The following is a 144179-nucleotide window of genomic DNA, read 5'->3' as shown; positions in this document are numbered from 1 at the left end:
TGATTTGATTTATTTCCTTTTTGAGCAGGTGATCAATGAAACCTCTCAGCATCACGATGACCTTGAATAAAAATTGCACACACTCCGTGCAACAACGCAGTACCAGCAAGAAGAAAAAAAGAAATTTGTATCTTAAGGAAACAGCTTTCAAGTGCCTTTACTGCAGTTTTTCAGGAGCGCAAGATAGATTTGGGATAGAAATAAGCTCTAGTTTCTAACAACTGACACCCTAAAAGATTTAGAAAAGGTTTACAACACAATCTAGTTTACGAAGAAATCTTGTGCTAGAATACTTTTTAAAGTATTTTTGAATACCATTAAAACTGCTTTTTTTCCAGTAAATACCTGACCAACTTGTTACTGCTTCAATAAATCTTCAGAAATACTCCTTTGATGTGTTATTTTATAATATCTAAACAAATATCTTTAGTTCTATTGGCTAATTTACTGAGATCATACTTGGGATTTAAGTTATAGGTTCAATTTTTTTATGCTTGCAATACAGTTTTTAAGTTAGCCTTTTACAAGAGAGATCACTTCTTTTCAATTGTTTATTCTTTGAATTTGGGGTGAGTGTATGACTTATCAGTAGAGATGTGCTTACATGAACAGGTCCTGGGTTTAATCTGTAGTGACTGCATTCGTGTTTGTGTGTGTTCGAGCACTCAAGCATATGAGCGTTCCTGAGCGCGCGCGCGCGCACGCGAGCACACACACACACACACACACACACACACACACACACACACACACACTTAAAATTGATTCATAAATACTATATAGTGCTTGGGAACTAGCTCATTTGGTAAAATTCTTATTGCAGAGTCATGAGGACCTGAGTTTAGACTCCCAGAACCCGTGTAAAAAGCAGAACATGGTGGTCTACACCTGTGATTTCAGCACAGGGAGGGGTGAAATGGGGGAGGGGAAGGATCCCTGAGGCCACACACCGCCAGTTAAGTCAATTTGTGAACTCCTGGTTCAGTGAGAGACCCTTTCAAAAAGTAGGGTATGGGACCTTTGGTCTCCAACTATACATGTGCACTCATATACATATACACATATCTGAACACATATGCCATATATGCAAGTAAAATTAAGCAGGTGCTATGTAGAAGGTTCTCAGTTTATGATGGCTCAACTTACAACTGCTGACTCCACAATACATCAGAATGATGGACATTCAGTAGAATCTCTACTTTGTGGTATGGCCTCTTCCCAGCCCAGTGCCGTGGTAACGAAGGAGATGTAGCTATGGCTCCTACACAGCCACAAAACCACAAGGGGAGACAATCAGAACTCTACACTGCTATGTTAGGAAGGTAAGTATGTTTGGTTTCTTAAAGACACTTTCTGCTTATTACGTTTGAACTCTATGAAGGACATATCAAAACATAACCCCACTGCACATAGAAGAACACCTGTATAAGAAGTTAATGTGAGCCAAAATGTTGACAGCTCTCCTTCAAAATCAGTTAAGTTGGATTTGGGTTCAAGTAGGATTTCAATACTGGCAAATACACATCCTAAGATTAAAAAATAAAGATGTATTTTAGCATCGCTGCAGTGGAAACTCCAATATGTGAGTTGAAACTTTATGCAGTGCTGAAATGTAGATTCACACCTTCCTCCAGTGAGACACAGATTAGCTGCCAGATGTGGGTGTGCACCTGCAATTCCAGCACTTGGAAGGTGGAAGCAGGAGGATCAGGAGTTCAAGGGCAGCCTCTGCAACATCCTGAGTTCAAGTCCAGCATCATGAGACACTATTTTATAAAACAATGGAAAAGCTGTGAAGGACTGGAGTTCATCAAGTTTAATTTATAAAACTGGACAATATTATGCTTTTATGTGTGAGTATATATCTCATAAGAACTTCCTACCTGTGTGTCTACTGAGGTACTATAGAGATATATAAAACAAAAATTCTTACAGCCTATCACCCATGACTTCCCCTTTGCAGTCACCTTAGCTGTCATTCAAAATGAAGCCTCTGGTAAATAGAGATGGGGCTATCAAGTTAGGAAAAAAATCTAATAAAATCAAACCTCCATCTTTTCTTCTGAGGAGAGATTATTGCGTGGGAATCACACGTTAGGCTATGCTAAATCAAATTGTGCATGGTTTCAAAACCTGGAACAATAGAAAAGTAGTCTAGACACAAAAAACTGCCTCTGGGCTATGCTATAAGAACAGGCCTTCAGAGGCTGGATAGTACTGAGGTAAAAAGAAAACAAGGTATTGTCTGCAGGCAGTAGAATTATTGACTGTGTTCTGGAGTAGAAGCTCTCCTGGACTTCTCTAAATTCAAAATCCCTATAATACTATGAATATTCACCCCCTTAAGGACTAATAAGAAGGTACTAGCTATGATTTTTCTTTGTTCATATCTCCCTCCATTTGGGGTCAAGGGAATTCACTCAAGACCTTGACCACACAGGTTGAGACAGTAGCTCTAATTTATATCATATCACAGACACTTCAAGGATAGAGGAAGCATGGGCCATTGTAATCACAATTTGTGGTACTGTATGTGGTTTTTTGTGAATATATGTGTCTCTGTGTGTTTCTGTATGTATATCTCTGAGTGTGTATGTGTCAGTGTGTGTCTATGTGTGTTTGTGTGTATCTGCATGTATCTCTGTCTCTATGTGTACTCCTGTGTGTTTGTGTCTGTGTGTGTTATGTTTGCTTGTGTGTGTCTATATCTGTGTATCTGTATGCCTATGCCTTCTCAGAACTGGAATTACAAATGAGCCAGCACATCCAGTTTTTTCTTTTGTTTTGCTTTTTCTTTTTTCCCCCCAGACAGGATCTCAGTATGCAGTTCAAAACTCACTATGTAGAACAGGCTTATTTTGAGCTCACAGTGGTCTGCCTGTGTCTGTTTTCTGAGTGCTTGGATTAAGGCCATGAGCCACCACAGCAACACACCTGGCTTTTTTTTTTTCAGATGTGTCAATGAAACTCATGTCTTCATGCTCACAAGGCAAGCATTTCACCAACTGAACTGCACACCCAGGCCTTAGAGCAACTATTAATAGTGCTTCTGTTCTAACCTGCAAACCTTCTAATTGGATAATAGATGATATCTGGTCACTGTATCTCTAGAATAACCTAATAGGAAAGGGACCATTGATGTGCCTGACTCTCTAACACCCAATGTTACAACTGCTGGATCAAATAGTGATTGCAGTGACTGGTGAAAAGACTCAGGCATTTTGGCACCTAAAGAGCTTTTATGTCCAGCATGATGGTCCATGCCTATAATCTCAATACTTGGGAGGCAGAGAGAGGAAGACTGCCGAAAGTTTGAAGCCAGCTTCAGCAAAAAGTAAAAATGAACTCTGAGTATCCCAGATCCACATAGACCCACTTCTGAAATGTAAGTAATAAATATGATGGTAACTTATATATGATAACAGTAATTTTTCTGTCAATGGACTCAATTATATCAACAGGATTGGAAAATAAATAAACATAATTTTCAGCCACATTTTCTGTCCTCTATTTATTTTTGCAGTGTTCTCAGTGTCCTAATCCTATTTTCCTCATCATTTCTCTCCTTTCTAACTCACCTTTGCTTGTGAGACTGGAACTCCCCCAACCACATATTCATTTTCTTCAGATATGTGGTCCTTTAGTATTTAGTACAATTTAAAGTCACATTTTTCCAGAGGGTGAGAAGGACAAAGACAATAAGGAGTGCTGCCAATACCCATTGAGTCTAATAGCTCCTAGCCTGCAAAGTCCCTGACAGCTCTGTGGAAAATCACATCCCAGGAACTGAGGTGTTGGGGGTTGGGTTCATTTCCCTTATCTGTGACTGTCAGAAATTAGACTTTAATGGAAAGCATTCTAGGAATCCATCTCATGGGAATTCAAGTCTCATTAAGTCTTCTTTTATTTTTATCTTTAATTATATTGTTAGCATTTTCCTTATCTTCTACTTTGAAAAACTAATCAAAGGGGACTATGTTCTCACAACCTAAGTGAAAGCAGAGATTAATGTTTGGTTCTTTTATGTATAATATTAATCCAAGATTAAAGGAGATTATTTTTTAAGTAGGCGATGGGGAGAAAGAATAATGACATAAAGTGTAAGTCTAAACAATCTACCAAGAACGTTGAGGAAGCCAGGAGAACAATATGAAATGATACCTCTTCTCTCACAGCAGTGGCAGATGGAAGAGGCTACTGGCCAAGCAAGTGCATTTAGCCTTCAAGGCACCACAGGTTACACACAACAGTCACGTGCCTTCCCTGGATCAGCCTTTAACACAGACACCAAGAATCCAAAGTTTCTTTTCTATGACAACAGAGTGACATGTGTAATGATTTGAGAAGTGGAGAGGAGCATCAGCTTCTACTCAAGCTGTTGTCTGAATGTTTGTTTTCCCCTAAACACAGTGAAACCTACTTCCCAAGCCTTTGGGAGGTTGGCTTGGCCAGGAGGACAGAGTCTTCATTGATAGAATTTGAGAACTTACTAAACAGGTCTTGGGGAGTTTATTGCCAGTCTGTCTGGAAGGACACAGCAAGAAGTCACCATGTACAAACCAGAAATCAGGTTTTCCCCAGACAAAGAATCTGCTGCTGCCTTGATCATAGATTTCCATCCTATGGATCAGTGAGCAATGAGTTTCTAAGTTACTCAATGTAACTATATGTTACATCAACCCAAACAGATTGTGACAACTCTGTCCCTAAGGAGCCTTTGTAGGCTTCCTGAAACAAGCAAGGAATGTCCCCAAAGCAGCCTCTCTCTCTAACCTGTTAGACTGCAGATAAATAAAAAGTCTATATTTCTCTGTTCATCTGTTATAACACAGCACCACAGACAGGGTGGTTTAAAAAACATACTTTATTGCAAATAAATTCTGGCGATAAGGGAGTCAAGGTCAAGGTGATATCAGGAAGACACAGTAAACCTGAAAAATTTTGTTATAAATGAATCAGTAATTAAATCTTCACTTGAAAAACAAGAGCAAGAAAAGATGGTCTAGCAATTGGGTTCTATAAAACCATTTAATTTTGAATGTGAAATCATCATAAATGACTTCCTAATTATAAACAATCATTATATAGATAATGCCATCCATTTATATTGCTAAAAGAAAATACCTGAGACTGAGTAACTTAAAAAGAAATCCAGAAGTTTCCAGAGGTTAAGAATCCAAGATCAAGGCTATAGAAAGCCTTGTGTCCGCTGAGAGTCTAGTCTTTCCAAATGGTGACTTGTCATTGCATCTTCTGGAGGGAACAGTCCTCAAACAGTTCAAGGGATAGATGGAATAAGAAGGAATAAACTCTCCCTGAAGCCCTTTTATCCAAGTGAAGACCTCCTGACAAATTCACCTTCTAAAAGTCACACTTCCTAACACTTATGTGTGGGGAGGTTTTGGCAACGTGAACTATGAAGTGATCACAAACAATAGATCACAATTTCAAACCCCCAATTAGGATACAATGGCAGATGTATACTATAATCCAATTTTATATATTGATACAGAAGCACGTATTATAATGAAAAACCAATCTTCCAAATTGTGTTGACCAAGGTTCTGCAAAAGGCAAGAGGTAGGTTAGACAAGACAGGTGCTTTACTGTGAAGGATGAATGGGAAGAAGCAAGAGTAGACAGGTGAGGTGAGTCTTAAGCATAGTCTGAGAAGAGAGAAAGAAAGGAGGGTGGGAAAGACAGAACAAGAGTTGTTGACAGAAGAGAGAAGGTTCCAGCCAAGCCAATGAGGAATCCTCAGGCTGGTTGCACAGTAGAGTGGCCTTGAAGCCCTGGGCCAGGACCACTTTCTTCACCATATGCATGTACTCATTGGGAACAGCTAAGGGGAAGGGGGTCCTGATCCACATGTGGTGGCAGGTGCAAATGTCAGTTAATTATGCTCCCGAAGCAGATGTTAGTGACATGTTTTCCTGCCACCACACAAATATGATAATAGAATGTTTTAAAGATTTATATATACTTTAACTATGCAAAAATTATTTTTGTGCTGGGTATGTCTCAGACATACAAGATTAAGAAGCTAATATTTAAAGACTAAAGGGAAAACGAAAACTATAAAATGAAAAAAGAAGCTGTCTAATTGATCATTTAGTCATTGTATATATTCTTAGACTAGGAATAGTAGGGCTTTTCTTAACTTTATGTCAAGAAACTGTAAACAATCAAGAGCAATGCCAGGTATGGTGGTCCATACCTAGAATCCAGAACTTGGAAGTCTAAGACAGATTGTGAGTTGGAGGCTAGCTTGGGCTAATTGGTCCTATAAAGACTAAACCTATCTTCACTCCAAACCATACTGCACTATAGGAAAACATAGTTAAGTCAAAATAATGAAGAAATTTAAAAATCATGAATTGTAAATGACATTATTGCTTATTTGGTAAATCTGAAACAATGTACAAACTCTGTATTGGACAAAGCAAAAAGTGTGGAGGAGATGTGTCTTCCAAGATGTGATAAGGTGAGGTAACATGAGTTGGAAATACCAAGGTATTTCCTGTGGGGTAATGCCTCCTTAAACGGGAAGGGCAAAGAGTAGAATACCCCCAAATACACATATATAAAAACTCAATTTCTGATGGCTTTCTATAACAGAGCTCCAATTTTTTTTCTGGCTACTTTCACCCTGAGCTGAAGTAACATGCAGCACTTACCTCCATTATGAAACCGCATCACAGCAGGGTGGTTTTAATGTCCATTGCCAACTTTCCAAAAATGTAATAACACATAACTTTCATATCTAAGTGTTGATTTTCTTTTTTTTTCATTTAATGATATTTACAAAACATCTGTTTTGTATATAAAAGGGATGTACCTTTTATATGCATGAAAAATATTCTGAAAGGTGGTTTATAAGTTCAGTTTATTTAGCATTTCAACAAAGAGACTTAAATTGGTTGGACTAAGTGTTCATTTTCAACAAGTTTAACTTTATATCAATAGTCTAGAGTTAATTTGGGAATGTTGCCTTAAAAGTCTTTCTTTTCCCATCCATTGGCTTTTGCCTTGCCACAACTCGGTCCATGTTTCAATTACAATTAAATAAGGGCACAGTTATATAATCCAGTGTGTAAGATCACGAAGTGTCGTTAGATAATTGAACATTCTTTCCACCACCTCCAGATAAATTCTTTTCCCTCTGTGATTCATCGATCATAACTTGGTTTACTGGGAGAATAAGAGGAATGGATAGGTTGGAGCTGTCGGCGGGTGGTAGATAGGCTGAACTGCCTGTAAAACAATGTAATCTGCTCCTGGCAGAATTCGTTTCAAAATGTCTCTCCCTCTGGGGTTTGGAGAAACAGGCAGCTTTTGTTTCAATTGCCATGAGCTTCAGCAAGTCATTCTGCATGTTCTCAGTTGTCACCTTTCAAGCCTGGGAGTTACATTTGTGTTCTTTTGCTTTCAAACTGACAGAGCACAGAAGCAGGATGTCATCCACAGAATTCTAGTGTGTGCTAGTCAAAAATTGGATACAGTCAAATAAGCAGAAATCATGACAGCATATATATGCATATACATCCATGAAGATATATACACACTATATAAAGATGATGTCATGAAAGCTATTACTCTGTATGCTCAATTAAGTCAAATAGTAAAGAAAAAGAGAAAGAATTCAGTAAGGTCAACTCTATGCCTGGCCTTCAGGAAGTAGGGTGGTGTCATTTCTCGGTTTCATTTTAAGTGCTCTTGACAATACCATATTGATGAGATTTTATTTTCTCTGCTAAAATCAGCAACAAAAGTGAAATATTTGTTGTGAACAAATGAGTATGCTTTATGAGGAAAACTACAAGATGAGTTACTCCAAAGTAATTCCACACCCACAGACATGGATTAGCAGAACTTCATTTTAGTTTAAGTCTTGGCTCATGAAGCAAGCTGGAAATAACCAGAACACTAGAAATTCAAATACTAGGGTTTTAGGAGAAGTACTCAAAAATATGTTGTAACTGTGCTCCTGCCAAGGATGCACTGTGTGGGCCAAAAGCTACATAAAGTGGTCAGCATTCAACTAGCTGCTTAGAGGACACAGGGCACTCAGTATCCCTAGTCACACACAAGTGCTGAAGTCACCCAGGATATCACAAGGCCAATGGGTGAGAGAGCTTCTTCAATAAATACTCTCTAGGAAATGAATGTTTATGTCGTTGGTTCCATGGCACAATACTGCCACCATGGCCACTCCATTTATATGACCATTTTTCTCATTCCAAGATGGTCTACATGGAGGCTAGCTAGTGCCAAATGGCCGAGTCATCTATTATAGCTGATATTTCAACATCTCTGTGATGAGATGCTTCCTGGTAGGCATTGACATACAGCAAATCTTTGTGCATCTCCTAAATGGACATATGCACGCCCTACCGAATCTTGTTTATATTTAATAATCTGGCTCATTACTTTTAGGTTCTTTACCAGTCAGCCATGACATCACCATGTCTCAGCCTAGTTATCTCTGTGTAGTCTGACCTTGGGCAATTTCTCCATCTATGGCAGTTACCGCAGGTGCAAACTGATCAGTGGGACTGTCTCCGTTCTGTTTTAAGACCACCCATGAATGTGAGAGCAATGGAGTTACCATAATATTTTTAACTCACACACATAAACTGAATCAACACATACGTACACCAAGCTTATTTTTCTCCTTCAGCTGCTTGTGTGGCATCACTTACCATATGTCCAGATTTCAGTTGGAGAAGGGATAACAATGGAACCATGCATGCTGACAAGGGGATGTTACTTGCACATGTAGCTCACGAGTATTTTTTTTTAAGTCCAGTCATGAGTTTTTCTTCAATGACATGATTCTTTTAATATGGCATTTATTATTTTACATACCAACCACAGTTCCCACTCCCTCCCACCTCACCCCTTCTAACCCATTCCCCATGGTGAGATACCTTGCTTGGCATAGACTTCTTGCAGAGATAGGAATTTTATATAGCATTTCTCCTATCTAGGCCTTCCCTTAATGACATCCTGTCTCTTTTCAAAACAAAGAGCACCTCTCAAATCATCAAGTCAATTAGACTTGGTGGCTAATGCATCAAGGCAGCTTGTTCTGATCTGCTACAGATCTCTTTTCTACTCTGGACAGTACACCTGTGTGGAATATGCTACTTCACAACTTAAAGAGGTCTAACAGGTTGTGCTAGTTAGGGTAGAAAGGATGCTGGGAAGAAAAACAATTGTCTTTTGCTTTAAAACCAGCATCCAGGCATTCCAGGACACTGAGTTCCTAGCATGTTACCAAATGGAAAGTCCCAGAGTTATCACACTATCTATCAGCTTTCCAACACTGTAACTGTCAGGGCCCATAGAAATGGCTCCGTTCCATATTGACTTAAGGTCAGAGAGTTCAAACCTATTCTTGATTTTTCAAGGTTAAAGTCTTAAGACCTAAAGGTCTAAAGTGTGGATACTGAAGGATGTTTGGCCTAAAGTGTGCTCACTGGATGTCTTACCTAAACAACAAAAATACTTGATATAAGGCATGTTTACTAGGTGTCTTGATCCAGATATCAGGAGGTTTGATCCAAGGTGTCGTTATTAGATGCTTTCAGAATTAAGGAAGTAATTACATCTGTTTGTTCCTTGTATCATTCGTAAGGAAGTTCTTTTGTCTTTTCCTCACCTTTGCTTGGGGTATATAAGAACTTTGAGTAATAAACTTGGTGCGGATCCCAGTATTCACTGGATGCCCTCCCAACTCTATCTTCTGTCCCTAGCCTGTTTCTTTCCTCAACTCATGCTACCCTTCTCAGCTATGAACTGAACTAGTTTACTGGACTGAACAGTAACAAAATACCCAGGAAAAACAGTTTAAAGGAAGAAAGATTTGTTTTAGCACAAGGTTCCAGAAACCTCTGCATGTGGCCTCTTAGCAGGTCCCACAAACAATTGTTTCCCCTAAGTTGCAATGGTGGGCATTGTGTTAGTCAGGGTTCTCTAGAGTAGCAGAACTTATAGAATGAAAATCTCTCTCTCTCATATATATATGAGGGAGAAAGAGCAATCGAGAGAGGAGGTTGTCTTAGGGGATTTATTAGAATGAGTTACAGGGTGTGGCTACATCCCATCACTCTCCGTGCTTACCAATCTCTTTTGTAGAATCATGATGTTTTGTTTTTGTTTTGTTTTTTCTTTTTCACGTTTGTCCCATTTAATTTAAGCAGGGCTATCTGCATGACCACTGGGTTGGACCCATCCACTGGAGCCTGGAGGAGGCATCACTGGACACAAATGAAATTGAAGACAATGCTTCCCCCTCTTCCTGAATATATCAGTAGCAAATAATTTATCAGTAGGGTCCCCTGAGCCCCACTTCTACCCATGTCTGGGTGACTGTTTTTCTTTTTCTTTTTGGCTTTTCAAGACAGGGTTTCTCTGTGTAATTACTCTGGCTGCCCTGTAACTCACTTTGAAGACCAGACTGGCCTTGAACTCATAAATATCCACATGTCTCTGCTACTGAGCACTTGGATTAAAGGCATGCACCACCACTGCCCATGTGATCTTTTGTACAACAAATCCTTTTATACAATAAATAGAATTTTTAATCTTAGAAGACCTAAAAGCCACCATTGGAGCCAGAATGGTGGGAGACAAGTGATAAGATGATGTTGCAGACTAAAGCTAATGATAGGTGAGGTGGACATATAGTTGAGTTTGTTTACATCCTGAGATTGGGGCTACCTGGTAGTATTAAAATCCAGGGAACCACAACGATCAATTGTAATGACTGCAGAGGTAGAAGGACATGAAAAGGGGATTGATTGAGTCACAGGAAGCTGTGGAGATCAGTCATACACCCTGACTTCTTTACTGACAAAACATAGAGTCAGCCACCAACAGTGCTTCTTAATTCCTGTAATAATAGGCAGGAATGGAGGAGACAAAGGCTGGTAGCAATCATGGAAGGAAAGCATGCCTCTCTTTTCCTCAGTTCTCACACTTGAGTTGATTTTCAGGTTTAGGACCCAGCAGGGAGCATAAGGGGGAAAGCTTCCACTGTTTCAATGCTAGACTCTGAGCTCCAAGTCCTTCCTCCAAAGTGACTTAGTGCTGGGAACCATTTCCTTAATTAAGCAACTGTGTGCTTAAAGTGGTGTCTAAACCTTCTAAAGACTTTTGGATACCAGGTCTTTCATTTTCTCTCTTTTTTTTTTTCAGACTGTGCCTCTGAAAAAAAGTCCCAATTCTTTAATCCTTCTGATGGCCTCTCTTTTAACTTCTCAAAGCCCCAAAGTGTCAAAATTATCATTTTCTTTAAAAAAATTAACTTACATCATTTCTCCTAACTCTCCTCTGTCTGGCCTTCCCATGTTGGCTTCTGTATTTCTCAAGTTCACAGTCTCTCTCTCTCTCTCTCTCTCTCTCTCTCTGATGTATTTAAATTATCTTTTTCTTTTAATGCTACTTCATCTAAGTGACTTCTCTTGACGTTTTTACTTTCTGTTCCCTTTAATCAGTCCTGTTTTTCTGTAAAAAATGCTTTTCTGTAGCACACTCATTCCAACCTGTTGTTGCACAATTATGGATTTGGTCACTTAAAAGCTTTATGTGGCTTCATTAGAGTATAATTGCATGGATTTGGGGGCCCACTTTATCTGATTCACTGGCATAGCTTCAAAATTCCATAAATACTGCCTGATAGTACATGTTTAATAGAAAATTATTAAATAAAAAAATTTTTTAAAAAATTATTAAATAAAAAACTCTACTCTAAGGCAGGAAATATATTCATTCATATAGTTCTTGAAGTGAAAAATGGGGATAGAGAAAAGCTGCCCTGTGAATCCCACACAATCACAATCAGTCATGCATTATAATCCCCACTTGAGAAAACTGAGGCTTATAGAAGTTAAAGAATATTGACAGGGCCATCCAGGTAGTAAATCAGAAAATTTGGACTTAAATCCACTTCCAAAGTGTGTTATCTCAACCACCTTAAAGACTCAATTAAAAAAAAAATAACAAAAACCCTCTACCTTGTAACAGGTTGAGGTTCTGAGGAACATTGAACTATTCAATTTTCAGACATTTTGAGAATAACGACTCTTGACATCAATTTGCATGGTTGCTAAATTACAAAGCAGGCCTTGGGAGTAATCCTGAATCACTTCTGTCTGTCTGTTTCCCAGCCTTCCAAGGGTCTCAACTCTTTTGCCACAGGAAGGGAGACTGTTTGCTAATCAGACCTCAGAAGGGTTTAAGCATTCTTCACAAAATATTAGAAATCTGGGGAACCATTAAGTCATTACCAATGCCAAATGGAGTGCTACAGGGTGTTTTTCTGCTATTTTAACCTGTCTAGCATCTAATGACTCAGAAAATGTTTCTCTTATTTAATCCCTCTCAGGACTCTTTCCCTTACTGAGATGCCTCTAATAACCTCCCTTGTCAGGGAAGTGAGTCTCTATAGATACCTGTCAAGTGATTTTTATGTGGTTAAGCTAAAGTAAAGATTAAGGTGGGGATGCGGTTCAGGGAGAACAGAGTCAGTCTGGAAAGCAAACAAGAAAAAACCCTCAGCTGGGAAGAATTTAATTGTTATTAGCACAGCTAATGCTGGCAGGACCATGAAAAAGCCACACAAATCAAAGGCCAGTGTCTAAAATCAAATGCATGTCAACTTAAATCCTAGTCTTTGGCTAACCCAATCAATTATTCAGTCTTCCTATACACTTAATAATTCTCTGAAGCATGACCTAGAACATGTAAAATACCATTTGTGAAATAAATACAGCCTTTGAGAAAAACAAAGGTTTTACCCCAGGTAACTCCAAAGATGCTCAAAGCCACCAGTGTGTGTCCTGTGGATTTTCGACTCGCTTCAAAGGGCCCTTCCTTTTAGGTTGGCATTTTACAGAGTGGGGTCATTAAGTTTCTAGATAATGGAGTCTGTTCGGTTTACCTTTTAGGTTGGCATTTTACAGAGTGGGGTCATTAAGTTTCTAGATAATGGAGTCTGTTCGGTTTACCAATCAGTCTGACAAGTGTATTTTGCCAACAGCTTCATAGAAATATTCCCATAAGAGAAAATCATCTTTCTAGAAAAACAGAAACAAAGGGGGTGGTTCCCTCAGTGGAAACTGTGAAAGATGAAGCAAGGAGAAGGGGAAAAAAGAAAAGAGAGAAAAGAAAATGGGGGTGAGAGAGGGGGTAGGGAGGGAGAGACTGGACAAAAACTTGTTCTTTGGGGTTGGGGATGTAGGTCAATGGTAGAATGTTCTGGATTCTAACCTTATCCCTTTGCCACACACACCCCTCCATAAAAAGGATTTCTTTGGGATCTGTAGCACAACTGAAGAAGGCGTTTGCCTGAGAAGACTGTAGGGGAAGTTGTAGCCAGGCCCTAAGAAGGCGTGGCTACGGCTTCCCCTACTGTTCCAAATAAGTAAAAATGTTGAAGAAACCACTACCCATTCTTCAGATATAATTGATCTTATGACAAAGAATGGCATGGCCTTTGTAGTGTCCAAAGAAATACTGACATCTACTGGTAGGTCCAGAAATCACAAGACCTTTCCAAGGGCCATTGTTAGTTCCAGGGCACTGGGATTAAAACACAATGTGTATAACTCAGCCTTCCTGAGGACTTGAGGTGAGAAATAACCATTAAGATTTTCTCTGTGGTTCTCTATTATTTATTAAAGATGGGCAGTTGTTGATCCAGATTCTAAAATATTTAGCAAGAGAAGCAAACATTCTGGGAAGAGTAGCAAAGCAAGATTCCATTTCCTTCATGAACTCAGAACAGACCTGTCGAAATCAACACTTCAAAACACATCAACAAGAAGCAACATTTTTTGGCCAGAAGATAGACTTGTGTCCTATGAATTGAAGGTACCAGGATAAAAGGCCACATCTGTGTTCAAGATTCTACAAAGGTTGATTGACAAATTAGAACTTTGTGATTGAGGTGAATTGGAATGTTAACCATCTAAAACTAAAATCATCCTGGGCAGTCTTTAGTCCTCCTAATCACCATTCATTGTCCACCTCTTTGTCTGATCTAACTTCTGTGTGAGCATCACATGAAAACCTCTAGAATGTATTAACTTAGCAGACCACTAGTTTCCACTAGACCCACATGCTGTAAAATAATCCTCTTGTACACTGTAAAGATTTGGTCACTCAAATTGGTTTAATCAAAAGCCAGTAGCCAGGCAGGTATTATAGTTGAGGCAACCAAACTAAGGATGATGGAAAGGAGAAGAGGAGAGTTAGGAGACTCAGACCAGACACAGAGAGAGCAAGATGGGCATGCCGTACTGAGAAAAGGTATCGCCACGTGGCAAAGAGTAAAATATGGGTTAACTTAAAATGTAAGAGCTAGTTAATAATAAGTCTGAGTTGTTGGTCAAGTATTTATAAGTAATATTAAGCATCTGTGTAGCAATTTGGGAATCAGCTGTCAGGTATTTGGGACCAAACAGCTCCAAGACAGGAAACTTTTGTTAGGAAGGTCATCCATCATAGAGCATCTAAAAATTTTAACAGAACCCTCTCCACTTTGCTGCAACTCACCCTACCTGAGGTCATCACCAACTTATTTACTAAATGTCTTTATTTCTGACTTTTGATTTTTTCTATTAAAAGTGTAATGACTTCCATTTGGAATGTGTCATTTGGGGCAGCTGAGGCCATGGTCACACATATTTGGCTCAGAATAAATTCCTCTCATCCCTTTGAAAAGAGAACTGTGATCTTCAGGAACCTCTACCTATTGGCTTTGTCATTTCTGCCAAATTACTTCATCTCTCTAAAGTTCACTCTTTTTATCTGAAATTGGGGATTAAAGTTATCCTGGATAACTTTAGTGATAGATAATTGCTCACATCAAATGCTCAATAGTGGGAGCTGTTATTACACTTAAAGGATAGAAATATTCTGGAATCATTTCATCTTCACTGACTAAACTATGCTTTAAGAGGGCATTTCTTGAACTCTAACCCATGCACAAATCACCAGAGAATCTTGTTCCTGGGAAGGTTCTGGTTCAGCCAGGCAAGGGACAGAGCCACAGCTCCAGATACAGCAAATCCTGTCAGCTCCCTAGAGCTGCTGATGCTGCTGTCCTGGTACTAGTCTACACTCAAGGAATCCATGGGTCTAGCCACCCTCTCGTGGTCAAGTGAATCAAGATGTCTTCTAATGACTGCCTCCTCTTGTAAACTCACAAAATGAGAGCCAGTGGGTTTGAAAACACCATACATTACAATGCATGGAGGAAGAATGTATAAAAAATATACAAAGAGCCAGCAGGGTGGTGGTGGCGCACGCCTTTAATCCCAGCACTCGGGAGGCACAGGCAGGCGGATCTCTGTGAGTTTGGGACCAGCCTGGTCTACAAGAGCTAGTTCCAGGACAGTCTTCAAAGCCACAGAGAAACCATGTCTCACAAAACCAAAAAAAAAAAAAAAGAGAGAGAGAGAGAAAGAAAGAAAGAAAAAGAAAAGAAAAGAAAAGAAATATACAAGGAGCCAAGCACAGCCACACATATCTGTGAGCCCAGCTATTAGGATTCCAACTGAGACAGCTCAAGACCAGCCAGAGCAACATAGTGAGACAACTTCTGAGAGAGGTTGGGACTGCTGTGGAGATGGTTCCATCTGTAAAGTATATGTTGTGCAAGCATGAGGTCCTGAGGGTTCAGATCCCCAATAACCAAGTAAAAGTCATGAAGGCTTATACCTCTAACCCCAGCACTGGGAGTAGTAGAGACCAGAGGATCAATCCCTGGGGCTAACTGCCCAGACAGCATGGCCTAAACAGTAGATTCAGGTTCTGTGAGAGGACTTTTCTCATAAAAAAGGTAGCAAAGCAACTGAGAAAGGTATACAAATGTCAACTTCTTGTCTCCTCACATACATGTGTACTACATAGGTAAACACATGCGTGCATGTGTTCGAGAACACACACACACACACACACACACACACACACACACACACACAGAGAGAGAGAGAGAGAGAGAGAGAGAGAGAGAGAGAGAGAGAGAGAGAGAGAAACCAAAAAAGGGAAAGGGAAGGAAGGCAAGCTGTAATTTTGTAATTTTCCAAATTAGAAAAATTCATTTTCATTCCTAATCAATTCATGGATTACACTTACCATGAGAGGTTGGGTCCTAGTCAGAAAAGTCCTGTAAGAGGCATTTTGTAAGTTAAAAAAAAAACTTGGCAGTAAATTTGTTGTGCTTCTACTTTAAGCTTGGTGCAGAATCCAACACTTATTAACAATTAAGATTACAGGATTTTGGGTTATTTCCTTTCAAGCTTTTGGTCAGTGTAGTGCCATGGATGCCCTGACATTGCTCTCCAGAACCATATTACTGAAAAAAAAATGAGAAGATCTAGAGACATCAAGTTTGCATCAGCCTGGAAGCTTCATTCCCTACAGGCTATCTTTAACAGTACTGGAAGTTTCTATGCATCCTGTCATGGGAGAAAGGTCATCAGTGATCTTACCAAACTCTGAACCCTGAGAACTACAATAATGACTGGCCTAGAAAGATATGTCCACTCATGCAATAGTGGAACAAATGTATGGGAGAAACCAAGCACTTTCTGTTTGGATTTAAAGCCCATTCCACAAGGAGGAATTCTTGTATGCTACTGTTAAGTGAACCAACAGCCTGTGGCCGAGTAGGTCATAGGCTCTAAGGAGAACCTAGTACTGCTATTCTGCTAAACAGACACAGTAATAAATTTCTTCCTAAGCTCTTATTTCCTTGTCCCCATAGATTAGTGCATCTATCAATCCTTACCAGAGAAAGCTTCTCTCTCTCTCTCTCTCTCTCTCTCTCTCTCTCTCTCTCTCTCTCTCTGTCTCTGTCTCTGCAGTAGATGGTAATTAATACAGGAACTCACAACTACTCTATGTGGAGAAAGTAAGAGACTATGGAATGCTCAGCTCCAAATGGAGTATCTATATCACATGCCTCTCCACTCGGGCCTCAGGGATCATCATGGGAGAGGGAACAGAAAAATTGTACGTGCCAGAGAGAGCAGACAATTATGGCAAAAACAGAATTTGAAGAACATGACAGGGCTACTGCCCACATGAACTCCATGCACAAGATCTAAGATGACAAAAATATCAGCATGGCTAGGGCAGGGATCATGGAATCCCATCCCTCTCTGAAGAGCTATTGGCAAATTTTGGCTGCTGGGAGAGGATGAGTGGTCCTGACAGGCTTCCCATGCTCCAATGAACACAAACCATGACTACAGAGGCAGCACTAGGGACTCAGTGGGTTTTTGTTTGTTTCGGAGAACACACAAAGTTGGAGAGAGAAAAATTGGTGGTGCTATTTCATTTGCTGTGTAGCTTTTTAATTTCATGCAATCTCACTTCTTACTTTCTATCATTTTCTGAGTGATTGGATCTTTTGTAAAAAAAAAAAAATCCTTGACTATGGTTTCAGATTGAAAGTATTTCCCTGTTTACTTCTAGGAGTTTCCAAGTTTTTGTTCCTGTATTAAGGTCTTTTAGTCCACTTAAAATTTATTTTTGTAAATGGCAAGAGAGATAGCTAATTCTATTACCCTATAAACAGATACTCAGTTTTCCTGTTTGTTGTTTTGTGGTGCTGTTTGTTGGGCAAATTATGTTAAAGTTCTTTTGCAGTCATAAAGAATTAAATTATGCCATTTTTCAAGAAAAATTAATGGAGCTGATGATTACAATGTTAAGTGAAAAAAATCCAGCCTTATAATGACAAATATTACACATTTGCTCAGTCACAGCCATGTGTTATGGCTTATATTACTAGATGTGAGTTATTTCCTATGAGGCTGACCTTAAATCTAATCAGAAAGCAGTTGTTTGCATCTTTAATAATCATGCCATTATTGCATCAGTTGGCACATCCTCCCTAATATGTTGATAATGTAGTTCACAGGTCCATAATCAAGCAGGATTGCTGCTGACTATTCTCCTCAGCAATCTGTACAGTGCCTTTCAAGCTCTATGAAATTCAGTCCCCAGATAGGAAGATTTTATTTCAGTTCTGCTTGGTTTCTCCAGGACCTTGAGCCAAAGATTGCAGTGTCTTTAGGTATAGAGACCTGACACCTAATTCAGTATATAGATAATAGCAGTAGCAATAGCTTTCATGGATCTGGAGGCTTCATGATCACTTTGCCTAACAACTCAGAGAGGTAACAGTCATGTGGCTTCTGGGGACATCCTTTCCATTTACATAGGGTGCCTTTTAAAAACTTATCTTTTGTTTTATCATTCCTCCTTATGTGTTTGAAAGTCACACTCAATTATCAATATTATAGAAATACATCTTTATTATGTATCTGTCTATGTATTTATTAATTTATAGAGGATGGGCAGTACTTCTGAAGGCCAATCAGCATGCATTCTAAAAATGTGCTAGCTGTTGTGAGCATAAAGATAAAGAAACTTAAAAATAAATGTTGGAAAACTTTATTTCAAGCATGAAATGATGTTATCATTTCTATCAATTATTTTACCTCAAGACCAACAATGTTAAGGCCAGTAAGATGTCTCAGGAGGGAAAAGTATTTGCCATCAAAGGTACTTTCCAAAGACTTGAGTTGGGTCCCCTGCATTCAAGTGGTAGGAGACAACTGACTTCTTCAAGTTGTCTTCTGATATCCACAAACATGCTGTTGTAATGCGTGAACACACACTCTCATGAATGCAAACACACCACACACACACGCATGCACGCACACACACACACACACACACAGACTATTTCAAAAGAGAAGTGCTGAATGTATCTGTATGATTCCAAACTCTCTCCTTCAATTTCCATAACATTGTAGTTAGTAACTTACCTGTATGTTCAGGAACAGCCAGCATGGGATGCTGTGGTTGGCTAAGAAGCTCTTGACCAAGCAAACTAGGGATTATCAGCTCCATTGCACCTCCTTCCTCATGGCAGCTACTGCCAATTCTCATTGCTTATTGCTTGAGATGCACAGGTAATGAGAGAGTGAGGGTAAGGAATTAAAGGGCAATTATCTTCCCTTAAAAAATTTACATTTGAATATCATTTCATTCTCTGTTGGGTCAGGTGAATATCTATTTCCCTTCCTCAAAAGGTGCCAGCACATATAAAAGCCTGCTCAGAAAATTTATGTCTATGACTAGCACCTCTCAGCACTCTGCTTCACTAAAAACTGCTGTGTGCTTTATAAACTTCAAACTGCATTTCCTAAATGCCAAGTGTTTATTATCTGGAAAAAAGAAAAACAACTATACATTAAAAAGGGTTTCTGCAGCTTCCTTGATGAGACATTTTAAGGATCATTAGTTGTCTAAATAGAAATTGTATTTCTTAGAGAGAAGAAAATAAATGATCATTTCTAGTTTAAGGGGCACTCCTTTACCTTGTACTCGAGTCAACCTATAGCCTCAAGCAGCCGTTTGGCACTCTGGTGAGTCTGAGGCTCCCACAAAATTTCCTTCTCTGCTCTAAAAACAAATACATTTAAAAACATCTAGCACAGGGATGGTACAATTGTGGACTTAATAGATCTTGACTTGATTTCCATTTTTTCAAGTGGGCAGAGTAATTTCTATTAATGTAATCTAAGGGTTAACATTAATCCATCTCATTTTTACAAACATACTGCATTTTATACCGTGCTTCTCCAAATGCACTTTGGTCACATGATAATGGTCACTGTGAAAAGATTCTGCTCAAGGTTTCCAGAAAGGAAAACAACAGTAGTAGTCATGATTATCATTATGTATAAATGCTTTCTATCTGGCAAACTACCAGATGGCTTCTCATTTGCTTCTTTTCCACCCTGTCTGCTTTTCTATAGGCATCTAAATAATACACAAGTCTAATTGTCTCGAGGTCAGTTTCAGAGATGACAGACTTCACAGACATTCTGTTCAGTTTTTGCATGAAAGTGTAGGAACTGTCATTCCCCATATGTATTCTTCATTTTGATTTTTGTTTCACTCTGTGAAGTCTAGAATATAGTCAGACTTGGAGTTGATATTTTGTGGATACTAATGTTGAGATACTGATTCTATGAGATGTGCTCCTATAAAGAGAACCATACCTAATGGGAGCATGCACTGGCTATGCATGGATAAGCAAACACAGCATGGCTTTAGGAAAGAATGTTGCACCCTCTCCTTCTGCAGATCAGAGAAGAGCCCCTGGCTGGGCCATGGGTACAGTGATTGATATATGTCAGACCCCTGGAACTGTTACAGAGTTCTAGCCATATATCAGAGTTTCATTATTATTGATGTTTAATATGTTGGAAAGAATGGTGTCTGATTTATAATCCACAGAAGAGAAAAATATAGAAGGGAACTAATGAATAATACTGCTTTTAAAAATTAAGGATGGTGAGATCCATCATGCCCCTTTGAAGTCTGTGAGGTTGTGTTACATAAAAGGTCTCAGAAGAGAGAAAATCCACTGGACTGAGGTAATGTGTACACACAGCCAATTTGATCAGCAATGCTTCCGAACAAAGTGCATGGTGTTCTATTAGCTGGATCACTGAAGGGAGTTCTTTGTGAAATCACTACCAATAAGGAGTTGGCATTGTATCTGAGTTTTAGAGCACTTGCCCAGAATGCACATTGCAAAACAAAAACAAAACAGATGCATGGATCATATTAACAACATAAAAAGTGTGTTTTTAATATGTCCAGTGGTGTAGAGTTTGTGACAAGGTAAAGAAGGGTCAGTATGAAGACTTTTCTTTCTTTGGAAATAAGAGTTCCATCTTAGTCTGAGAAATAAAACTATGCTCTATGACATAACCATCATTAGCACATGAAGAATTCTAAAAAATTATTCAATATTTTGAGAAAGCCTGAAAGCAACTGCATAATGGGCCAGGTTACCAAGAGATTAAATCCAATTTATAGCACTATTCAGAACCAAAACTGGCTCTGTCAAAATAACTATTTCCTGTCCCTCTCTTGAATGCCCTATTTGCTTCCTTAACCTTGAGCGCCATTCAATTATAGTGAGTTTTATTAGAAGTTTATTTCAAATAACTTCAAAGTTTGAGTTAGATGAACTTCATGTTTTTTTAAAAACTCAACAAATTTCAGAGTTTAAATTTTTAGAGAGAGAAGAAAAACAACCTCTCAACAGTGCTCAGTTCCTTCTTTATTTTGATTCTCCACAGAGAACTGAGCAGAACACAGTCGAAGGACACTCAAAGTGAAATAACAGCATAAGCTGTGATTTAGAAATATTAGCATTTCATAGTGTTTTAATTGAAGGAGATGAGAACCTAGGTTAAATTCTTTATTTAAAAAATTCTATGATCTCTGTTTTAATCCTACAAAACATTGGTCTTTGTTTTGGTTATTTTCCAGCCTAAACTTTTACCCACTCATTGATCTTAGACTGAGATGGCATTCTTCAATATTTATCTCCACTCCATGGTAGATTCTTTGCTTGTTTGTTGTTGTTATTTTTCGAGACAGGATTTCTTTGTATAGCCCTGGCTGTCCTGAAACTTGTTATGTAGATCAGGTTACCTTTGAACTCACAGAGATCCACCTGCTTCTGCCTCCCGAGTGCTGGGATTAAAGATGAGCATCACCACCACCTGGCTTTCTTAGTGGATTCTTGCTCCTTCCAGATCCCTAAGCAACAATTAGGAAATGTCAGTGTGATGGTTATCTGAGATTTGGAGATACATTAATCCTTTATAAGAAAAGAAGTTTGCTTTTACCTGCTTGGTCATTGTAGTTGTTACATCATAACTTATCAGAGGAACAATTTACTGTGACACCTGTTTTCAGTCCTTCATGGTAGGTAAGGTATGGCAGATAGTTCACCAGGGTGGAGCTGTGGGAAGGAGGGCTGCTCATGCCTTCACAGACTAGGAGCTAAGGACCAGAAGCCATTAAAAGGATGCTCCTAATGACCTGCTTCTGCCAGCTAAGTACCACCGCTAAAGGTTCCAATAGCTTGGGAACAAGGATTGAAAACATGGGCTAGTCTGGGACATTTCAGAATCAAATCATGGGCTATGATGTATATCATTGCCCTTGTGGAGCCTAAAATACCTATTGTTTGCTGTAGATCAAGATTGGAGCTCATTTTTAATCTTGTACTTACTTTAAACCTTTTGAAATGACTTTAAAGATGTGAAAAAGATGTACTATTTCTTTTACCAAACAGATGGGATCACAACAGCCCTGAAACACCACCTTAACTATAACTGTCCACTTACATATACTTATTTCTTTGTAAAAGACAGGCAAATGGGGAATACGTTAAATGTTTTGGAAACATAAGAAAAAAATTTCGATTCACTCAAACTTGTACAAATTTCCCTTCTTTCCACAAGATCCTTGCTGTATGAGTCATCATTTCATTTTTGTTTTTCCTAAGCGAGTGTCAGCTACCCAAGCCATGTGAACACAACCCTGGAAATTATATTTTCAACTGATAAACCAAAATGCATAAAGATAAGGCAAGATGTAATGAAGTAAGAGAAGTAAATAAAAGCTTGGGAAATCAATGTGTTTACCTATAGTTTACTGCTCTAGTTTAATCTACATCTAAGATTAAATTCAGGCTTTAACATCTGGTGAAGAGAGTCCTCCTTGGTGATAGATGTTAGAAAAGTAAAAAATTTGGCTCAAATAGTTAAGTCTATAGCAACAAGATCATAAGAACAGTTCACAGGAGTAGAATGTCACACTTAAGCAGACTCCACTGTATGCCAGGTTATTTTTAAGATGTTAACGATAAAAATGAACAATATAAAGACCTTGTTACAGGAAACATATTTACTTCAGTGGTAGAATACCTGTCTAGCATGCACAAGGCTCTGAAATCAAAACAAGTATTTCTCTCAAAAAATCCCATCATTCAGAAGTTTAGACAGTAAGCATCAAATCACTAAAAGCAACACACACACACACACACACACACACACACACACACACACACACACACACACACACCACTTTCCTTTCTGAGTCTATGATCACAATATGACATTTAGAAACAAGATAATAATGATACTATACACCAAAAGATATTTCAGTTCTCACAGGTGAAGTACTAATTTCTCTTTCTTCTGGAAATGAGATTCCTGTTATACATAAACACTGACAACACTGGCCAAATGGCCATTTGTGACATATCAGATCAACCTCCATGAACGGTCTCTCTGAGGACATATGAAAGATGGTCTTATGAATCTTAAGACTTGAGGCATTTGGAATTTATACCTATGATTTAAAACAAGCCAACATTCATATTCAAGATAACTCAGGTCTCTATATCATAGGTGAGGGTCTGCTTTGAAAATAAATGTTCTATTTTGACTTAAAGTGTCAGCTTTTCCTGCTCCAGTTGAAAGCAAATAGGGCATCAATTCACACCTTTAAATTCCTTTAAATTACCTCTATGGGTCTGGCATGTTTTCAACACCTTCTCAATTGTCTTGGAAGAACATCCCAATGCCCTTTTTGTTTGCTTGAGGTGGGGTCTCACTGTACAGCCTTGCTTGACCTCGAACCCATTGTCTCCACTTGCCTTTCCAAGTGCCAGGGTTGTGGTATGTGTGCTTTTGCACCACTCTGATATTCTTCTGGCAACCTGGATGCTGTTACTCTTTTCACTTCGCTGTCTCTGCTCTGCCCCATGCCTTCTGAAACTGTGGGTTATGACTCCATATTGGGCTGTGTAATGGTGGGGTGGGATGGTGTAAAAATTGGCAACAGAAAAAGATTTCCAAATACACCACAGCCAAAAATTAATTCCAAATCAAACATGCAACAAACCCACGGTGTTTGTGGGAGTGCTCACCATGCTGCATTCTTTGATTTCACTGTAGCCTGGGTTCTGACCACAAGATGTGCTAGCTCCACATGATCACATGTCCAAAAGCTAGAAAGTGCCACTAGGAACATCTTGGCTCAAATGTTACAAACTACACTGTTAAAGCATAATTTCAAACTTATGTTTGTGTGCATCGGAATGTATGTATGTGTGTGTGTGAGGGTGTGTGATGTATGTGTGTGTATGTGTGTATATATGTGTGTGTGTGTGTGTGTGTGTGTGTGAGTATATATGTATGTGTGTGTATGTATATATGTGTGTGTATATATGTGTGTGAGTGTGTGTGTGAGTGCTGTGTGTGCTGCAGAATGTCGGAAGGTCAGAGACAACTTGCAGAAATTGGTTTCTAGGAATCACACTAAAATGCCCCCAGGCAATTTTTTTATGGTACATGCAAAGTTTTCTGTTCTGATAGAAGCAAAGGTTTAATTGTAGGAATCAAAACTACAAATAGTTCCCTACTGACATTTCTCAACATTCAAGTATCGTATTAGTGTGTGTTGTGTTTAAATATTTGGATTTAAATTTTGCTGTTTGAATGGCTAGTTTTATTTTCATTTAAAAGTCCAGCAAATTTGACTTAGGATTCATGTGACATTTCAAAATTTTCTGAAATTTATTTCATATATATATATGCAAAATAGATTTGTATGTCATATATATATACATATACATCTATGTATATATCTATGAAATGACATTCTCAGCATTGATGATTCTAAAACCAAAATATTATTAAACTCTGAAAAATGTTAAAGATATTCTATGTTCATCAAATATTCAGCCAAAATCTCTTTATACCATCTCATTATTCAAACTCAGCTTTGTCTTTAATAAGTGGTAAAACATATATGTATCAAGGAAGTATTTTTAAATGAATTTCCCTGAGTTACTATCATCAATTATTTGATTTGTATCTTGTTTTAGATATGTATATACCTGGGGTCACATACAAATTTCTTGGGCAATGAAAGGTCTCCTGTGGAAAATCTTAAGAGGGTCTGGTCTAACAAACCCTTGCACCTTCTCAAACTCAGAGCTGCCTCATATCCACTGACTTAGCCTATATCTGGTGGTTTCTCTCACGGACCATGTACTACCTTTCTCCCTTACACAATAGTATATTCTTACCTGAACATTTGATGATATTTTATTTCATTCCTTAAATGCTATTCTGTTTCAGTCTGATAACCTAAAACATAACCAACACGAAGCTGTCTACTTATTTCTGCCTGTGGTAATACAAAGTTTTTATTAAAAATTGTGTTTGAGAGCACATCTTCATTAAAAACAGTTTTGCTGTATATGGGCATTTTCAGGTCAGCAGTAATTATTGCTAAATAAAGCAAGACTTCTAATTAACAATCAGATTCTAAGTTCTCAACGGTGTAGGTGTACCAGACTACTTAGTTCGATATGTTGCTTTTTAATTCCATGTGGGACATCTAAGCATGGCTCTACCCCATTCAGTCCGTTCTTCTCTGTACCCTAATCTTGCTTACACTCCATCCAGGTCATGTCAGTTATTCCCACTAATTTGTGTTGGCCTCAGGCAGAGGCCATCTTAGCCTACACAGGTCAGGAAATGTCAAAATCAGGCAGAAGCCATCTTAACCTAAACAGGTCAGGAAATGTCAAAATCTCTCTGACAAAGACTTCCAGTTTTATCTCCCAGAAAACAAAATCAATAACTAAACTGGTTTTGTCTTTTTTTAAATTACATTTTACTTACTTATTTTGTGTGTGGGGGGGGACGGGTGGTGGTACATGCTACAGTGTAGGAATGGAGGTCAGAGGACAACCCAATGGGGTTAATCCTCTCTTTCCACTCCATGGCTCCCGAGGATTAATCTCAGGGTCTCAGCTTGGTGACAAGGGTCTTTGCCTGCTGAGTCATCTCACCAGCCCTGTTTGCCTTTCAGAACCTTTTCCCTCTTTTAAACCTGTTACCTCTAATTTATAGCAAAATCGAACACTTGAGTTCAAACAAATACTATGAAAGAATAGGTCCTTGGCTACTTACACTAGTTAGATGGTCTCCAAGCTAAGGAAGAAAGTATTTTGCTAGGAATTAGTAGGAGAAGAGGCTGAAAATGGAAAGAGCATCCAGACCTGGTGGCACCTGCCAGTTATTCTAGCAGTGTGAGGTAAGGCAGGAGAATAACACACTAATTGAGGCCTTCCCGAACTGCACAGTCAGTTCCAGGTCACCATGAGCTGTGCAATTAGACCCTTTCTTTAAAAATTGCCAAGAGGCCACCTGAGTATTTTCATGCTGGCCTCCTCTCTTTTAAACTGTTATTGTCTTGAATATGTATGCACACGTGTGTGTATGTGTGTGTATGTATGTGTATGTGTGTGCATATGCATGTGAGTGTGTGTATGGGGTGTTATGTGTTTATGGTTTCTATGTGTATGTTTATGGTTTGTGTATGTGAATGTTGTGTGTGTGTGTGTGTGTGTGTGTGTGTGTGTGTGTGTGTAGATTAGAGGTCAACTTCAGATGCTATTCTTCAGGAACTGTCCACCTTTATTTTTTAGATCACAGTTTCTCACTGGGCCCCAGAGCTCACTAATTAGGCTGACTGACCAATGAGCCTCAAGGATCCATTTGTCCCACCTTCCCAGCTCTGGAATTAGAAGCATTCACCACCATGATCAGATTTGTATGTGAATCTGGGGACAGAACTCTGGTCCTCATGCCTTCACAGTAAGCATGTTAGAGACAGAGCTATATCCTCAACCATTGTCTCTTTCTTTTGACCTCAGCTTCCACCTCTTTTCCCATGGCATGTAATCTACAGTCACTGCAGATGTGGGGGATATGTGCAAAGCCTCAGACCAAGTCACAGACGAGGCAAGCAATATTCTGTTTTTTCTTTTGTCAACTACATTAATTTCCTACTACTATTATTGCAAATGCTCATCAACTAAGTGGCATAAAGCACTTTCTGTCTGTCATTATATGCTGCTGGAGTTCAAATATCTAAACTGGGTCTCAGTGACTAAAAATTAGAGTCATACTGGCTGAGTCCCTTCTGGAAGAAAACCCAGTTTCTTGATTATTTCAGATTGCAGAGGCTGCCTTCATTCCTTTGGGTTTGGGTCCCGCTCTCCATCTTTGAAGCCGGCTTAGTAACATCTTTAAATATTTACAGGAGGACTGGAGATGGCCCAGTGGTTAAGACAGTGTGCTGCTCTTACAGAGAACCCAGTTCAAGTTCCTAGTACCCATATAGGGTAGTTCATTGCCTTAATTATAGCTCTAAGGGATCCAGTGCCCTCTTCTGGCCTGTGCAGGTACTCACATGCATGTGTATGTGTACACACACAGAGATACAAACATAAATATAAAGTAATATATATATATATATATATATATATATATATATATATATATCAGTCTACCTCTCAATTTCCTGCCTTCTTAATTCACTTGGAAAAATCCTTGTGGCTATTGGATCCACCCAGATAGCCAAGGGTAATCTCCTACCTCAGAGTCATGTGACTATAGCTTTAATTTCACTCACCATTTTATTTCCTCCTGCAATATTACTTAGCATATTTACATTTCTCAAAACGAGAACATTTATGGGGGATCCTTGTTTTATTTACTACACCAACTGAGTCTGATTCAACAACTGAGATTCTGAACACACATCCTTGTGTATAACTAATGAAAATTCGTGTGCTAGAGGTCAGAAGACAACTTTTGGAAGTTTGTTATTCATATAAGACTTAGAGAGCAAGAGCTTTTATCCACTAAGCCACCTCACTATCCCACATTTATTTTAAACTGTTCTAGGCAGAATATTTAATTTACACACAAATCACCCTGGCTTTAAGTAGTAGAATGCACACAAGCACACACACACACACACACACACACACACACACACACACACACACACACACACACTTTAAACAAAATATCTTAAATGAGTTTTGGAAACTAGAGAATGGCAACGAGAAAACAGGTTAGTGGCTGTTATGATTTAAACTGAATGTCCCACGTAAGGTGTGCTGATAGTTTATGTCAACTTGACACAAGCTAAGGTCACCTGAGAGGAGGTAACCTGCATCTACAAATGAATGGTACTAGAAGAAGCCATCCTGAGTGAGGTAATCCAGTCACAAAAAGACAAACATGGTATGTACTCACTTATATATGAATATTAGACATGGAGCAAAGGATTACCAGCCTACAATCCACACTGCCAGAGAAGCTAGGAAACAAGGAGGATCCTAAGAGAGACATACATGGTCCCCTGGAGAAGGGGAAAGGGACAAGATCTCCTGAGCAAATTGGGAGCACAGGGGCGGGGGAGGGGAGAGGGAGTTAGGAGAAAGGGAAGGGGAGAAGAGGGAGAGGGGAGGAAGACATGAGGGACCATGAAGATTGAATCGGGGGAAGAATAGAGAAGAGCAAGAAAAGAGATACCATTTGGAGATCAGCCCTCCCAAAAGAGGGAGCCATTATAGGCTTAAAGAGAAATCTGGTACTAGGGAAATGTCCAGAGTTATACAAGGATGACTTCAACTAAGAATCTAAGCAATAGTGGAGATACCCTTTACATATACTGAGATTGATGACTACCTTATATGCCATCCTAGAGCCTTCATCCAGTAGCCAATGGAAGCAGAAGCAGAGACCCACAGCTAAGCACTGAGCCAAAATCCAGTTGTAGAGAGGGAGGAGTGATGAGCAAATGGGTCAAGAACAGTCTGGGAAACCCACAGAAACAACTGACCTGAACAACGGGGAGCTTGTGGTTCCCAGACTGATAGGTGGGAAACTAGGCCCCTGAATACGGGTGTCAGTTAGGAGAGCTGGGCAGTCTATGGGGCCTCTGGTAGTGGATCAGTATTTATCCCTAGTGTGTGAATGGACAATGGAAGCCCATTCCCCATACAGAAATACTCTTTCAGCCGAGACACATGGGGGAGGACCTAGGCCCTGCCCCAAATGATGTGACAGGACTTTGATGATCCCTCATAGAAGGGCTCACCCTTTCTATGGAGCAGAAGAGGAATGGGATGGGGACCAGTGGGGGCCATGGGAGGAGGGGAGGGAGCGGGAACTGGGATTGATATATAAAATAAGATTGTTTCTAATTTAAATAAAAAAGTAAAAAAAGAAAGAAACTGCCTCTATAATATTTGGCTGTACAGAAATCTGTAGGGCAGTGGTTCTCAACCTGTGGGTGGCAGTCCCTTTAGAGATGTGATGAACTTTCACAGGGGTTACATAAGACTATCAGAAAGCATAAACATGTGCATCATTGTTCATAACAATAGCAAAATTACAGTTATGAAGCAACAAAAATAATTTGGTGGTTTGGGGTCACTACAACATGAGGAACTATATTAAAGGGTCAAAGCATTAGGAAGGTTGGGAACCACTGCTGTGGGACATATTCTTGATTAGTGATTTACGGGGGAGGGCCCAGTCCATAGTGGGTGGTGCAATCCCTAGGCTAATGGTCCTGGGTTCTATAAGAAAGCAGGCTGAGTGTTCCCCTTTCTCCACATCCTCTCCAGCAACTGTCATTGGTGTTTTTGATTTTAGCCATTCTGACGAGTAAGATGATATCTCAGAGTTGTTTTGATTTGAATTTCCCTGATGGCTAAGGATGTTGAGCACTTTCTTATGTGTCTTTCAGCCATTTTAGATTCCTCTGTTAAGAATTCTCTATTTTAGTTATGTACCCCACTTTTTAATTGGATTATTAGGTGTTTTGGAAACTAGCTTCTTGAGTTCTTTGTAAATTTTGGAGATCAGCCCTCTGTCGGATATGGGGTTGGTGAATATCTTTTCCCAATCTTGGGCTGCCGTTTTCTTGTTGACTGTATCCTTTGTCTTACAGAAGCTTCTCAGTTTCAGGAGGTCCCATTTATTGATTGTTGATCTCAGTGTCTGTGCTACAGGTGTAATGTTCAGGAAGCAGTCTCCTGTACCAATTCATTCAAGGGCACTTCCCACTTTCTCACTCCTCCACTGCTGGTGGGAGTGCAAACTCGTATAGCCACTTTGGAAATCACTATGGCGATTCCTCAGGAAAATGGGAATCAGTCTACCACAAGATCCAGAAATTCCACTCTTAGGCATATACCCAAAAGAAGCACATTCATACAACAAGGACATCTTTAACTACGTTCATAGCAGCATTATTTGTAATACCCAGAACCTGGAAACAACCAATATGCCCCTCAACTGAAGAATGTATACAAAAAAAAAATGTAGTACATTTACACAATGGAGTACTACTCAGTGAGGAACAAAAAAACAACGGAATATTAAAATGCGCAGGCAAATGGATGGAACAAGAAGAAACCATTCTGAGCGAGGTAATCCAGTCACAAAAAGACAAACATGATATGCACTCACTCATATATGGGTTTTACACATACAGCAAAGGATTACCAGCCTATAATCCACACCACCAGAGAAGCTAGGCAAGGAGGACTTTAAAAGAGACATACATGTTCCCCCATAGAAGGGGAAAGGGACAAGATCTCCTGAGCAAATTGGGGGCATGGGGGTAGGGGAGAGGGAGCTAGGAGAATGAGAAGGGGAGAAAGGGAGGGGTGAGGAGGGCATAAGGGAACAGGAAGGTTGTGCAGGGGGAAGAATAGTGGAGAGCAAAATAAGATATACCATCAAAGAGGGAGTCAGTATAGGTTTAAAGTGAAATCAGGCACTAGGGAAATGTCCAGAGATCTACAAGGATGACACCAACTAACCAGGTAAGCAACAGTGAAGAGGCTACCTTAAATACCCTCCCCTGATAACGAGATTGATGACTAACTTATATACCATCCTAGAGCCTTCATCCAGCAGCTGATGGAAGTAGAAGCAGATACCCACAGCTAAAAACTGAACTGAACTGGAATCCAGTTGCAGAGAAGGAGGAGTGATGAGCAAGGGGTCAAGACCACGATGGTGAAACCCACAGAAACAGCTGACCTGAACAAGAGGGAGCTCTTGGCCCCCAACCTGATCACTGGGAAACCACCATGGGACTGATCCAGACCCTATAAATGTGGGTGTCAGTGAGGAAGCCTCAGAAATATATGGGGCCTCTTGTAGTAGATCAGTACTTATCCCTAGCAGAAGAATGGACTTTGGGATCCCATTTCAGATAGAGGGATACTCCCTCAGCCTAGACACATGAGGGAGGGCCTAGGCCCTACCTAAAGAATATGACAGACTCTGAAGACCCCCTATGGAAGCCCTCAATCTCCCTGGGGAGCAGAAATGGTATTGGATAGATAGGGTGTTAGTGGGGTGCAGGGGAGGAGGGGAAGGAGAGGTAACAAGGATTGACATGTAAAACAATCCTGTTTCTAGTTTAAATAAAAAAATTAAAAAAACTATTCATTAGAAAAAAAAAAGAAAGAAGGAAAGCAGGCTGAGCAAGCAACACCCTTCCATGGTCTCTGCATCAGCTCCAGCCTCCAGGAACCCGCCCTCTCAGTTTTTGATTATGTACTGTTACATGGAACTGTGAGTGAAGTAAACCTTTTTTTCCTCCAAGTTGCTTGTGCTTTGGATGCTTGGCCCTCAGCTGATGTGCTACTTTGGAAGAGTGGGGACCCAGTTTGAGAAGCAGATCACGAGGTGCATGTCTTCCTTGCTTTCTGTAGTGGTCTCCAATCTCTGTGGGTCATGAAGTGAACTGTTCCTATCAGGCTTTTGCTGCAAGTACTATGAAACTCAGCCATGCCTTCCTGCAAAGACAGACTGAAAACCTTAGTCAAAACAGATAATTCCTTCAAGCAGTTTTTATCAGGGTTTTAGCCACAGTAACACTAACTCTAACTCATTATTTGATAGTAAGCCAGAGGAGGAAGTGAATCTTAATGCCTGGAGCTGCTGGGGCCTGGACAGATGATGCTGCCTTTCCTAGCAAGGCAAGGAAGAGAAAGGTGAAGGATGCTTACACCTGGTGACCCTAGAGCTTGTTACATAGAAAGCAGGCAACAAACAACAATGGATACTTGCTAGGAGCATCCACAGTCTTCAAGGTTAAACTGCATGCTAAACAAGAGTCTGTTCCTAAATGAGATAGTTATTAGAAAAAAACCCCTCAAAAATCAAAAAACAAGATTTCCTGAGAAACATGTATTTGACAACCAGGCTTATGAGATTGTGGCTTAACCATAACACTTTAACATGTCTGTTACAGGAAACTGATTTTCCTCATTTTGCTATAAATGAACTCAGTCTCCTTGTGACAAATAATCTTCTGTTTTGAACGTGACTATTCTGACCTCTCAACAGTGAGTCTACCACACTGTTTGCTCTTCTGCTTTACAGAGTCGCTTGTGTCCCTCCCCCACCTCCCACCATCCACTTCTTTTCCCAACAACAGGTTGTAAATGTCTCAACCTGCTCCTGAAAACCCTACACTATGTGTGCACTGTACAGAGCTGCTGCTTCCACACACTGTGAGGGAAATGTCAGCACCAATTTTATAAAACACAAACCTAGGTGGGGCTGGAGAGAGGGTTCAGAAACAAGTGCACTCTTTCACTTGTTCTTGCAGAGCAACTGAGGTCATGCCCCAGCACCCATATGCAGCTCACAATTGTGTATAAACCCAGTGCCATAGGACCTGATGCCCTCTTTTGGCCTCCATGGGCATTAAGAATACACGATATACATATGTGTGTGTGGGGGGCACACACACATATACACATATACACACAAAGAAATGAATACATGTAAAGTAATCAACTCAAACCTGGACTGGAGGGAATGAGAAGGGGAATCAAAGAAAAATAAAAGCATTCTAGATGTATTTCATTTCTGCTGTATAGTGGGAAACAGCAGAGAAATGGTGTCCTAAATGTACAGACACTGCTATAGCATTTTCATATAATTGTAAAGGAATAGTATTGGGTTATGAAAGTATTTGTTCACAGACAAAGGAAACCAGCACATTTTAAAATGTGAAAAATGTTAAGAAATCACATTCTCTGATTGCAGTCCAATACAATTAAACAACAACAAAAAAGAACTCCCTCTTCCTCTGGAGATTCACTTCAGAGACTTTGTAAGAGGAGAAAAATCAAAATGAAAGCATGATCTGTAAGGAAAGCAATGGAAGAAAGATTTCTGCACTGTAGAATCGATGAACACAGTGAAAATGGTACCTGTTGAAAGATGGTGGCCATGAAGGCTGGGTATGAGATGCTCAGGGCCAGCCACAGAAAAGTTACTGTCTTCATAGCTGTCATTTATCACAGGGACAGGGTCTGTATTAAATCAGCAAAGACAAAAGGCCTATGAGGCAAAGTCCATGAGAAACCAGGTGCAAACTGCAGATGTTCTCGCCAGCTGGGTCACAGGGATGCACTTAATTCTCCTAGAAGTGATGCCTGAGGTATTACCAGCCCTGGAGTGCACCTGAGTCTTTGAGTATCAGGGCTCTTATTAAGAATTTGTCTGTAAGGAATACGTTTAATGTCTCAGAGAGTGACCTCGACCATGCAGAATAAAAGCAAGCTTCACCCAAAATGGTATTGCTAGTTTAATTATCTCACTATTACCATTGGCCCAAGAATTCAGTATGTAAAAAAGCTTGGATCAGGTGAATATTCCAACAGTTCAGAGTTCATCTCCCAGGAGCCAATGAAGGGCCAGACCTGAAAACAGGCCTCTCTAGAATGTGCAGGGTCAGTTTCCAGATCTGCAGAGGTTAGACTTCCCTGGGCAAGTGTCATCCTGGAGTCTGAAGCAAGCTCCAGAAGGGCACACAGCTGTTGTTCTAGGAACCCAAGAGACAGGGGAAGAAGATGGTAGTGATGCCAGTGTTTGAGAAGGGAGGAAAAAGGAGAGGAGAGAGGAGACAGAGGATGGGAGAGGGAGGGAAGGAAGGAGAAAGAGAGAGGAGGAATGATGAGAGGCTCAAGACCGACTAAATAATCTTATGATATTTATACACCATTTTATATGTTTGTGCTACAGAGACACGTCTGAAACACAAGTCTTCAAGCTTAAATGGTGCAGAGTTATAGGATATTAGGATATGGGATTTTTAACTCTTTCATACTTTGTTGATACAAGGCAGCTAGTAAATTTGCCTTCTCTGTGTCAGATTTCCTCAAATAAGGCTAGTTCTATGAGATATTTATTAGGCAAGCTGAATTAAGAATTCCATACTAAAGAAGTTTGGGAAACCCCGAAATAAATGAACATGAATGAATATTTTTTAGTTTGGCTCTTTCAGGGCCTTCTATATGCTAATACGTACAATAGTTCTACCGGTATAGAATTCAGCACAGATGTTTCTAGATCTTATTTATTCATAGACTCCATTATCCCCTCCTTTTGGGAGGGTGGGTGGGAACTCTGTATTCTTCTTACCTTCCCTTGGGAGTAAAAGCTACTGAAGAATTTTGAAAGAGTAAATGTGGTAAATTAATCTAGAAAAGAGATGCTAGACACTAATGGTTGTCTCTATGAAATCATAAATCCTTCCCTGGAAGTGAGATATTTCAAGGCTGAGATCATTAGGAGAACATCTTTTCTCCATTCTGTCACTGGGCTGCTCTTGGTGATTTATGGAACTTTACAGCTTTTCAGTTTTCTTCTCTGCGGAACAGGGAATGGGAAGAGAAGAAAGGGATAAGAATGATCTTCCAGATTACAGTGAGTAAGAGGACCCTGGAATCCCAACCATGAACTTGACTATAAGGTCTGTTGCTGTGAATGGCACATCTCTGCAGCCTCGAAGAACTGCATTGGACCTTTGTGTCACAAACCGTTTCAGACTTGGTGACAAATGTGCTGAAGGCTTCATTTTGATTTAACTTGTGTCTGGTCCTAGATGAGCCCAGATCAGATGTTCCCGTCTGCGTGTCATATAAATAGATAGACTGATGACTTCTGAATCTTCAAGCTACTGTATCTTTAAACATTGGTTCAAGTGGTCTAGGAGAAATGTCATGATTGAATGAAATATGCAAGAGATTTAGAAGATTTACCAATAAAAAGCTAAAGGGAATGTAAAATCAGAGTGAGCAGGTAGAACCTTCAGATCACACTCACAACCTGATATCTGCAACAGGAGGAAGGAGAATGGAGGAGAGCAAAGTGAGGTACCCTCTGACTTCAGTGAAGTCTCATCAGGCCCACAAGGATGCCCAGAGAAAAGACTGAGTCTCAGAGACTTGTACTAGCAGAAATGAATGTACTATGATATACCATAGCATCACTGGCCAGGAGCAGACCATGGTGAGCAAGGCCTGAGTGAAATCTCTACAGGGCAACCTGAACTCGTTACTAATGACACGCCATACTGTGGGTGTCCAGTAGGAGAAAGAGCCACAAAGATCTGTGACGCATGCAATGGCTGCCACACTTTTCACATACCATGTTTCATTCTCATGTTTATTAGAATTCTTTATTCTATATCTTCCTTGACTACCTGGATTGTTAGGTTCTTGATCACAGGAGACAGTTCTGATTTATCCCTGGGTTATGTGCCAAGTGACCACATACTTGGAGACACCGAAAGTCCTGTAGCTCAAAACAAATAAACAGAAGTTGATATTTACAACAGTAAATATTCCCTTAGTCACAATGTCTTGTGAAATTGAGGATTTCCCCTGCTACAGCTATCCCCCCTTGACACCTTTAGAGTGTGACATTATACTGTCCCCACAGCCCTCTATTGACTTCACAGTTAGAGACCATGTGATACCTAAATACTTTGATTTCCTGATGGTAGCATGGAGTTGGGCTAGGCTGCTCAGCTGCAGAAGGGTAGGCTTTCTCTATGCCACATTCCCAAGTCTGCTCAACATCAAGATGATCCATATTTAATAATTGTATATGTCCTACAAAGTTTACTTTGCACCATGTAAGGGTCCAGCTTACAAGTGTAGCTGATACTGACTATAGGAAGTGTTTGGTAAATAGTACCAGCTTGAACAAATGACATAGATGATAAATAATTAGTTTGGACAATCCTAGGTAAATCTCTTAATAGTCCCTCTATATAATACTGGGTGAGTATTGTTAGAGTGTGAAGACAGCTTTTCGTTTTTCATTGGAACTACTGATTAACTGCCACCATCCTGAAGACCTCATGGAAAAATTATAGGCTTGGGGGTCATAAAAGTGATTTTTACAGTATAGGGTCAATATTGCTCATGTTGGCTAGTGGCCCCTGTTTAGTAAGTCAGAATTAGTTACAATCAGTTACAGGAATTAGTTCACATGCACCCAGATATACATATGTATCTGCAGAAAGAGAGAGACATTTCATTTGAACTACCCATATTTCAGGACCCTGGAAGCATGAAAGTATCCATGCATAGCCTGAGAAAGGTGAGGAAGGCTGGGGAAATGGCTTAGTGGATAAGTGCTTGACACACGACCCTGACAACTTGAATTTAGATCCTTGGGCCTCACATACAAAGCTAGATGCTATAGGTAGCACACAACTGTACTCCTGGCATTCCTAAGGTGAGATGGGAGATGGAGACAGTAGAGACAAGGGAGGCCCTGCCTCAGAACAAGCCAGAAGGTGAGAAGCAACTCCTGATATTGCCTTCTGTCTGTCCATGTGCAACACAGCATGCATGTGCCTGAGAGAGGGAGGGGGAGTGAAAAGGGAGACAAAAGAGGGAGAGGGATGGGGAGAGAGAGGGAGAGAGAGAGAGAGAGAGAGAGAGAGAGAGAGAGAGAGAACATTCTTTACATTGAGTTATTTCAGTTAAAATGAAACACTTTATGGCCATACCTCCCTGAATGTGCCCAAGCTTATCTAAAAAGAAACGCTATTTTTTTCTTTCCCAGTCACTCATACTACAGTGATGAAATTATGAATCAATAACTTTTTTTAGTTCTCCTAGATCATTATAATATAGAAAGCTCACTATAAAAAGATGCAGACAAGAATGTTTAGAATCCTCTTCCCTGGAGCTCACATGAGCTGACTGAGCAAATACTTGGGGGACCTTCTCTATTGCACATTTTTAAGGGTGAAATATTGTTCCTAACCAAGGTGAGAATTTCACTTTCCCATGAAACAAAGAAGAACACTGACCTACCAGCAATCCAAACTGTCCCCAGAAAGTCTTCAAAGATTAGAAGCAAGTGACTGTCACCACCAACTCCAGTCACCAGCCAGCTTCCTCCACCAGTGTCCTGTGTCTGTGACCTCTTCTGATTTGTAGAGTTGATAAAGTGTTTGTTACATTCTGTATATGATAAAGAGGAACTATCTATTGGAGCAAATACTATTCCATGTGGCCATATTAAGCATTCTACTGAGTGCCTCTGGGGTCATATAGAGCCAACCATTCCTGGCTCTGTCAAACTGTGGAAAATAGAAGCTTACATCAAATTGCCATTTCAGTGCCTGCAATTCCACTAATCCTTCATTTCAGTGGAGGAGCAAAGCTGATTTCATCACAGTTCAAGCTGTCATGCAATGCTGGCAACTGGGAGACTTCTGTCCCATGACAGCTACTCTCAGCTAAAAGAGTAATAATCCTTCAAGAAAATCTGATGGTGCCTCCTGCCTTTATCCCGCAGAAGTTAGCCTTGCATCCAGTGGATGAAGTCAAATAACACATTGAGGAAAAGCTGTTGATGGCAAGATTGAACTGTAGCCTGCTTGGTCTGAACATTTGGGTTTCACCTCAGGTTCTTGGGTTTGATTGAAATGAGTTTATAAGATTGCAGTTCAGTCCCTAGAGGGCCCTACAGGATAGTAAATTCACATCAAAAAGCCATTGTGTGTTGAATCCATGCTGATTTTACAGGGCAGCCTGTTTCCATTTAGATAGGTTCAAACTCTGCAGAACAGGATCACCTCTCTCTTGGGGAGGGGGTGTAAAAGCTTATGCTCTCCCGAGCAGAATCGTTCAGCTACGATTGCTCTCATTACCCAGTGTTTTTCCAGGTTCATAAAATCTGTTTCCTCTTGACAGCAAGCATTTCACTATCCATAGCCTTCACTTTGCCTTGCAGACCAGAGCACCATAGCCTGGATACCGGCTGGTTCCCAATGGCTTCATTTGTTTCTGCTCTGGCAGAGAATTGAGAACTATGGAGGAAACCTCCCCTCTCAAGGAGCAATATTGCAACAGCATCTGCCCCAGAGACCTTACATTTCTCCTTTTCCATGAAGCTAAAGGATATATAAAATAAATATATATAATTTCTGTGCCATCCACTGGATTCAGTGGGACAATGAATCAACGGAAAGGCTTTAAAATCTTGTTTCTTGAGTGTGTATTTAGTGTTAAGAAAATCCTAAGAAAGACCAGCTATCTGAAAATTTATTGAAACATCTGAATTAACTGGGGATTATGAGCATAATGAGTTTTTCATTTCTTTGGGATTCATAACCATCTGACACCAGACAGTAAAGGAATAAGATGCTGAATCCTCGAACTACCAATTAATACCAAACAGGATGCTGAGCAGGAAAGTCAGGCTACCCAGGCTGTGGATTCATATGAATAGAAAAATCCTGCTGGGGTCTGGTCTTAGCAGTGTTTCCTGCATTGTTTGGTCTCTCTGTCTCTCTGTCTTGCTGTCTCTCTCTCCCTCTCCCCTCTCTCCCCTCTCCCCCCTCTCTCCCCCTCTCTCCCCTCTCCCCCTCTCCCCCATCTCCCCTCTCCCCTCTCCCCCCCTCCCCCTGTCCCCCTCTCCCCCTCTCCACCTCTCCCCCTCCTTCTCTCTCTTCCCCTCTTTCTTTCCCCCTTCCTCTTCCCTTCCCTTCCTTCCCCTCAATCCCTCTGTTTTGTGATTCTGGATGTAAGTTACTTTTCTCACTGCTGTGACAATACCAACCTAAGGAAGGATGGGTTCATTTTGGCTCTCAGTTTGAGGACACAGTCCATCAAGGCAGGGAGCCACTGTGGCGGGAACTTGAGGTGACTGATCACACTGTATCCAGTTAGGAAGCAGATAGTGATGAATGCTGGTGCTCAGATTACTTTCTTTATATTCAACCCAGAACCCTGGAGGATGGTGCCAGCCACATTTAGGGTGGGTCTTCCCACCTAAATTAATAGAACCTTCAAATTCCCTCACAGATGTGTCCAGAGATTCTTCTCCCAGGTGATCTGAGATCCTGTCAACTTGACAGTATTAACCCTCACACTTGGGATGGATCTCAAGCAATCACTCTTCCACTGGCTATGGGCCCTCACACATCCATATACTTAAAGTGGTACCTGAAATATCTCTATTTATGGTATCTGCCTCACTCAGTGTTCTTCCTCTAAGTACAGCCTCCTCTGACCATGCCTCCTTCAGTACAATGTTGGAGGCTATTGTTGCATCTTGTTTACAATAGACCAGGCTAACTGTGAAGTCCTGATCCTCCTGCCTCAAACTCCTGAAGTGCTGGGTTTGTAAGTGTGCATACCAGACCCAGTTTTCTGTGCCTGCTTCTATTTAACAGGGACTTCCAGGCTTATCTGTTGTCAGAAGGTGCAAGATTTCCATTTTGAAGGCTGAATTATATTCTGCTTCATGTATATATGTATGTATTGTGTATATATTCATGTATATTTATTTTACTTATCATGTCATCTGTCTATGGACACTCAGGTTGTATCTACATCCTGGCTTTGGTGACTGGCAGCCATTTTTTGTACTGTGTGACTACTACATGCAGTGGTCATTTGACCTAAAACAGGCCCATCAGATTTCTTCTCTGAGAGATTAGAATTTAGAAATGTTAGGGGCTAAAGAGATGGTTAAATGGGTAGGAAATTTTGTTACACAAGTATGAAGGACTAGCACCCACATGAAAAGCCAGGCATGGTTGCATGGGCCTGTAAATCCAACACTGTGAAGGGAGAAAGGGGTATCTTGAGACTTGATGGCAACACACTTAACTCCAGGCTCAGTTAGAGACCCTGTCTCAAAGGAATAAGGTGTAGAGTAATAGAGCAGGCTACCTCAAATCCCCTTTCCTTTGCCTGTGCAGAGGTGTGCACACCCATGCACACACAACACACATACACTGTATGTGCACACAGGTACACACAAACAAATATACATGAGAGAAAAAGAAAGAAGGAAAACATCAATCACTGTTTTTGTTTGTGGCTGGAATCAAGATATGATGGGGTATCATAATAAAGGAAGAACAGAGAAATTCAGGCAGCACACATGATGGCTTAAGAAGTTGGATACACAGTATCTGCGGTCCCAGAAAGAGGGAAAATAGCTAAGGTGGTGTCTGTCTGGATATCAGGTGGTTTTCCATTTTTTGTTAAAAAATTATTTCATACATGGAGCCAAACAGCTCTTGAATATGATCTTAAGCTTTATCAATTTTTTTTGTGTTGAGAGGTATTTTGAAGTGAATTTCCTGTTGATGGAAAATAAAATGCTCACACACACTCCAAAGATAACTGAATTTGTATCAAGGAGGAGTTGTGAAAGTTAGACAAGATATAGATTGTTGTCAAGTATCTTTAATAGATGCTAATTATTGACATTTTGCTACTTTTCCCGTAATTAATCTGGGATTATACTTAATAAAGTCCAATGTTAGAGAGAGATTTTGGATTAAGTTAAACACTTAAGAGGGATAAATAGCACATTGGTAGAAAATATGATTATTGCCATCCATGCTAGTATACTTTTCTAAAACTCAGGTCTGAAATTTCTCTGCTCAGTGGCGCTGCTCATGGATCACAGGACTCTTCATTAGAATGTTTGTGTGTGCATATGAACATCTGTATTTGAAGATGTAAGTTAGGTGCATGACTTAAAGATGAAAAGCATCTATTTTCATCTCTTACTAAATTCTGATTGCAGTTATGAGGACATTACCATCTAATGAAGACTGCCATAGATTTAATTAGATGCTTGTTTCATTTATGCAATTAACTAAGTAAGCTGGAAACTACCAATTACATCCATGTATCCTCTGAGTTTCTGTTAAAACCAAGCAGTTAGCAGATTCACAGAGCTTTAAAGTCATGTAGCAGTAATCTCAGAACAAAAGCAGACTAGTCTTGTTTATCTGAAAAGAGGGAGGAGGAGGAGGGAGAGAGAAGAAAACTGAATTTCTATATGTGGCAGTAGCAACAAAATAATTTAATGTCTAATTTCTAGAGACTACTGGCTGCTCAGTGCAACCTGTTCTTTCTTTTCCTACCTAGTCGCCATCTTTGTGATTACTAGAGGGCAGATGGCTCTGTCAATCATGCAAGTAGAAACATTATTCATCATACATGTCTAGCCCTTAAAAAACAAACCAATAACAAAAAGAAACCTATCAAATTTGTATTGTGTTCGTTCTCTTTCTATGGGGTGAATCTGGATGGGAAAATTCAGAGACCACATGGTGAAGACAGACAGGCCCTTAGATGGGAAGAGACAAAGGCCAAGGGCTGATGCTTAGGAGTGACCTGCCAGACAATTGCAAATGCATAGTCCCAACCTTCCTGAGATGGAAATAACCATGATTGGAACCATTACACATCTGGAGATGTGTTGTGTATGCTTTCTGACCTTATTCTAAACTATGCTATCATTTTCTAGGTTTTTCTCATCATTTTCTGATAAAGTGGCTGTGCCGTGTTCCAAGAATCTCCTCTAATCCAAATGGCAAGAAACTGAGAATGTTGTCGCCTAATCATAGTCTATGAAATTAACTAGCTGGGAAAAGACAATGGACAAACAGTCTGCTTCAGAGTCTGCATCTGTTTGCATAAAAATGCACCCAGCCCATGTTGAATATTATACAACACAAAGGAAAGTCAATAACAGCCACAGAGCTAAGAGAACCAACACAGAGCGAGCTATATCTTTGTTGTACATCACAAATTTAAACCTAAGACACATAATTATCAAAAACATTTTAATAATATTTAATTTTATTTTAAAAGCAAATACCTATGCATTAATTTTACCTCTCTCAAATGTTAACATTTGCAAATCTTTCCAATTTACTATTTCTTTGCAACTGATTTATTTTTAGGGGAAAAAAGTTTTCTTGATGTATAAACTCTCCCGAAAGCTATCAAAGTTGACATTGCATTAGGACAATATTACGGCAGTAGGAAATAGGCTAGCTAATGAAAACTCACGAATGAAGAAACAAGAAATAGAAGACAGTCATTCATCTGCTTCAAAAGAAAAGGGACTTAGGGTACTTTATAATAGGCTCAGGGTTAGTGTATTTTCTTTTAGGCTATAGTTTTTTTTCCTAAGGTATTCCAATGTCAATACAATTTCATATGTAATAGCTGACTTTACTTTTCTGCATTTGCCCATCATCAGCTTTTAGGATTTTCTCTCTAATGCATCACTGTTTCACATGTTAAAGGGTCTAAAAATAATGGGAGATAAGAATAATCATGGCTACATACACTGAAGTGTCATTGCTGACTGCAAGTCTTTCTAGTTGCCCTATTATCCCCCACAATTCTAAGAATAAGCATGCATAATAATGGCTGCCCCATTTCAGGGGGTGCCATTCACAGGTGTTGGTTGATGTCAATGGATCTTCCTAGACTTGTGCAGTGTACATTCTCCCCAGCTGTCTGTGGGGGTACAAACTATCATTCTCACATCACAGATGAGGAAACAGGGTCAGAGTGTAGGAAGTACAAAGAAAACATTTAAGTGACATTTGTGCCAAGGACTCTCTTCATTGAGGAGGCACGATGAAAATCAACTAATTAGAGGAAAAGCTGTTAATAGGAAGTAGAGTAAGAAAATTAAGTTTGGTGAATCTGGACTATAAGCTCTGTTTATTCCTGGGTATCTATCTGCCTTTAAATGGATGCTGAAAATCCTTCATCTACTAGCCAACAACCAGGCTTGGTGAGGGGCATTCCTTCTAAGTCCCCACAACCCTCAGGGCATGACCCCATTAGATAATTACTGAGTTATAGTATTTTTTTCTTTTTATAAGTTATATTTATTTTAGGAAACTGTCTCTCTTATCTTTTTCTCATTTATTAATACTAAGTTGTAAGTTCTCTTACAGTTAAAACATATTAGCCTCAATTTTAGAATCTTTTTTTCCTGGTGCTGGCAACTGAATGTAGGGCCTTTCACCTGTTACATAGACACTGTACTGGTGAACTCCACTTCCAGCTAAGTGTCTTGAGAACACATTGGGTGGTGTATCTAGCTTCTAGCACTGAGTGTAGCTAGTTTATTAATATTTGAAGAATTAGCAAATAGAGCAATTGCTTTTATGGGCTTGTACATACTAGATTTTAAAATCTATCTCATTGTATGTTCAAAACCCCCAACTCACTTAAGAAGCTGAGCTGAGAGGATGGGTGTGTTGGTGGATCAATTGGTAGATCACTTTCCTAGTACGCATCAAGCCCTGAGTTCAAACCCCAGCAGTGCATAAACATTGGCATGGTGGCAAACATCTCTAATCTCAGCACTCAGGATGTACGGGCAGAAAGATTCGAAGTTCAAGATCATCCTTGGATACATAGTGTGTTCCAGACCAGTCTGAGATGTCTCAGACCTCTTAAAAAGAGGGGTGGTGATGGAGTGGGGACACTGGATGGATGGCTCAGTGGTTAAGAGCGCTTGCTGCTTTTTTGCAGAGAACTCAAGTTCATTTCCCAACATGCAAATGACTGCTGAAAACCATCTGTAACTCCAGCTCAAGAGGGCTAGACGTCCTCTTCCAGCCTCTGCAGGCACTGTATACATATGGTGCACACACAAACATGCAGGCAAAAGCACCTGTCTTAGTAAGGGTTTCCATTGCTGAGACAAAACACCATAACCAAATGGGAGAAAAGGCTTCATTTGGCTTAAACTTCAGCATTGCTGTTCATCACTGAAGGAAGTCAGGCCAGGACCTCAAACAGGGCAGAAATCTGGAGGCAGAACATGAAATGGCCATTGAGGGGAGCTGCTTACAGGCTTGCTTCCCATGGCTTGCTCAACCTACCTTCTTATAGAACCCAGGACCACCTATCCAGTGACAGAACCACCCATATTCGGCTGGGTCCTTCCCCATTGATCACTGATCTAGAAAATGCCTTACAGCTGGATCTGATGAAAGCATTTCCTCAACTGAGGCTTCTTCCTCTCTGATGACTTCAGCTTGTGTCAAGTTGGCACACAAACCAGACAGTAAACACCCATGCACATGAAATAAAAATAAATCTTTTTTAAAAAAATAAAGCTGAAAGGAAAGGGAAGAAAACATTATTTAACTCAAAATAGCAACTTTCTATCATAAGCTCATCATGAAATCCTAGGAGTTGAGTTATATAGAGTAATTTGGCTACAAACATATCACACAGCTCACATTAAGATGAATCTAATGGTAAAAACCTTGCTCTCTTATGACAGTTCTTGCTGCTCATTTCCTCCATCTTGGACTAATTGGCCTTCTTGGATTATTTAGTGTTGAAGACAAACATATTTATTTAAAGTTATGGCCAGTTACTGTAGAAAATTTTTGTGGCAATTTAATGAAATAATTAGCTGTAACTGAAATCCTTCCAAGAGCCATCTGCTTCTGAAGTGGTCTGTTTTCCTTTCCCTCATTCCAGGCCAAGTACTGCCATTGGCTTTATGGTGTGAGGGAGTACAGGACAGAACATTAGAGGCTAGGCCGGCAACCTTGTACAAACAGGTGTTGCTGAAAACTGGCTGCTTGCCAAGCAGGTACTATCTCCATCTCTAGCAAGGAAGAATATCTGGGTTCATCAGTCAGTGAGTCTGATGTTTAGTTGAAACATTAGGAACTTCAATAATATGACAATTTAGGGGGTTCAGGGCTGTAGCTAAGTGGTCTGTACAGAGCTCTGGGTTTAATTCCAGCACCACAAATTCATAATAACAATAAAACATCTTTCAGCTCTGAGACTGTAGGAAAATCAAATAAGCCTGGTGCAATTCCTTGGGACTGTGCCTTAAATGAAGTAGCTGAAAATGGCCAGTGTCAGAAGCAGAGTTAATGATGCTGATCATAACCAAGATGATTTGCATCTTGTGGCAAGGCATGTGTCCAACGATTCAATACTATGCATGCACTTTTACAATATATCTATCAAGGATCTTAAATTAAAAGACAAACTTGTCATGTGTGATGGATCATGCAAAGAGTGTGACATGGTTTTATGTCTTCCTTTGTGAGTTGGTTAGTTTTGTCAATTTTTGGCAGCTTGATACAAAACTTGATATATCTGGGAAAAGGAAATCTTAGTTTAAAAATACACCTGTAAAATTAGCCTGTAGGCAAGTATTGGGATGGGTATTTTTTTATTTTTATATGTCTTCTGAGGATCCAAATTTAATTATTTTTTTATTTAGAAACAATCTTATTTTACATATCAATCCCAGTTTCCTCTCCCTCCCATGTTCCCACCCCCCCCACAGATTCCCCCATCCCACCCTTTTTTAATGATAGGGTGTGGAAGGGTCCAGTTTATTGTGAGTGGTGCCATCCCTGGGGTGGTGGTCTTGGGTATGTACTGTAATAAAACAGACTGAGTAAGTCTTGAGAAACAAGTCAGTAAACAGCACTCCACCATGGGGTTTGTATGGCTCCTGCCTCCTGAGTTTCTGCCCTGATTTTCCTCAGTAATGGACTGTGACCTGGAAGTGTTTGTGAAATAAATGCTTTCTTCCCAAAGGTGCTTTTAGTCATGATGTTTTATCACAGCAATAAAAAACCTAATGAAGAACCCTCCAGTTATCAATGTTTTATACTCAGAAAATGCTGGTAGGTATGTGGCTTGATGACAAAATGTCCAGATTGATCAGTTTTTACCATTCCACATCTGGGAGGGAAAAGAGGAATATGTGCTTAGAACGCATGTCTCAGGGCGGCTACAGTGTTCCCTCCTTGCACATACATTTGAAGCAGTACTCACAAGCCTGCTGAAAAAAAGAGTGAAGATGTAGGAAACCTGCGGTCTTTAGTAACAATGTTGTTGAAAACCTATGACAATAATGAGTCTTAGAAGACCTAAGTGTTCTTTGTTTGACTGCTGCAGTAAGTTCACTTGATGGAGTTGTTGAGTGGGTTGAGGGGGGGCGAATCTTCCTACTGTCACCATTCTGGGTTTCCTAATTTACATCTTATAGGCCAAGAAGGCTGTTAAAATGCTAGCTACCTGTGAATTATCATGAAAAGGATTTTCTGAAGTGTTTTCATCCTATTTCCTGACAACTCCAAGTGGCACTAACTAGTTAATTACAAGATGGCAAAGCACAGCAAAAGCACTGTAAAAATATTTTATGAGAACTTCTAAACTATACACATGTGCATGTGTATATACATAGTTATTTTTTTATTAAGGACAAGGTGTCAATCTAGCATGTTGCTTAAGAAAGACAGTTGTCTTTCTGCAATTCATTTCTAAGTTTATTGGGGTTATGTAAAAGGACAGCCTTATCCTAGTCTTAGGAAATACGTGCTCATTTAGGGCAAAGGATCATGACCTCATCCATTTTACCCTCAAATCAAGTGGTGATTCCTTGTGAAGAGGTTAATGGAGAGCTTATTATGTTATTCCTATAATTTTTTTCTGTAAATACAAACTATTTCAAAATAAAAGCTACAACATGTACCTTCCCCAGTTTCTATTTTCAGCTGTGCATGTTAGTTCAAGTTCCTATTCTTTTGAAACTTCAGTTTCCTTCCTCATCTATAAAAGAGGATAAACTAATTAGTAGCAATCTCAAAGAAGTCAATGAAATGATAATGAGCTCAGGGAAAGTTAGTTACAGTTTAATAAAATCTTAAACAATATTTTCTTAGCATTGAATTTGGTTTTGGTCATTTAAAGCAATTAATTTACATGATGCCTCCCAATGTGGCAATACCATATGCAGAAATCATAGTTATTCAGTGGACATTTATACATAATACTATTTCATTTTTGTAAGGGCAAACACTTTAAACATGCCATAACAAAAGTAAGACAAAATATATCAATTGAAAGATCTTTACTAACTGAAACCAAATAGAGAAGCTGAAGGTATTCACATTTAATTAGAAACTGCAGAATTTTAGTAGCCACTCAAAAAAACAGGAAAGACAGAAGATGCAGAAAGAAAGAAAAAAGGAAGGAAGGAAGGAAGGAAGGAAGGAAGGAAGGAAGGAAGGAAGGAAGGAAGGAAGAGCGCTGCCATGCTGGGTTTTATATTTGTGTTGGTGCTGAGCATCTGAGTTGAGATTCTCATGCTTGCATGGCAAGCACTTTACCAACTGAAGATGTTCTCAGAGATTTGAAAATCTAAACTTCAAGCATTCTACAAGGCTATATGCATGACAGAAGGAATCCTGTCTATGAGAAGCTAATTTAAAAGAATGTAGATGTACATGACAATCCCAGTTCCCTTCTCCCTCCCAACTAAAACCCTAGCTATCACATACCCTTGTTTCTAATTCAAATAAAAAATGATTTAAAAAAAGAATGTAGATGGCCACACACATTATCATTAAAACTGGACTCCTCCCTTCTGAGAATGAACAGGAATGAACCAAGATGGTCTGGGAAATGCAGGACATGGGATTATCATGTTAGAAATAGATTTCCCACCACCTGATGGTGGGATACACAATGGAAGAAACTACTAGAGACATTTGTTGCTTGGGAACAACCACTCCTTGAAGACTAGGTTATTATGGTGCTCTCAAGATGCATAGAATTTCATTATTCTTAAAAGGGAAACATGAGTGCCTAATAAAACCCTAAAGCCATCAGTTTTGGACAACATTACTAAAATATATATATTTACCCAAGATCAAAAGTGCAGAGTCTACTCTGAAGTCTTAATAGCAATTTCTCTAACTTCACATAAGAGCGAATATTTCATTTCACATATTTGATGTAAAATTAACCAAATCATTTTCTTATAAGAAATACAAATAAGAGCCGGGCGTTGGTGGCACACGCCTTTAATCCCACCGCTCGGGAGGCAGGCAGATCTCTGTGAGTTCGAGGCCAGCCTGGTCTCCAGAGCGAGTGCCAGGATAGGCTCCAAAGCTACACAGAAAAACCCTGTCTCGAAAAACCAAAAAGAAAAGAAAAAGAAATACAAATAAGAATTAATTCTGTATATTACATTTTGATTTAGCACAAAAGAGGGATCCATGACCCAAAGAACTTTTAAAGGGTCGTTTTATATCAGCACTGCTTCTAGAATAAATTTTGTGCCTAGTAACTAATTTTGTAACATTTAAGTGTTGCAGCATATCCTCTTAGTGATTGGAAGGATGGTGTCATAGTAAATTTTAGGTGAGAATGGCCTTGGAATTTGGAGTCCATGATGCTGGAATTCAGACCCCAGTTTGAATTCTGGTAGTAGACACCAGAAAATTTTCTTTTAGCAAGCATGGTTGAGGCGCACACAGGATCTCTTCCACTGTTCCTTCTTTTCCAGCATAACCCTGTTATCTGTGCACAACTGCCCTCCTTGGATACCTGTGTAACTGGGAAAGGACTAAATGTCCAGGTTATATATAAAGTCCTTTCATCACTGACTGATTCAACCATGGGCTTGTGAACAGTTTGAGCCTACTAGAAATAAGGAAGTGTTTGCTGGAGGTTTTGAAGAAAGTTAATTGTTTCCTTCTCTGAACTGGTCCAGTTTGTGATCCTGCCCACTTTGGGAATGTATCAACGTATAATATAACCTCTGAAGGTATGAAATTTATCTATCCAACAGCTAGACTTAGGTTGCAGTCAATACACTGAGCTAAGCTGGGCTGAGATACTCATGGGAAAATGAGGCCAGGACCAGAGGATTAGCTGTTGTGTCTCTGAACATAGGTCTGTGGACAAAGAATGTGAAAGAGCTCCTGCCACATTAGTGGGGCTTTTGATATTTGTAGTGGAAAGAACTTGAGTCTTTCATGGTTTCTCATCTGTGAAATCAGAGAGCTACCTCAAAATCTTGGGAAAATTCATTGTAACACATGAAAAGCATTATCTAGAGAGCTTAACAAGGCACAAATCTTTAACACATGATAACAAAGTTTGGATATTGGCTGTCTGCATCCTGCAAACTTGCTATTAGTTTTATTTACAATTAGCAATGATTTTTTTTATTATCTGTATTTCCTATCAGATGAAAGCACTGGTATTAATACCAAAAAACACAGTAGTAGCTGAATTGAAGATGTTAAAGAGCACCAAAGTTAGAGAATATGATAATAGTTTAGTGATATTTTATTGGATATCACATAACACACACACACACACACACACACACACACACACACACACACACACACACCCCTACCTTTAAAAGCACCGCAGAGTCTTAAACTTCACACTAAATACTCATTTATGAAAACACAACTCAGGAGTATATAATACATCAGATGCTTCAAAATATAAAATACGCATAGTAAAATATGTATAAAACATAAAATTATAAACATATGCATATTATTATAAAAACATATAGGTCCATAAATGATAACATATCAAACTAGGAAATGAAAATATAAAAACTCTGATAAAGAATATGATGGTAAAATAAAAATCCAATGTGATAATGGTAAAATTCTAAAATTTTAAACATTGTGGGAAAACATTTTCAAGTAAATACCACTGATAGCAATAAAACTGAGCAGTATAAAATGCTTCCCGAGTTCACAGCCTTTGAGCATCCATTCTGTACTTGAATATTGGCTCTGGTACTTGAGTATTATGTGACATTAGGTAAATGTCCTAGCCTCAATTTTCTCTTTTATACAATGAAATAATAAGGACAAGTGTGAGGGCAATGCCACTTGTGAAGTGGAGGCCAGAAACCAAGAACCCAAGGCTAGCATGAGCTATATAAAACCTGCCTCAAACAAACACGGATATTAAAAGTACAGATGGACCTAAAACTCATCATAAAAAGTGTGTGAGAGAGACAAAGGAAAAATTAATGCACCACAAAGACTTACGTTTTAATAAGATAATACAGGCTGAGTTTTTGTGTAGGTGCCAAGTGGACTATGGTATGAGCCAGCTGTGCCACGTTTGCATATGAATCACAAGGTCAGCATACTCTAAGGGTGTTTCTCATCCATGTTCATTGCTTCTCTATTAATAATAGGCAGAAAACAGGACCATCTTAGATGTCCATCAACAATGAACAAATAAAGAAGTGCTACATTTACATAATGGAATCTCATAAAGCTGTAAGGAAAAATTAAACTATGAAATTTTGCAAAAAAATGTGTAGAGCTGTAAATAATGATTTTAAACAAAAAAGCCTGATGCAGAAAGGCAAATGCCATGTTTTCTCTCATAAGAAGAATTCGTAAGAGACATACATGTAATGTATTTACATGTGTGTGTAGATATAGGTCATGAACAGAGAAAGGGAATCGTGAGCAGTGAGACAGAGACTGGAAAGGGCAGCAGAATGCATGTGTCATGAAACACAGTGGTGAACTGAGGATGGAAGAGAGCCAGCCAGACATGGGCATAGAGGAGGATATTGGGGGAGGAAATAAGAAGGAAGCCAAAAGGCATCAAATTTTCTTGGACTGGGGAGGCAGCTCAGTGGGTTGTTTGTTTAACATGGGCAAGTCCTGAGTTTAAGCTCTAGTACCGAAAAAGCAATTGTGAAGGATAGATATCATCTAAAGAAAAACATGTGATTACAAACAACTATAAAAATAAGAGAAAATGAAACTGAAAGAAAAAATAAATACAGAAGAGCCAATCAGGGGATCCAAAACCTGGTTCTCTGAGATAGTCCATTTGAGAAAAAAGAAGACACAAATTGTAATCACAAGAAAAAAGGATGGAGGAAATCACAGCAGACAACACAACAATAAAGAGAAATGGAAGTTCTGAACAACGCTGTGGAGCTCAACTTCACCACTTACAGTAAGAGGATAAATTCTTCCAGTGCCACACATTACAAATAGGGTCTAAAACATATAAGTTGAATTTTCTCATGTCTATTGAAGAAATTTCTTGAGATTAAATCTTCACTCATGGAAAATTATATCCCAGATGGTTTGACTGGTAAATTTTTCTAAACATGCAATGACAAAACAACAAACTTACACAAAGTCTTTCAGAATAGCAACACACACACACACACACACACACACACACACACACACACACACACACAGTATATGATTAGTACAAATACTTTCTTATTTTAAAACATGACATCATACAATGAAAGTACTATATTGCCATAAAAACAGATAAATCAATGGAAGTGGATAGAATACACAAGCAAATAAGTTGTATAGATGTGTGTAAAATATTTTTGATATATGTAAAATATTAACTTTGAACTTTACCCCACACCTTAAATATACACAAAATGTAATTATCTCAAGGTGGCTCACTGACCTAAAGTGGAAGAACTAAACTATAAATCCCCTAAATAAAAACACAGAAGAGCTCTGTGACCTTGGATTTGGCAAGGAGTTTGTAATTTCAAACAGTAAGTATAAAAACTCAACAAACAAGAATTAAGTAAATTTTAAAACTTTCATCAGTCAACTAGTTGTTAAGATGTTAGTGACACACTGACCATGTGACCTGACCATTCCCATACTAGATTTTGTTCCAGAGAAATAACAACACACAGTCACAGAGACTTGTACATGACTGTTGGTGATAACTTTATTAGAAGCATCCATAACCACTGGACAAAATTGTATATAAACAGGTGAATGCATAAAGAGATTACATAACAGTATTCTACCCAGAAAATAAAGAAACAAATTACAGACACACAAACAAAAATCAATCTTCATAGAATAATTTTGAGAAAAGGAGCAAGACAGCACATGAATGTACATAATGCCATGATTTCATCGTACAAAATTCTAAGAAAATGTAAACAGTCTATATTGTAAAAATGTAAGCTAGTCTATAGAAAAGCAGATCCAGAGTTCGTAGGAAGAAGGGTAGAAACATCAACAGTAAGAAGAACTGATTACAAATTAGCACAAGGAAATGTTTGGGGGCAAATGGATGTGCATATTGATAGTGGAGATGGCTTCAGGAGTATGCACAGGTCAAAACTTTGCAAGTTGTACACTTTCAATATACTCTGTCAGTTATATGTCAGTTGTAGTCAATGGCCTTGGGATTTCTTTTCCCTCTGTACTTGCATACTGGGGAGAAATGGCTTTATAGTCAGATGTGAGAGTTTGGATGCTACCTTTACTCCTATAATGAAACCTTATGTAAATTACTTACAGTTTTGTGTCTCAGATTCTATTTTTATGTTAGTAAAATACTTTATGTGAGAATAAGAATGTATGTGCCCATGGATGTATGATGACGTTTTATCCCTCAGCATACCCCCATTACCGTCTCCTAAGTGGACACGCTTCTTGTATTTGACATATGACTTTGATATAAAGTATATATTTTAGAGTAACAGAATGGCATTGATAAAGCTCATTTCTCCTTTATGTTAAAATTTTAAGACCCATCCTTAGTATTCTCTCTATATATCACAAGTTGCTTCTAACATTTGTACTATTTTTATATTATGTATCCACCAAACTTAACTCATAGTTTTCCAAGATGGAAAGTTCTTATGTCTAATTTTCTGGCTCAATATTTGTCTCCTGGAAGTTCTCTGGCGCATAAATCCTAAAGTGAGATGACTGGGCCATAGGATAGCTGTGGGATGAATTTTACTCAGCATTTGCAAACTGCTTTCCAAAATGTTGAATTAATTTATACATCCACCAACACTAGGATGTTACATCACTAACTGTTACCAATACAATGGATATAGCATTATTCCAATTTTCACTTCTCAGTTTATGAGTCAGTTTGACTATTTCTTGTTCTTACTGGCTACCCAGGCTTTTCCTTTGTAAACTATATCCACATTAACATTTGCTCATTTTAAATTTTACTTGTTGATGGCAGTCCCTGAAATGTCTCTCATGAGCCTGAGTATTGAGATGTCATTTACTGATTAGACATTTATAGTCACATCTGTCATTTGTTAGCTTAGTTACTTAAAATATTACCTTTGGCCATTGCAGAAGTGAAATCCTTAAATATGTATTTTTTCTTTTAGTTTTATGCTGTTACTTTGTTATCCTCTAATCTCATCTCCCATGGTGTTGTGTAGGTATACATTTCTTCCCATGTAATTGTCTGTGTTCCAGAACTCCCTTTTAAAGAGTTTGACTGTCTTATACCTAGAGAGATGGTTCATTAGTTAAGAGCATTGGCTGCTCTTCCAGGGAACCCTGGTTCAGTTCCCAGCACCCACATGGTAAGCCACAGTTGTCTCTACCTCCAGTTTCAGGGGATCTGACACCCTCCCACAGACATACACCCAGGTAAAACACCAAAGCACATAAAAGAAAATTAAATGAATTACTTTTTAAGAAAGACTTTGACTGTCTCCATTACATAAGCAGTGCATCTTTATCATTCACTACTTGAATAATTTTATAAAAAGAATGATCCTAGAAGAGTAATGACTCAGAATAATAAAAGTCAAGAGGTGTTTTTATCGAGCCTTTAGAAGCACAAATAAACAAAAAATATTAAACAATTTGGATTTTTGGTTTAAGCATAGAGAAGGAATCTTACTATGTCTATCAGATATAACAGACTCTTGCAATGTCTTTAATGTTTAATTGCAAAATAATATTTTCATATAATATTATGCAAATAAAATATTGTATATGTCACATCAAAACTATACTTCTGCAATAGTTTTAAGATAACAGCATACCTGTTTTATGCAGTTTCGGAATATGTTTCCCAGTTTCCTGAATTTCCTGGTGTGATTCAGAATACTTGACAAGACACAGCATTTAACTAGCAAGATTTTTTTTTGTAAACAAGAAAGAAGGCTCTAAGCAAAAGTATGGCTGATGTATGGCCCACTTCAGTATTCTCTACAAAGAAAGTTCTCAGGAAAAAAAATGCCCTTGATTACCTGTTGACAATCCATACATTCACTAGGTTTAAATTTACATGTAGCCTGAAATCTTTCATGAAACTCCTGCTCTGACTTTGCCTTCCTTGAGAGTTAAAAAACAACTACACCTTCGTCCATAGACTCCTCCTCACACGCAACACTGTCAGTGATGAGCTTGAATATGTGTTTATTTTCCCTTGGATTTGGTGAGAAATTATTTTGGAATTTTATTGTTCTGTTACATTGTCCAATGATGCCAAATGACAAACAGAAAAAAATAAAATCAAGCAAGCTGGTATTTCTCTTAGAATCTCAAGGTGTGTGCTATCTTAAAACTCCTAATTGAAAGTCTACCATTACCTAGCATTAGTGTCCAGACTACCTATCTTTAATGCCTATAGATGGACTGGAATTTAGTAGCAGAACATCAGATTCAATTCACCTAGACAAATGCAATCCTCCTTGACAATGTTATCAGATTTGATGTGGTTGATCTACAAGCCTACAGGGAGCTGATGGTCATTTTTGTGTGTTGATCTGGGTGGAAGCTTGAGATAGTATTATCCACCAATAAGAAACAAAAAGAACTGAGTTTTGCTGCATAAATTATGTAGCTGATATACCTGAATTATCACAATTCATATGCTTGCATATTTTAGAGTGTTTGTTGGTTTTGGGAACAAAAGCACATTATGGGCAGATCACAGGGGAACAAAAGGAAAAGTCATGATTGCCCACGTAGTAAATGTCCAAATGTAAATGAGCCACCCTCTCTTGTTAGATGTGAACTCTTCTAAAGAGAGTTTGAGTAACAGCCAGAAGCCCCAATTTATGGCAAAATCACAATTACAGACTCACATGGGAAATAGATTCAAAGGAGGACTGTGTTGGAGACATTCTGGTGGCATCCAATGCATCCAATGCACAATGCAAAACTTGAGTTTTTATAAACAACGGATTAGCTTTGGGAACTGCAAACTATTAGTCAAGAGTTCTTTTTGTTCCATGGCAGTGAATTGCTGCAAGTTTCACACTATGATCAAAGCATCACGAGAGAGAGAGAGAGGGTGGGGGGAAGGAGAGGGGAGGGGAGGGGAGGGGATAAGAGGAAAGGAAAGGAAAGGAAAGGAAAGGAAAGGAAAGGAAAGGAAAGGAAAGGAAGAAAAAAAGAAAAGAAAAAACACGTATGAATTCCATCTTGTAGCTCTGTGGACTAGGTAACACAAGATCTGACTTCAGGACTCAGGAAGTCTCAGGGAGTCTTCTGAATATGGCCTATGTCCACCCAGGTAGAGTTGTGGGAAAATTTCAAACACAATCAGGTTTAGCAAGACAAATATGAAACAAGAAATGAATTAATAATTTGCATGTGGAGAACTGTGCTTTTCTATATAAAAGTTTCAAGAATTTTTTTTTTACTGAAGTTTTGTTGAAACATGGCTATCTTCATGATCATTAACCTCATGTTTTCTTGAGAATTTCTGAAATCCACGTAGGTGACACTGAAGAGTTATTTTTTGATATTTAAAATCTCCTGAGTTAAAATAGCATCATATATGGGAAAACACTAAGTAAGTTCAAAACTTTCTGACAAGATACAATATTTTTGCTATTACATTTGTAACATCTCCACATTATTTAATAATTTAAGTCTACTCCTTTTGTTCATCAGTCATGTATTTCCAATACTATCAAAAAGACTTTGTTTCTACTAGCCACAAAATATTTTGAGAAAAATTTTATTAACTATAAAAATGATAGTTTTCTGATCTACTTTAAAAATATTTCTTTGCAAATAGCATGATGGAAACATGACCAGTGTGTTGCTAGGAGATATTTAAAGCTAATTAAATCTATTAGCAGCAGCGTAAAAGAGTCTCTATTAACCAGAAGAAGAAAGATAATAAACTTGATTTTATATAACAAAATTCCTTTTACCACCTTTTGAAAAATATTTATGTAAGAACCTTTGATAAATTTATAAATCTAATAAGTTTAATGTGCTATAAAAGAACAAAGTAAATATAAACTTGAAATAACACCACAGATGTCAAATGCAAGGTTATACTACATCAGCCTGAAGAATTCACAGCACAGTGTTCCCTCAAAAAAGCATTTGATATACAACAAGCTGGCTCAGATAAGAATTAAAAATAAAATTTATAGGTATCTTGGCATGTGGACATCATCTTCAATATTCCTGTCTTAGATTTCCTGGGAACATCCATGGATAAGCATAAATGCATGCATATGATTGTTTATTAAGTCAAATAACAATAAATGTGTTATGACTTACACTAAGGGGTATCATTGTGACATCAGCAAGGACTGTAAAATGCTCATATTTAACGTTTACTCAAACTTTACTCTAGACTGATGCTTAGCAGTGTAATTTTTCATGGAAACACTCCTCTCTTCCTAGAGAAATATGCTAGATGTTTGCATCCTAAGTCTTCCTTTTGAAGTGACTGGGTCTGAACTATTCCCACTTCTCAAGTGTGGGCAAAAGCCATCACCCCCACACACTATACTCTCTCCCAGATTAAGGGCAGCTTCCAGTTCTAGCTTCTAGCACACTTGTTTGATAACAACAATCAAGGGAACAGTGATCTCTTCCTATTACTCCCCCTCCCCCTTGAAACCTCTTCCTTTGCTAAGAACTATCTCCTAGTTTTAATTCTAGAAGCATCTCGTCTCCAAAACAGTTACATTGAAGTTGATTCTACTAGAATAGATTTAACTGTTCCTGTCTATGAACCTTCCAATGCTGTGTTTTTAACTGTCAGGATGACGATTGTGGTACTTAGCAATTAATGATGTGCACCTGTTTTTCCCTCAGTGGTAATACCTTCATACCCTCCCACAGAGTCTTATCCCAGGGCTTGACATCAAATAGCTGTTAAGTATTTTTTTAAAAAAATCAGATGAGTAGCTCCATAGACAAGATATCAGGTGAGAAGTGGTGAGTATTATAACTACTTATGTCATTGAGTGGACCCTTTAAGTGGTGGGAATGGGGGCAAAACCTTGAAGCAGGAAGTTAGTATAAAATGATAAAGGCAATGAACATGTAGACAAAAGAGACAAAGAAATGCCCCAAATCCAAACAACACCCCAATGCAGCTAACATCCTAAGTAAACTGAATCAAAAGCAGGCACATTGCCAAGTAAAAGAATTTTCTTCCTGAATAACCAACACTTTCTTGTTTAATGAAATTTTCTGGAAGGTACTCTTTTAGTAGAGAGAGGATAATGGTAAGATATTAATAAAGGAAGGGCTGTGCCTAAGAAATCAATGAGTGCTTGTGATTCAGCCATTCTCTTCAGAAAGGGTCTTTGGCTCAGTTTCATTACCACTCTGGTAAAAGTGGAAATGGCTATTACAAATAGTAAGTAACAAGGAAACATTCATTGAGTCCCTGCCTCAAATCAAATCCTATGCCAAGAGGCTTTAAAAAATTTTTCTCATTTTACTTGTCTGAGTCTGATACCATGAGCTCCATTTTCAGAGAATGTTGATGATTGGAATGAGCGGCTAGTGGAGGCTGCAAAGTTAGTGGGCAGCTTTGGTCTAGCCAAGTTGGGGAGCTCTTTTGTAACCCTCCATTCTCTGTTCCTTCCTTCTTTAGTGTTTGGTGACACCATGACTCACCAATCTCATCCCAGTGAAATTATTCTCATATTAAGAAATTTTAAGGTATTTCACATTTGTCAAAGTGCAGTTTGAGGACCCCTCTCATATGGAGCTGGAGCATCTGGCTATATTCTTTGGGCATCTGGTGGAAACCACGCTTAGGTAACTTGTTGTCATAGTAGTGGTGACTGACAGGTATTTCTTCTACAGTCTTGGAGAAAGGCCAGAATCCATAGAGCTTCACATTCTCACACAGTTCGATGGCAACACTTGCGATCATCAAGCCTGTGGACAAGCGATATGCTGTCACGCCTTTAGTTTTCCAGAAGGAAGCAAGGCGTCTCAGGTACCTGGGGTGGAAGAAGAGAACCTTTTGCCTAACTTTAGACTTTTTGAGGGTTTGGTAGACTTTAAAAGAGACGCCTGTGTTGATCCTGAAGGAAAAGGCTGGCAGGAGAAGGAATGTGTCTCCATAGTTGGAAATATCCTTCAGAAACTTTTCTTTCTTCTCCGCCAAGTTCATGTATCTGCCAAATTAAAAAAAAATCACAATCATCATCATCATTATCACAACAACAATAATCAAAGCAAGAATTTTGTTTATATGATGGTCAAAAATGCAACCATCTATGTCCATTACATTAAAAAGTCAAATCACTGACTTAGCAACATTGATCAAGTATCAAGTAAATATCAATACCTGGTCTCCATTCCTCTTTCCTGATCTACAGGGACTTATTAGTAGATAGACATTTCTATCATTTTATATTATAATCCAGTAACATTATATAATGTCACTTTGGCTTTTTAATACCTTTAAACTTACTTATAACCAAATACCATAGCCTACATGTATTTAAAGGTTGTAAGTTATACATCTATTATACATATTTAATCACCAAATAGTTTTGCTTAGAGGGCCTTTGCTGCCTGAAAATATACATGTATATATTGTTATAATTTTCTTCCTGATTTAGGCTATCATCCTCTTGTGCTTCATATGACACCTTAGGAAGAACTCTTGCAAGTAAAATTTTTTTCACAATTTAGCTTCTCGAAAGCGGTACCCTGTTTTGTTTTCACTCAGAGATTCTAGAGCAATTTGAGAAGTCTATTCTATTACTAATTATTACCAGTATCTTTCACTGTTATTTCATTTGTTGTTGTTGTTTGTTTTGGTTTTCCAAGACATTTTCTCTGTGTAGCTCTGGCTGTCCTGGAACTCACTCTGTAGACCAGGCTGGCCTTGAACTCACATCTGCACTCTCTTTTTGACAAAAAAAAAATGGAGCAAAGCATATGTGGGATTTTTATGAATGAATCAACATTCTATAACAGTTATATTACAGAAGCTATAGAAACTATTCTAACCAACTACTGGAAATGAAAACCAATAGTATTTTGTCCCATTGTGCTAGGGCTTCCTCTCAGACTCATAAACAGTTTTGTCAAAAAAGAACTCACTACCAAGGGGAAAGTGTACATAGCATGAAGACTCTGAAAGAAAATGGAAGAAATCATGTTCCCTATTTGTTAAGTTGAGGAGATAAATTCTCCTTTGATTAGAAACACGCAGATCATGACACTAGAAGGACAACTGAGTCATTGTGAACTCAGACTGGATGAGATGTCAAACTTTGCAGAGGTGTTCTTTTTGTTTTCACCAGAAGCTGGCTCAGCTGTGGGACATGTCAGCCTCAGCAGTGAGAGAAATGTGTGAAGCAATCAGAAAGAGTTCTGAGGAGTTATGCAGCTTGCAGGTACTCACTTCAGGGTTATGATGCTGGGATTGACAGTCACAAGATTTGTTTTGCTTCCAACATCTTTCCTAGCATTCCCTGTGATTGGAGGGAGGTTACACCTGGAATAAGGAAGGAAAATTATTTTCAAAATACAACCTATAAAAAGCAGATGTGTACACACACACACACACACACACACACACACACACACACACACACACACACTCACACCTGACAACTGTTGTAATTGCAGAGGCAACCAGTGAGGACTTCAGATACACCTCATTTCCACTTGAAAATATCAAGAGGTAAAGACTCTAAAATGATGTTTCAACATTGTACAAAATTTCATGAGTGATTTTTAACATTTTCGTTGACATTTTTAAGTATCAAAACCAGAACTGACAAATAATTCCTTGTCATGCTTCTGAAGGATTTTCAAGGCTCTTTATTGAAGTTGTGACTTAGATCAACTAAATATTGACTGAGGCTGATTATATTCTTTTTCTTTTTTTGGTTTCTCTGTGTAGCCTTGGAGCCTATCCTGGCACTCGCTCTGGAGACCAGGCTGGCCTCAAACTCACAGAGATCCGCCTGCCTCTGCCTCCCGCATGCTGGAATTAAAGGCGTGCGCCACCAACTCCCCGGCTGGCTGATTATATTCTTACAATGGAATGATCACTGTAGACTTAAAGAACTGGAGGCACTAAAAATGCATTGACAGGGTCTCCCAGGAACGAAACCCACATAGGAACTCTAGTATCTTCTGATATCTATCTATAGATAAGTTTTGTCACCAAGTTAGGTTATTGATGAAGGAAATTTGAAGCAATTTTCATCCTGCTGTCCTAAATCTGGAGTACTAATTTTTCATTAGAAAACCATGAATGATGCTAATTTTGATATATGCCAATCCAAAAAGGGGGATATACTTTAAATTTCAGTTAGACCATCTTCTTAAAGGAGATCATGCAAAGGGAGCACTGATTGCCCCAGAAGCGCTGTGTACAGACCATGCCATCTGTAATATGGATGGGGCTGCAGGACTCTGCTCCATGCCCTATGAAACACCGTAATAAATAAAATAGGTACTTCTCACTTTGATATAAAATATACATCAGAAACTATGTATTCATTATAGATAGGAGGTCACAGAATGACCTTAACAGTGGCCTCCTGTAACAAGTCACAGACACACATTCTTTTGAAGAATCCAAAGTGGTTTTGCTATTGTTTGAGACAGGATATTACTTTTTAGTCCAGGCTGACTGGAACTCACTCTGCAGCCTAGGTAAGCCCTAAACTCTCAAAGATCCTTCTGCCTCACTCTCCCAACTGTTGAGACTACAAACAATGAACCACCATGCCAGGCTTAAAAGTGGTTTCTCCTACATCCAGTAATAGAAGCAGATGAAGTGACCACAGCCGAGCACTGGGCTGAGCTCCTGCAGTTAAGTTGATGAGGAGGAGGAGTCATTATATGATCAAGGGGGTGGGTCAAGATGATGATGGAGAAAAACACAGAGACATCTGACCCCCGCCAGTAGGAGCTCACAGTACATGAACTGACATATTGGGCACTGCATGCAACTAAAATAGGTCCTCTGAAAATGGGTGACAGTTATATGGCCTGATCTGTTGAGGGGGGCAGGTCTGGTAGTGGGACCAGAACCTATCCCAGGTTCATGAATTGTCTTTTAGGGGCCCATTCCCCATGGGATACCTTTCAAGGTGGGTTACCTTGCTCAGGCTTAATATAAGGGGGAAGGGCTTTGTTGACTCCCCAGTGAAGGCCTTACCTCCTCTGAGGTATAGATTGGTTGGGGGAACTGGGAGGGGTAGAAGATGGTGAAGAAGGGGTAACTGGGGTTGCTATGTAAAATGAAAAATAAAAATTTAAATTAAAATAGAAACATAATGGTAAGAAACTGGTGAAAGACTTTATGAAGGTTTATGTTTTTAAAAATTTCCTACAGTGTACATTAAAATGAAATTCTGCATAAAAAAGTGGTTTTTACTACTTGCTTTGGCAGAACATTCACTAAAATTGGAATGATACAGAAAAAGATAAGCATGGCCCCTGCTCACAGATGACATGAAAATTCATGAAGCATTCCATATTTAGAAGAAAAAGAGTGGTTTCTAACATAACTGGAGACTTTATGGAAAATACCAGGAAGTACACATGTGTGTGCATCCTTTTAATATGCATATGCATATAATATATGTGTAATACTCATATAAAATGCATACACAGATGTAACAGTATAGCTATAAGCATGCTATATAATATAGTTATAGCCATGTTTGTTCCTTATACACTTAATTTGTAGTTCCCAATGTTTGAAATTAAAACAAATGGGCAACTTCTATGTGTGACTAGCAAGTATAGGCAAAATAAGTACAGGCTTAAAAACTAAATACATTATAATGACACCAACCATATGTGGCACGAATTTTGTTTTCAGTTTGAATGGCCAAGAAAGAGTGTGTTCAGAAAATCCTAGCGTCAGCTAAAGTAGAACCTACAAATCCAGGTCTTGTCTTAAAGTTATCAATCAACTATCTGTCCTAGACTTTAAGCCTAAAGTATTTTTTCTATGGCTGCTATAAAGTAAAATTAATGTTTTGCATAATCCTTACCACAGATGTTTGGGGAATTTTAAGTCTATAAAAACCCTATTACATGAACCATAATCTATTTTCATTGTGACTTCCCTAGCACACACAAACATTGAAAATGTGAACAAGGGCTAACTCATTCCAGTACTGGCCATGTCAATGTGAAACATGAAAAGCATGAAAATTGTTCTGTCAAGAATTCAATGAGTGTTTAGTAATTTCTGGGCTATCAGATTGACCATTGTGTAATTACCATCAATATAAATTACCAATATGAGATGAAAATTGAGGGAGGAGATATTTTTTGAACTTCATTTGTGGTTGCTGTTAATACACAGAACAAGTAGTATTAAATCCACGGGGAACGAAGGGTCTCAATGTACAAGATGGATGCTCCCAGAACATAAAGAAGAACACATTTGCCACTCCCTCTTTTAAGCCACATTACATCTGGGCAAATCAGTGATTATTAGCATGAATCACACACAGAAATCAACTTTGTGTCTGTTTTCATAAACTACCTTGTATTCAGGCAAAACTGCTTTAGACCAGAATTGAGCAGATGAGTAATATGAATCAATTTTCAAACTGGAAAGCAGTGCTGTGTACGACTATACAATGTCTAGGTCAGCATCTTTCCTAGTGTTACTGAAGAACAAATGCCCTTGCAATCATCTGTGAGAACAAATATCTTCCAAGACAGAGAAATGTTTCTCCCAGGAGTGTTTCCAAGGGAACCATTATACCCATCGACAGGCTGAAGGCTCTTAGAAGTCCTGCAGTCTCAAACCTTTCACTGCAAATTCACCCAGTTCATTCTTGCATATCCTTATGGTACTAATGTGAACAAGTTGAGGAATTCAGTTGTACTCCTGTACTTCCAGAAAAGTCTCCGTGAGTAACCGGTAGATGCTAGTAACCCAATCACAAAGACAAAGGCAAAACTTGACACATCATTTCTATTACTCTTTAAAACAGTCAATAGCTCCTTGGTTTCCAAGAAACCACTTTGACAAGACTTACCTAAAAACAAAGTCAGATTTATCAATTTCGGCTCCACAGAGAGACTTGTTCAGAATTCCCCCGTTGCCAACCACTGCACACTGGTTATAGGGGTATCCCACAAAAGGCTGGGACTAGTGGGAGAGAGGAGAAACCAGTCATGACACACAATTGCTTGAAAATTAGAACCAACTCTAAGTGGAAGAGATGTAATTTCCAAAGCCCCCAAGAAAATAGAAACTCCAAGTATCATCAGTTGGATCCCAGAAACTTTGTGTGCTTAGGAGAAGGAAAAAGAGTAAGAAAAAGAATCAGAAACAGATTTTGGGGTGTAAAAAAGCAGCATGGGGTCTAGAGCGATGACTTCTCAAGTAGGAGTATTTGCTGTGAAAGCAAGAAGTGAATCAAAATCTCCAGCTCACGGGTCAAATCCAGAGACATGTCTGAAGTCTAGCATGGGGTAGAAGGAGGCAAGTGCATCCTTGGAGCTCCAGTTTGTTGGCCAGCCTGTCTAACTGAAACAGTGACTCTGGGTTCTCAGAGCCTGTCTCAAAATGTAAAGTGTATAGCGATGATGGGAGAAAGCACCCAACATCTTGTGCTGTTTTTTTTGTGTGTATGAGTACCCATGTATATATGTGCACATACACCACACATAAACACGCACACTATCTAACTCATTAAATAAATAAGTGCATAGTATTATGATCAACTTACAATTTAAAAAAATCATGTAAGTTTGTGTCATTTCTCTTGGGATGTGTAAACACTACATATTCTCTGTATAACAGCCTGGAACTTGTACCTTGTACCTACTATGCATTCTGCCACTAAGCTATATAGAGCTCCACTCCTTGGTGTTTGGAGATAGTCTCATTATGTAGCCCAGCCTGACCTCAAACTCAGGATCATCCTGCCTCCAACTCCCAAGTGCAAGAATTACATACATAAACTACCAAATTCAACTAAGATTTTTTTCTTAAACTTTCCTGAGGTACTTTTATTTACAAAAAAAACTGTCTTCTTTCATTAACCATTTTAAAAATACCAAATTTGTCTTTGTTTTAATTTTTTTCTCCATTTTATGAGAAACATTTCTGTCCTTTTAGTCTAGAAAATTTGCAGTATTTTTGTCTATCATTTTCTAGTTATCTCTCATTTATTCTCAGCAAACTATTCTTTCTCTGAATTGTGACACAAAAATATTGAAATAACTTACATGAGCCACAATAAACTACTTTCGAGAAGTCAAACACCTAACAAAGGGTGAATTAATTATGAAACTGTATCTACAGATAGCAAGCAGCATAGATACAGTGATCCCATCTGATCATGTCAATTTGGTCTAATTGCTTTAAAACATCATAAAAGACACTTGTGAATCCATGATTATAAGGAATGAAATGCTTGTCATGACAAAAATACTCCCTTAATTTTGTACTTGTATTACATGGAAATTACATTTTCTCACTGTGCTAAACAGCAGAGTATGTATCTTTTACTCATGTTTATTTACAGACATGTGCTGAGTGTATATATGACTGAGAAATGTTCTAGGCAAACGTGGGATACAGCAGAGAACACAGGTAGACAATAAATTTTGTCTTGTAGATGTTATATGAATTGTCCATGAATTCTTAAATAGTGACATCAAAAAAGTAAGTCACATGGGCCCTTTGTACAAGAATGGGCTTAGTCATCAAAAAGGACAACCTGAAGAATCCGATCCTAGGCAAAATGTGGCACCTCTCTATGCCACCGTGACTCAGCTGATTAACTGAAGAGTAAAGGCGAGTGGAGGGCTGAAAGAACTGATCATTTATGATATAAAATCTCTTCTTAGGGAGTCACACTGCATTCAGAATTGCTTCCATAAGGAATTCGGGTATAGCTCAATGGTAGAATCTTTGCCAAGTACAGGTAAGGTCCTGGGTTCAGTCTCAAGGAGATAAAACATAAACATAAAAGAACTAGATTCTTTGGTGGGCCCACCACTACACATGTCCCATATGCCATAACATAATATGGTAACCTTAATATTACTCATTCATTCCTGCAGGTCACGACCTCAAACCACCCTTACTCACCACTGGGAACATGTGGAAAATGTTCTCTCGAATGGGAATTTGCTTCGTGCTTTCTGCCTCATAGCTCAAGTTAGTCCCCACTGGAGTGTTGTTCTGGGAAACCACGAAGTACTGCATTGCATCACAACAGGAAGACAGCTTTGCTCTACAATGGATGACAATGAAAGTAAGCGAGGGAGACACCAAACATGGTCACGACAGTGGATGCATCAAAAGAGGATTTGGGCTGTTGAGTTTCAAAAGGAAGACAAGCTAGGCACCAACATGACAACACTCCTCTGCAGGCCTGGGTGGGAGGATGGTGGATGGTGACATATGGGTGCACACCCTGAGGTAGAAACCCACTTTACAGAGCTAACAGTTCTGAAGACAACCTTTGCAGACATTAAAAACTTCCTTGCAATGAGCTTGCTAAGAGAAACAGGGAACTGTGAGCCCAACCGAAACTCCGCTCCAAGATAATTTCAAGAGGATGAGCCCATTTCATATAACTTTAGTAAGACCATTGTTATGGTTGCATTTTTAATTTTTTCACATTTTGTTTGAATGTGTATGGGTGCTTTATTTGCATATGTTTGGGCACCATCTGCATGCAGTACTCTTGTCAGGTCCTCTGACAAAACAGCCTCTAAAGCACTGGACCATCTCTCTAGCCCCAGGTTTTTGTTTTCCATCCCTCTACTCCCGGAAGCTCCTCTCCCTTCCTGCCTCCCCCAGATCAACCCCTCCTCTGTTTCCCTTAAAAAAGAGAGAGAGAAAAGAGCAGGCCTCCCTGGGATATCAACTGAACATGGCTGATACAATAAGAGTGGGCACAAACCCTCATACCACAGCTGGATGGCAGCCCAGTAGGAGAAAAGGATCCCAAGTGCAGGCAAAAGAGCCAGAGACACCCCCATTTTCATTGTTGAGAGTGCCACAAGGACATCAAGGTATATGCAGAGGACTTAGCTCAGCCCCGTACAGGGTCCATGTTTGTCACTTCAGTCTCTGTCAGCCCCTATGAGCCCTGCTTAGTTGATTCAGTGGGTTGTCTTCTCATGGTGTCCTTAACCCCTCTGGTCCCTACAATTCTTCCACCCCCACTTCTACAGGGATCCCTTGACTCCACCTAGTGTTTATGGGTCTCTGCATTTGCTCCCAGAAGTTATGATGAAGATTGTCTAGTCCCAGTTTTAACTGTATTTTATCATGAGTTACTACTGGTTTTTTTGCTGTTTTTTTTTTTTTCAAGACAGAGTTTGTCTGTGTAGCTTTGGAGCCTGTCCTGGAACTCAATCTGTAGACCAGGCTGGCCTTGAGCTCATAGAGATCTGCCTGCCTCTGCCTCTCAAGTACTGAGATTAAAGGCATGAGCCACCACTGCCCAGCAATGAGTTACTATTGTTAATCTCTTACTGTGTCAAACTTATAAACTAAACATATACATGTACAATATTCTGTATACATATATATTTAATATACATAAATGATGTCTACATATACTATGCATCTAAATATATTCAATAAGTACAGTGTATATGCCATACATTCCATATAGAATATACATATATTATATAAGCAATACTATATATTCTCCATATACATATCTATTATACATAAACTATATATACATAACATACATATAAATTATTCACATATGTATATGATAACACATATGAGGCCCAGCACTATCTGGGGTTTCAGACAGGCACAGGATGGATGGAACCTGAAATGGATCTCTCAAAGATAAAAGAAGAAAATATTATTTCATTGTTTTGTAATAGGCCCACCTGAGCTCCTCCTCCCAACCCATCTCTGTCCTCTTAGGAGCTGGCCTCGTGGTGAGGACTCAGGGTTCTTCTAGTTCTTTCCCACAGAGCCTTTTAGCCCTTCCTTGTAGTCTTATAGTCTCGATTGTTTGTGACTTTCCCACCAATCCACAGAATCACTCTCTAACAAAGTTCCACAGCAGTCACATTTGGCTGGGACCAATAACAAGACACCCACCCACTAACAAACCTCAATATGTAGAAAAAATTGGAATAATCCCCTGTATCTTATCAGACTACCATGCTTTAAAGTTAGAATTCATTAACAACACAAATTGCAGAAACCCAACAAACAATGAGCAATTGCACCATTCCCGGGTCAAGGAAAAAATAAAAGAAATTAAAGACTTTCTAGAATTCAATGAGAAATAAGACATAACATACCCAATCTTATGGGACATTTTGAAAGCAGTGCTAAGAGGAAGTTCGTAGCACTGAGTGCTCCCATGAAGAAACTAGAAAATAATCACACTAGAGAATTAACAGCACAACTGAAAGCTCTAGAACAAAAAGGAGCAAACTCACACTGGAGGAGAAGGCACCAGGAAATAATCAAATTGAGGGCTGAAACCAATTAAGCAGAAACTAGGAAAACAATACAAAGAATCAATTTGACAAAGAGATGCTTCTATGAGAAAATCAACAAGATAGACAAACCTTTATCCAAACTAACCAAAAGGCCGAAAAAGAACGTGCAAATTAACAAAATCAGAAATGAAAAGGGGAACATAACAATGAACACTGAGGAAATCCAGAGAATCATCAGGTCATACTTTGAAACCTGTACTCCACAAAATTCAAAAATCTAAAGGAAATGGACAATTTTCTGGATAGATATCACTTACCAAAATTAAATCAAGAACAGATAAGCAATTTAAACAGACCTATAACTGCTAATGAAATAGAAGCAGTCATCAAAAATCTACCAACCAAAACAAGTCCAGGGCCAGATGGTTTCAGTGCAAAATTCTACCAGAAATTCAAAGAAGAGCTAATACCAATACTCCTCAAAGTGTTCCACACAATAGAAGCAGAGGGTCATTGCCAAACTCTTTTTAAAAGGCTACAATTACCTTGGTACCCAAGCCACACAAAGACACAACTAAGAAAGAGAACTACAGATTAATATCCCTCATGAACATTGATGCAAAAAATACTCAATAAAATACTGCAAATATAATTAAGAACACATCAGAAAAATTATCCACTATGATCAAGTAGGCTTCAACCAAGGAATGCAAGGATGGTTCAACATATGAAAATCCATCAATGTAATCCACCATATAAACAAACTGCAAAGGAAAACCACATGGTCATCTCACTAGATGCTGAAAAATCCTTTGACAAAATCCAATATCCCTTCATGATAAAGGTCTTGGAGAGATCAGGGATAACAAGAACATACCTAAACACATTAAAGCAATATGCAGCAAAACAACAGCCAACATCAAACTAAATGGAGAGAAACTCAACACATTTCCTCTAAAATCAGGAACAAGACAAGACTGTCCACTCTCTCCATACCTTTTCAGTATTATACTTGAAGATCTAGCTAGAGAAGTAAGACAACAAAAGGAGATCAAGGGGATACAAATTGGAAAAGAAGTCAAACTTTCACTATTTGCAGATGATATGATAATTTACATAAGTGACCCAAAAAACTCTACCAGGGAAATCTTACAGCTGATGAACACCTTCAGCAAAGTGGCAGGATACATGATTAACTAAAAAGATCAGTAGCCCTACTATATACAGATGATAAATAGGCTAAGAAAGATATCAGAGAAACATCACCCTTTACAATAGTCACAAATGACATAAAATATCTTGGAGTAATGCTAACCAAAAAAAATGAAAAACCTGCATAACAAGAACTTTGAGTCTTTAAAGAAAGAAATTAAAGAAAATATCAGAAAATGGAAAGATCTCCCATGCTCTTGGATAGGTAGAATCAACATAATAAAAATGGCAATCTTGCCAAAAGCAATCTACAGATTCAATGCAATCCCCATCAAAATCCCAGCACAATTCTTCACAGACTTTGAAAAAACAGTACTCAACTTTATATGGAAAAACAAAAGACCTAGGATAACCAAACCAACCCTGTACAATAAAGGAACTTCTGGCTGCATCACCATGCCTGACTTCAAGCTCTATTACAGAGCTATAGTCCCGAAAACAGCTTGGTATTGGCACAAAAATAGACAGGTAGACCAATGGAACCGAATTGAAAACGCCCTTATTAACCCACACACCTATGGACATCTGATATTTGACAAAGAAGCTAAAATTACACAATGGAAAAGAGAAAGCATCTTCAACAAATGGTACTGGCATAACTGGATGCCAGCATGTAGAAGACAGCAGATAGATCCATTGCCATGAACAAAACTTACGTCCAAATGGATCAAAGACCTCAACATAAATCCAGCCACACTGAACCTCTTAGAAGAGAAAGTGGGAGGTACCCTTCAACAAATTGGTACAAGAGACTGCTTCCTGAACATAACACCATTAGCACAGACACTGAGATCGACAATTAATAAATGGGACTTCCTGAAACTGAGAAGCTTCTGTAAGACAAAGGACACAGTCAACTAGACAAAAGCCCATAGAATAGAAAAAGATGTTCACCAATCCCACATCTGATAAAGGGCTGATGTCCAAAATATACATAGGACTCAATAAGTTAGTCACCAAAACAAATAATCTAATAAAAAAGTGGGGTACAGAACTAAATAGAGACTTTTCAATAGGGGAATCTAAAATGGCTGAAAGACACTTAAGAAAGTGCTCAACATCTTTAGCCATCAGGGAAATGCAAATCAAAACAACTGTGAGATACAATTTGCTTCTGTCAGAATGGCTAAAATCAAAAACACCAATGACAGTTTATGCTGAAGAGGATGTAGAGAAAAGGGAACACTCCTCCACTTCTGGTGGGAGTGCCAACTCATACAGCGACTTTGGAAATCACTAAGGTGGAACCTCAGAAAAATGGGAATCAGACTATCACAATTCTACTCTTAGGCATATACCCAAAAGATCCACACTCATACAACAAGGACATCTTTAACTATGTTCATATCAGCATTATTTGTATTAGCCAGAACCTGGAAACAACCTAGATACCCCTCAACTGAAGAATGAATACAGAAAATGTGGTACATTTACACAATGGAGTATTACTCAGCCAGAAAAAACAAAACAAAACAAAACAATGGAATCTTGAAATTTGCAGAAAAATGGATGGAACTAGAAGAAACCATCCTGATTGAGGTAACCCAGTCACAAAAAGACAAACATGGTATGTACTCACTCATATATGGATTTTAGACATGAAGCAAAGGGTTACAGCCTGCAATCCACACTGCCAGAGAACCTAGGAAACAAGGAGGACCCTAAGAGGACATACATTTCCCCAGAGAAGGGGAAAGGGACTAGATCTACTGAGCTAATTGGGAGCATGGGAGGAGGGGAGAGGGAGTTAGGAGAAAGAGAAGGGGAGAAAAGGAGGGAAGATGAGGGCACAAGGGAGCAGGATGATTGAGTCAGGGGAAGAATAGAGGAGAGCAAGAAAAGAGATTCCATAATAGAGGGAGCCATTATAGGTTTAAAGAGAAATCTGGTACTAGGGAAATGTCCAGAGATCTACAAGGTTGAGAGGCTACTTTAAATGCCCTTCTCTAATAATGAGATTGATGACTACCTTATATGCCATCCTAGTGCCTTCACTCAGTAGCTGATGGAAGCAGAAGCAGACACCCACAGCTAAACACTGAGTTGAACTCCTGGAATTCAGTTGCAGAGAGGGAGCAGTGATGACCAAAGGTGTCAAAACCAGGCTGGAGAGACCCACAGAAATAGCTGACCTGAGCAAGGCAGGGGCTCATGGATCCCAGACTCATAGCTGGGAAACAAGCATTGGAGTGTTCCAGACCCCATGAATGTGAATGTCAGTTTGGAGGTCTGGGCAATATATGGGGCCTCTGGTAATGGATCAATATTCATCCCTAGTACAGGAATGAACTTTGGGAGCCCACTCTACATAGAGGGATACTCTCTCAGCCTAGACACATGGGGGAGGGTTAGGCCCTGCTCCAAATGATATGACAGACTTTGAAGATCCTCAGTGGAAGGCTTCACCCTCCATGGGGAGCAGAAAGGGTATAGGATAGGGGGGTCAGTGGGGGTCAGGGAGGAGGGGAGGGAGAGGGCACTGGGATTGACATGTGAAACAAGCTTGTTTTTAATTTAAATAAAAAATGAAGAAAAAAGAAAACAATGCAGGAAATGAAAGTAGAACTTAATTGCTTTGCAATAATTACAAAAATACAAAAACTAATTTGAGTAGCATTGCCTAAGTCACCTAAGCAATCATGTATAGCCGTGTATTTGAGATAAGTACAGTTATTTTTGATTGGAACAAATTCATTCCTAATAGAAATCTCAGGAAGAAGTCATTACTATCCAATACATTTAGAAGTTCTGGTTATAATAACATAGGCTAATGTAAAAATTCCATAACTTATATGTTGTTTATGCAATTCATCAGAGATGTAGATGTCAAAGCATTTCTTAACAATTATTCCAGGATTAATCCCTTAAACTCAGGAGACACTTGTATTTACACAACCAAGCTATCTCCTTGCTGAGGTCTGTTTTCTCTTTTCGTTTTCTTAGAAACATTTAAAGCAACTGAATATGGAAACCAAGCACCTGATTAGCCTTTCAACTTTTGGAGAGTCTGCAAAATTTCTTCTTCCTGTTGTGTTTTATGAATAGTACCCATTTTTCATTATTTTCATCATCTCATCACTCCTCAAACTTGTCCTTTTTTCCATATTACTTATGAGATATGTATGTAATTGAAATCACACACTTCAGAAGAGGCAATGTCTCTGCAAGGGGGTCTGGCTGTGGTGAGAGTTGTTATATCTGGCCTTTTCCAATACCACATTTTTATTGTTGGGCCTTGGTTCTGAAGGGCATAGTCTTAGACACATTCCTACTGAGTTTTACTCTTTTTTTGAGTAACACAATGCTCTAATTTGTTGTGCTCGTTGAAAATTCCATCCTCCTGAATCCCACCAATTCTTAGGTTATGAAAAGTGACCTTGTACCCAAGGTCAAGGATTTCTACAACACTCATCATAAAAAAACATTATATTCTTCTTATTTTATTTCTGTTAGCTGCTTATTTTCTGTCTCTTAGGATCTAACATTTCTAGAAGATAGTTCATGGATATAACCAATCCAAACCAAACAAAACAAAACAAGGCAATGAAAACAAAGGAAATAAAGATACTAAGTAGTTTTTAATTATAAACTAAATTTGATAATAATCTTTTGTCACTCTGCAAACTCAAAATTTTATATGTGCTTATCACTTCAAATGCTTCCTTAATCCAGTATCCTAAGAAAGAGCAATATAATAAATTTTCATTTACTTTTGGCAAGTAACTTATTAAAGATATTTAGTGCTTACAAGAATACTACAAAACCAAAAAATTGCTAACCAGGGTTCCCCATTAGTGTTTTTTTATATTAATAGGTGTTTCTGGAATCATACTATTTAAGTGTATTATATTAACATTTTAAAACTCACAGGAAAGTTGGAAGTTGAAAAATGAGCACTTGAGTAACCACCAGCTAGACTGTATAATCAACTCTTTACTAAATATCAATTATTGTGTATCTCTTGGTCCATTTTGACTGTTGTTGCTGTTTCTATCAATCTAAACTTCCGGTCTTATTATGACTCAACCTTCAACACCCTCCACCCAGCAGTGTAATGACTTGAATAGAAATGGCCTCCATAAACTCATGTGTTTGAATGCTTGACTCATAGGTAGTGGCACTATTAGGAGGTGTGGCCTTGTGGAGGAAGTGTGTCACTGTGGAGGCAGGGTTTGAAGTCTCTATGCCAAATCCACGTCCAGTGTGGCACATAGACTCCTCCTATAACCTGGGGATCAAGATGGAACTCTCAGCTCCTTCTCTAGCACCATGTCTGCCACCATGCTTCCCACCATGATGATAATGGACTAATCCTTTGAAGCTGTAAGTTAGCCCCAATTAAATGTTTTCCTTTATAAGAGTTGCTGTGCTGATGGTGTCTCTTCACAGCAATAAAACTAAAACAAGCAGAAACCACTTTTGCGGTTATTTTTCAATTTAGACTGGTTTTGCTGATACAGAATACAAACTTTGTATATGCTCTTGTGTAAGATTTCTTCCCACTCAGCAAAATGTATATTTATTTTCCTTTCTGCAGTGGTATTCTGTTTCATGTGTGTACCAAGATTGTGTAGCCAGGGACCTTTTATATTCTTCAGGAAATCACAATAAAAATGATCACCATTAGATACATGGTGCATGGTAGCCTGGTGGTACATTCCTATAATCCAAGCACTCGGGAGGCTGAGGTGGGAGGATGGAGAGTTCAAGGCCAACCTGAGTTGCACAGTGAAACATTGTTTCAAAAAAAAAACAAAGGAAATAAAAATCCCAATATAAATATCTAATGATTCAAAATGTTCTCCTAGGAAATATCAATATACCAGAATGATATTTCCATGCCTTCCTTTAGGCTGACAGCTCTTGCAAATCCCTCAGGGTTTATAAGAGAATGGTAACTGAACATCCTTTGTTTTACCGTAGCTTATCTATGCAGAGGAGAAACATCCAAAGGTAACACAAAACTAAGCTGCTTATAATCACCAAGGAAACCAGAAAACAAACAAAACAACCACAGAGAAACTGTCATTCATTCCCATCCACCTAGAAAATAGTCAGTCCTGATCAGGGGTGACTTGAGGTCAACCATATGTCACCATAATAGGCTTGCTGATTCTTCCCTTCTTGTGAGAAGTGGGGACACATTAAGAAATGGAGAATATTGCTGATACTGATTAGAACATCACTTCTGGGCTACTTACCATCTGCTGTGAGAGCTTTCACAGCCTTCCACAGTAAATGTCAAGATTCCTGAGCCACACACCTGTAAAGCCCTGTGCACTTTCTTCAACATTTACAGACACTATCCCACTCAGTTTTCACAGCTGAAATGGTGGTAGACAATATTTTCATACACATTTAGACCGAAGAAAACTGGGCTTGATTGTTGCAGAATATTTGTGTATACTGTGAAGATGTGACTTTGTCGAGGCACCTTCTGCTTAGTTTAAGAGAGCTTAATGGCCAACAGCTAGGCAGGAAAAGGTTAGGTGGAACTTCGGCGATAGAGAGGACTCTGGGAAAAGGAAAGGTGGAGACACCAGTGAGACTTGAAATAAGTCAGACAGTACAGTACAGAGGAGAGCCATGGGGTAGAATGTAGATTAATAGAAGCAGGTTAATTTGAGTTATAAGAGCCAGTTGGGAAAAAGCCTAAGCTAAGGCCAAGCTTCCATAATTGATAGTAAGTCTCTGTGTCGTTATTTGGAGGCTGCAGATACAAAGGTAATTCAACAAGAAAGCGTGCTATAGTTGATATATAAGTGAGCCAGGCACTCTGGCTTATCCCTGTAATCCCAGAACTCAGTAGGCTATGGCAGAAGGTCAGGGAGTTCAAGCCCAGCCTGGCTGTGTGTTATGTTTGAGGGCAGCATGGACTACACAGTGAAGTCTTGAAGAGGAAAGTGGAAGGGGGCGGAGAGAAGAAGGGAAGATCAAGAAATGTAGATTGTAAGCAACTGAAGCTATCTGATGATTTTCTCTGCAATCTATCAGAATATATAAAATTATGAAGAAATGCTGACTTCTTATGCCTCCTGGATGAAGCCTCCTCTTTGGGGACATATCTCAAAACATCACCACGAGGAAACCAGTACTCACAAATTCACGTTGGCAGCAACTCACCTTGCTGCATGCCTATCCAGGCACACCATATAGGCCACTGTACAGCTTATGCATATTAAATGCCCCAAATTCCCAAACTCTCTGTATATAACTGCAACACTCGGGTTCTTGTTTGACATGGAGAAGGTACAGAGGCCTGTAGGAAATTGTCAGGTAACCATGTCACCGTGCCCTAAACTCCTGCTGGCTGCCACCTACAGCCACTTCCTCCACACACAGTTTAAAGAAAACAGAGCATGCTGCCAGTGCCCCACCCCCTAGCACGTGAGTTTCCAGAAGTCAGAAAGGTCATAAGTTTCTCAGCAGGACTTAGCTTCCAAGGAGGAGGCTGGTCCTGGAGAACCCTGCCGAACATGTTTATCCTTGGTCTCTAAATCTGAAAATCTGGAAATGTGCAAGCATATCTTTGCTTCTCAGGTGGCCTCATATGTACTTTGGAGTAAAGAATGTGTGTCTTCAAGGTAATTGAGATGCCTTTTCCTTCCCCATCATAGGTGCCACTTCCTTCCATTTTATTTTATTTTACTTTATTATTTTATTTGTGTGGAATCTCAAACAGAATTCTCCTTTAGTTGGAAGAGGAATATGCTTGGGTTCCCCATGAAATGTTAATCAGTCCTTACTTCTGACTGTGGGCAGACAGGGCAGGACAGGACAGGACAGCCTTCATACTAATGACCCCCCAGCCTGGGCCCAGGGCTCCCATGCTTCCCTTCTTGTTTACTACTCTGTGAGATTCCCTAATGAGATGTGGGCTACTTAGGGTGAGAGAAAGGCTGTGGGCTCCTTCTAGGTCTTAAAAAAAACAGAACTACATTCTGAAGATTCATTCCTTCTCTATAATTCTAATGAGAATCTTAGAAAAGGGGGAGGGGGACTTAAATATAAGGATCCACACAAATGCAGAGGATTTATTATTTACCTTTTTAACCACTGCTAACTAATAATCCAATTTCATTTTGCCCTCACCTAAGGCAAACAATCCTCCATCTGCCTCTCTCCTGCTTGTTCTCTTTTCTCACAAAAATAAAGATTTAAAATATTTTTTAATCTATGGATGTCTCTCTGTGTGTCTGCTGCTTGTGCCCACAGAGGCTAGAAGGGAGCATTGATCTGCTGGAGCTGGAGTTACAGAGGGTTGTGATCTTCCATGTGGGAAACTGGGAACCACACTTGGGTCCTTTGCAAGAGCAGCAAGACCTCTCAACCACTGAGTGGTCTGCCAAGCCCATCTTTTCATTGCTCTAAATTTATAATGAGTAGAAATGTATTCGATGCCCCGTTCTTGTTGCCTTCCCCACCATGCCACAGGCTATATACAATTCATGGACTGGCCAATAATAACCCACCAGTATCATAGCAAATGCTCAGGTCTCACCCTGTGCCAAATGCTTTGTGCCACATTTATGACCAACAGAGATGCTACAGATTGCATACTGTCCATACTGTCTTTACAGAGAAGGATAATTCAAGCTGTCAAAGTTAGGAAAGTCACACATTATATTCATTGGGTCTTGCATGTTGAGCATTCATTCTTTCATTTGCTTGTGAATTATTTAGCACCTGTTAAATCTTTAGTACTGTGAGAGGTTGTCTATACATTGGGGAACAAAACATCACTGTCTCTGCCTTTATAGTGTTCTGGAAAGTTACAAGGATGAGTTAATTATAAGGTAGTAAATGACAAAGCTGAGATTAAAACCCCAAACTCAAACCCATATTCTACAACCCACTGTCTAACTAACGACACAGTGTACAACATTCCCCACAAAGAAACTATAGACAATTGCCATGCATACACTTCTCCTCCAGTCTAAAATGCTGTGTCTCAATAGATTGTTCTAGAATCCCCAAGTCCAGGTTTGGAAGCAACTCCTAAAAATAAAGAGACCCACATGAACTCAAAGGGCTTTCTTAGTTCAGTTCCAGCCACATACATCATGCAGGAAACTCCTGCTTGGCCTCTACACAAAGGCCTCATGTTTCAGGATAGGGGGGAGTGTATGTCTGCATGTGGGCCTGTGTGTGCAGTGGTGAGGAATGGGATGCAAAGAAGGTAGGAGAAAGGAAGAATTCAGCCCTGGAGGCCGACACTAAGTGATCTCTGAGGCCAGTTTGGGAATGCTGAAGGCTGGCAGGTTTTTTAGTTGTCTTGCTGTAAGTTAGCTTTGTAGATCACTATCAAACTTGAACATGGTCAGAAATTGCATAATTAGAGGAACCCTAGCTTGGAGGCTAGGGAAAGGATACCTTCTACTGTGACGGACCATGGGTACTGTGTAGGGTCTGTTGAGAAGCTTTTCTTTCAAAAGTACATTAACAAAGGCCTGTCTGGAGAGAGCAAACAGAAATCTAAGATGAGTGGATTAGCCATATGAAGGATAGCCGACTCTCTTGGAATATTTGAAAGACTGTAATTTGAGGGAAGAATGCATGAACCCATGAAGCTTCAAAGTACAGAATGAGAACTCTGGGACCTGAGTGCATGAATCCTCCAAAATGCTACACCGAAACTATAGCCCTAGAGATGACAATATCAAGAGAAAGAGTCTTTGGAAGACGACTATGAACCATGAGGATGGAGCAGTAAGAATATGAATTTGGTTCCCTGTGCTACCCAGAGAAGGGACCTAATCTAACTTTAACAGAGCTCTGCTGGCACCCCGATTTTGGACTACCAGCTTGTGGAACTGAGAGGGACAAGTGCTATTGAAACCACTCAGCTTTTGGTATTTTGTTACAGCTGCTGGAGCTGACTAAAACAAGGGTCAGTGTATGGCAGCGATCCAGCACACATTTACTGGGCAGCCAGCAGGTAATCTTCAGAGCCCAAGGTCATGGGAATTTGTACTTACAAACTATTAAATACGAACATAGATAAAATATGACCTGCCTTCTGGGAGCTTGCTCACATAGGGGAGCTGTAATTAGTATGTTGGCATCATCTGACATAATATAGATTGAATTGAGAAGGCCTGATGCTAATAGCTCATAGTTGGAGCCCCACCACTAACCGGGGGCTCAGGGAAAGAGCTTATAAAGGCACTGAGACCATCAAGCAGATCAGAGCCCCAGTACATGTTTGATGAACTAATATCCCAATATTATTCCCACTAATATTGGGAACAATAATTGTGTTTTATCAGAGGACAGAAAGCAGCAGGAGACCAGAAAAAGGAAGTGAGTGGCAGGCTTCTGCAAGAAAACCTTCTAATCAAACATTTAGATGATTTCATTTTTAGTTCATTTTTTTTTTCTTTTTAGGAACCTCCATCCTGATTTCCATAACTGGGATGAGTTTACATTCCCATCAGCAGGGAAGTAATCAAGCTAAGCTGCTCCTGGAAATACATCCAAATGAGTCTAAGTCAGCATGCTACGGAGATAATAGCTCATCTGTGTTTATTGCAGTACCACTAACAATAGCCAAGTTGGAAGCCACCTAGGTGTCCATCAACTGGTGAATGGCTACAGAAAACATGGAACACAAAAACAGTGAAAGAAATTGTGCCATTTGCAGGAAGCTGGATCACACTGTATGTTTTAGGAAGCAAGATAAGCTAGATCCAGAAAAAAACAAATCATGATTTTTTTTCATGTGTGGAACATACACTGTGTGTGTGATAAGTGTGTGCATGCATAAATAAACATCCACACATATGCCATGTAAATAGATGGAAGAGAAAGGGAATTAGCAGGAGTGAGGGCAGGAAGAGTACCGGGGACTGAAAACAGAGCGCATGATAGACTCAAACAAAAGTATCCCTATGAAGCCCATCAGTTTGCACAATGACACACATTAAAAAAAGGTTTTCAGGGGGAGGGGTTGGAGAGATGGCTCAGCAATCAAGAGCACAAAGTGCTCTTCCAGAGAGCCAGCACCCACATGGTTACTCCTCACAACCACGTGTACTATGCATTTGCTCATGTGTATGTCTGTGGGAACCATACACACCCAATACACAGATACACATGTGAGCAAAACACTCAGACACATAAATCTTTTAAAAATGTTTACCAAGCATTAGCTGACACCAAGTGAGTGGTTTAGGATACAAAGGGGAGAAAAAGGCAGATTTGAGGTACATTTATTGAGTTCAGAAAGTAAAGATAAAGGATAAAGGCTGCTAGTGGACAAGGCAAGTGATGAGTGCCAGGTGTTTTAGCACAGTGGTTCTCAACCTTCCTAATGTTGTGACCCTTTAATACAGTTCATCATGTTTTGGTGACCCCAACCATGAGATTATTTCCATTGCTACTTCATAACTGTACTTTTACCGCTGTTATGAATCACAATGTAAATATCTGATATTCAGGATATCTGTTATGCAACCACCAAAGGGGTCATGACCCCACAGGTTGAGAACCACTGCTATAGACTCTCTCCAAAGACAGGTGGAATCCATTCATTCACAAATACCCTTCACAAGTATCCCCCATTCATGGGCTTCTCTGGGACAGTGAACATGTCAAGCCCATCTCTATCTCCATCTTGCACTTGTCACAGCATGATTTGGAAGAAAAGAAGAATGGGAGAAGCCCCAGCCAGAGCAGAGCAATGGAGGTGATGAATGGTCTGCTAACTATGGTTAGCAGGAAAGGTCAGCCAAATGAGCAATCTTTTTTCCCTCCAAAGGGTCACAGAACCATGGGGAGGAAAATCAATAGACGCTTGTGTAAGCAAAGAACAATTTGATTCTCCTCCCCAGAGAGTCATAGAGAATACTGTATTCATAAACTTAATAAATATTTGAAAAGGCAATAGAAAACACTTTAATGATTGCAGAAGGTTTTTATTTGGGTTGTTAAGAGCTCAGCTCTGTTAAGGGCAGAAGATGGATAGAGCAAAATAAAACTGTAGAGAGATCAAGAAGGAACAAAGATATGGATGGGCACAGCAGAAGGCAGAGAAGAAAAAAAAAAGAGATGTGGAAAGGGTTAGAGAAAGAAGGACCTAGAAAATCAGAGCTATAAAAGCCAAGGATAAAAGGCAGTCACACACGACAAGAGATAGATGCCACACATGAAACAGAGAGAGGCAGACATGTGCAGAACCATCCACAGACACAGACAGGAGGGCAGGAGACGCAACAGACACCCAGACAAGAACAGCTTTGGTACATAAATAATAATAATAGAAAATACAAACAGAAGTCCTCCAAGCATTTACAATACTCATTTATTCAATCCTCAAAACAGTTCCAGAAGGGAAAAAATTTCTAATCACCTTGTTCTCCCCAGTTTCAGGTGCAGAAGCCGAGTTGGGGATGACATGACTAGCCTGGCTTCAGATGGCTAGCCTGACTAGGATTTGAACCCTTGTAATAGCCCAGCCAATGCCATGGCTCCCTTCTCTCCCTCTCAATGCTGTCTTACAGGTACACAAATAAAACCATAGCAGAAACAAACACACAAAGAGAAAAGTCACACCTGGTCACTGTTGTAAGATATGGATTGACTTTGACTTCATGGGGAAAATACATCTTGAGAAATTTTGGAAATCGTGATTAAATACTTTTAAAATATTTATCAGATTTAATATTTAAGCAAATGGCTTGAGGTTGAATGAATCAAAACCAGAACAATGTGTGAATTGAGAATGTATGTTGAAAAAGTCAAGAACAAGAAGGGTTATAGGAGTAAATAGATTTGAAATGTATTAAGAGTAGGAAAGTGATTACAGAGAAACAGGCAATGACATCCAGGGTCAAGCCTGAATCTCCAGCTGAGATGCCCATGGCCTCCAGGAAAGATCCAGGCAAGAGAGTAAGTAGTCTCCCACCCACAGCAATACTGATGACTTAGTATAGTTTTAATTCATACCGAGACTTGTAAATGGAAGCAGGGTACCTAGCACCAGTAGAAAGCACAGTGAGCCTGTGAACAGGCGGAGCTGTAAAATCTATGACAACAGGAAATAGATTCAGCCATCCGGCTGGCTTCAGACACTGTCTGGAAAGTGCACAAAGCCAATGTTGAATGGAACTCTCTAGAATGTTGCTACTGCTGCAGTTGTTTGATTGTTCCCTGCTTTCCCAAACTGCTAAAGTCAACTGTGTATTCCATAAGTGAGGAAAAGCAAGCCTAAAAATACAAAACCAGCTAAGGTGAATCTTAGTATGTACTTGAGTTTCCAGGTCGCTACCAATGTTGAAGTGTGAAGTGGAAGTGAAGAAGTCAGTCATTTGTGGACTGTAGATCTTCACCTCTCCTCCACATCCAATCCACCAGTCTCATCCTAGCTCTGCAGCAGACCACTAAGCAGCCTCTGCTCTCTCTCTGCCCCCATTTCTAGAAGATGACATAGATCTCCTCCTGCAACCTTCGGTCCCATGCTCATCCTCTTATTCCAGTTCCCCTATCCAGCAGGCCTTTCCTGGGAACCCACCAGCCCCAAGGGCCAGCGAAGCAGACAGGCCAGCGAAGCAGGTAGCTAGATTTACGTCTTTTCCTTCCTTCCTTCCCTCCAAATACAATCCCCAGTCTCACCCCCAGCTCTGTTTTAGACTACCTGCTGTGACCTCACTTCACTGTCTGCCCCATTCCCAAGGGACTAAGTAGGTCCTGGGGGAACACCCTGCCTGCTTTCCTCCTTCCAGTGACCCTTCTAACAACTCCCCCAGCCCATCCCCATTGCTAAACATCATGTCCCAATACCTAGAGACACATTGCACCCAGAAACCCCACTAGTCACACCAAGTAGGATCTCAGAAGCATCCCCTACCAGGCAACACACAGCCACCAAACTCTTCTAGAACCAGAGATGGCAACAGAAAACAAGAAACAAAAGACCCACACAACAAAGACAAGGTCAGATATCAACACCGAGAATTATAATCATCTCAAACCCAGATGCTTATGTAAAAAATACAATCAATAAGAGCCATGGCAATATGTTCCCACTAGAACCCAGCAACACTACTGTAGTGAACTCTGAGAAATGCAACATAGCTGAAGCAAAAGGCAAGGACTTAAAAATAGCTTTTATAAATATGGTAGAGGTCCTTAAAGAAGAAATGAATAAATCCCTTAAAGAAATATATCTAGAAAGAAACTAATAAAGCAGTTCAAGACCTGAAAGTAGAAACAGAATCAATAAAGAAAACCCAAACTAAGGGAAATCTGGAAATGAAAAGCTTATAAACTTGAACAGGAATCTCAGAGGCAAGCCCCACCATCAGAATACAGAAGATGGAAGAGAGAAGAGAAGCACAGGCATTGAAGACACAATAGAAGAAATAGATACCATGGTCAAAGAAAATATTAAATCTAAAAATCTGCAGCTACAGAACATATAGAAAATCTGGGACACTATGAAAAGACCAAATATACGAATAATAGGAATAGAGGAAGGATAAGAAACCCAGGTCTAAGGCACAGAAAATATTTTCAACAAAATCATAGGAAAAAAATGTCCCCAACCAAGAGAAGGAACTGCCTATTAAGGTACAAAAAGCATACAGAACACCAAATAGACTGGCCAGATAGGAAATTCCCTTGACCAGAAAACACTAAACTCATAGAACAAAGAAAGAATATTAAAACTGCAAGGATAAAAGACCAAGTAACATATGAAGGCAGACCTATTAGAATAACACCTGACTTCTCAATGGAGACTCTAAAAGCTAGAGTCTTAGTTAGGGTTTCTATTGCTGTGAAGGGAAACCATGACAACACAAACCTTATAAATGAAAAACATCTAATTGGGGTGGCTTACACTTTTAATTCATTACCATCATGATGTGACATGGTGGTGTATAGGCAGACATGATGCCAGAGAAGGAGCACTACAAGAGTTCTACATCTTGACCCATAAGCAACAGAAAGTGGTCTGTGAAAGCGGGCATAGCTTGAGTATAGGAAACCTTGAAGACTGCTCCCCCCCACAGTGACACAATGTCCCCAACAAGACCACACCTACTCCAACAAAGCCACACTTCCTAATAGTGCCTCTCCTTATGAGCAAGCTGGTATGGCTATTTTAATATCTGACAAAATAGACTTCAAATCAAAACTAATCAGAAAAAATAGTAAAGACATTACATACTCATCAAAGGAAAAATTCGTCAAGAGGACATTGCAGTTCTTAACACCTATTCCCCAAACACAAGGGCACCCAAGTTTATAAAAGAAACACTACTATAGTTTAAATCACATATTGGCTCTCACATTGATAGTGGGTGACTTCAATATCCTACTCTCACCAATAGCCAATAGAGAAGTCATCCAGACAGAAACTAAACAGAGAAATGCTGGAATTAACTGACATTATAAACCAAATGGACCTAGTGGGTATTTACAGAACATTTCACCCAAACACAAAAGAATATACCTTCTTCTCAGCACTTCATGGAACTTTCTCCAAAACTTACCACATACTCAGACATAAAGCAGGTCTCATCAAATACAAGAAAGATCAAATAACACCTTGTATCCTATCAGAACACCATGGACTGAAGCCTGATATCATCAACAACAAAAACAACAGGAAGCCTACAAACTCATGGGAACTGAACAATGAAAAAATTGGTCAAGATAGAAATTAAGAAATGAAAGACTTTCTAGAATTGAATGAAAATGGATGTACAGTGTATACAAACTTATAGCACACAATGGAGGCAGCTCTAAGAGTCAAGTTCTTAGCACTGACTGCCCACATAGAAAACACAGCCAGGCCAACACACATATGAACTCTCAGAGACTAAGGCATGCACGGGCATGCACGGGCATGCACTGCAGATTAGGTCCTAGAGCTGAAAGAGGTGTACACAAGTCCCCAACCCTAACCAAGGAGCTATCTCCAATTAATAACTACTTATAAATGGAACCAGAGGCCTCAAACCAGTCCAATGATTCTTTGCAACAAACACTTGCAAGTAAAGATATATGAATAATTTTTTTACCTCCTGACTCACACTACAGCTTCCATGATGAGATTTTTTCCATTTTCTTTTTTCTGTTAAATTTTATTTTATTTTGGAGTATGAGGGGGTTTCAAGGGCAGAGGACAGATACAAAGGAATGGGAAATAAACAGGATGGAGATGGATGATGTGAAATAGACAAATAATAAATAAAAAGAAAATTGAAAAAAATAATGCTATCTATGTGACATCTTGAAAAATACAAGTAATTGGATCACCAAAATTCACCTTTGGGTGCAATTATTATGAAAGTCCTAGATCCACTTTAATGACATTATAACTTTGAATGAAGTTTTTTCCACAAAAGATTAGTTTTCCCAAGAGAATAAAACTGGGGCAAACTACTCTTAAGAGTAGATCACATGCCGAGTAGTAAATGGCCAACAGAAAACAAACTTAAGGTCATCCTTGGAGGTTCCTTGTCTCCGGATGTTGTCTCAGCACTTTATTTTTTTGTTTTAGTTTAATTTTTACTTTTATTTTCTTTATCTGTGTTTTATAACTTTACAGGTTTTGTATATATACATTATGGCTTCTGGTTTTATGTTTTTATGGGATTCCTGAATGTGTAAATGAACAGGTCTCCATATCTTTTTCTGTTTTATGTGCCTTTTCTTGGTATTGTTTCCTTTTGTCTGTGTTGTTTTCTCCATTGTGATTTGTTTGGTTTTATTTTATCTTATTATGTTTTATTATTATCTCTTGGATGCCTGTGGATACAAATGGGAGGAGGAACAAGGACTAGTAGGCAGAGAGGAAGCTGTAATCAGAATGTCTTGTGTGAAAGAAGTCTATTTTCAATGAAAGAACAAAAAAGTCATTTGTGCTGAACTTTTGTTGACTGAGCTCGTAGTTTACTTAAAGAGATGTTTTTAGAGAAAGAAAAGGAGGACTAAGAGGAAAGTTTTTGTTTCTATTGTTGTTTTGCAAACCCAGACTGGCACCATATGTGATTCTTAGTGAATTCCTGTCCTGTGTAGAATTTAATTATTTTAATGTTCAGTCAATTGACATTAACATGCTACTCTGCAAAGCAGTCTTTCAAAAAGTATATTCTCTCTCTCTCTCTCTCTCTCTCTCTCTCTCTCTCTCTCTCTCTCTCTCTCTGTATGTGTGTGTGTGTGTGTGTGTGTGTGTGTGTGTGTGTGTGTGTATACAGAGACAACATTGAGGACAACCTCAATGGTTGGTCCTTACCTTTCACTTTGTTTTGATTGCAGGTTCTCCCGTTCCCGCTGTGCTGCAAATCCTAGACTAGATGTACCACAAGCTTGCAAGGGGCTTTTCTTGACTCCTTTCTTCTTCCCATCTCACCATAGCAGTACTGGGATTATATATTATATAACTGGACCCATGCCAATGGGTCCAGTTGCCTTACATTGGTTCTGGGGATTTGAACTTTGATTGTTTAGCTCATCCAGTAAGTATGTTTTTTCTCACTGAGCTAATTCCCTGGTCCAGTGCAGCTTTTTTTTTTTTTTTTTTAAGACAAATAGTTTGGATTATTTTGTGTTGATGCTACTTCCTCTTCCAAATGCTCCCATTATTTTATGACTTTCCACATACTAGATTAAGTCTGAATTGAATGCACCTGTAGAAAGTAATCCACACCTGCCTCAAGAGGCTTTGTCCTACTCTTTGGATGAAGTCCACATCTTGAACAGGTGGAGGATGAGGTAGGGCGGCCATATCCATGGTCCATTATGGAGGGTGGCTCACATCCAGAGCTGGCCTCTAACTGCTCTTAGAAAGCCAGCACTCATCTCCGGCATTCTTCCAAGACAAATACTAGGATTCCCTGTGGAATTTATCATCTGCTCTTTGGCTTTAGTCCCAAACTCAGCTTCTGTTTCTGCCTTGGGGGAACTAGACACATGCTCCCTCTTTGGGCCTCTGACTCAGTATAGATCTTTACTTTCCAAATCTGCCCTTGGGCAGAGCGTGTTAAATGTGAATGACCAGTTCCCAACTTGTGTTTTCCATCTCTCTTTTATTCCCAACTGTGAGCTAAATAATTCAGGAATGCAGAACTTTAGGATCTTTCTATAATTATGCTGATTAATGTTCAGGCATTTCATGGTCACTTCTGTTTAGACATTAGAACATGGGAGTTGATCATCCATATTGAAGAGGAGAGGTCAGACAGCCAATGGCTCCTACATTGGTAAGTAGAAAATAATGCTCAAGATAATTGTAACTTAGAAAGCCAAGGCTTTATACTTGATGTTCAGTGTGACCTATTTTCCGCCATGAAAAGATCAAAGAAAGTTCTAATGGAACAAACTGAATAGGAAGTGCTGTTCCTCATGGCAGGTATGGTAAAAATCTATATGAAATGATCATAGACAAAAAAAACTGGGGCATATGTGTGTGTGTATGCTTCTCCCTAAGCATAGGGCTGGGTCTGAAGCTATTTAGTTAGTTATTGCCTTTTTACTACCTCACAGACATGCCATATCTGTTATAGATATCAAGAGTGTTAAATATTCTTAGTGAAATGTTAATAATAAGCTAAAAAATTATTTCAAACTGGAAATAACAACACCTGTCATGTAGTGAGAGGCTAAGAGATAATTGACTTCCTACTGAGTGTTTTACTGTAGGGAATACTTCTTTAAATAAAACTAACTATCATCTCTATTTTACAAAACAAGGAGACTGGGGATGGGAGGTATACTTGTTTATAATAATGATGACATCATGAACAGTCAATGGTCATACGCAAAGAGTGCCTTTGTGATATTTCAGTGGGAGATGGACACAGTGGTTTGTTTACATAGAAAATTCCATGTCATCAGGGCTATATGGCAAGGCCCTGTCTCAGAAAGAAAAAGGGGTGGGGGGAACAAGTTCAAAGCTCGCATAGCAAGTGGCTATACACTGAGCCATCTCACTGGCCCACAAAATGATTTTTTCATAAGACTTTTTCATAAGATTTTTTCAAGACAATGCAGTGAAAATAGTTTTATCAATAAATGGTACTCAGGTTAATGAATATGAATGTGGAGACCTATCTTATGCCAGACAATATTAATTCAAAATGGATCATGGGACCAAATGTAAGGTATAACTTGAAGTTCTTTGAAGAAAATATAAGCTGTTTTAATTTCTTTTCAATCACTGTGACCAAATTACCTGACACAGACCAGTTAAAGGGGAAAGACTTACTGTGCTCATATTTTCAGAAATTTTAATATATCATAGCAGCTGATAATGATGATCAAAGTAGCATGCTAGAGCAGTCCAGTCTCTATCCCAGTGACCCAGGAGGCAGAGATGTGGAAAGTGGTCAGGGAGGGTCCAAGAGCAGCTGCCAGTTACTGACTTGCTCCAGCAAAGCCTCATCTTGGGAAGTTTCAAATCCCCCAAGATAGCACCACCATATTGGGACAAGTAATCAAACCATGATCCTTTGAGGCAGTGGTTCTCATGCTGTGGGTCGCAACCCCATGGCGGTGGCATAGCATATCAGATGTCTTACATATTTGATCTTTACCTTATGATTCCTAAAAGTAGCAAAATTACAGTTATGAAGCAGAAAAAAGATAATTTTATGGTTGGGGTCACCACAACATGAGGAACTGTATTACAGGGTTCCAGTATTAGGAAGGTTGAGAACCACTGCTCTGAGGTCTATTACATATACAAACCACGATATTCTATGCCAGTCATTCAAGGGGACCTCATAAGGTAAATGCCTTTAACTCAAGAGTCTCTATCTTACTGTGCATCCATTACTGTGATAACACCATGATAATAAGCAACCTAAGGGAAGAAAATGTTTGTTTCATCTTATACTTTCAGGTCACACTTCATCACTGAGAGAACTAAGAGCAGGAACTCAAGGCAGGAACCTGGAAGCAGAGACCATGAAGGAATGTGGCTTATTGGGTTGTTCTTCATGGCTGGCTCAGCCTGATTTCTTATATGGCCCAGGACAGTCTTCCCAGGGTTGACACCATCCATAGTGAGTTGAGTCCTCCCAATCAATCAAGAAAATGTTCTACAGACTTGCTGAGTAGCCATCTGATGGAGACATTTTCTCAATTGAGGTTCTTTATTTCCAGATGACAGGCTTGGTTCAAGTTGACAATGGAACAAGCATATTCTCTATAGTACTATTAACTCCAGAATTGCTCAAAAGTCCAAAGTTTTAAGGTCTTCTGAAACCCAAGGCAAACTCTTAGCTCTGAGACACTGTGAAATGAAAAAGTTACATACTTCCCATATTCACTGAGTAATTCCATCCCCAAAAAGGGAGAGAATAGGAACATAGAAAGGGATAGGTTCATAGCAAGATCCAAACTCAACAGGGCAAGAATATTAAATACTGGAGTTTCAAGGGCAGTATCAGGGTACATGATATTGTGATGTGGTCTAGGAGGGGCTTAGGTATCATCACTCTTGCAGCCATAGTATTTGTAACACACATGGTCTCTATCTTAAGCAGTTCCCACTTATGCCCTGCAGCTTTCCTTAGATGTTCCATGTTGCTGAAACTACACCATCATGAGGTCTTCACTGAGGATTATGCTCTGCCCTGAGATGGTCATGAATCTCAGAATCTCCATGCAGGAAGTCTGACCATGCCAATTGCTGCCTGACATCTTAGACTTCTCTGGAATCTTGGTGGAAACCTACAAGATACTGTAACTCCTGCATTCTGCATGTCTGCAAAACCAGCATTACATGGATGATGCCAGGGCTCTGTTTGCTAGCTTAAGAAGTATGCAGCTACAGGACACAGTGATTCACAGGAAACAACTTCCGTGGGCTTCCTGGTGTGAACATGGGGCTCCACCAGTTCTCTCTTCTCAAGGGAGTCTTTTAAATGAGTCTACTGTGAGTTCTGATAAAATTCCTATTGTTTCAGTGCAAAGTACAAAGCTTCTCTTTACAGGTCTGTAGGGGATACCCTAGCCATGCCTGCTAGGGGCTGGAGACAGATGTGCCTGGCCACGCCCAGTAGGGTGATGTGAGGAAGGTTTAAGAGTGAGGGACACACGTGGAGCCCCTTCTTCTTTGGCTTCTTCTGCTTATCTCATTCCCTGCCGGCTGGCTAGGCTGTTCTGAGTAAGTAGGGTTCTCCTAAATAAATATCCTTATATCTATATTTGACTCCATATTGATATTTCACTTTACAGGTCCTCATCTCTTTAACAATACTTTCCTAGTCCATCACTTATAAGTAAGCTCTTTTGCAGCTAGATTGTATGTCTTCAAATACATTCACTCTGCTTTTTGTTCCCAAGTCTGACTGTAAACCTACCTAAAGCCAGCATGCCACACCATGAATGCTATGCTGTCTTGAAATGTCTTTCATCAAATTAGTTGATTTGTCATCTTTGAAGTCAGTTCTCCCACAAAGTTTAAAATAAGAACCAAGTTCTCTGCCAGCATATAATACTAATGTCCCTAGTCCTGCGCTTAGTGGAGTCCCTTTTCCCATCTTCACACTTTCTGCATTGTTGTCAAGATTCTGGTCTTTTGAGTCTTCTCAGACTTACTGATTCAGTTCTACTTACAGCCTAGAGTATTTCTAGCCACAACCACAAACATCACCAAGTTCCTCCCTAAAACCAGTTTAAAGATACAGGAACTACACCATCATGTTTTAGTCATAGAAATTACCACACTTCACTTGTATCAATTTTCTGGATTAATTACATTTCCATCACTGTTCCATAACACTGACAGCTTAAGGAAGGAAAAGTTTATTTTGCTCACGGTTTCAGAGTATTTCAGTCCATCATGGCAGGGAAGATAAGGTAAAGCAATTCAGTTCACATCATGGTATTCCAGGAAGCAGAAAGTGAGTCAGGGAGTTATTAAAGATAATATTCTTCCAAGGAACTGCCCCTAGTGTCCTACTTCCTCTAGCTACTATGCACTTCTAATATATCCATAATTCCCCAAATAATTTCATGTTAGGACCAATTTTTCAAATCATGAGCCTATGGGGAAGCCACTACATATTCAGACCATATACACCATAGTCATAAAACTTGAGTCAAGGAATATTTTCATAGCTATAAAACCAAAAGTATCAGTGACAAAAGAAGAATAAATTGTACTATATCAAAATTTAAATGTGTTATGAGTTACAGGATATGGTCAATAAATGAAAAAAACAGCCTACCGAATGAAAGAAAATACTTTCAAATCATGTATATTATTAGAAATTTGCTACAAAAAATCTATAAATTACAGTAGCTACTCAACAGTCAGATGATAGTTCAATTTTAAAATGAGTAAAAGACTGGATTAGATATTGTGTTAATGTAGATACAAAAAATGGCTACTGGGCACAGCAAAGATATTTGACCTCATAAATGCCTAGGCACACTCAAATGAAAACCACAATACAGAAATGTCATTGAGGAAATTTTATTCTTAACATGCTGTCAGGACTGTGAAATGGTGCAGTCACTTTGGAAAAGAGATTTCAGTTCCTCAAAATACTAAACCCAGAGTTACCAGGTGCCCAGTTATTCCATTCCTAACTGCACACTAAGAGAAATGAAAACATACATTCACAATCAAAAAGTCATAACAAACCAAATGCTCATCACCCAATGAACAGCGGAGTCTCCATCATCAACCTGATGAGACCTAGAATCACCTAGAAAAAAAGCCCTTGGGAAAACCCATGGGGCACTGCCCCCTCTGGGCATGCCTGTGGGGGAGTGATTATCTTGACTGGATTAGTTGAGTTGGGAAGACCCATCCACTGTAGGTGGTACCATTTGCTGGGCTGGGATTCTAGACTGTATAAAAGTGAGGAAGTGAGCAGAGCCCAAGCATTCATCAAGCTCCTGATGATATAACTGCCTTCCCACAACCAGTGGTAACCAAAGAGCCCAAACAAAACCCTTCTCTCTTACGATGCTTTTGATGAACTGTTTCATCACAACAAGAAGTAAAGTAACTAAAACAGACAACGAAACAGCATGCCCACACAACAGGACATTACGTGACAACTTAACAGAGGGGAGTGCTGATTCATGTTGTAATGGGTAGATCTTAAACATCAAGCTAAGTAGAAGTCAGTAACTAAAGGGCAGCATGTTGACCATGTTATATAAGTCCATATATATTAAATTACCTGAGGGGGGCAAACCTATACAGCCAGAAAGCAGATCATTAGTTGCCAAAGTCATAGAGAAAAGAAAAATAGGAAATCACTGTCAATGGGAATAGATATTTAGGAATGATGAAAATGTTCTGGAATTAGTAATTATTGTTGTATAGCTATGTGAATTGGCTAAAAGCACTGAGTTATACTGTTATATTTTGAAATTATGGAGTGTGCCTTTAAAATTATACAATATTCAAATCGTCAGAGCAACATGGGGAAGGAACTCAGTGCATCTTCATTTCCCTCTTCTCCTTTTCAGAGCAGGCCACCAGTCCCTCATGAGTGACAAGAATTAGAATATCAAAGGCCAGTGAGTTCTCCACAGAGGACCTGGGACTTTGAAAATAAGAAAAAATAATATTTGGAAGCACAAAAACTTGACATGGTATGATGACTTAACTCCCAGCCCCCTGCCTGAGGCACTGCATTGAGAAGAAAAAAAAGGACTTGAAACAACTTATGGGTGGATAACAAAGTGAAAGAGGTAAAAGCAACTCAAGAACCTGACGGAGAGCAAATACTCAATACTGCTACAGACATGAGTAAAATAGAAAGAACAATACAGTTTACAGTTTTGCTGAGTGTTCAACCTCCTAATACCTCAGTCCACTTAAAGTTCTTTGTAACCTGTCAGCCATAGAGAAGCCCCAAACTGTACTAGTGACATGGCTGAGTGGGTAAAGAACTTGGGCAGCTTTGATGACCTGGAATCCACATAAAGGTGGAAGCAGAGAGCAGACTCCACAGAGTTCTCATCTACAGCAACACTTGTGTTACGGCATGCACACCTCCACACACACATCATGCATATATATAATTTAAAATAATTGTTAAGTTGAAGAAGAGGCTGGAGAAATGACTTAGCAATTAAAAGTGCCTCTTGATCTTCCAGAGAGCCTGAGCTGGCACAGCAGCATTTATTCCAAGCAGTTTACAACTAACTCTAACTCCAGTCCTGGGAGACTTCACACCATCTTCTGACCTTCACAGGTGGCACACATGCATGCACACGCACAGGCACCCTCACACAAGTAAATTTTTTATGTGAGTCAAAACTCAATGGAATTATTTCAAGCCTCAGTCTAAGACGAGAAAATGTATAAATTGCAAACTGAAGTGGCAACAGATAAATGAGTGTTTCCTTTCTTGGCTTGTTTATGTCCTGGTACATTTTTTTAAATGTATGAAAAAAGAGTTCAGCTGCCTGAGAATTGAAACCAAGGCAAAATAAAACATGAGAGAATATGGTTATCAAAGCAAAGGAGCAGAAACTGAATGTGGTGAGAGCCTAGTTGTAAAGGGGCACTGTTGAAACACTGACTAGACCTATCAGCTGGGATGCAGAGAAATGTTTAAGCAAGCTATGCAATGCTGAAGATACTGTAGACAATATAAAGACAAGAAGATTTGACTAGCAGGGCAACCTGGAGGGAGGCTTACCTGACACAGGTAAGTAAAGCAGTGTAGTTAGTACTGAGTACAACTTGGCAGACAAGTTTTGAAACAGAATTTAGAAGACCAATGAATCCTATGTTAGGTTTGATGAATTTTTATGGAAAACTTTATATTCTAAAAGCTAAGAAGAGGACCTAGTCGCCATGTACAAGAGATGGTTTCTATTATTAAATGTTGCAAAGGTAATGACATGGTGTGGCTTCTGTTGCTTTTCTAAATGCACAGACATGCTGAATGGTGTGACAGATAGGAAATGATATGACAGGGTATTAACAGTGAAAAATGGTCCTGATGCAGAGGAAACAACAAGAAGCTTTCTCAGTCTGATAACTGACCCAGAACACCTAGCAGAAAGTGCATGCTTCTGCTTAAATTTGAAGAATAAAATATGCATTGCCTTTAGCTGTCATCATGCACAAATCATAAACAGAAAACATTTAAGGGAATAGAGAGGAGGAAAATAGTGGCTCAGAAAAAGGAGCATGGTCTTGTATAATTGGAAGCATATAATAGAGACGGAGCTTGCTTCTCACCAAGAATTCTGTGCTTCAGAACAAACTGCCTGGAACATGAATATTAAGTACTGACTGTACGACCAAGAATAAATTCACAAGGTGGTAATGCATTACTGTTGCTTTTGAATAGATGTTTCAAAGAAAACTGAAAACTTGGTGGTGAAATTCAGTTTTCCAGTACAATCAATGACTTCTTGCAAGATATCAATGGACTTATTTGTTTAACTCCATGTTAAATTTAATGGTACTCCCTTGACAATGTGAATATATACATTTAAATTAGTATATAAGAATCTATATACATTTATTTTAACATATACTTTTAAAATTAGAAACAAGCTTCTTTTACATGTCAATCTCAATTCCCTCTCCCTCTCCTCCTCCCCTGCCCCCCACTGACCCTCTGCCCCACACCTTTGTGCTCCCCAGGGACGAGGAGGCCTTCCATGGGGGTATCTTCAAAGTCTTTGAACTCATTTGGAGCAGGGCCGAGATACTTTTTAGGTCTTTCAATGAAATCTACTAAATGGCATCAGGGTCTTTAAAATTTTTAAAGTATATTTATTTATTGTGTCTGTGTGCATGTGTATACACTATGGTACACATGTGGGGACTGTAAGTCAACTTGTAGCAATCAATTCTCTCCTTCCATCTTGAGGGTTCTTGGCATTGAACTCAGGTCTTGAGACTTGGTGGCAAGTGCCTTTACCAGATGAACCATCTTACTGTCACCAGCTCTAGAATAATTTCTTATATACTCAACACAAGAATAGAGATGACTTTTAAGAAGCTTTAATTTGATCAAACCTGGAGGTTAGCTCAAGATTTAATAAAATAATTACAATGTAATTCTTGTTGGTAACAAAATAATCAGGCACAAAATACCTATTTTCCAAATCATTTGAAAGATATCTCATTTGCATGAGTCTTAAACATCAACATTTCCACAATAGCACTGTTTGCTCCCATAAGGATTCCATCTTATGTCTCAGAAACATGAGTATGTTGTAATACATCAATTGGGAATAGAGAGCCTCCCAGACCTAAAAATCAATATAACAGTATATGTATTTCTAGGAGAGAAAAAGAACATGAGAAATAAGTGTGGTTGTTGTGCTTGGTAGCTTTTGTAACCGATTACACAAATGAATGAGTTCTTTTAAGTTAGGAAAGCTAATGTGGTAATTACTATGCAAGTTACCTAGGAATCTAAGACTAATGGCTGGAGCTCAAAGGTTTGTTGGGATGAAACCTGCTTACCAGAAGTTTTTAGAGCTTTGCAAAAGAATTCTCAAGGGTGAAGTTGAGTAAGTGGGGAAAGGGGAGCATGCTTAATTTCAGTGAAGCATCTCAATGTCATACTCAAATGTTTCAGTGTCATGTTCAGAAATCTCATCTCAGTGTCATACTCAGGCAAATAAGAAGATATTGGTTTATCAAAGTGGGAGTGAAGGTCACGAAGAATGGCAATTTCTCAGGTTGAAATGAAGGTAGATTCTATGTACTGTCTTGGGGGAGTGGGAAAACTCCTAATAAGAAGATCAGCAAATAGTTTTAAAAGCAGAGATGGTAGACCCCTCAATATAGTTGACTTTGTGCAATTGTATTGAAATTGGAGGTCAAGAGAAAAAGGACACAAGGCATCTTCAACTCTTGCTTAAAGTTCTAGCTAGGTTCAATTAGGACCTCATAAAAATGATTCACAGGTACAACACAGACTGGAGGAGAGGAAGGAGTCAACAGTTATGTCCTCTAAACAGTCAAATCCCACATCAGAGAGAATCTCCAATGCAAAGGGTGCTCAGAATGCTTCAGTCCATTGGGAAAGATTCTCATTAGCTGATGATGATAGCTCAGTAATCATGGATCTTTGTTTCTTAGATAGGCTGGTATGAAACTTGCTGTGTAGATGAGGTTGGCCTGGAGCCTACCTCTGTTTCCTGGGTGCTGGGATTAAAGGCTTAAGGAAACCGATCACATGGACATTTTATAAAGAACCTTTCCTGTTAAAACTTCTCATTTCCAGGTGAAATCTAAAAGAAGGAAGTGATGCCAATACCAGGCTTCAAAGTTCTCCATCCCACAATTAAATGCTGAATGAGTAAAGCTTAGGCATCTATAACAGAAGGGGAAAAATCATAGTGAAAAAGAAAAAGCTGGCAGAGAAGAAGGACTACCCTCCACTTGTTTTTCTGGCTTGGAGAGCACATTTTCTCCTGGCTTCCAAATATTGGAAAAGTCTTTTATGCCTATTTGTCCAGGGTCACTTCAAACACAGCCTGTCCAAGGCAGGCTTCTCCTCTCAAAAAGCATTTTCCTTTGAAAGCTGTTTTGGTCAGTAGCACCATGATTTTCCCAATCACTCAAATAAAAACTTTCATATTTTACTTCTCCTTTGATTATAGATCAGAAATCAAAACTAAAATGACCTGTGGACTGTGATATCTTGCTTGTACAAATAAAGCCTGATGGTAGATCAGAGAATGGAGCTTGCCACTAGCTAAATATAGAGGTCTGGAGGTCTGTACAGACAACAGGAAGTGAGATGGCTGCGTACAGACAGGAAGTAAGATGGCTGGGCAGAGAGAGGATATAAGCAGGAAGAACAGGAACTCATTCTTTTTGTCTGCTGAGACACTAGGAGGTAAGGTGTGGCTGTGGCTTGCTCCTTCTCTCTGATCTCTCAGCATTTTCTTCTATACTTGACTCCAGGTTTTTATTATTTAGACCAATATCGCTCCCTTTTACGTTTTGATGTCCAATGTGGGGCATGAACCCATAACCCTGTGGCGCCCAAAGGTTTGGGAAGAATTTCCAAATAAAACCTGAAAAAGGCTTTAAAAGGGGATTTTGAACACAAAAGAACAGAATCAAACACAGCTTCTTGGTAGCAGCATTTTCTCGGGTGGGTTCTGTTTGAGAGAGGGAAGCAGAGGCACAGCTCCTTTAAAAGAGGCTTCGTGACTCAGCATTAGTGGCAAAAACTGCATGGCTTTTTTAAAGAGGCTCTGTTACCGAACAATTAAATGGGGCTTATGAGCTGCCAGCAGCATGCTTTTTGATGGTGGCATGGACCTAGAAACTCCAAAGAGTTATGACAATAAACATGACTCTTGCCAATACTTCTGTCATGAATCTAGACTGTCAGGAAGCCAAGGAATAGTGCAGAGCCAGCTGTTGCTTTAATCCTAGCCATGATGCTTAGCAGACTAAGGACTCATGTGGTCAGAAAAAGATAGAGATATGCATTAGAGACATATTCAGAGGGAAAAAACCTCTAGACAGTTTACAGTGTGTTGAAAAATATACATAGACTTGAGAGAGAAAAGAAAAAGGATAAAGTCCTTAAAAAAGAAATAGAGTAGCTGGGTGTGGTGGCATATTCCTTTAATCCCAGAACTTGGGAAGCAGGGACAAGCATATCTCTGTGATTTCACAACCAGTCTGGTCTACAGAGTGAGTTCCAGGACAGCCATAGATACACAGAGAAACCCTGTTTCAAAAAATAAAAAATAAAAATAAAAGAAATAGAGTAATAAAGAAAAAGATATGCAAAGATGGAAAATGCACAGAGTCTGGATACTGCATGTTATTGTCTTTGAATCATTTGACTCCTGAGGACAGAGCAACAGCTGCTAAAAGACATTTGATTATAAATGCTGCTATTTTAATCCAACCTATTTAGAAATGCCTTGACTTCAAAATTTAAGTCTAAGGGCATGTTACTTTGGAAAAGAGGTTCTGCTTTTGTTTCCACAGAAAATGAAAAGCTGTGGATTCCTTCCATACCGATATGGTTTGATCAAGCAAGACTCCGTGGAGCAGAGTGGCCCAGGTGATCCAACATCTGAAATAGCTGCAAAGATGCAACCTCACAGATGACTACAGCCAGAATTTGGAGAGGGTTCTGGGTTTTCTCAGGATCCCCTTGGGATTGACACCACCCCCCAAACAGCAGGAAGCAGTTTGGACAGAACAATATCCAAATTCCCAAATATTTTTAAGTGTTTGTTTTTATGTAAACAGGGTTGATTATAAATGGTTGATGGTCACAGTTAATCTCTTTCTAAAGGAAAAAAGGGAATATGACATCATGTAGCTATTGAGGAAGCAAGAAGCCTGGGTATCACCAGTAAGCCAAGACCACATAGAGATAGACAGATTAATATAAATGGACTATTAATTAAGAGAGAGCTAGCCAACAAGAAGCCTGAGCCATTGGTCAAACAGTTTATAATTAAATATAAGCCTCTGTGTGTTTATTTGGGACTAAACAGCTGCGGGACCAGGCCGAACAGAAACTTCTATCTACAGCTGACTTTCAATCACACAGATTCATATGACAGACTATCGGAGACACAAGAGAAGATAGGCCATGCCCAGAAGAGTTCAGAGTTACATTTTATAGATGCCATTGATACCTCACATCCCCATTCTCCCATGGTCACTTGCCTATAACCAGCCCCTAACTGCTCTGACTCCACACTCCCACTTAACAGTACAATTCATACAATGGTATGCTGACTGAGTGCTTTCCCTAATGCAATAAATCTGTTGTGTAATCCTCCTTCTGGGAATATCTCTATTGGTCCTTTGTATCCACAGAATGCCCAGAGACTTTCCTCCGGGAATCAGCACCCTGTGCATCAACAAGTCCTCCCCACTCTTCCTACAAGCATTTCCTTTATACCAAGTACATGCTTATAGCTCCCACCCAGACAGACTTGAAATTAATTCCTGGTCTCCTTATTCCCACATTAGTCCCCCCCTTTCTATCCACAATGAGAGCTAATATTCAAGTTCTGTTTCCTTTTAGAAAACATTTCATGAAATTACACTTACAGTGATCTTATACTGGTTTTTCATAGCATTTGTCTAAAATAATCTTTCTGGCATTAAATCATATATAAATTATTTATGTATTTATTTATTTTTGTCTTTCTGAACTAACCAAAAATTCTTTGATGTCAGTAAAGAGACTTCATTTTTCTTGCTTATTTTCATGTATCCTTCCATTTATCTATTTAGTGAGCCCTTCTTTGTACACAGCACTATACCAGGTAGTGAAGAAGGCTACTGTACTTAGACATAGTAAGTCCTAAGCAAATATTTGTGGGTTAATAAATTGTACCCCTTCTCTTAGCAAGTAACATATTTAACTAATAGGGAAAAAAGACTTTTAAGCTCTTATAATTTTAGCTCATTTGACCACAGAAATCCTATAAATTTTAAATAGTCCCCAGGAGTCAACAGTAGGAAGTTTCAACTATTGGGTTTCAGATAGATTTTATTATATATTCACTTGCTCATATTCTTGAGAATTTAATGTCACTTTTGTAATGGCTGCTAAAAGAATGTTATTGCCTTTTTCAACCATACATTTTATCCTTCAGTTTGACATAAAATGCTATAAATAAATCAGACAGAAAGCTATTTAGCTACTTGACATCTATAATAACAGGGGGTGTGTTTCTATAAGGCCAGATTTATAAATAGGCAGAGACTCCCAGATTTTGTTATTATAATTTAATTGCACAAACTTCTGTTGAGGGTTTGCATCGTTTAGCTAACAAATATGTCCATAAAATAAGCATTATGATATAATACATATTCAAACAAATGAATAAATGTCACTGTGACTGTTCTCTTGAATTGCAACAAACAATAAGTGGTATAGTCCCTGATGTTTACTTCAATTGGCCCTGAAGGGATGGATAGGCTGCTGGGTAATCACCATGGTTACTGATTCACTCTTCATGCGAGCATGGTACCATCTATCATATAGCCCCCATCCATCATAATATACAGCAGGGATGCTCTTCATGCAGCTTTAGGTTTAAAGAGACTGCTGATTTTTGTTTAAGGAGGGGCTTGGAATGCAGCTCAGTTGGTAGAATCCTTAGCTAGTACACACGAAGCCCTGGGTTCAAACTCCTGTACCACATAAACACAACATGGTGGTGGTACACACCTGAGGTGGAGGCAGGAAGATCCGGAATCCAAAGTCATCCTTGATTGCATAGCTAGTTTAAGGCCAGACTGGAATATACAGACTTTATCTTTAAAAGGAAGAGGATAAAAGGAACATCTTTAAAGAGAAAATATTATTTTAATTGTGTCAGATTGAGAGTGAGAACTTGCAAAGCCAATTTCAGCCTCTGAATAACACTCCTTGCTTCCAGAGAGGATTTACTTTCTGCTTCCATTAGTTATCTGGGCTAAGGGCAGATCTCCTAAATCCAGCTGAGGATGGAAATAATTCTAATTTAGGCTCCAGTCCTTTTGAGACCTGGCCTTTCCAAGGGATTCTGGGAGCTCTGCTTAACTTATCTGCCTTTGGCCTTTGACATTCAGCAGGCATCTTGTGGGAAAGAGCAGTCCCAGCTCAGCGCTGTGCTTCCTGCTCCTGTTCTCATCCTCTGCCTCCCCTGCCTCCTCACCCTGCCTCCTCACCCCTGCCTCATCACCCCTGCCTCCTTACCCCTGCCTCCCCTGCCTCCTCAGCCCCCTGCTTCCCCTGCCTCCTCACCCCTGCCTCCCCTGCCCCCACAGCTTTCAGTGCCTCACACAGGTGACCTATGCATCTTGTTTTTCTTGCCTTCCTCTCAGGAGGCTTGCTTTAAATCCATGCCCCGAAGTAGAGGAGCTCAGGGCCCTGCTTTGATGACTCCTGTCACTTTCCCTGTCTTAGCTAAGAAGCTTAGATTGATACTCAATAGCTCAGTATCTCCTCTTCCTCTCTTGCTCATTCAGCATTTATAAAAGGTTCTCTCAAAAATCTCACTTTATTCCCACTCACTGACTTTGCTTATGATTGTGCAAATTTCTATCAGGGACCAAGTCTGGTCTTGAACTGGATGGCACAACACAAAATATCTTGGAGCTCAAACAGTTAAACTGGAATCCCTATCTGAATCTATATTATTTACTTCTGTGTCGCTATGAATAAAATAACAGACAAAACATCTTAAAGCAAAGAATTATCATCTTTTTTTTCTTTTACTTTTTTTTTCTTTTTCTTTTTGGCTCAGTCACAGAAGATTTGGTCAAGATTTGGTCATGCTTTGGATGGAACATCATGGCAGCTGAAGCATGCTGTAAAATCACTTCCTCACCTCATGGCTAATGAGATGCAGAGAAAAAGGTCCAGGGACTAGGTAACACCTTCAAAGACATGTGACCTGTGACCTACTTCTCCCAACCATGTCCCATCTGGAAATTTCTAGTATCTCCCTTTCCCCACCAAGCAGTAACTATGGTGATAGCTTGTTTGTGCAAATAAAGGGTGTCTGAAGATCAGAGGATGGAGCTTGTCACTAGCTAACCATGGAGATCTGTACAGACAGACAGGAAGTAAGGTAGCTTGGAGGAGAAAGGAATATAGGCTTTCTTCTGGAAGTTGGTGAGGTAAAGGTGGCTTTGGCTTGCTCCTCCTTCTCTCTGATCTCTCAGCATTTTCCCCTATATCTGAGTCTGGGCTTTTATTATTAAGACCCATGAGAACTTGAGTTATAAGCAATAGCCCTGAGAAATTAACATTCAGCATGTACATTTGTGGAGAGCATTTCTTATTGAAACCACAGCAGAACCCCTCACCCTGTAATGACAAAAGAGATGCCAATGAGAGAGGGGGTCTTCTAGGAAACCATGATATCCACATGTCTAGCCAACAGAGAAAAGATACTCATTTTGTGCTATGACTTAGTCAAAAATTTACTCCTTTACCCAATGGGGACTAACTGGAAGCTTTCTCATACTGGCTGTCAACTCAGAGCATACTTAGTGAAAGTGGGAGAGGAGGAGTCTAGCACCACAGACAAGGTGGGAAGCCTTCCAACAGAAAGCAAAACCAAACAGCAAACAGTTCATAGGGCGAGTCTCAGCAATGAGAAAGACATCCTGATGGGGGATGCCCTTATGTTTCTCTTATTGGTTGATGAATGAAACACTGATTGGCCAATGAGCCAGGCAGAAAGCATAGGCGGGACTACCAGACCAATTGGGAGAGGAGGGCAAAGAGGAACAGCAGAGAGATACCATGTTGTCAGAGGAATAACATGCCAGATTACAGGTAAGCCATAGCCTTGTGGCAATACATAGGTTAATAGAAATGGGTTAATAATTAAGGTAGAGCTAGCCAATAAGAAGTCCTAGCCATTGCCCAACAGGTTATAATTAATAGACATCTCTGTGTGTTTATTTGGGGCTGAAGGGTGGCAGAACCTGGTGGGACAGAAACCTCCAGCTACAATATCCTGTTTAAAGGAGACTGTTAGCTTATGAGAAAAGAAAGCCATGCCACAGATCATGTGATCAGTTTATCGCAGCCAAATGATGCTGGATGTAGAGAAAAGACTTGGAACGTAGTCAATAAACCAAACTAACAAATCATAATAATCAAGACTGGGAAAGCACAAAGAGACACACGACCTAGCTGTACAGCTTGGGAATAAAGACACCAAGTGAGTTTCCATGGGCCACAGCAGCAGTGTATTGCTTTCACAAATTATTTGTGTCCAGGTGGCTAAAAGTTCCCCAAGTAGAGTAGATAACTGATTGGTTGATTGATTGTTGACTGACTGACTGAAAAAAGTTCTTACTATGCGTAGGACCCACTATGTAGACCTAGAACATGTGGCAATCACCCTGTCACTGCCTCAATGCAGGAAGTACAGGGTAAGCTAATACATTCATCCTGCAGATGGCTCATGAATGGTGGCCTGGCAGCATTGTTTTGCCAAATTGATGGTACTTCAGTGGGTTAATTGCTGGAGAAATTCGGGTTTGTGAATGTAGCTTGTGTAATAAAAACTAGAGAAAAAATTAGAAGAAGCTATGTAGAAAACAAAAAATTATTAGTTTTCAATTTATTTTAATTAATATTTTTGAGTCTGAGTGTGTATTTAGTGTGGGGTATAAGTGTGTGGTGTGTTGACTGTGGGTGTGCCAGTGTATGAACACGGAGGCCAGAGGATGCTGAGTGCCCTACCCTATTACCCTTCATTGTATTCCATTGAGACAGGGTCTCTCACTGAACTTGGAGCTAGGCTTGTGGCTAGCAAGTTCAATGATCCTCCTGTCTCTACTTCCCACAGCACTGGGAATGCTAGTGCACAGAACCATGCCCAGCTTCTCATATGGGTTCTGGGGATTTGAACACAGTTCTTCACGATTATACAGCAAGCACTTTAAACCCTGAGCCATCTCCTCCATCCACTTTTTTGTTCTAAAGTAATTGGCTCATGGTCAGTTCTCTTCTTTCCATGCTTTCCCAGAATCCCTTGAAGCTATTACATTTTATTTACAAAATAAATATTGAGCAAGTGGAAACGACACAAAGAACTGACATCAGTCTAACACACACACAGCAAATGGCATAATAAAAGCTTTCCTTTGAACTTCGATTTTTTTTTTTTGGAGTTAATTCCAGTAGCAAAATTATAAATGCCTGCATCAGCCACTGGAATATAGTACAATAGTTTCACAAGATTGTAGAGTTCAGCTTTTCTGGTTTCTGGTTAGCCCCTCCCACTTTTCTTGTAAATGCTGCTTTTATTCTCCTAAAACCAAATGGGTGATAATTTTTTTCACTCATATTTTTCGAAACTTTGTTTTTTACCTGAAATTCTCATATTCTTGTGCTTGCCGTCTCCATGGGCATTTCTGGATGTTTGTGATGATCTGGAGGTAGTCGTCCTCTGAATACCTGGGAGTTGAACATCAATAAGATTAGACAAGGAAGTTTCATGGGGCACTCTGAGGACGCATCTGTCTCTCCTCATTTCAGCCCTGAGTCAAGAAAAATCATTAAATATCATACCTATTCCCAAGTGCCTAGGTGCATACAGCTTGAAATTTGTTGTTACTAGTATGCTGGATTAAGAATGTATATACTGCAGATCTCATAAGCCAAGTTCAGCTTTACAACCAGTGACCATGTTCTCTCTATGTGTCTCCTTTCCTCTGTCTGTCTCTGTCTCTGTCTCTCACACACATACACAAAAGCAATCTTAGAACCCCCTGCACATACACACACAAGCACACACACACAAGCACACACACACACACACACACACACACACACACACACACACACACACACGTGCATAATCATCTGGTTTTAATTATCTGCAATACATTAAAAATCCAGACTGTGCTATGGTGAGAAAGCTGTATAGAGGCATAAAAAGCTATAGACAGTGACATAGTCTGATAAGATGGCATGGGACAAAAATCCCAGATCACTTAGATCTCTCTCATTCTGAAATTCCATCATTAAGTATTAATTCCTAAAGCACAGAGTGCTGTTTCATCTTTAAGGGTGTTCATTTGAAATGCAAATATCCCTCTGAATTGAGAGAGACAGGGAAAAAAAAAACACCTTGAGTTTTCTTTCCATTCCTCTCTCAGCCATCAGGTTGCCAGGCATTAAAGATCAAAGCTGTGCTACAGAGGGGTGGGGGAGAGAAAGAATGTGTTGGTGAGTATGTGGAGAAGAGAAAGGGCCTGCACAGCTTTGCCTGGAGGAAAGAGTCCATTACCCATAACAACACAATGAAGACTCTCCAAGGTTATCTCTAAAAGGAAGCATTTCTACCAGGCAGGGGTCTAGTGGACCACAGAACTGCTTTGTAGCTGAAATTTACCTTCCTCTTGGGTTTCTCCCTCCAACAATGCTAGCACCAGGGATCAACTTGATTCCCACTGACTGTGCAGATGAACCCAGAAAAATCTAAGAACATAGTGAATACTGAAAGCAAAGCAAAGAGCTGCCACCCAAAGGATTAAAAACAGTTTTAAGTGCACAGTTCCCCAACACAGCCGACTCACATAAATCACTACATGGGTCTAGTACTCATCTTAGTACACTACATCACAAGAGCCCCACGTTCCGACCTCCAAACTGTCTAGATGAGAGATTTCCAGGCTGAAGTGTAGTACCTGCCTCACAGGGTTGAGGGCAGCCAAAGACCTTTTGCAAATGACTGCTACACTAAATTTAAAGATACCCATTCAGCAACTTCCCGAAAGCATTCCTAATTCTGGATCCTTAAGATATCCACTGCTGGGGTTCATGAGTTCCCCCTTGTTCATCGATACTCCCTCTCTGCAACTGGATTCCAGGGGTTTGGCTCAGTGCTTAGCTGTGAATCTCTGCTTCTGCTTACATCAGCTACTGGAAATGATGTGACAGACTTTGAAGATACCCCATGGAAGGCCTCACCCTCCCTGGGGAGCAGAAAGGGGATGGGATGGGAGTTGGTGGGGGGCAGGCAAGGAGGGGAGGGAGATGGAACTGGAATTGACATGTAAAACAATATTGCTTCTACTTTAAATTTAAAAGAGAAGAGAAAAAGAAGAAAAAAAAGATATCCACTGCTGTGACATCTTTCCTGTCTAGAGAAGTCTTATCAATTACTAAGGCATAGCTTTAAATCTTTTCAGGATGTTATCAGGACATTTAGAGCACTGTACATACAAAAGCCATGAACCAAGGTAACAAAACATCTTTTGTTCACTAGTTCCATCAGAGGAAAGGAGAGAGAAGGCCAAACATAGTCTAATTAAACCAATGAGAATTGAGATTGTGTTTGAAGCCAATATAAAGCGTAATTGGAAGATAAAGGAAATAGAAAGCTATTGTCTTATCATCAAACTAGATGTACCTGAGTCTAAATTTTTGGCATGCTATTTATGAGACAAAAGAGAAATGAAATGTTTTATGATGTATGGCTCAGGTTAGTGCACTTGAAGATTGAGCAATAAAAACTATCAAAAATTAAAAACAAATGCAGCAAACTAAAGGAACTGTGAAGAAGCTGCTCCGGGAAGTATAAGCCTATAATTCCAGTATGCAGGGGCTGCTGAGACAGACGGATCATGAGTTCGAGTAGAGCCAGGCTCTGTAACAAGACCCTACATTGCTTTAACTTATTGACAAGTAAATACAAACTTTTAAAAGAAGAGAAAAATTAGAGACAGTCAACCTTAAATCATTTGGTATCTGTATAATTGTAGTCCTCATTACAGAGAAGAAATGCATCTTCAAAGTCTGATGGGATTTATCACCAAAACTAATGAAAACTATAAATCTATACACCTAAGAATTCCAACAAACACAAAGAACAAGGAAGAAAATGACAACATAAGAATGAATTCTTAGTGGCAGCAAAAGAAAACCCTAAAATGTAATGAAATACAACACAGTATTACAAAGAAGCCACAGCCTGCAACACACTTCTTGTTCAAAAGAATGGGAGCAGTAAGGCAGTGAATAGTGACAGTAACAGCAGAATGGGGCTGGGGGAAGCTCATTTTAGAAATCTATACTCAGAAAAATCTTTCCAAAAATGAAGGTAAAAATAAGGACTTTATCAGCAGCAATGTTGGAGGAAGTCTCTCGGCAGAGCAGCAAGTAAGGGATCCGGGTTGACAAATCGTAATGAAGAGCTCTAGAAATAGAATATGTAAACACATAAGGAACCTGTGCCTTTCTTTCCTACTGTTCTTTAAAAGGCAACTGAGAGCTAGGAAATGGATCAGTCCTTGCCTGGAAAGCAAGTTTGATTCCCAGAGCCCAGGTAAAAATGATAGCCAGGATGGCACACATGTTTGTATTCCTGGCAGGAATGTGCATTCAGCAGGATCCCTGAGGCTTGATGACTGCCAGTCCAGCCTGTTTGGTGAGACCAATACTATGAAAGAGACTCTGTCTCAAAAGAGGTGGACAGTGTTCCCAAGGACAATACCCAAGACTGATCTCTGTCCTCTGGCATGTGGACTCCCACCCCCAACACAATTTAAGTATATATATAAAAAATAAAACAAGGAAAAATGACAGTTTAAAGATAGTAAAAATAGATGGAAATAATTATAGCATTTGTAAAATAAATATAATCACAATTACAGAATAAAGCCTAGATTGCAAGGGTGGAGTGGAGGAAGCAGGAGCAGAAGATGTAAAAGTCATTTGAAAGGAGACTACAATACAAAAAGATATGTTTGCTGTATCTAACATAACCAGCAAGAGACAAAGAATGCAGTCATAAAATTACTCAAAGCAAGAGGAAGTGGATAAGAAGAAGCAAAGAACAGGCAAATGGAAAACAAACAGCAAGAAGGTAGAATAAACACAACTATATGAACAATAACATTAAATGCAAATGATCTAGGCACACCCATCAGAAGGCATGGAATGGCAGACTGAATTTTTTAAAGAAGTAAAGTATATGGGGTTTTTGTTTTTTTAAATTATTTTTTTGCAAAACCAACATCATACAAGCAAGCAAAGTGTAGGTGTGAAAGAGAAGAAAACATTAGAAAGATAACCATAGTAGAGATAATTTTTAAAAAGTTTGAGTGGCTATAATTACAGTCAAGTCCAAGAAATATTACCATATAAAATCAATATTAATGAGCAAGGACTATTATCATGAAAATAGGGTAAGATCAGAAATAAAACTTATAAGCCTGTTGCCAGCCTGCCTGACCTAGGAAAAGTAGAAGATAGAAATGAGCAATGTTGGGAATGAAAGCCCAAAGAGAAACTGTCCTAATGATATCATAATGTGTCAACAGCAGTTTGGCTGACTTAAATGCAATGGATGTATTTACTTAAAGGTAAATATACCAAAACCCTCTCAAGTAAAAACAGTTGAATAGTATCACTGCTATTATAAAAACTGCAATGAAAATACTCTCTGAACAGAAAACAGGCACACAAATGGTTTCACCAATTTCATCAAACATTTTAGGACTGTTAATACAAAATATACATTTATGCAAACTCCTCAAAACCTGAAAGGCTAGGTATCTCCCAGCTTACATTATGAGAACAGTGTTGCCCTGATCCCAAAGGCAGGCTAAAAATATTGTTTATAAGCACACATAGAAAAATGTTTAACAAAAGCTTGTTGAATTAAATCCAGTGGTGCATAAGAAAAGCAAGGGTCCATGAACAAGTGTCAGGAATACAAGGTTGGTTATGAGAAATACCAAACAATGCAACTCACTACATTAAATAATAATGAAGATCCCCGTCACAATTTTAACACATGGAAATAGAAACACCTTTCAGCACAGCCTCCCATTCAATCACCACAAAAATGTTCAACAAATCTAAAAACAGAAGGAATTTTCTCACTTCAATGACTGGTGCTCACAAAAACAGTCTAGGGCTAAGATCATACGTCATGGTCAAAGCTCCCAATAGTGAGGAACATAGAAGGATGTCCATTTTCTCCAGCTGTCTTCCATTTGCACTGGGGGTCCAACCAGAACAATAATGTAAGACAAAGGAGCAAAGCCATCAGATTAAAAGAAGGAGGTAAAACTGTCTCTACTCAGAGCTCAGAGATAACACCATCATCTACTGAATCTACAAAAAAGCTACTAAAATGAGTAACTTAGCAACTCAACACACTTAGTCAATTACATTGGAAGCAATGACTGGAAGTAAAATGCAACTGAGAAACAGCCTAAAATAATTGGAACTAAGACTATCGATATCCCTATATAGATTAACATTTAAAAACATTAACATGAAATATAGAGGTATAAATTCGACCAAAATGTGTAAGGCTTATGACTTAAAAGTACAAAATTCTGTAAAGAGAAATTAAAGAACTAAGTAAATGGGGCCATATCTCATGTCCATTGCTCAAAAGACTCAAGATTGTCAATTTTTTAACTTTACCTAGAGATTTTGTGAAATTAAATAAAAATTACATCAGTGTTTTGTTATTTTTAAAATAAATTAAGGGACTAATTGTAGGGCTAATTGTAGAAGGAAGAAGCAGAAGACCACCAAGCCCGAAGCCACTCTGAATGGCTTCCTAGAATGTTTGAAGGCAGTCAGGGATACATAGTGAGACCCTGTTTCTAAAATTTAAAATCTGTGGGTGTCAAGTTCACACAGAAACTGAAAACCAAGCATATTCCCCAGAATCAGAAAACTAACACAGCTGAGTTGCACTACCCAAATTTAGGACTCAGTGCATCACCCCAGTGATCAGGTGGTGTCTTATGTCAGTCAAGACAGAAAAAAAAATAAACTATTGAATAAACTATTGAAAGAATGGAAAATCAAGACAGTGCCAAGGGAAAGAATTATCTTTTCAACAATGATTGCTGGAACAACTGATAGTTATACCAACAAGCCAGAAACCCTCATCTTGCTCAATATACAAATATTAACTCTAACTGATTTACTAACCTAAATGTAAGAGCTGTGTGAGAAAAAAATCTTGATGGTACTTGTCTCTCTCTCTCTCTCTCTCTCTCTCTCTCTCTCTCTCTCTCTCTGTGTGTGTGTGTGTGTGTGTGTGTGTGTGTGTGTGTGTGTGTGTGTGTGTGTGGTACATGTATGTATAAGAGATGTGTGTGTGTATAGGAGTTTCATGTGAGTATTATGCATGTGTATGTGTGTTTGTGTGTGAGAGGTACATGTGTGTGAGAGGTGTGTGTCTGTGTATGTGTGTGGTATGCATGCATGCACATGTATGAGCAGGTATGCTTGCCTGTGAGTATATTTGTAGATGACAGAAATCTGCTTCAGGCGTCTTCCTCAGTGACTCTACCCCTCACTCTTTGAGACAGTGTCTCTCACTGTACCTGGAGCTTGTTCTTTCTGCTAGAGTGACTGGCCAGCAAGGCCCTGGGATCTCCCTATCTCCAGTCACAGCACTTGGATAGCCATACCTGCCTTTTTTAATGTGTGTGCTGGGATCTGGACTAAGGTTCTTGGGCTTGCTAAGCAGCATTTTACTGAGTGATCTCCCTAGATCCAGGTACTGGGTTTTATACATATTATGAACATAGTATGCACACTAAAAGAATAAATCTCTAAACTAAATATCAAATAAAAAGATTATATTTGGAAATCATTATAAAGAAAAATCTAAAAGGCATAGGAACCAGGATATAGTGAACTCTCAAAATTCTTGATAAGATAGATAGGCCTATAAAAATGTACAATGTTAGTTACTATGAAAGTTGAATTAAAATCACAATTCTACACCATAGCTCATCAACTAAAATGGCTAAAATTGAAAATATGAATCATATAAAGCTTGGAAAACACAGAGCAAACAGAATGCTCATGTTTATTGTGGGAATGTAAAATAGACTATTACTTTAGTAAGCCATTTTGCAGTTCCTTCAAAAGTTAAACATATACATGTCATGAAAACCCTGCTACCATTCTCCTAGGGTGTTTAATATTCAAGAGATACAGAAATCCATCCACACAAAGACCCAAACACAACTGATGAAATCAACTTTATTTGTACCAGACAAAAACTGAAAGCAATCCAATGTAATCCAAGTGGTTACACAAAATTGCTGTATGTGCATCTTAATGGAATATGTTGCCTTTTATTCAGCAGTACAAAGGAATGAACTATTGTTATGGAAGCAATATAGAAAACCTCAGAATATTTACAATGAAGGGAAAAAGCCAGAAACAAAAAGAATACATGGCACAGATTGCATCAGAAATATGCAAACTTGACCAGAGTGACAAAGTGTACCAGAAGTCACCTGGGAACAGGATTGGCATGAAGAAATGGGGACATCATGGCAGAGATGGATGTTTTGCAAAAATGGCCCAGAAAACACCTTGCATGTGTTTTATTATAGTAATGGTTAATGTGTATACAAAGATCCTTCTATAATTATACACTTCTATAATTATACACTTAGTTTGGGATATCCATGACTAATTTATTTTTTAATTTCTGTAAAATTATATTTTGGGTATCTGGAGAAATGGTTTAGTGGGTACAGGTGCTTTTTTTTGCAAGCCTGGTGACCTGAGTTATCCCCAGAGGTGAGAACTGATTCTACAAAGTTGCCCTCTGACCTCTACATGTATGCCATGACTTGTATGTCCATACCTGTCCACACATATCATATGCACAATATTAAAATTGTAAGAACTTTATTTTCCTATTATGATGATACATGGCAATAAACAGTGTTCTACTGGCCCTTGTTCTGGATCAAATATCTAAAATTTGGAATTTTACCATGAACTTGATATATATATATATATATATATATGTATATGTATATGTATATGTATATGTATATGTATATGTATATGTGTGTGTGTGTGTGTGTGTGTGTGTGTGTGTGTTTATAATACAGGTTAATTTTATTCAGGGAGAGGGCACTTACATGAGATACTGATAACCCACAAGTACCAGCTCCAAGGATCAATGCCCAGCTGCTCTCTGTGACCTGGCCAGGAACCAGGAGAGAGCAAGCCTGTGCAGGACCACAGACAATATCCCATATGCTCACTTACGTGTGCACCTGTGACCACAGGTACAGCTAGTTTGATCTCCCACTACAATTTTTGCTTAAAACAAAATAACAATCATTGCATTTACATCCATCTGTTTTGCATGTACATCATTTGGCTTAAGTATACATTTACTCAATTTCCTATAAAGAATGGATGATTCTGATAAAATGGGTATGCATTCTCTTTATACATTTCTCTTATGACCAAACATCATGCTTTTATACATGTATGCCCCGAGAATATTAGTAACATATGGATGCTAATATATTTACATATATGTATACTTTATATATCTTCATATATATTATAGATAGTGTATCTCTGTTTTGTGGGATAGCTTTTTATGCAACACAAATAATATAGGCCTTTTAGACTCTAATAAGTAGATAAGATATGAATCACGTATTGATACATACCTATGGAGGGTGTTTGGAAGGGAAGGTTCAAACATAATGATGAGGATTGAAATTCTGTTTCTTGAATGTATATCATAATACCACAGCCATTCTTTTCTAAATGTACTACTCTTCCACTATCTACCAATCCTCTAAAATAGCCAGTGACCATTTAGAAAGGCTCTTCATTCATGGTTAAACAATGTTTCCATCTACATAGGGTCATGTATAGGCTATACATTAATAGGGAATGAAATTCCTTGCCAATACCAGTAATATATGGTTCATGCACAGACTTTTTAGTGATTCAATATTGAATATATAAACTTACAAGCATTTATATTTTACTAACATATGTTTATGTATGTGTATATAAAATATATATTTAAGAATAAAGTATACATTGTAGTTACATATATATATATATTCATGAGAAGGATTTGATGTAATTATATCATAATCTCAATAAACTAATAATATATTAACAAAATTAAAAGGAACATTCATCAAAAACATTTTGAACATATAAGTATTATAAATACAATAATGTTTGTTTATATGATCAAACAGCAAACTAAAACAGTAAAAATCCCCACAAGAACATCTAGTTGACCAACAAGTATATCATTATATCATGCCTCAAAGTGTAAGATATACATATTACCTTACACCAATTTCAGTGTTAATACCCATTAAAGCTGTTATGTTCTCAAACATATTACACTTCAATGGACTTAGAGGAGAAATGAAAAATACTGTTCATCATGGTCAGTTCCTATGCACTTACTCAGTTTCATATGACAAGCATAAATATTGGAAACTTGACTTCTGCATACTGACTGCAGTGAGTATAAACATGACCCAACATACCTTAATTTGATATGTTTATGTAATTTTTAATTAGACAAGACTGATAAATATCAAAATACCAAGAATATTTAAATTTTGTAATCTGTGGATGTAATCTCAGAACTTCTCAGAGGATGTTGAGGAACAGAATACAAATGGATACACCAGTAGCCACTGGAATTGAGTTAACCTAGCAGAACATGAAACTTAGATGTTTAAGAGTAACCCAGATATTACATCCAAGGTAGATTCACTAGTATAGTGGAAATCCTGGAACTTGGTATATATTTTTAAATGGTAAGATTTTTGGAGTGCCCTGGACAGCTAGAGCTGGTTCTCACAAACCCTTGGCCAGTGTTCCTCAATGGCCCTTCTCACACCGAATTTATCACATCTTGGTTTGCCTGCCCTATATTTTCCTCAAGGGACTTGGCAGAATGATCATTCCCAGCCCAGTTCAATATCAGACATACTAACATCCCCATTACTTTAGGGACCATGCATTTAAACACAAATGTGAAATGTATTGAGGCCATCAGCTACTCTGAAGAAGCTCAAAGCAACATTTCCTGGTCTCATCTTTTATGTCTTCTGCTTAATAACTTCCCAGTACAGACTTTCATTCACTTGTCCAATCCCTAAGGCATTCATATGTTAACTGAATTTAGCTTTCTCCTGGAACTTCAAGCAACCATTACAGAATTTGCTCAGTTCTTCACACAGGAAATGGAAAAATAATTTCCACTGCTATGCAGTAGGGATCTAATCTCTTGCAACTAGAAAATACAGTATATTCCTTTTCAAAATGACAAAACAGCTGACCAGAAGCACTTAAGGGAGGAACTGCTTGGGCTCATGGTCTCAGAGAGAGTCCTCTGTGCAACAAAGGACATAAAAGCATCCAGGGTGGCAGAAGCGTGTGGTAGAGTCACATCCTTAGCTATCATCTCAACTATCACTGGTTCATCTCAGTGAACCCAGAAGCACAAAATACCTAGTAAGGAAACCAAACTATAGCCCCCAAACCCTACCCAGAGACACCCACCTTTGCTGACTAGGTTCCCCATCCCAAAGGCTCTGAAATGTCTACAAACAGTGTCATAATCCAGGGACTAAGTGTTTAAACACATAAACTTGTGGGGGACATTCCTCATTTAGCTCATGACTCCTTTATCAGTTTGGTTGACATTTGGACTTGCTAGTAAGTAATCTTTCTTGGACCTCGTTGTTGGTCTAGGGTGAATGTGGGTAGCCTCTTTTCCCTTCCTCAGTGTTCTTTCACTAGCTGGAGCTAGCTCATAAGAACGTGTAGTAGCCCGGCTGTTTAACTTTCAGGAATGTTGTGCACAGGAGGTGAAACCACTGGTGGCTTGAAATTGGCCAGTGTGAGATCATTTCTTCCACAGGAGTTGGCAAATGTGACAAAATAAAGGGCTGTTGTCTGCCCCCTGTGCCAATTCCACTAAAGTCCCTACACTTCCTCCTAGTTGTGTGTTGCTAGTCTAACTCACAAACATTCACTGTTCATTGTAGTGTCAGCCTTACAAAGTTGCGCCAAGGAAGCCGGGTGTGGCTACACCTGACTCATCAAGCAAAGCTGATTCAGAGTTGTCCAAACACTCAAGCAAAACTGCTCTAAAAGATCCAAATGTCAATTGTTACCCTGGGATATTAAAGGTGATTTTGTGTTCACTAAGATCTGGTGTGGATTCTCTTGAGTTGATGACATTTTTACTTGGTTTTATTAAAAAAAAAAAAGCAATCTTTGGGTCATTTTAAAATCATCCCTGCCTCTATATCAAGTTTAGTCTGTAAACATTAAGTTTGCTATTTACTACTAAAATAAATGAATCACAGAAACACGTATAGTTAAAGAAAATATGTCACTAGGGTTGTGTTTTGAGGTTGCAAACACTCAAGCCAGGCCCAGTGTCACTCTCTCTTCCTGTTGTGTGAGGATCTGGATATATAACTTTCAGCTACCTCTCCAGCACTATGTGTGCCTGCATGCTGTCATGCTTTCTGCCATAATGATAATGGACTAAACCTCTGAACTGTAAGGCAGCCCCAGTAAAATGTTTTCCTTTATAAGAGTTGCCATAATCATGGTGTCTCTTCACAGCAATAAAACCCTAAGACAGTATTCAAAGCATTTCATTTTAGTGATGCACATCTTCTGTTAAATTGGAGCTGGCTCCAATTTACATTAATATTGAAATATGCCAATCATACTGTATCTCACTGTGCTGATAAAGTAACTGCACAAAACTATGACTTTTAGTTTATGAGGTATAAATGCTACCCTAAAGTCCTGAGAAGAAGCTCTGTGACTTACATTTTTACAAAAGAATAAAGCTAAAATGTCCATGGAGGTAAGCATCTTCCTCAATATTGCATTGTAAGTGGATGAGTTAAGAATTAATTTCTTTTGATTTACATTCCTGTTCCCTTTCTAATATATCATGTGGCATCTCATTTATTTTTACAATGAAACTGGAAATTAATCTCATCAGAAACATTTTCTGGTCCCAAGACACACAGTAAATCACACTAAATAATGTAGCAATAGAGTAAATACTGTCTACTTAAGTCATCATTAGTAATACTCAAAATGAGACACATTATAAAATAACATAGTAAATGATATTAAATAAATATCATATCAAGTGTCTCAGTATTCTTTCAATAAATATTTCCTTGAAGATGAATATCCACATGCTGTGACTGGTTTTATGTCAATTAAGAAAAAATTGGGCCTTTAAGATACTTTAATTTATGAGTAATTAATTGAAGAATCACATATTTATTGGGCACTTATTAGGTGCCATGAAGTTATCCTGGGGATATTCATTTATTAGTCCCATTTGGCCATCTGTGACACTCATTTAAATTCTTACAGTACCTCTTTGCATTGAATGCCTACCCTCCCATGCCCACTGAAATGTGTAGGAGCAGCACAATACTATCATGTCAGCTGCTGTGCAATGCTGTATGGCTTAAAATCATTTGCAGCCATTACCAGAGCTCAACTCTGCATGAAATAAGACCTTTGGCACTAGAAAGATGAGTAGTCTGTAAATTGCTTGCTACCCAAGCATGGGGATCTATGTTTGATCCCCAGAGCCCAAATAAAAAGTAGGCATGGCAGCACACACTGCAATCCCAGTGATGGGGAGGTAGAGATAGAAGGATCCCTGTCTAGATGCATCAGTAAGCACCAGGATAAGTGAGAGACTCTGCCTCAAAGAATAAGGTAGAGGGTGACTGAGGAAAACACACAATTTTGACTTCTGGCCTCTGCATGATCACTTCCTGACACTTGCACGCAAACATGTACACACAGACATAAACAAATACATAAATAAATCCTGTAAGTCAATACAGTGCTGTAAGATTTTTAGTCCACTCACCCATCTAGTCATTTCTACTGGGAAATACTTTTTAAAAGCATGGCTAATGAGCACATGGAAGTTAAATGAAAATAAGCATGTGGGCACTGAATGAGTGGAGCCATGCAGCAGCACTGTTTCTTCATCTGTCTTTGTAATATGACAAATAAATGAACCCAGAGACAGAATTTTGGGATTCAACCTGAAGATCAGGGAAGTGAAACAGCCAAGCTATCAGAGAGCTCTTACTTCTAAAAGGGCTGGGGCATTCCTATTCTCAGTGTGGCTGGAGAATGAATGACTGGTACTGAGACCTTGCTCCTGTCTTATATACCTCTCTAATGCTAGGATTAAAGGCATGTGATCCCAGGTGCTGAGATCATCTTTGTGTGAGCTGTTTCTCTTTAGGACTGGATCAATCTTGTGTAGATCTGGGTGGCCTTGGACTCACAGAGATCCATCTACCTCTTAATCCTGAGTCCCGGGTATACCACCACCTCCTAGCTTCTGGCTGCTTGGATCAAAGGTATGTGCTTGGCTTCTATGGCTTGTGGCTGACTTTGCTTTTTGAATCCTCAGGCAAGCTTTAATAAATCGTAAGTAATGTATCACCACACATCTTCATCCACAACAGAAGACTTTGATTTACTTTGGTTTTCAATTCTATATGAGGCTAACTTCCAATTAGAATGCTGTGGGTATTGTCAACCAGCATGGAAGGGGGTACCTCAAACTTTCATTCTCTCCATTATGTCTAATGGCTCTCTGGAAGGTTAAATAAATATTACTGAATAGCTTCAGAGAGTAACTCCTAAAAGTACCAATGTACTTGTCCTCAGCCCAAATGAATTCTCCAGGGGACTATAGCACATTATTTAAAAATGTCTGACATTGTTTTTTTTTAATAAAGGGATGATTTCTCTGTCTTAGGAAATTAAAATTTGGGGGTATCTTTATTTACTGTGTAGAGACATGGGAGGAAATCCTACAAGCTGTGACTAGCCTAAGCAAATTGGTAGGTAATGTTTTAGCTCCTATCCAGGTGGGAAGGTATGATAAAGGTTGCACTAATTGGTGATGCACAGTAGGGCTAGGAAAGAGGTAGACCAGGAAATGCTGTTATCATCCCACATCTATGGGGTCTCCAGAAAGAGCTACAGTGGCAGGTGAAGAGGGACTGTCTGGTTTATGATAAACACCATGATCAAAGGCAACTTGGGAAAGGAAGGGTTTATTTCAGCTTACAGTTTACCGTCCATCACGAAGCAAAGGCAAGGCAGGAATCAGAACAGTAACCCGGAGGGAGAAGCAAAGGCCATGGAGGAATGCTACTTACTGGCTTAATCCCTGTAGCTTACTCAGTCTGCTTTCCTGTATCAACCAGGACAATCTGCCCAGGGGTCACTGTCCATGATGCACTGGGTCTTCCTACATCAATCATCAATCAAGAAAATGCCCTGCAGGGTGGCCTATAGGTCAGTTTGGTGGAGACATGTTTCCAGATGACCAGAGCTTGTGTCAAGGTGACAAAGAAATCTAGCCAGCATAGGGCCACTAATCAGAATCTGTGGCCCATGATGGAAAATGTAGTGATGCCTCTCCCAACCCCAAGGGAGATCCAGGGTAATATAGAAGCCCTCCTACTTTCTCTTCTTCTTGCTATTTATTCCCTGGCTGAGCCTAACCGGAGAATCCCAACTAATACAGTCAGTCCTAACTAACCCCAGGAATGGTCAAATACAGAGACCATGCCTGGATGGACAGAAAACCCTACATAAGACCAATGCAAGCCTATTCAAGGTAGTGTCTCTCAGTATACTGGGAATATACTGGGAATATATTCCCAAGTATACTTGGGAATACCTGGATTTTGCTTCAGTGGAATCTTTTGATACAATGTAAAAATAAATCACAACCTCACAGAAGAAAACAAAGTGTTATTTTCAGTATCTGGAAAGTTCTTTTTGCACAGATATATGCAACATGCAAATACATGAGCAGAATACAAACAGTAAATAAGCAAAGAATGGGCATCCTGTTTAAGATTTTCATATGACCAGTATGAAATTTTGAAAGATAAAAATGATAACCTGCTTTTCAATCTTATAGAAAGGAATTTACAGACATATAAGTGGATATTCAGAGATGAAACCAGTAGGCTAGTGTCAAATTGTAGAAATATCTTATATATTGCAAACAGTCTGAGAGAACCAATAAAATATAGTATTCCTGATCCTTGAGAAGCATCATATAGGAAGAGTGAGTTATAAAAGTCAAGGAGCCAGAGTGGCTAATGTCAAATTGTAGAAATATCTTATATATTGCAATCAGTCTGAGAGAACCAAAAAATATAGTATTTCCTCCTCCTTGAGCAGCATCATATAGGAAAAGAGAGTTACAGTAGTCAAGGAAATATAGTGGCTAGAGTGTAAGATTTTTTTGGACATGTGTGGGTGGCTACTAACCCTTTGCTTTTCAATTTCATCTGACTCACACAAGCGGAGATAACCCTTCCCTCCTCTTCCCTCCTGTATATTTTGCAACATTTATTCACTACACACAGCTACAGTACTTACCCTTTTATTTTCAAATATTTATTTGATAAATATTTACTGGGCACTTGCTGTGGATTAGTCACTGTTCTGAGCATCAATAATACAGCAAACTAAACATAAAAATCCATGCTCTCATGATGTTTGTATTTTAATAGGAGAAGACCACAGTAAATCTAGTTAACACACAGATTGGTATCATATTTAAGTTTTTCTATGCACTAAGTAATGAAAAGCAAACAAGCAAGATAATGGGGCATGGTAGTAGAACATGGTGGCATTTTTTAATAGAGTGGCTAGAAAAGCTTTTAAAGTAGGAAGTAAGAGTTGAGTGGAGACTTGAAAGGAGTAGTCAGGCCGTGCATATATGGGAGTATGGGTATGAGGAAGACATTCTGGGCAAAAAGAAGAAGGAAAGGTGAACAGGTATAGTCAAGGACCAAGATAGTCAAGGTGACATTGACCAAATGTCAGTAGATGAAGTCAGAAAGAAGAATAACTATTATGTCACAGGCCTCACACAAGTGTCATTAGGCTAGCAATATTGTATTACATAGCACAGGTTTGTTGGAAGTGCAGAACCTCAGGCCTTACTCCAGGTCTACAACCAGAAGCTGTAATACAACAAAATCTGCAGATGAATATAGGTATGTGGTTTGAAAGAAAATGGTCCCTAAAGTCTCATAGGGAGTAGCATTATTAGGAGGTCTGACCTTGTTTGAATAGATGTGACTTTGTTGGAGAAAGTGCATCACTAGGGGATAGGGCTCTCAAATGCTCAACCCAGGCCCAGTGTTACTCTGTCTTCCTGCTGCCTGAGAATCTGGATGTAGAACTCTCAGCTACCTCTCCAAGCACTATGTGTGCCTGCATGCTGTCATGCTTCCCACCATGACAATAATGCACTAAACTTCTGAACTGTAAAACAGTCCCAATTAAATGTTTTCCTTTATAAGTGTTGCTGTGGTCATGGTGTCTCATTCAGAGTAAGGTAACTCAGAGCCAGAAAGACAAGCATGGTATGTATGTACTTACTCATAAGTAAATATTAAGAGTAAAGAACAGGATAGCCAATCTACAATCCACAGCCCCAGAGAGGCTAGAGAACAAAGAGGGCCTGAAAAGGGATGCTTTGATTTCCCTGGGAAGGGGAACTAGAATTGATCTCCTGAGTAAACTGGGGGTGAGAGGAAATGGGAACTTGAGGGAGAAGGTTGGGAGGGCTGGGAATGGGAGACAGGTTGGGAGCTGGACATAGGGGGAGAGTAACAAGAGACATCTTGATATGGAGTGCCATTTCAAGGTTAGGGAGAAACCTGGTGCCAGGGAAACTCCCAGGAATCTACAAGAATGTCCCTGCTAAGATTCCTAGCAATGGTGGAGAGAGTGTGTGAACTAGACATCTATTATCAGATTAGGGAATACCCTAAGTGTCATCAGAGAGCCTTTATCTTGTAACTGATAGAAGCAGATGCAGAGATCCATAGCCAAGCACTGGGCTGAGCTCCAGGAGTCCTCCTGAAGAAAGGGAGGAGGGATTGTAGGAACCAATTGTTGATCTCAGTGTCTGTGCTACTGGTGTTATGTTCAGGAATCGATCTCCTGTACCAATTAATTCAAGGGTATTTCCCACTTTATCTTCTAATAGTTTTGTGCAGGGTGAAAGGCTTGGGTCTATCAGCTATAGTCCTGAAAACATCTTGGCATTGGCACAAAAATAGACGGGTAGACCAATGGAATAGAGTTGAAAACCCTGATATTAACCCACACACCTATGAACACCTGATTTTTGACCAAAAAATCCAAATTTATATGCTGGAACAAAGAGAACATGTTCAACAAACGGTGCTGGCATAACTGGATGGGGACATGTAGTAGCATACTAACTTTTTAATGAGCCAGCATAGAGACTATCCCAGAAAGTGTTTCCTATGTTTGGGGAGGTACATTCTGTTGAGTATTCATAGATATCTGTTCAATCTAGTTGATTGATAATGTTCTCCGGGTAGGCATTTCTTGTACCTATTCAGTTGTTCCATTCATCACTGAAAGTGGAGTGTTAGAGTCTTTTTAATGGCAGGTAAGAGAGATGCAGTTCTGACACAGGTTCTCATTCTGTACTTTGGTGTCCTGGAACTCACTGTCTAAACCAAGCTGGCTTCAAACTCACAGAAACTCATCTGCCTCATCCTTGAAAAATGCTGATATTACAGACATGAGCTACCATGCCCAGTTTCAATTACTATGGTCAAATTACCTTTGTCTTCTGTCATGTTTTTTTTTTTTTTTAATGGTAAGGATCAGCTTAGAACCTCATTGTGTTAGGCAAGCTCTCTACTCTGAGCTATTCACCTAGCTTTTGTTTCTTATACTGTAATTCTCTGCTATTAGATGCATATAGTTATTATACAATCCTACCCTTTCAGTTATCATAAAATCTTTGTTTTTATTCATTAACACTATTTTGTTTTATAAGACTGTTTCAGAGTGAAAATTGTTGTGAACACAACAGTCAGATGGTTGGGGTAGGGAAATTACTAGTTTGTGGCTATCCTGGTCTACACTGGGAGACCATGTCTCCAAAAATGTCAGGTTTGTCTGGTATCACTAAAGCTATTCCAGTTCTTATGTGGTCACTGTTTGGATAACATAATCTGTTAATTCCGGTCTGTTTTATCTTTTGAGACCAATGTCTGTCTTTTGTAGACAACAGAAAGTTGTATCCCATCTTTTAATCCCAGTTTGAAGTCTCTGCTCCATTCAAATGGAATGGTGATGATTATATTGTTATATTGGCAGCTGCTATTTTACTTGTTTGGTATGTATTTTATGACTCTTCTTTTGTGGTACATGCATCACTCCTTTATACCTTTCTTGCCTTGAGGACATTTATCTAATCTAATGGAAAATTCGAATGATTTTAATCATTTTTACAATCTCAACAGCAAAATCAGCTTCCAATTTATATTATGATAGATAGAAACATTCTTCCTATATGGATCTATTCCCCTTTTTGTGACATTATTATTATTTAAAACTATTAATGTTTAAAACCCAGCCACATGTTATATTAATTATTAACTGATTATGCCCTTTCATTTTCTTGGCACACTATAGCTTTGTTCTACTATTACTGGTGCATAATTATATATATGCATATTTATAAAAATATATCATAAATATGTTTATATATGTAAAAATTCTGCAAAGAAAAGTTTCTTGTAGCCTTTATAAAACATTGACTTTCATTTTAAGTGAAATTAGAAGATATTGGAAGCAAATATATCTCTATCTGATTAACAAATATAGTATTTCTCTGTTCTGTTTGTTAAGAAACTCTAAAGGAGCAAGAGGTGAAAGAATAAGAGAGATGAAAGAGGCTCATACCATGGTGTTGAGGGTAGTAAGAGGTTTCTGGCCTCTGGATGTTATGTGATGGTGGTCACTAAAGCTTAATGGTAGTTTGAATATGCTTTTGTGAGAAGAATTGCAGGTAATTCCAAAGTTATAAGCCTGAGACAGTTCCAGACAGACACACTAGAAATGAGATAGGGGCAGAGACAATGACTGGAGAGAGCAGTTTAGGAGGAGGTCCAGATAAGTGGAGGACATGCTGGATTTGGTTTTTTTTTTTTAAATTCTGTTTTATTTTGTTTGTTTAGTTGGCTGTTTTGCTGATGGTAGATGTTGATTGATTGCTTATTTTGCTTTGTTTTTGAGACAGGGTCTCACTATGTATCCCTGACTGCCTGAATCTCTCTATATAGACCAAGCTGGCCTCAAACTCAAACTCATAGCACTACAGCTCTGTTTCTCTGTGTTTAGAAGCCTTTTTAAGCCTTTTCAGGTATTATGTGGATGTAAGTGTCCACCTTGGGCACCATATGTAAGTGGAAGTTTCTCTGTCCTGCCCCATCCTGCAGCCATTTTTAAATAATCATTCAGAAGCTTAATACTAATTACAAATGCTTGGCCAATAACTTAGGCTCATTGCTAACTAGCTCTTACATTTAAATTAACCCATTTTAATTAATCTATGTTTTGCCACATGTCTCATGGCTTTACCTGTCCTCTAGCATGTCTTGTTCCCCTGCTGGATGGCTGGCATCTCCTCTGACTCTACACTTCTTTTGCCCTTCCTTATTGTGGTTTTTCTGCCTAACCTCATCCTGCCTGGCTATTGGTCAGTCAGCTTTTTAATTAAACCAATCAGAGCATAATTTACAAAGTGTACAGGAATATTCCACAGCATGTCTCTGCCTCCAGATTGCTGGGGTTAAAAGACATGAACTACCATACCTAGCCCAGAACACACTCAGTGTCAAAAATGAGGGGAAACGAGGAGAAATTAACAATGAAAATGAGAACGAAAACCAATGTGTTGCAAGTATCTGTTTAAATAATTAACTGGCTTAATATACTGTGAACTGAGACAAAATGTGACGAGCTGTGAATGTAGCTCAGTGCTAGACAGCCAGCCTAAGACTCTGGGTCCAACACCTAGTACTGCAACAACAACAACAAAAAAGTCTTTACAGACATGCTCCTTACTTAGGAAGTCTCAACCACATACACTTTGAGAAAGCTCTTGAGTGAATGTAAGGTGTATTGACAGGGTACAGACTGAAAACATGCCTTCTTTGGATGGTATAAAGCCAGTAATATACTACTTGCTATATGTGTCTGACATTAAAATGTAATATATGACTCCAACACAAAGTTTCAGATATAATTAGCCACCAATCATTTCTAACCAAGAGAAGGCACTTGATCACCCATGCTACAATTAAGGTAACTCTATGAAAGGTAACACTACTATGTCAATGTAGTTACATTATAGAAGCTTAAGTAAAATAGGTATGAAAAAGGAAATGAATGAATACAGCATTTTGAGATGAATTGCTTAGATAAATAAAATAAAATCAGATGTCTTTCTCTGTCAAAATTTGTGAGTTATGACCCTGTACTCACTGTGAGTGGTATTATAGAGATACTAAGATCAGAACCTACAAAAATAAGTCCTGGCTGAGCCATGATAACTGTCTCATGTTCTGCAAACCAAAGAAGCATCTGGGGCTCATTTGTAATATTTGTGGGTTTACAATAATAAAATCTACTCTGGAGAATGACTGAAAACATTTAAAATAGCTGTAATAACATGGAGTCACAAAATAGGAAGTTGTGGTCATCACTGTTAGTGACCATGATGGTCATAACAACTACTGTTATTAAGATGAGACTATAATGATGAAAAACATTATGAATTGAAAACTTAATTAGTTGTCTGAGTATGTGGTCAATTAATAAAAAGCTTAACCATTAAAGTAATAAGTATCTATGATCACACAGGTCTGGAATTTGTGAGCCACTTAGCTGAATGGCGATGCATCATCTCTCACTAGGTTGCAGCCTCAAGACATTGTTTGGAGCTGAAGGTCCACTTCTAAGCATCTCCTTCATATGGCTGACAAGATGATGCTAGCCCTTGATAGCAGGTAGCAGGTCCTTGTCATGAGGATCCTACTAAGATTCACGGCATGGCGGCTGATTTCTATGACATCAAACAATCACTGGGCAGCAAAGCAGAGGTCACAGTCTTTCATCACAATCTGGGAATTCACCCATCGCATCTCGTACTAGCCTACTGGTTCCACTTAGTGCCACTAAGATGACCTTCAGAACTATCCTGAAGGTCTGGCTACCACAAGAAATACATAAGTGATTTAGTGCGAGATTTTGAAGATAACATTTGTGTCCTTGTAAAATTGGAAGTAATTCTAATTATTTCTCAGTGACTTTACATGTGATGCTTTCTATTGTCTTAATCTTCCCACTAAAGTCTTTTTTTCAAATGGTTGATGTGTACCCATAATCAACCTTAACCAGAAAGTCAATTTTTTTCCATTTTCCTTTGAAACAAACATTTAAAATAGTACACTTTGCACTGTGAAAATGACAGCACGTAACCATGACTGAGTATTGATTAAGGAATTTGGGATTGTGGTGGTTATTTTCCAATATCAGGAAAACACGGTGGGGGAGATTATCTTTATCCTTCCTTGACTAGGTCAGCTGATTTGGAATAAGTCATCATCCTATTTTTTCCTTCTTTTTAACCTTAGGGAATCAGATTTCTTCAAACAATAAGCAAATGTGCACCGGAAGAGGGGGGAGGGAGCTAGGAGAATGAGAAGGAGAGAAGAGGAGGGGTGAGGAAGACATGAGAGAGCAGAAAGGTTGAGTCAGGGGAAGAATAGAAGATAACAAGAATGGAGATACCATAATAGAGGGAGACATTTTAGGTTTACAGAGAAATCAGGCACTAGGGAAATGTCTGGAGATCTAAAAAGATGACACCAGCTAACAGCCTAAGCAACAGAGGAGAGGCTACCTTCAATATCCTCCCCTGATAATGAGATTGATAACTTATATGCCACCCGATAGCCCTCATCCAGCAGCTGGTGGAAGTAGAAGCAGACACCCACAACTAATCACTGAACTGAACTGGAATCCAGTTGCAGAGAAGGACGGGTGATGAGCAAAGGGGTCCAGACAAGGCTGGTGAAACCCACAGAAACAAGTGACCTGAACATCGGGGAATTCTTGGTCCCCAGACTGATAGCTGGGGTACCAGCATGGGACTGATCCAGACCCCAGGAACATGGGTTTCAGTGAGGAAACCTCGGAAATCTATGGGACCTCCTCTAGTAGTTCAGTACTTACCCCTAGCATAGGTGTGGACTTTGGGAGCCCATTCTATATAGAGGAATACTCCCTGAGCCAATACACACAGGGATGGGCCTAGGCCCTATCCCAAAGGATATGATAGACTCTGATGACACCCTATGGAAGGCCTCACCATCCGGGGGAGTAGAAAGGATATGTGATAGGTAGGGCTATAGTTGGGGGTGGGTAGGGGAAGGGGGGGGAGAGGGAACTGGGACTGACATGTAAAACAATCTGGTTTCTAATTCAAAGAAAAAAAAGATAAACAAATGTACTGAAACCAGAAATTGCATATTGGTTCGAAGAACTTAAGAAAATATTCCTTCAAGTTCTCCAGTCCATTTTCTTGTGCTCGTTAAGGTGCAGGGAATCATTGAACACCTCTTTAATAGGTTGGAGACATATGTTTTGTTGAAAATGCAGGAAGTTGTACACACTTCAATATCAGCTCATGTGTCTCCCAACTTAAAATCTGATATCAGCAAGGTTTCAATCCCTTTTTGTGTGTATCCCACATGTGTGCAAGTACCTGCAGAAGCCAAAAGAGGACTTTGTAGCTGGAGTGACAGGCTGTTGGAAACTGCTCAGTATGGGTACTGAGAAGCACATTTGGGCCCTCCGAAGGATAAGCAAGCACCCTTAACCACTGAGCCATCTCTCCAGTTTCTTAATGTACTAATCTTACTTTCTGTTCAGTGATAGGCTTTTTGCTCTTCACCTGCTATTTTCTGACCTAATTCTCTTCACCAATGACAAGAAGGCATGCTAGATCTTGGGGTTCTTAAAAGCTAACCAGAAAGGATCAGGTTAGAAGGTCAGAGATGAACAGAGAGACAAAATTGTGTGTGTCACCTTCAGAAGCAACTAAGGCATCATGGGTTTAAAGTTGAAGGGAAGCAAGTCATGTATCATTCTAGGCCAAAAATATCTTGCATATGACTGAGAAATCTTTCTGTCCACCAGACAAGTTGAGATTTAGGAATCCTTGCTTTGTTAGCAAGCTGTCAAGTGAAATGCTCACACTCTGGCTGATCTGCTGTAATTTACACCATCTCTTCTCACACAGTAATTCAGGTCATGTTGTTCTCTCCAGGGTAATAAAGAATGACAAAGTTTTAGGCCAGTCTTCAATCCATTTCCCATTTCACCCTGCAATACAGCACCTCCTTAACAAGCACCTTTATGCTGTCCCACCAAGGAGATATCCTTCAGAAAATTCTACTGTAATCGAAAATGGAATGGCATGCAATAGTAATGTACATACTGACTGGGTAGTCTATGGTCCAGTCACAGCCCTGCAGTGCCAGATAGAAGTTCTGAATAATAATTCTGAGCATTGTACCTTACCCAAGAAAGCTGTCTGAATACAAAGTGGGTCTTTCATGCTTTGGTGATTTTGCAGAAAGTTACAAGGCTTACACTTACTTCTGAGGAAGACCATGAATCCTCTCACTAGAGATGCCACGTAAAATGCTCAAGGATTCAAAAGATATACAAGATTCCTATTACACTTTTACTTTGCTTTTAATTTTTTAAATTTTATTGTTTGTGCATCTGGGTATTTTGCCTGCATGTGTGTCTGTGTTCCTCATGTGTACAATGCCCTTGGGGGTCAGATAAGGGTGTTGTATCCCCTGGAACTGGAATTACAAACAGTTCCTGGGGATTGAACCAGGGCCTTCTTAAAGAGCAAACAGTGCTTTTAACCACTTAGCCATCCCTCTCCAGATTGGGTTTTTTTCTTTCTTTTCTTCCTTTGTTTTTTTCTTTTTCTTTTTGAGACAGGCTCTCTAGCCCAGGCCGGCCTCAAATTTCCTACAGAACTGAAGAGAATCTTGATCTTTGGATTCTCCTGTTTCTGCCTCCCAAGTACAGAGGTTACAACCATGATTAACAATTTTATGTGCCACTAGGATCAAACCCAGAGTCTCTTGTGCATGTGATAGGCAAGCCGTCTATCAATGAACTACATTCCCAGCCTAAGATGTTGCTTAAAAGAACTACATCTTTTCATTTAAAGAGACACCTTAGGAGGTCTGTGCTGGATAGTTTTATGTCAGCTTGACAACAATTTAAAGTCATCTGAGAGCAGGGAATCTGATTTAAGAAAATACCTCCATAAGATCTGGTCTTAAGACAAATTTTAAATTAGTGATCAATGGGGGTGGGGGCTCAGCCCATTGTGGGTGGTGCCATCCCTGGGCTGATGGTTTTTGGTTCTATAAGGAAGCTGACTAAGCAAGCCATGTTGAGCAAGCCAGGAAGCAGCAACCCTCCGTGGCTTCTGCATCAGCTCCTGCCTCCAGCTTCTTGCCCTGTTTGAGTTCCTGTCCTGACTTCCTTCATTGATGAATGGTGATAGGGAAGTGTAAGCCAAATAAATCCTTTTATCCCCAACTTGCTTTTGGCCATAGTGTTTCATTGCAGCAATCAAAACCCTAAGACAAACCTGTAATTAGTAGGATGATTGGAATGGTAAAGCTACTGGAAACATATGGAATAGAAACGCCTGGTTGACTTCCACTGACAGTATTCTCCTTCTATCCTGTCTTTTTATTTCCCTGCAAGCATCTGCCTAGACAGACACTACAACCCAAGCACCAACCCCACATCAGATTCATTCACAGTCTGCTGTCTCAAAGCAGTCAGTAGAATGTGTGACACTGGAGTCTCCTGTAAGCTGTGTAGAGTATGGGATTTTCCTTTGTCTTTTCAGCACACTGCCTGTTAGAGGTGACTATCAGAATCCCTGAGTCAATATTCAAGGGGAAGACTCCCAAGGGAGCTACCTCATCAGGAAGAAATATTGAACACTGAGAGTAGTCGAATGGAATTTTGCATTAAGACAATGAGTTCTAAGAGATTTCACTAGAGTAGTTCATCATTCTGGCCAAACAATGGAAACTAAATACACAGAACTTTTATTTATGGAGGAAGTCCTGAACCCACAAAGAAGAAAAGATTCAAAAATTGCTAACGTCTGAATGTTAAACATCCCTCAAAACTCATACATGAAGGGCTCAGTCCCAGTATGACTCTTGAGAACAAGAGAACCTTTAACGGTAGAGCCTGGTAGGAAGTTTAAAGTTACTAGAGGTGAGCCTTTGAAGGGAATTGTGGGATTCACTTTGACTTTGCATTCCAGCCAAGTGGTAAACAGCTTTGCTCTGCCACCACATACTTCTCTCTCACCAGAGGCCTAAAAGTTTTCTATCTGTCTAATTGTGTACAAGAATATCTAAAACTATGGCCCCAGAATACCTTTCTCTTCTTAAGCTCGTCTTTGGTATTGGTTACAACAAAGAAAATCTGACTAATAACAACAGTCAGAAAAAGCAAGAAAGGGACAATTATGACTCCACCTAGGCCATCTTTGAAGCAACTGCTTTGAGGTAAATGCCTTCATTTGTCTGAAGATATCCAGACAGTCTGGATATATATACAACCATTTTTCTAGGCATATAAGCAAAAAAATATAAATAATAAGTTTTCCATAACGAGAAATGGGCAAACTAGTAATGGTAAGGATGTATTTTTAATACAGTTTAATATTTCTACCTGGTAGAAAACCCAGTGAAAAGGATTATACTGGAGAAATCTGGAGATAGTCAGGGGCAAAGGATTAGTTAGAAAATCAATCCTACAAGCCTGAAGTAAGGGAAAGAGTCACATACAGGAAAATTGGCATCAAAAGAGTTAAAATTTCTGGATTGAGTGATTAATTTTTAATATTTACAGATTATATGGTATAGTAAGTATTTTGCAGACTTAATTAACTTGCTTATTCCATACATGTTTAAGAAGCAACTAATTCATGTGCAGGCACAAGAGACAGAACTAAAAACAAGACCCTGCTCACCTTGGAACTCATGGTTTGAAACAGAGAATAAAGAATCTTGGAACCAAAAGTGTAAGTACAGTGCCTGCTGAGTAAGCATGAGTGTCACATGCTTAGTCCCAGGTATGGTTAGTCCCAGGGTCCATCTAAAAAGCAGGACAGGGAGAGGAAGAAATACAATAACCAGCCAAATTGGCTAGCAAAGTTGATGAGCTTTGGGTTCGATGAGAGACCTTGTCTCAGACTGAGAATGGTGAGTGATTGACAAGACATTCAACATCCACTTCTGGTCTTCATGGGCAAACGCCCAAGTGCATACACATGTCCACACAACCGAATTAACAAGTACACATAACACACACACACACACACACACACACAGAGAGAGAGAGAGAGAGAGAGAGAGAGAGAGAGAGAGAGAGAAAGTGACAGAGAGTGAGAGAGAAATTGCCATGCATAAGACTCATTCTTCTGATTGTCCTAATTTTACTGCTTAATTGTTCTTTTATTCAAAAATGTAGTCAACACTAGGTAGAAAAAAAAGAGTGCTTTTTTCCCCCTCCCACTGTAACTCTGTCTCCTAACACCTATTTTAGCAACCTGAAAGGGACAAATTGCCCAATAAAAGAGAAAATTCTAAGTCTTTAACAGACCATGACAAAAATAGGGCTAAATAATTATTTCTAAGAAAATGAAATTGCTTTTCTTTTATTATTTTAATCACCATACTCTGAATGGCTTTCCCAATTGTCCCCTGCAAGTTTCCTAATTGTCCTCTGGTTGTAGAATGCACAATTCCTGACAATAGACAATACAACTAAAAAAAAAATTAGTCTCCTGTGTGCAAGAATAACACTTTCCTAGCAGTGGGCCATTTGTGTCTGCTCTCCCTGGACCTTTGCTGTACAGAATACTATGCAGGCTAATTATATGGGTTAGTTGAAAACTGTGTGTGTAATGGGAAGGCAGGCCCCAGAAGAGCAGCTAGGAAAGGTCTCGCTATCAAACCCCAAACAACAGGGCAAGACGGAGAAAATGCACAGGAGAGCATGAGCCAGGGCATTCTCATTAGCATGCTGCAGTTGACTGCTCTGTCCTAGCACACTCAGAGCTATCAGCTCCCCCACCTCAGGTCAGAACATTATAGAGCTTCCCCCATGCTGACTCAGTACTTTGCCAGGATGTGCAGAGACCGATCATCCTTCTGTTGGGGACTTTAAGAAGCAAAACTCAACAGCATCAGTGAGAAAGTCAATCAGAGGCAAGGGCATAAGCTGGCATGCATTTGAGGGACTGAGTGCACAGATTTCTACAGGGCATACTGGAGCAAAGAGCAATGTTTTCTTCTTCCATTTCTCTTGCTTTTTAGCATCATGTGTCTGATATGTGAAGGGAACTACAAAAGGTTTAGAATTGAGAGTCTCTCTGGAAATGCTAGACCAAAGCCTGGTAACATCCACAGGCCTAAAAAACAAAACATAAGAGCTCCAACAGGATCAAAACAGATGGGAAGTGCCATCTACAATGCATGAGCCACAAAATGAGAAATCTTGACACAGGAGTTCCAAACCATCTACAGTAAGCTCGAGTCACTGCGGGACACATAGAGAGCTCAAACTGTGTAAAATTTCATAGAAGGGACTGTTATCAAGGGTAAGGCCAGATTACAGGGACTATTAACAATATATCACTGAGCTGAAAGGAAGGGAGAGGGAAATGGTGAGGGAAGGATGGAGAAGGGAAAGAGCGAGACACATACACAGAGAGAGAGAGAGAGAAAGAGAGAGAGACAGAGAGAGAGAAAGAGAGAGAGAAAGAGAGAGAGAGAGAGGGAGGGAGGGAGGAAGGAGAGGGAGAGGGAGGGAGGGAGGGAGGGAGGGAAGGAGGGAGGGAGGGAGGGAGAGGGGTCATCATGGGTCATCATGTACATCTTTTGGCCAGTGATATGTTATAGTTAATCTGGAAACTTGGAATGGCATTGCATGGAAAACAGTCTTTTTCTTTCCTCCCTCTTCTTGATCCCCGATGCATGTCTCCACATGTTCAAATCCAACAAATAAACAAACAGAGCCTGCTGATGAAGACTGTGTAGGTCCACCTTTCTGAACAAAGATAGCCAAAAAAATTGGGGAGCTATTACAGGTTAGAAGGGTGAGCAGAACAGAGGGTGTGTCATGGAGGCCATACAGCACAGGAGATTTCTCCAGCAAGCTTAGCACTCATCATCTGGAACTGAAGAAAAGAAGGCAAGTCTCTAATAGTCCATTCCTTTATACAGGATTAGGCTGTCCAACTGGATCAACTCATCACTGAACCGACCAACATTGTTATGCTTACTAATGATTTCAAGGATCTTGGTAGTCAGGAGGCTTAGGAAAAAAAAAAAAAAAAAAACAAAGAGAGGCATGGGACATCAAGGTTTGCCTTGTTGGTCCTGCCTTCCCTTGGTGGGCCTAGTCTAGAACAGACAATGAGGTTTCTATGTGAGATGCATGGGAGTCTTCACACAGCAGGCACCATGGTGAAACAGGTCCCTGCTATACCCAAGAAAGTGCACATCCTGCATAGCATTCCCCAAGAGGGACCTGCCTCCTGGATCCTTGGTAACACTCAGCTCTACCTTAGTCAAGAAACAGCCTGCTGGGAGCTCAGTGCATCAAGTAAAAGTCCTAAACTGGCTTGCCTCAGGATACAGTTGTAAAGCAGGCTGGACCAGACCACAGACCTTAACTTCTCAGGTCAGCCTCCCACACACTCAGGGAAGAGAAAGTGGATCACCTGCTCAACTCCTCCCATATGGCATTGTTATAAATGAAAAGTAAGATGGGGTGTTAACATAAGGAATGGAAGGAAAACATGGAGACAGATCCTGGGTCTATCTTCCTGGAACAGATCCCTGCGAGGAAAGCTCCATCTCTCGCCTATTACTCTTTTCCCCCCTTATCAGCCGAGCACACAGCAAAATGAAGCTTAGAATACTTCCTTTCAGGAAGATTTCCCCCTACACACACTTCTTTTTCTTTATGGCAGTACTGGAATTGAACCTAGGCCTCTGTTGTGTTCAGCAAGCCCCTACCACTTGAGACATTTACCAAGCTGCCTTAATGGGAATTATAAGCACAATCCAGCTCCAAGCTTCATGTGCAGAACCCCAGCCCAGCACTGCTAGTCTTCCCAGCTATGACCCATGCAGTGACCCTGATACCAGAAGCTCAGACTACCAATGCTTCTTCCATGCATCAAGTGCAGAGATCTTGGCTTGCCTTCTCCCCAGTTAGATGATGATGTCATAGATTATTGAAAATTGGAGACTGAAAACTCCAAACAGTGACTGATGGGTGAGCAACAGCTGAGGTCAGAGGTAAACCATTAACCTGAAGTTGTAAGCAAAGTTTTGTTCAAGTGAGCATTTTTCCCAGGATAATGCCTCAACCACACATCACATTCTCAGGAGGGTGTGCAGGCTTTTCATCTCAGCTAGAATACACAGTGCATAATAAACGTGGCTCTAGAACAGATAAGCTGAGTTCTACAGCCAGGGGATGACCTTGCTCTGCACTGTTTGTCCCTCTTCCATCCTTCTCAATAAGGGGACATTCTCAGACTCAACAATCCTGAAACCAGCACAGCCTTATTTTTCAAATGATTTCAAAGATGCATTGGAACACTTTGAATACAAAACACTTACTTAAAATTGAATGTAAAAAGTGGAACTTACCGTCTTGTTTTGTTAGATAAAGACTCCAAACTATATTGTAGATTTGCGCATTTGTCTGTCAGCTGGGGTGGCTTCTCATCCAGATATGTGCTTTTTATGAAAGAGAATGAAAAGAAAGATTGATTTAAAATGAAAGTAAGAGATTATTAACAAAAATCAGATGTAATTGATAAGGTGTATATCCAAATGAAGCCTGATTTTCATTCTGTTACTGAATTTCTCCTTGGAAAAGGAAATTGATATTTTCACCTCTGATGGATCTACATTTTTAAAAATTACACAATAAAGTCAAACTGAAAAGAAATCCATATTGAAGGCATTTAATTTTGTGGTGTTTTATTTTCAGGTTGGTATTTATAATGAAGAAGCTACTGAGTAGTTTTAATCATTGTATGTAAATAGCCTTTATTTTTTAATAACTGTCTTGGGTAAGACACCCAGTGACACAGGAAATTAATGTTTTCTCCATAAAGAAAATAGTCAGAGCTGGCCTCTGTTGGAACGAGTCCCACATACTTGCTTTTATGGACTCAGGAAATCGGAGGTGGCACATAAGCAAACTAACACACAGCATAAGGACAAAGGAAATGGATTCTTGCGCATGACAAGCTTCACTGACACATGCATGTTCTTTAACTGACTCAGAAACGAAAAGTCCCGTGGATATAGGCATGCTAACTAGCTGACTCTTAGACCCAGTGAGGGTCACGGACCCAGTGTTCAGGGGAGACACACTGTGCGTGGGTCCACCAGCAAGGAGCCAAGCAAACAGACAAGACAGACTACACTTCTTTTACACCCTGGGTTTGAAAGGTGAGAGAGGAGGGGGCACGAAGGTAAAGAGATAAGCAAGGTGGATTCACCACTAACTCTACAATAGCTCTCAGAGGTGCTTTCTAAAGGTGCTGAGTGTGCGTTACCTACAGGCTCACAAAATCTCTCTGGGGGCCAGCAAGGCGGCTTCAAGCTAGGTGACCCGATTTCAATTCCTGAAATGTGTGGTGGAAGGAGAGAACTTATTCCCACAAGTTGTTGTCTGACCTCCCTTCCCCACCACTTCCTTTCCCCTCTCTCATTCTTTCTCCTACAGCACTTCCTGTGCCACTGGAATGCATTAGTGCACTCCCAAGCGTTTGCTTATTTCTAGTTTATTGTGTATTTTATTCAGACAGCACTGCTAATGAAATGAATTACTGAGTCAGTGGTGCCTTGAATTACGATGGTTTTGTAATGCTCAACTGTGGAACGGTGATGACCAGGTACCAACAGAACTGTCTCATACACCTTTCCTTAAACTGGAGATTATCTTTCCTAATAAAAACAAAATAGCATTGCCCAGCTACAAACCAGACAGGCTGTCTACAAATCGAATGAGAGTATCTGATGCAGAGTGGTGGTGACAGGATGGAGTCTGAAGAAGTAAATGAGATCTTTGGAGTTAGTGGGGCTGACCTTGCCTTGAGGGCTTCACTCTGGCCTTAGCCTTCAGCCTGAGAGTTTCTTTTCCTTAATTCTTCCCAATAACATAGCTAAAGGGATTAAACCAGGTATGTATGAAAACAGCTGACACACAGAAGCCAATGAATATCTGTTGTATTCTTGCTCTAAATTCATGACTGAAATCTGTCATCAGGCCAGTCAGTCCTTCCTTCGGGTCAGTTACTCTATCACCACTGGGGCGACAGACACCTCTGTCTTCAGGGAGTCACTCAATCCCCAAGAACAGACAGGGGGCCTTCTAGATTCCTTCGCCTTCTGGGTCTCTCTGCCCCCTTTTTCATTCAAAAGCTTCAGCTTCTTCCTTTTCCTCTACCTTCCTAAGACACTCTGGAGGAAGGAAACAAAACCCTTCTAAGCTCTGAGGTGAGAAAATTCATGACTGGCAGACAGATTTTGTCTTAGAGATGGGCATGCAGCCCAAAAGGGACATGATGGTGAGCCTTCTTTAATGTCTGATTGATTGGCAGGCCACTTTCTGATGAGTTGAAGGGAACAGAGGAAGGGAGCAGTCAAGATGAAAAGTAGGAACTCCAAAGGCTCTGAGTCAGAAGCAAGAGGTAAACAAGAGATCGCCATGAGTCAAGTAAGGAGATATGTAAATCCTCCCACATTCCCCACCCCACCCCACCCTACTCCCAGGGATCTTGTCAGAATAGTCCAACCCAAACAACTGATATCAATACGGGTGGAGGTGAAAACAGACAAGCCTATGACAAGCCACAGAAGCAAATGGCGTCATAGTCTGCTACAAGGACTTCATTTTAAGAGATGAATAAGGAGGTATCTACCTGGCACTAGCTCAAAGTGTGGTCTGAGCCACTGGTGAAGACAAATAAAGAGGAACAGGATTCAGAGGGCTTCTGGGAACTGTCTAGACCACCCCAAGCCCCAAGGACAGACTCTGTAAGCTCCAAGTATGACTTCTGTTTCTGTCCCCTCCAAGTCCTTCTTACTGCTGTTTAAATCCATTCATTGTCATTTTCTGATGAAAGCTTCTTATCAAATTATCTCAAACAGAAAATTATAGGCTTGTATATTCCTGACCAAACTCCACAACAAGCATCCCTGCGACGCTACCCACTCCACCACCAGAGAGACATGTTCTGGGGAAATGTCCTAGAACTTGGAGACTAATTTAGTTTTTAAAGCTCCCTAGGCCAACAAGCTGGGATGACTACAATGGTCCTCCTAGCCAATGCTCCTCTGCAAGATGGCCATCCCCGCTCACCTGTCTCTGTGCAAGCCTGTCTCGCTGTGTATCTGTAGCATTTAGCACATCTGTCCATCTTGCCAGCACCCTTGATTCCTTCCTCCACTGACATCTACTCACACCTTGCAAAACAGGTGACTGAAGAAATAAAGCTCCAACCATAGATATTCCTAGACCTGATGCCCATAGGGCTGGTGACTTGATAAATTCATGGTGTCCAATTTGCTAGGCCTTCTATATGCCTCAACAATTCTATTTCAAGCCCCAGTTCCCTCGGTGGCCACTCTACACATTCGGTTCTCCTACTGTCTTGACCATTCGCTGCCCTTCTAACATCTCACTCAATCATGCTGCCTGCTTCAGAGGACACGGTGCTGCTGGCTGTGATTAATCCATAGCTGTCAGTCCCGACCTTCCTTCTGAAAGAAAGGCCTCCTCTCTCACATAATGATAATGCACCTGCCACCCCATCCCTCTCTGTCTCCTCTGAGATCAGGTCCTTCCCTACTACTCCTTCTGAAAGCATCTTTACTCTCTCACTCTCTACCATTGCCATGACTGATTCACTACTGTCTGAAAATCAAAAGCAAAATAACTCACTTCGCCATTCCCCTCACTTTATTGTCTATTCTGATTGCAAGCCACCACTGCCCATTCTCTTTATTTATATATTCACTGTCTGGTTCTCAGGAAGTATCACTAAGTCAAAGGAGACCTCAGTGCCTCTCCTTCACTTCTCAACCTGCAGCAGTAACCCGTTCCTCTCACAGTCAGGGCCCTTCTGCAGTTTCTTTTCTGGGCCGTTCTATGTGTATTGGTTCTACCTGTCATTCTTTTTTTTGTGTGTGTGACACAATATTCTTTATTGCTACCTGCTTATACAGATATAAACAAACCAATGGCTCTGCTCAGATATTCATTAACGAGGTGGATCTCTGTGAGTTGAGGGCAGCCTGGACCATAGAGTTAGTTTCAGGACAGCCAAGGCTATTCAGAGAAACCCTGTCATACAAAACCCAAAAATAAAATAAAGAGAGGCACAACTGGGAATTTATTATTGGGAATTTCTTATGCAGATCCTAGGGACTGGCAATACTTTAGGACAGAACATGGACCTTTGTTCATCTCCTGGAGGTCTTAATGTGCAGATAGCCAGCCAGAGTTGGTAAACCTGAAGTATAGTGCCTGAGTCAGGTGACCTACAATCTGGGTTTCCTGATGTCTGTTACAGACTCCATTAATGTGTAAGTGGCAGGAAGTGGATGAGGAGTCTGGTGTCAGCTTGTTCATCCCCTAATCCTTTGCCTTTTGTCCTTCTTAGGTCATCTTTGATGTCACCAAAGCCCCTCCTAGCCTGTGTACCCTGGATTGCAGTCTGATACTCATTTATCACAACTGCCTTTCTCAAACCTTGCCTTTGCCTACATTGCTACTTTGAAGGACCATGATCTTCAGAAGCAGGTTAATGACTGGGAAGCCCAGCAGAGAGACTATCCGGTTCTCAGGATCTCAGCATCACTTTGTATGCTGGAGAAAGGTCCTGCAGAGGCAATCCTGAGAGGTGCTCCATTTGGAAATGGAGAACTCTATCTCTCCACAAGACAGACAACCTGACTGAACCAATGTGCTCCACAATGCCAGCGTCTTTGTTCTGTCTCTACAGCACATGGTTTTGTTTCCATCATACTGAGCAATGTCCAAAACCACGAGTTCTGATGTCCTCTGGATGAGAAGCCTGTCTTATACATTCATGTCTTATTACCCAGAAGGCATTTAGAGGGAGCACTCACAAAGTATGGTCTCTAGTTCATAGATATAACGCTTGCCACAATCATAACAGGCTACACTCCCAAAGTGGAGTGACTTGAACTCCCTTATAGAGATGAGTGTGTCCTTGAGCTCAGCACAACGTTGGGAAAATTCCTCTACTTGTGTATAACCAAACTGATCATAGACCTCTTTAGGAGCAGGGTACAGCTCCTTGGTCAGCTGCCTTAGGTTGGCAGTGTGGCGCAGAAGTTCTTTCAGTGTGTCCGTGGAGAAGTCATTGTCTATGAGATTGATGGTGGTGAGCTGGGAGAATTGGCTCAGGGCAGGGAGAAGATCCCTGATGTCAGCGTCCTTCATCCCACAGTCTTTTATTTTCAGGGTCTACAGAGTGTCTGCAACACTCTCTAAGAAAATCCTGAGAGAAATAAAATCCAAATCACTTAAAATTATGCCTCTCAGATGTTTAAGCCCAGAGTGACTCCACTGGGCAAAGGAATCCAAGTCTGACTGTGAGAACTTGCACAGAGAGATGGACAGGCACTCCAAGGGGGTCTTCAGGCACCTAAGCAACTGATTCATGTGGTCATTTAGGAAGTAGACATCCTGCATGGTGAGATGCTGCAGACAGCTGGGTTTTGAAAAGAGAGAAATGGCCATGGTGACATGCTTCTCCTGTACATCAGTGGCAGTCCTTCCCTGGAAGACACACATTAGCAGCATTTTTTTTGAAGATTCCTCATCTTTCTGACGGTAGGTACAAACTTTGCCAGTGTGGAGAAACTCCCCACTGTATTCAGTTCCAACTCTTCGATGAATCCTGGATGTAAAATTTTTAAGACTTTCTTGACCCTGTGGAATGGTAATGTCCCAACCTTCAGTTTGACACAGCACAGCTGCAGGAAGGCCTCCTCTTCTCCCCCCTTCCCCCCCCAGCAACAACTGTGCCTGGTATTGATCCTGGGGGAGGTGAAGTTCAGTGACGACCTTCAAACAATGCTTCAGTGTTGATGTAGAATGGCCCCTCTGCACTGGAACATTCCTCAAGTCAACCACTTGAAGCTTCTGCCCTCTGGGGCAAAACCTTCATGTGAGCCATGTGTCTACTCCATCCAACATAGCCTGGTGGGTCTCTAAGGTGGGGTTGTTCATCAGCAACCCAACAGGAAGGTGAGGGCGGGGCCACTCTGCCACCAGGATCTTTGCTTTTCTCTGAGTGTTGGCCTCCTTGAGCAGTGGGGGAAAGAGATCATTTGGCAGGACCTGCAGGGTAGAGTTGGCCAAAGTTTCATTCCTTATTAGGCTTTTCACTGCCAGCTGCAGGAGTGTGAGTGGGTCTTGGAAACTCATTCTGATGATTTTAGGGAGATGATCCTGGCTGATCTGGTCACTGGTGACAGTCTCCGAAGCTCTGAGTCTCTACCTGTCATTCTTATCCTGATACATCTTTAAGTAATGGCTGGCATTCAGCTACAGGTGTTTGCTGTACATTGCCTCTGGCTCTCCTGTCTTTGCAACCTGCCTGCTCTCCCTAAACCTGTCCACAGGCCTCTTTTCCATCATTTATTGTCATTGCCCCACAGAGGGCTGTCTCACATGTACATTTGATCTGATCATGCTACTTCTCTGCTCCAAATCTTCCCCCGGGGACATGTAGCCACTCCTCAGTGAGATATCCAAAACATCAGTCCTTAGTGAGATATCCAAAGCATCAGCCATCTAGCCAGATGGCCTTTGACTATGATTTTAATGAGTTTGCTAACCAATAAATGACACAAATTTCCCTTTCACTCCATTCTCTGCAAGTCTTATGCCATGAATTCTGACTGCCTTTATTACTTAATAATAGAATTTGTTTGTTTGGTGCCAACAAACAAGCCTTTAGGCACATTTTCATCGCTTCAGTGTGTCAGGAGGAAGAGCTCTTTAATAAGACTTAGGGAGAAGAGACAAAAGGAGCATTTCTCCTATCAGTGTTAATCTCTGCAGAAGCTGGGCTTTCGTGAAAATCCTGTTTTGATAAGTCATCCTTGAGTTGAAAGTGATCGTTTTACAAGTCCACATGGCAGGATTTCACCAGAGAAGCAAGAAGCCAGGGAAGTGCACTGGCTCTTACCGAGTAATATAACAGTACAACTCTGAAAAGGCAGAGAATATATCTCAAAGGAATGTTACATGAATCTGAAGAATACTGCCATTGGTACTTAGCATCCACCAAGACCTCTAAAGCACAGAATTAATGTCACCTTCTGAGTGTGACCTGTAATCATGCAATCATGCAATCAGTCCCCCAGTCAAGGAAAACATCACAAGGAACAATCTGCAAGTAAGGCTCTCAAGAACGTCAAGTACAGCTATGCTCTATTTATGGTAGCATAATGGGTACTACAATGTAAAGTTTAAAGTCTAATCAATTTTGTTCTCTCTGAGGAATAGCATTAATAACAGGCAGAGAATAGTTTCTAAAAACAGAAAGCTTAAAGAATGAATTTTTAAAATAAGTATTTCTAATATTCTTTCTTCATCCAAGAGTGATGAGATAGGACAGCATGTGGATCACTAGCAGAAAACTCTATGCAGTTTCTGAGCCTCTGGGACTCAGGCCATGATGACTGTCTGAGTCCTACCTCCAATCCTTAGAGTTAAGGCTTAAGATCATCAAGCAAATTTCTTATTATGTGTTCCCCTACCCCCATGTATGTTTCTGATAGGAGAAGGACAAGGGTGTTGATTAATCTTGATTTCCAGCTCAATAGAAACTAGAATCAACTAAGAGACGTGCCTCTGTGTGGTCTGTGAGTGGTCTGCAAGAAGGGTGAAATGAATGGAGTAGATCCTCCCCCAGAGTGGGCAGAACTTTCCACAAGGCCCAGATATAAAGTTGCAAGAGGGAAGAGGTTCTGTATGTTTGCATCTTGCTAGTCAGCACTTCTGTCCTTTTGTTATCACTGCTGCTGCCGTGTTTTGCTTACATTAGAACCCATCTTTTTATGAAGACAGGGGCTTTCCAGGAATTCTCCAGGTCTTCAGCTCCAGCCTGGGACTGCTGAGGCTCAGGGTTGTAGGGTGAGCAACTACCAGGTTCTCAGATTCCCCAGTTCATAATCACTGTTGAACTAACTGGTTCCTTTGGTATAAGTCAATCTGATAAATCTTTTATAACAAGTGTTCATTCTGTAAGTTCTGTTCCTCCAGAAAAGCCATTATAGAAAGTACCCATCTCACTGTGTAGCTGGTTGCTCTCCACTAACAAAGTAGTATCATGGCTTGTAAATCATTCTTAGATGTGTGTTGATGAGCATTGCTTCTGAAATGTCCATACTCAAAACCAGATAAAATTGAGGTTCAGTGACTACAGATAGGAAGGGGCAGATCTTTATCTTTCTCTTTGCTTGGTTATTCATCAGCAATGTGTAGAGTCCACACCAGGTGCCTGAGAGAAGGGTGACACTTGAGACAATACAATGAATAGAGCCATAGCACTGCTGCCTTGGAGCAAGTCATCTGCTGGGGAGGGCAAGCAACTAAATGCACACATACCATCTGACATTGCAGCATGAGAGCCAGCTATTTTCCATAATTATATTAATTTCAAGAAACCACGAATCTGTGCATTTAATTCAAAATATGGGAACTGCTTTTAAAATGACAACATAGATAGAGACTTATTCTTTTAAACATGAACACTGCTGGCAACTTAAATTGTAAAATATTCAGCTGATCATCTCTGTTTACTTGGCTCTTATCTGTTTCCATTTACCATCAATGAAGATTAATTAGCCACCCCTGGACTATTAAATCAGTTATCAAGATTTGTTCTCAAACATTTCCATTATGGAAAGACAGTTTTGAAAATTATAAATTCAGAACTGTTGAACATATATAAAATGACATACACTGAAGATTTTACTTTGCTCATAAGGGACCCAGTTAAAGGAAGAATCCACAGTACCAACACATTTATAAATAAAGAATAGTAAGATGAATGTGTGGAGGTAAAAGCTAGTTAGAGAGGGGGTAAGATAATTTGCATATTTATAGACAAAAATTAGATTGCATGACATCTATAGCTTAGAGTTCTCAAATAGCTCCCACAGGATAAGACTACAATAATTCAGAGTTGTGGGATCTATACAGAGCAAACTTGCTAATGAACCCGATGGCTAGCTTTCATGGTCAATGAGAGAGAAAAAGCATCCACAGACTTAATCAGTTGTGGACTCTATGAACTATAGTGCCAGCCAACGTGTGCCCACAATGGAAATAGTGGCAACACTATTATGGGAGCAACCAACCATTCTTTGATTGGATTTTGGGCAAGATTCTATAGGAGGAAATTATGTCATCTAATGACAACCCAGGGCTGGAAAGATCACAGGCCCTACGCTATGCAGGGGGGAACATTCTACTGTTGTTTAACTAACTTAATATGACATCACACTGCCTTCTAACCATATACATTTACACACAGAGACACATGCTACTCTCTGCCTTAATGAATGACAATGGTGAATGCATAGACTAGTTGTTGTTTACTATGCTGAGCATAAGGAACAGCTGAGTACTCAGCTCTAAAAAGGACATTTACACCCTGTTAAGGCCAACATTTGGACAAATCAGCAGCCTACAGAATGAGAAAGGACTTTTAACAACTACACATTTGTTTGAGGGCAAATTTGATTGAGGGCAAATATCCAAGATACATAATGTGGTTATATATTGTTTATGATTTAATAAAGCTTGCCTGGGGTTCAAAATGCAAAGTCAGCCACAGTAGTTAGCCATAGAAGCTGGGCAGTGGTGGCACACAACTTTTAATCCCAGGACTCAGGAGACAGAAGCAGATGGATCTCTCTGAGTTCAAGGCTACCCAGGGCTACATGAGAGTGACTTAGTCTAAAAGAGAAACAGAGCTCACACTGTAGGGAGTAATCCTGTTTAGAGGTACTGCTGACCAAGTGTGCATAGTAAGAATGACATAGCGAGGGTTTAAGTATCAGAAAGGCACACACATGGCCCTCTTTTCTCTTTCCCACCTGGCTAAGCTGACATCAGCAGGTCACTCCAGCTCCGGTGTAAACCTGGTCACTGGCCCTTGCATGAGTACTATCCCTTTAATAAACTACCTGCCGTCAATCTAGTTCTGACTCCAATGCGTTCGGCGTTAGCTGGTGTCAAAAGTGGGATTCATAAGTCTTTAATCCAAGCACTAGAGAGGTATATAAGGAAGAAACAAAGGGTCTCATGAGATATTTAGTTTCTAGTCACAAGGAAGACAAGAATTCCATTTCAGCCTTGGTAGAGCTAAGAGCTACTGGCTGGCTGCCTTACTTGTTTGATCTTTAGCTTGAATTCCAATATCTGTCTCTGGGTTTTTATTATTCATGATACAACATAAAGAACTCAAAATCCTACCCCCCCAAAAAATCAGGAAAACAAATAACCTGATTAAACATTGGAGTACAAATCTAAACTGAGAATTCGTAATAGAGGAAAACTTAAATGGTTGAGAAACACTTAAACAAATGTTCAACATCTTAAGTCATCAGGGAAATGCAAATCAAAACTACTCTGGCCAGGCATTGGTGGAACACGCCTTTAAACCCAGCACTCGGGAGGCAGAGGCAGGTGGATCTCTGTGAGTTCGAAACCAGCCTGGTCTCCAGGGCGAGTGCCAGGATAGGCTCCAAAGCTACGCAGAGAAACCCTATCTCGAAAAACAAAACAAAACAAAACAAAACAAAACCTACTCTAGTAGTAGCACATGACTTTCCTCCTAGAATTAGGGAGGCAGATACAGGTGGATTTCTGTGAGTTTGAGGCCTGCCTGGTCTACAAAGCATGATCCAGGACAGTCAGGACCATACAGAGAAACCCTGTCTCAGACACACACACACACACACACACACACACACACACACACACACACACAAAATCCAAGACTACAATAGTCTGTCTGAAGAAAAAACTACTTTGAGATTTCATCTAACATGTATCAGAATGGCCAAGATCAATAAAACAAGTGACAGCTCATACTGGTGAGGATATGGAGTAAGAGGAACACTCACCTATTGCTATAGAAGTATAAACTTATATAACCACTATAGAAATCAGTGTGGTGGTTCCTCAGGAAGACGGAAATCACTCTACATGAAGATCCAGGTATACCACTCTTGGGCATATATCCAAAGGTCCCTCCATTCTATCACAGAGACACTTGCTCAACCATGTGTATGGGTGCTCTATTCATAATAGTCAGAAATTGGAAACAACCTAGATGTCTCTCAACATAAGAATGTGCTGAAGGTCATTAAGAATACACATCAGGTGACAACTGATATTCAATAAGTTGACCTGTCAGATGAATAATTCTCTGATGGGGAACCCCCACTTCATAAAGACCACGGTCGGTCACTGACTCTGAATTTTCTGCTTGTAATTCTCTCACATGATGCCACAAGTTCTCCCTAAAAATAACAGCTATGGATAGTTTTAACACTGGTTGTGTGTTTATCTCATGAAATATTCCATCTACCAGGCACATATGGCTGTGGTTCATCAGGAAGATGATATCTGATTAATTGTATAATTCTGATGAATAGAAATAATACTAGGACATTTTTCATTACTCAGACTGACATAGGAAAGTAATAGAATATCTCAGTCACAAAGATGGCTAATTTGGAATTCAGAACAAATTCAAAGCAAACTGGTTGCTCCTGGAGACACATACACAAGGACAATTTCCCAGGTGTTTATTGCTGATTCAAGGTCAGGTACAGTGCAACTTTAGCAGAACTTTCTCAGTGATGAACTTTCTGCATTTACTCCCGACCTCAAGGTTGAACCAACTAGCTGTTTGTTTTTTAAGTCCTGAATTTCAATGTCACTTTCTGGGAACACTAACTACTTAGAGCTATGTGCACAGCCAAGTGTTACTCTCTGGCCAGTCAGCCCAAACTCCCTAGCCTGAGAGAGACTTTGTGATCAGTTTGGCTCAGATTCTTATTGTTTATTCAAGAAGTGCTGTGTGACCCTGAAAATGTGATTCATATTTATCCAGAGGCTTTGCTGGAGAAGAAATGTGAGAGAAGTTTGCGTGTGTGTGTGTGTGTGTGTGTGTGTGTGTGTGTGTGTGTGTGTGTGTGACGTGCGCATGTAAGAGAGAAAGTGAGAGAGACAGAGAGAGAGAGTGAGTGAGAGAGAGAGAGTTGTAAGGGATATGTAGCTGAATTGCAAAGAGAAATGTGCAGAGATGTAGCTGAGTGGGCAGAGAGATATAGAAGATATAGCTGTATAGAAGAAAGATGTGTATGTAGGAGAGATGTATGTGAAGGAAGAAGTATGTAGCTGTGTAGAGAATGTAACTGTGTAGACAGGGATATGGCTGTGTAAAGAAGAAGAAGCATGCAATCAAATGGACCCAAGAAACAAGCTGGTGTAGCAATCCTAATATCTAACAAATTAGACTTTAAACTAAAATCAATCAAAAGAGATTAAGAAGGACATTTTATACTCATCACAGAAAAAGTCCATCAAGATGAAATCTCAATCCTAAGCATCTATGCCCCAAATACAAAGGCACCCACATTTGTAAAAGAAACAATACTAAAGCTCAAACCACACATAAAACTACACACACTTACAGTGGGAGACTTCAACACCCTCCTTTCACCACTATACAGAATCACCAGACAAAAACTTAACAAAGAAACAAAGGATCTAAGAGAAGTTATGACCTAATTGAAATTAATAGACATCTATAGAACATTCCATCCAAACACAAAAGAATATACTTTCTTCTCAGTGCCACATGGAACCTTCTCTAAAATATACGCAATATACACCAAACCAATAGCCAACATAAAACTAAATGGAGAGAAACTCAAAGTGTTTCCTCTAAAATCAGGAACATGACAAGGCTGTCCACTCTCTCCATATTTTTTCAATATTGTACTTGAAGTTCTGGCTAGAGAAATAAGACAACAAAAGGAGATCAAGGGATACAAATTGGAAAGGAAGAAGTCAAACTTTCACTGTTTGTAAATGATATGATAGTCTACATAAGTGACCCAAAAAACTCTACCAGGGAACTCCTACAGCTGATACACACCTTCAGCAAGGTAGCAGGATACAAAATTAACTCAAAAAATCAGTAGCCCTGCTATATACAGATGATAAACAGAATGAGAAAGAAATCAGAGAAACATCACCCTTCACAGTATCCACAAACAACATAAAATATCTTGGGGTAATGCTAACCAAAAATGTGAAAGACCTGTACAGCAAGAACTTTGAGTCTTTAAGGAAATAAAGAAGATACCAGAAAATGGAAAGATCTCCAATGTTCTTGGATAGGTAGAATTAACATAGTAAAAATGGCAATCTTGCCAAAAGCAA

At 39.6% G+C, this 144179-nt stretch overlaps 2 protein-coding genes and 2 pseudogenes across 2 annotated transcripts in view; 2 read left to right on the top strand and 2 right to left on the bottom strand.

Moving 5' to 3' along the window:
* The window catches only part of Vim (vimentin), a 7817-nt gene extending 7431 nt beyond the window's left edge, over positions 1–386 (top strand). The window contains exon 9 of the mRNA XM_027405246.2: positions 29–386. Coding sequence (XP_027261047.1) covers positions 29–70 — 42 coding nt within the window. The 3' untranslated portion in view covers positions 71–386. The remainder of the gene's footprint in view (positions 1–28) is intronic.
* Positions 387–51447: 51061 nt separating this feature from the next.
* On the bottom strand, positions 51448–132337 carry St8sia6 (ST8 alpha-N-acetyl-neuraminide alpha-2,8-sialyltransferase 6). The gene is made up of 7 exons (XM_035442811.1): positions 132227–132337; positions 131303–131392; positions 102147–102233; positions 64823–64967; positions 62757–62869; positions 59138–59230; positions 51448–57896 (listed from the first exon to the last, which is right to left on the bottom strand). Exons 4-7 carry the CDS (start codon positions 64937–64939, stop codon positions 57428–57430), a joined length of 792 nt encoding a protein of 263 aa, XP_035298702.1. The 5' UTR covers positions 64940–64967; positions 102147–102233; positions 131303–131392; positions 132227–132337; the 3' UTR covers positions 51448–57427.
* Positions 61122–61236, top strand: LOC113834650 (annotated as a pseudogene).
* A 3435-nt stretch (positions 132338–135772) lies between the features above and the next one.
* LOC103163988 lies at positions 135773–137195 on the bottom strand (annotated as a pseudogene).
* Positions 137196–144179: the final 6984 nt, after the last annotated feature.

This window comes from Cricetulus griseus, chromosome 3 (genome assembly GCF_003668045.3).
Source record: "Cricetulus griseus strain 17A/GY chromosome 3, alternate assembly CriGri-PICRH-1.0, whole genome shotgun sequence".
NCBI lineage: Eukaryota > Metazoa > Chordata > Mammalia > Rodentia > Cricetidae > Cricetulus > Cricetulus griseus.
The sequence above is the reverse complement of the archived record's forward strand: the minus strand, read 5'-3'. Positions and strand labels throughout refer to the sequence as shown.

What these genes read in the sequence shown, in the direction of transcription:
- St8sia6 (XM_035442811.1), bottom strand. Translation starts at nt 64,939, where the DNA reads ATGCAGTACTTCGTGGTTTCCCAGAACAACACTCCAGTGGGGACTAAC. An exon ending in TTTTCCACATGTTCCCAGTG is followed by an intron (nt 62,870 to 64,822) that starts GTGAGTAAGGGT and finishes CTCTCCCACTAG; the next exon opens with TCCCAGCCTTTTGTGGGATA. An exon ending in CCCAGCATCATAACCCTGAA is followed by an intron (nt 57,897 to 59,137) that starts GTGAGTACCTGC and finishes TTAATTTGGCAG; the next exon opens with ATACATGAACTTGGCGGAGA.